At 49.2% G+C, this 142,500-nt stretch overlaps 3 protein-coding genes across 4 annotated transcripts; all 3 read left to right on the top strand.

Annotated features, from left to right (window-relative positions):
- The first annotated feature begins 46,799 nt into the window (after positions 1-46,799).
- Positions 46,800-49,398, top strand: LOC144272936 (C-C motif chemokine 17-like). Its single transcript, XM_077831339.1, has 3 exons — positions 46,800-46,939; positions 48,297-48,411; positions 49,056-49,398. The coding sequence occupies exons 1-3, from the start codon at positions 46,873-46,875 to the stop codon at positions 49,174-49,176; spliced, it is 303 nt and encodes a 100-aa protein (XP_077687465.1). The 5' UTR covers positions 46,800-46,872; the 3' UTR covers positions 49,177-49,398.
- A 9,373-nt stretch (positions 49,399-58,771) lies between these two features.
- LOC144272756 (titin-like) lies at positions 58,772-86,454 on the top strand. 2 transcript variants are annotated; one of them, XM_077831065.1, is made up of 9 exons: positions 58,772-58,987; positions 65,890-66,222; positions 70,636-70,953; positions 71,697-72,026; positions 78,276-78,599; positions 79,337-79,666; positions 84,288-84,401; positions 84,872-84,918; positions 85,470-86,454. In XM_077831065.1, exons 1-9 carry the CDS (start codon positions 58,894-58,896, stop codon positions 85,629-85,631), a joined length of 2,052 nt encoding a protein of 683 aa, XP_077687191.1. In that variant the 5' UTR covers positions 58,772-58,893; the 3' UTR covers positions 85,632-86,454. The 2 variants fall into 2 exon arrangements, with proteins under 2 accessions (XP_077687191.1, XP_077687192.1); XM_077831066.1 differs by lacking the exon at positions 78,276-78,599.
- A 16,617-nt stretch (positions 86,455-103,071) lies between these two features.
- On the top strand, positions 103,072-120,438 carry LOC144272980 (contactin-3-like). The gene is made up of 5 exons (XM_077831415.1): positions 103,072-103,342; positions 110,850-111,179; positions 113,134-113,463; positions 119,171-119,284; positions 119,713-120,438. The coding sequence occupies exons 1-5, from the start codon at positions 103,072-103,074 to the stop codon at positions 119,733-119,735; spliced, it is 1,068 nt and encodes a 355-aa protein (XP_077687541.1). The 3' UTR covers positions 119,736-120,438.
- Positions 120,439-142,500: the final 22,062 nt, after the last annotated feature.

Raw genomic sequence — 142,500 nt, 5'->3', positions numbered from 1 at the left:
GGTATGTTCTATCCTTTTCCCCTGCCTTTGTGCCCTTAGGCTGTGAGCTCTCTGGCCGGGATTCTCAACCTTTCCCTTTCTGAGCCCCCGCCAACATGCTACAAAAACTCCACGGCCCACCTGTGCCACAGCAATTGGTTTTCTGCATATAAAACCCAGGGCCGGCATTAGGCGGGTAGCAAGCAGGGCAGTTGCCTGGTGCCCCACACCGCAGGGCCCCCCACAAAGCTCCATTGCTCAGATTTCAGCTTCAGCCCCGGGTGGCAGGGCTCAGGGCCCCAGGCTTCAGCCCCATGCGGTGGGGCTTTGGCTTTCTGCCCTGGGCCCCAGCGAGTCTAATGCTGGCCCTGCTTGGAGGACCCCCTGAAACCTGCTCACAGGCCCCCAGAGGGCCCCAGGCCCCTGCTCTGTGGGGCAGGGACTGCCTCTTCTTCAGTGTAACAATACAGCTGGTTGGAAATTTTTCAGTGGAACATTTGTTCATTGGAAAATACCCTTTCCTTGAAATCAAAATTGTTTACAGGACCGCGTCCATTTCAGCGAATTTTCATTTTCGGAATGAGCAGGGGGGGGAAAAAAGCATTTTGCCTCAATCTAAACATTCCATTTAAGCCTCATTGGAACGATGCGATTCAGTTTGCGTTTCAAAATGACGTTGGTTTGCAATTTATTTGACGTGACCATGGAATCGCGGCAGTGTAGGGCTGGGCAGGGCCCTGGAGAGATCAGCAAATCCATCCCCCCAGGCTGAGGCAGGACCAGGTCAACCTGACCTAGCCCATCCCTGACAGGTGTTTGTCCAACGTCCAGTGATGGGGCTTCCACCCGCAACCTGCCTTGCAGAAAAAGGGGGAAGAGGGAGAAACACTCTGCTTTCTGCTGAAATTTGAAATGAGGATACCGAGCAGAGAGCCAGGAAGAGCCGCCTGGCTTCACATTAAGGACACTGGGCCACAGGGTGGGTGGTTATAAATTAACTTGTCTCCTTCGGCTCCCTGTCAGTTTATACCAGCTATTTCTACCGCCCTCGGTCACCAGCTCCCGATTTGATAGTGCCCTGCTATAAGGAAAAGGGTTTACAGTTTATGTTTACAGTTTACTGGGAAATTCCCGGAGCCATCTGTTCTGCCAAAGACCCACATTCCCAACCCTGGTTTTCCCCTCCTCACTTTGTCACGGGACAGGAGCGGGGGGGTGGTAAAATCCAGCCTACACACCCACGCAGAACCAAAATTGAAACCATATGTTCAATAAAGGCCGGGCGCTGCACCCTGCCTCTCATCCTTAGAGGTCTGCTGTTGCTGTGTCCAGATCTAAGAGGGAGCCGAGCGAAACGCTGTGAAATCACGACCTGCTTAACCGCCTCCCTCTTGCTGCCGCTGGCCCCTGCTCGCCGGAAGATGAAGGGCACGTCTATCGCTTCTTTCTTGCTGCTTGCACTGGTGGTGACCTGGACCGTGGAAAACCGAGTCGAAGGTGAGCTGCTTTGAAGTAGAAAGTGCTGAAGGAAAGGCCGGGTTTCCTGGGATGGGGGGAAAGAGCTGCGGTTGAAGCTGATTAATGGTCCTGCTCTGTGGTGTTGTTGCAGAAAGCACAGATTCCTTTAAGGAAGGAACAGGCCCGGTGTTCTGGGCATGAGGCATAGCCGGCCCAGCAAAGAAATCCAAACAAGCCCGGGCTACAGTTCGTTTTCTGAGTCAGGCGAGGGAAAGAGAAAGTTTCAGGATTCGTCGGACGCACACACACACTGAGTGTCAGGGCTGCTACACGGCGAGTCAGACACACAGCGTATCAGATCTACGCCCAGAGACAGACAAAAAAGAAAGTTTAGACAAGGCTTGTAATGTTAAACAGAAATTTTTTAAAAAGTAGCTGAAAGATTTCCTAGATCCGTGCTTTTTACGCTTTTTTTCTGGGGACCCAGTTGAAGAAACTTGTGGACGCCCGCGACCCAGCGGAGCTGGGAATGGGAGGTTTGGGGCATGGGAGGGGCTCAGGGCTGGGGCAGAGGGTTGGGGTGCGGGGGTGAGAGCTGCAGGGTGGGGTCGGGGTTGAGGGGTTTGGGGGTGCAGGAGGGGGCTGTGGGTTTGGGGTGGGCTCAGGGCTGGGGCAGAGGGTTGGTGTGTGGGAGGGGGTCAGGGCTCTGGGCTGGGGGTGCAGCTCTGGGGTGGGGCCAGGAATGAGGGGTTTGGGGTGCAGGAAGGGGCCAGTGGCAGCAAGAGGGTGGCTGTTAAGCAGTGGGGCTCAGGGCTGGGGCAGGGGGTTGGGGTGCGGACTTACTTCGGGCAACTCCTGGTCAGCGGCACAGCCGGGGTTGAAGGCAGGCTTCCCGCCTGTCCTGGCACCACAGACCGCTCTGCGCCCCGGGAGTGGCCAGCAGCTGATCCAGCTCCTCGGCAGAGGCGCGCAAATGGCTCTGTGCAGCTCTCGCCCGCAGACGCTGCCCCCCCCCCCGATCCCAGTGGCCCCCCCGCCTAGGAGCCGGACCGGCTGCTGGCCGCTTCCAGGGTGCAGTGCAGTGTCAGAACAGGCAGGGACTAGCCCGCCTTCGCCGGGCAGCACCCCCGCCGGGACTTTTAACGGCCTGGTCGGTGTTGCTGACCAGACCCGCCACGACCCAGTGCCTTCCATTCCGCCCCCCAGTATTGGGTCGTGACCCACAGTTTGAAAACCACTGGGCTGGATATTCAGATCTACCCTCGGCAAGAACGGGTGTGCATCTGGGCATGCACCTTGGCCCACACGTAATTAGGGATAACTGGTCCTCTGGGCATTCAGTCAGCACAGTGGTGTTCACAGGCTCATGGTAAAGGCTTGTATTTGTGCATCCCAGGGCCAGAAAATGTGGCCAATTATCTGCATAAGAATATTACAGGACAGTAAGGTGATATGTGACAGGGAGGCTGGTGACATCTGAATGTGGGTATGAGTTGAATCTATCGAACATACAAAAATTAACATGGACTGAGTGTGCATACACAGCCGTATAACTGCCTGCCCCCCTTCCGTGGTGGGAAACTCCGGTAGAAGTGACTCAGGCTGAAGCCAATAGGGATCTAAAGAAATGTAATCGGGTTTGAAGAGGCAGCGTCGTCTGCTGGGTTCAAGGCTGGTTTCCTTGAGGAACCTTCTTGAAGAAGTGCGTTGCTGCGTATCGCATGACAAGGGTGTCACCGAGTCCTTGGGCGATGCCCTGGAGCTGCTCCCCATGAAGCCAGTCAGGACTCTGGGGAAGTCTCCTCTCTGGGAGCAGCCTGTCTGCAGGACACACAGCTCACCCGGCTCCACCTTCCTGGGTCTGACCTCAGAGCATTCAGCATCCTCTGCCCCTCCGTGCGCTTCCCCCAGCCAGTCCGCCCAGGCAGGGTCTTGGGAAAGCCAGAGGGTCCTGCCCCCCTGACTCTGCAGTCAGAGGTGACTCTTAGCCAGCCAGTAAAACAGAAGGTTTATTAGATGACAGGAACATGGTCTAACACAGAGCTTGTAGGTGCAGAGAACAGGACCCCTCAGCTGGGTCTATTTTGGGGGGCAGTGAGCCAGACAACCACGTCTGCACTTCACTCCATGTCCCCAGCCAGCCCCAAACTGAAACTCTCTCCAGCCCCCGCTCCTCTGGGCTTTGTCCCTTTCCCGGGCCAGGAGGTCACCTGATTCCTTTGTTCTCCAACCCTTTAGCTCTCACCTTGCAGGGGGGAAGGGCCAGGCCATCAGTTGCCAGGAAACAGGGTGTCGGCCATTCTCTGTGTCCAGACCCCTGCACACACCTGCCCTCTAGGGCTCTGCAATGATCATACACCCTTATCCCACCACCTAGATACTTAAGAACTGCATTGGGGAAACTGAGGCACCCCCACACTATTCAGAGGAAACACTATGAACAGTCCCGCTTTGTCACAAATGGTAATCAGAGACAGTCCTAGCTCAACAGGAATGGAGCCTAAACTTTTACCGGGGGCCCCCATAGAAGAGCTGGTATAGAGACTGAGAAATAACAGGACCTTCAGAATCCTTGGCTGCATATAATGGTACATACCAGACTATTACTTTCGCTGTTCTTCTTAGGATTGCAAAAGCTGTGTCCTGCTAGAAGTAGCAGGGATCTCTGTGATATTCCTCATAGAGGCATTTCAATAAAGAGTCATTTTGTGGGCTCTATCTAGGATTTAACAGGGAGGTTTATCTAAACCAGTGATTCTGAGCTATTCTCTTTTCCATCCCAAGACTCCTCCACCCAACTAACTGGGACCCCGTCTAGCAATAGGGCCTGGGCAAGGCAGGGTGGTCATGACCTCCAGGTTGGGAATCTTATAGTTTGAACCATTCTACAGAGTTCTAGAGCAGGGGTAGATTTCTCTATTCAATCAATAAGATATTTCAAAACGCCTGTAGAAAGGTTCTCATGTTCTATTAAATTCTGCAGGACTGTCCCATAGGGCTTTATCCAGTTCATGTGGGTGTGCATTTGATTTTGTTTTGCTTTAATTATTTTTAAACCTTCTATCATCTTGATCTCCTCCTTTTCTCATGATGCGACTTCTGCCCTTCTTGCTTCCTTCTTGGTCATAATTACGCTGCCCAGGGCCAGCAGGCAGCTGCAGAAGACTGTAGTGTGTCTGACTTCCCTTGTGATGTCTCCAGTCAAGATGTTTATAAACAGAAAGAGGAGCAAGCTGCCAAGTTGCACTGTGGGCCAAAGTAAGAACTTGTCCAAAGCTGGGGGATGTCAGAACCAGGGTTTTTTGCTTTGCAGCGACAGGGGCAAGTATAGAATCAGATCCGCACTTTCCCCAAAGTTCATGGAAGGGGAAGGTTCAGATCTGGGGCTTGGGTCAGGCCTGTTTCTACTTATGATAAAAAGAATGGCTCCGATTCTGGTCCCCCACTGCTCAGGGGGTGCATAAGGGCCACGAAAGGCTGCAATGGCCCCAGAGAGGATTCCACTGGCACAGGATTGGCATACCATCCTACACTGCCCGCTTGCAGCCCTCAGGAGGAGTTGGGAAGGGGTGGGGCTGTAGCACTTGGAATTGTGGGGGTCCTGGAGCAGCCCACTGGCTACTAACCCCTGGAGCAGGCACTATCCAGGCAGTTTAGCTTAAAGCCGCCTTTCCTTCTCTTCTGTCGGCACAGCAGCTCCTGAGGGGCCAGCACGGACCGTAGCTCAGGGGGAGTAATTGTGAGTATCCCCACAAGTTTCAGAACATCCCCGGTAATGCTGGCTGGGAAGAGGGGGGACAGATTAATCTATACTCAGTGGGGCACAGCTGAGAATACTAGATTCAGGACAGACTGCTGAGCAATAGGACAGACTCACCCCAAACTGGTGGTTATTCTAGCATTAGATTACACCAAGCCAGTAGCAAAAGTGGACTTCTGTCTTATTGAATGGTTAAAGGAAACATATACATGCAAGTGATCGCAAAGGTCTTATATCAGGTTTGTAGCCACGATGGAATAAACTACTAGTCTGCAAAAGTCTCTCTGGAATCATTCACCTCAGTCCTAGTTAGACATCCAGTCCAGAGAAATGAAGCATAAAATGAAAACAAAACAGCGATGTCTCAGGTGTCTTTTCATATCCTCTGCCATGTGCATGGAAAAATTACTGTCCCAAACAAAGCCGCACAGCCCCCTGTTTGTGGAAATTTACTGGCCCAAGATGGAGTCCAGGGTCACATGAACATATCACATGTCCTTGCGTGGTTGGCTGACTCACAGGGCTTGGCCATTGGCCCCTTTGGTGTCTGAGGCATCCTCAGGGAGAGCTATCTGGACAGGATGAGTTTCTTTTATGGCCCGTTGTGAGAGCTGAGTGTCCTTGATGGCCCACCGACACAGAGCTGTCTAGCCTTGATGTATATCTATTTGAGAGGTGTCACCCAGGAACAAACACATCTGAGATGCAAATACATTCCTAACTTCAGATATAAAGACGACACATGGATTTAAGCAGGATTGTCATACTTAGCAGATAATAACTTTTCCACTGACACCTTACATGACATACTTTGCACAAGATTTGTCGCAATTGTGTAACAGTAGTAGCCCTAATGATACAAATGGTCACCTTTACTCATCCACTGTCACACCGAGAGCTAAACACTGGGGTGTATAGGCTGCAGAGTGCTTACAGAGCCAGGCTCAGCCAGCCAGATACACCCTGTGGAGAGCAAACAGCCCAACCCCTTAGAGTCGCGTCCCAATTCGAACCACCTCCCCCCCGGCAAGCCATACTTTACTCTCTGGGCGTGCACGCAGGGGATGTATGCACAGCAATAAAAGAGCTGGCTCAGGTTGCAGAATTGCTGCGCAGATGTTCAGGCACAGGCTGGAGTCCGAGCTCTGGGACCCCACAAGGGGGGAGGGTCCAAGAACCCCGGCTCCAGTCCAAGCCAATTTTTAGCCCTGCAGCCCGAGCCTGAGTTGGCTGACACCAGGCCAGCCGCAGAGTCTTTCATTCCACCGCAGACGTACCTCAGTGGCTAAGGGTCAGATCCTGCCCTCCCCCCCTACCTTGCTCCTGTGGAGTAGCACGTTACTCTGTGAGCAATCCTCTCGCTTGCCAAAGGGTCCCTCTCTGCGGTCGCAGAATGTGGACCTTGATGTTGAATGTTTGATGACTCTGTTGCACTTACTACAGGAGATATTTGTTTAACTTCCTTGAAATGGAATAAAACCAGACACCCCAGCCTAGTCCTCCATTAGGGCTGATTGTGAAGGAAGACCCTTTGACTATTTGGCCTCGGCTGAACTAATTCACAAGAACGAACAAACAACTCAGGAACAAAAATGACCATGAGAAAGTTACTGGGCTGAAGCAATGATTTTTAATTTACCTCAAGGGAGCGCGGAAGACATGCCAATCCAAACAAGCTCTAAGTCCAAGGCACACACAATGCTTCATTGTGCAACCGCTGCTTCTGTTGCACGGCAAGTAGCCTCAGTGAAGTCACTGGGCCCGCTTGCAGGAGTAAAGTCTCCCCGGTGGGAGGAGGGACTGCACCGTTTGGCCCGTATTGAGCAAGCTGCTCTTTGTGCAGCGTTATGTTTTCAGTAGCCGTGTCTTAGAAAGGCGACGCGTGTGGTTTCTACGGCTAGCATGTTAATACCTCAGCACGGGCGATCGTTATGGGAAACCTCAGAGAAGGTCGCCAAAGGTGTGTTCCTTGCACCTTTCCCCAGATCCTAGGGTGTGAGCATGTGCCTACAGAGCAGGCGGGACGGGGCTTGGCTCGAGCTAGTGTGCGAAAAACCACCGCGTAGTCGGCGCGGCACGAACGTCTTCTCAGGCGAGCCACCCGAGTACCAGTCTGCCCGACTCCGGGGGCATGGACTCAGCCGCTGCCGTCACGCAGCTATTTTTAGCACGCTACCTGGAGCGACCCCGTCTGGGCGGCACCCTTCCAGCTGCTTGGCAGACAAACGCGCTATGGCGATAGGCGCCTGTGTGAAAACCCTACGTTAAGAGACGAGGTGGGTGGAGTTTGTCTGTAGGGGAGCCATTGCCGGGGAAAAGGCGATGGACAGGTTTGGCAGCAGTGGAGCACGTGTACCTCATGCTGCCCCGTCAATGATCGGGCCTCAGCCCTGCCCTGTAGAGCCCCTCATCCTCCGCCACCTTTGTGCCGAGGGGGCCAACAAAGGGGCCACCCAACGGCCGCTGGAGCAGTTGCTTTTGTGACTAAGGCACGAGCCACTAGGAACTGGACTGAGACCCTTTCATTTGTTTCACAAATGCCACCAAGAGAGACGAGGTGGGGGAGGTGATATCTTTTATTGGACCAGCTTCTGTCGGTGCGCGAGACCAGCTTTGGAGCTACACAGAGCTCTTCTGCAGGGCTGGGAAAGGGACGTGTCACCCCTAAATACAAGGGGGAACAGAGTGTTTAGCGTAAGTAGTTACCGCTTATCTCAAGGGACCATTCACGGTGAAGTGGCCCGTTAACATCCTTCCAGTCAGAGGGAGGAAAGGGGGAGAGGCTTGTTAGTGAGCTATAGATGGTTGTAATAATCCATATATCCAGTGTCTCTATTCCAGGGGTGGGCAAACTACTGCCCGCGTCCAGCCCGTCAGACCTTTTAATCCGGCCCCTCAAGCTCCACTGTCCCGCTCCGGTGCTCCAGCCAGGGAGTGGGGTCAGGGGCTTGCTTCGCTCTGCCCGCCCAGTGCTCCTGCGTGATGGGCGTGAGGACACACATGTTACTCCAGCAGCCCAACACAAACATGCCTCATGCACCATCAGAGCCTGGAAGGTGCAAGCCCAGGTGCCTGCTACTTGTTGGCTTAGGTGACTTTCCCAGCACCCAGAGGCAACTCAGTTTTGGGCTATCGGGATCTACCTGGGAGGCAATTTCTGAGAGCAGGGGGGCTGGTGAATTTCAGTGAGTTCCTATGACTGGACGCTGATGCCCGACAAATCCAGGCTAGAGAGAGGGCCCAGTTTTTTCACAGTGAGTCCAGTCTTGTAAAACGGCAGTTTGATTTTGAAACAAACTTATGTTGTCTCCGTTTGAACCTGGATTGTTAATTCCGTGAGCATTCATGGCCCGCCATACAATTTCCATACCCAGATGTGGCCCTCAGGGCAAAACATTTGCCCAGCCCTGCTCTATTCGGTCCAAGATTTTTAGTGTCTCATGTAGTTATGAATTGAAGCTCCCAGGCTAATCTTTTGACAGTGCTGTGCAGGTTTCCTTTGAGGCTGAGGACACGCTAGGTCTGACCTCTTTGTGAGAAGTATTCACACCCAGGTGATGCAGTGTGTTTGTCTTTATCATTTTCCTGTGTGAGTTCATTTGGGAGTGTGGTGATTGTCTGGTTTTACCCACATAGTTGCTATTGGGGCATTTAGCGACGATGCTGTTCAGATTTGAACTGCGGACCCGCAAGCAAGCGTCTCTGTGCGTTCCCCATCCATCCAGAGCCCACTGGGGACTTTTATTTAATGATGGCTCAAGAATCTTTTGTTTTCACATGCTTTTGCTAGGGTCTTCCCCTCCGTTCTTACAGCACTCACTTAGCCCTGACGAGAACGTGCTTGCTAGGATTTGTTTTCACTGATGCAGCACACATCATTTTAAGATTGCAAAATTTGATAGCAGGCTTTGGAATCCCTTCTCCAGGCAGGAGGAGAAAGGGGATGATTTGCAGCTTTCGTTACATCCAGAGCATGAGCTGACACTAACCTTGATTTTTTTTCTTCTTTTTTTTGCCTTAGGACAACCCAAAGCACCTGTGAAGTGCAAAAAATTATGCACCGAATTTTCACGCAAAAAAATACCCCAGAAACTGTTGAAGACCTATAGGAAGACAGAACCATCATGTCCTAAAGCCGCTATCATGTAAGTACTTTTCTACCATGTGGTCCGCTTTTAATATTAAATTCAGAATTGATTAATTTAATTTGCAACTCTGAAAATAAATGGGCCAAAATCCTGCAAAGGGCCTCGTTTTGGTGCAAAACACATTCTGGAAACTGCCCACAGGCCCCAGCTGAACTCAGGGCCCCATCGTGCTAGGTGCTGTACACACACATAGTGAGGCAGGAGTGCTTATTGAAGGCGCTCCCTACGTCGACAGGAGAGCTTCTCCCCCTCCCAGCGAGGTGGTAGCTATGTCGGCGGGAGAAGTCCTCCCGTCGACAGTGCTGTCTACACCAGGAGTTAGGTCGGTATCACTGCGTTGCTCAGGGGTGTGGATTTTCCCTGAGTAATGTAGTTATACTGACATGAATGGGTAGTGTGTAGACCAAGCCTAAGTGTTTTGGTCAAGGTTATACAGGAAGCCTGTGGCAGAATCAGGACCTGAAGAGTAGGCCTCTGCCTTAAGCACAAGTCCAGCCTTCCACTCTGGGAGCCCCTGGGAACTCATTAATTTGTTTTAAAAGCCTACAGAATTATAGGTAGGTGGTATGGGACTCTCAACCCTTTGATGACAGGGGTGGGATCTGAAGGAGGTCTTGGAACCTGACAATTGCTACATGTGGTTTTAATTTATAAACCTTTCAGCTGAAAATATGAAAGTCTTGATTTAAAAATGATACCTTGGTGCCTCATGGTAACTGTAGTTTGGGTGCTTCAAGCTCCCATTTTCCTCAATGGCCTGGGCTCCCTGGATGGACTACATCTCCCATGTTGCACTGTTCTCCCCTCTTGATGCAACGCATCATAGAAGTCCCTGGTTGTAGTGCCTCATGGGAGATGTCGTCTAGCTGGGGAATCCAGCCCCAGGGGGCGGAGGGAGGGGGAATGAGGCAGTCAGGATACAACTCCCATGAGGCACCATGGCAGAATTTCCAAATCACAGCTTTTCCATTTCGGTTTCCAGCTGAAAGCTCTTCTGGTTTGGGGCATTCGGTTTTTTTGTTTTGTTTTGTTTTGGGGTGGTGGGGGGGTGGTTTCTGCACAAAAAGTCAAACATTTCCCAGGAAAGGGGAAATTTCTGAAAAATTGCATTGAGCCAAAAACCCACCAGCTCTAGTCAGGAAAGCTGAGTTCCGTTCCCTGTCTGGCGAGTGACCTGCCTCTTTCCCCTCCCACTGTTTATCTGCTCTATTTAGATGGTAAATGTTTTGGGCCAGGGACTGTCTCTAGTTCTGTACATGTTGTACAACAGAGCCCTGATCTCAGTAGGGGCCTGTAGGTGCTAAATAATAAATAACAATCTGGCGTCAGTGAGGCACAAACATGGAACCCCATGATGCCATATTTGCAGCCACTTTACAGAGCAGAATTGTACTTTAATGTTACAGTCTGGCCATGCTCCCATTGCAGCGGGTGGCAAAATTCCCTTCGGTTTCAGTGGGAACAGGATCCGACCCTATATGTGATTACACAGTCAGCCCCTTTTAACTTCATTACAGCATCCTCAGGTGAAAATCGGGTCAACTGCCCCATTTCAAAATAGTTACTTTAACAACGAAAAGGAAAAAGAAAGTCTATCCTCAGGAAATTATTCATCACATCAAATCATGACTCAAATGCCAACTGATTAGATCTCTATCTCCTGTACACCAGAACATGGCTATATTTAACTTTCAGAAGGCATTGGGAAAATGGAATGTCTCTAGCTTCTGCCAAGGTAGCCTGAGCTTCCTCATGGCTGCTTTTATCCAGGCTTTGCATATTTATCAGCTCTTCCTTTCTGTTTCTTGTGATTGTTGCTGTTTCTGGTCTCTCTTCAGATTTGTCACTCAGAAGAATAAAGAGTTCTGTGTAGATCCAGAGGCGAGCTGGGTGAAGGAAGCAGTCCGACAGCTAAACCAAGCAAGTGCCCCTCTGAATCCGCCACTTTCAAGCACCGTCAAATCTGCCATGGTGCAAGAAGGGGCAGGCGTTTTTCACAGATTAGTGGGCGATGCCGTCTCTAAACCAACACCGCCCAGTATTCTGGCCAGGCCCACTCATGGGGCGGGCACACCCGTTTCACAAGCAATACATGTTCCTGTTGTGAGGATGGAGGAGTCCAACATAGCCATATTGACTGGGCAAGAGGCCAAGAGGTCTTCTACAAAATCCTCCTCTGCATTACAAGCGACTGTTACTCCATCTACTATCCACCCTGAGCCGGTTGCCAATGGCAGCAAAGTTTCCATAAGATCTATTACAACGCCAGCAGCTGACGTACCAGACAGCACTTCCAGCAGATTTCATTCAGATCCCACCCCTGTCATGAAAAGCTCTGAGAGTTTCGTAGGATCTAGAAACAAGTCCACAGGATCTACTATCAGTCCAACAACTGATATACCTGGCACAGCTCCCAGCAGATTTCATTCAGATCCCACCCCTGTCATCAAAGGGTTTGAGAGTCCCATACGACCGACATATAATTCTGTAGGCTCTACTAGAAATCAAACAGCTGATGGACTTGCCAGTGCTCCCAGTAGACTTATTTCAGATGCTCCATCCATTGTAAATGGCCCTGAGATTGCTGAGTTATCACCTACGTTCCTGACAATACCTTCTCCACTAGAATCTGTTCCCAGCAAGCCTGTTATAGGCCTCGCATCTATGGGGCAAGTGACTGAGAACTCTACCATGAAACCCACAGCTGTTCTAAAAGGAAGTGATACCACCAACGGATCCACTCCACACCCCACATCTCCTGGAGGAGAAAGTAGTTCTGTCAGTCCAAACAGTGGTGATGAAAGAGATGCTGTCAGTGACTCTACGGCTGATGCTCACACAGGTAGCTACTTATCTCCTTTAGGAGAGAAAGATCCTTCTCGCGCTTTTCCTGAATCCATTTCACCTGCAGAAACATCAGAGCTTTCCTTCAAAAGCTTCACACTTCAGAACAGAGCAGAGGGGCCTTCAGATGGTCCCTTGGCGTCCAGCATTGTGCCTGCATCCCAAACCCACATCCTCAAACTTGCTTTGCTGGTGAGCATTCTGGGTATTTGCAGTGCCGCTGTATGGATGTATGTAAAGCCCAAAGACTGCCCTGAAGAGTCAGCTAAAGAAATGGTACGAGGCTTGCTCTTTAATCAGCAGCGCTCTCGAACTAGTGACTATGCTATGGAAGCCGTCTGAATCCTTCATGGCGTGGACTTGGGTTTCTACTGCAAGTTGGTGGACTCTAGGACATTACTGTAAGCGGGAGCAGGGAGGCTAAACCTGGCACTAATCAGGTTTATACTGAACTAAGCCAAAAAACAATGCAAGGCAAATGGGCTGAGGTAGAGAGACACTAAGGAAACTTGAGTTACTTGTCTTTTATCTTGCATCATTATATGCAAAGGTGACAGCAGTTGTAGAGAACTCAGCCGCTGTTTGCCAGTCGGTGTCAAAGGCATGGTTCTGAGCTGGTATTGGAATAGCTCCATTCTGGCACGATCCAGCTAAAATCCCAACCAAGCTGCTGTCAAGCCGAATGTGACGCCCCCTCGATCCTCTCCCTGCCTTAAGAGTGTGGCCCCAAACGTTGCTCTTGTCACCTCTCTGCTGCTTCGCTCCCTGCACTTTGGGTCCCCATGTGGTGCCATTCTGCTTCGCTTCTGTTTGAGTGATACCTGAGTTGTCACTCAACTGGTTGCTGGCTGTTCCGGTCTTCAAGGGCCAGCCATGCCAATAACTGTTACCGGACCTGACCGCTTTGAGTCCAGTTTTCCAATGTGGCTGCCTACAGTTAGGCCTCTGGATCCAGATGTAGGCAGCTAAACACCCACCTTAGGCAACTAAGAATCAGCACATAGTAGGGTGACCAGATGTCCTGATTTTATAGGGACAGTCCCAATGTTTGGGACTTTATCTTATATAGGTGCCTATTACCCCCCACTCCCTGTCCCAATTTTTCACACTTGCTGTCTGGTCACTCTAGCACTTAGTGACCTAATTTTCACAGAATGCTGAGCACCTGCAAGTTGGCACCTGTGAAAAATTGGCTAAAACAAGAATTAAGGTATCTAACTATGGATTCAGGGGATTAAGTTTAAGCACCCACATTGAAAAACTGGACTCATTGCGAATCAAATCTCTGCTCCAGCTGTGGTCCCTGGACCTAACCAGTTCCTAGCACGGATGTGATCTTACAGAACAAAGACACGCTGTTGTATATATAAAAAAGAGCCATTGTGATACTTGGGAACCAAAGAAGCCACCAGACACCAAGCATCTAATGATTTTTTTTTTCACGTGGAACCAGTGCGGAGTCTGATTGGTGAGCCGTTCTCTTTGACAGTTACAAAAGACAATGAATGGGTAGTTTACTTTCAGAGCACCTAGTAATTACCAGTAATACATTTGGATTTAGGAGCACAGAAACGAGTCTGCTGGAACAGACCACCATCTGTTTAGTCTAGTATTTTGTCTCTGGCAATGGCCAACGCTGGCTGATCCAGAAGAAGGTGTAAAACTCCTATACTGATGCACCTCTGTATCTATCTGTCGCAGGCTTATATATAGCATCTATCACCATGGTATTAAAGCACTGTAAAGCTACTATAGAACAGATTTTTATGCAAACGGTTATTGATTTTCATACACCTAGACATTACAGAATCTAAGTCCGGTGGGCCAAATCCTGAAGGTCCCTGACTCAATTTTTATTGTCCTCACTCAGGACAAATTTCCATTGACCTCAGCAGGACTTTTGCCGGAGTAAGAAATCTTCAGGATATAGGCCACTGTAGCGGCACATATATATCACGAATCCGGTGCTGCGCTTATTGACTTCAATGGGAACAGGATTGGACCTCCAAAATATAAATGTGCATGCAGAAAAAGACAGTAAAACATATTTATAACAAAAGCTAAGACACATAAAATGCGGCTGCTTTATCTGAGTAATACACTAAGTACGTACAAGTGCTAGAACAAGCTAACCACAGCTGATTCTGTACTCAACTTCTGGGAAAGGAAAGATAGACAAGGCATAGGTACTGAGGTTACCCCAATTAGGAACCAGCAGACACACTTGTGGGGGAACTCTGACCCAGAAGCTGGGCTGATGGGATTCATCCCAACAATATTTGTTTTTGATTGTAATCCAGTTCCCTTCCCCTTGGTTGTTAGTTTTGTAGCGGGGGCTGGAGGTAACTTGGTACAAGGGATTCAGAGTGTGATCAGATATGGTTTATACTTGAGTTTTATGTGTGAAATTCAACCCTGTGCAGAGGGCCAGTACCCAGTGACTAATGCATTACTTTAGCCCTATTTCGAAGTACATAGGCCTTCATGCACGGGGGGTGAATTTAGCCCTATGGGAAGAGGAACCCATCGGTTGTCAGAATGATGTACAAAGGATAGTCCTTTAAATACAAAATCTAGCCTATTGTTTTTATTGTCCGTATTTTTAGAAATGTAATGCAAATGCAGAGTGCAGGCTACTGATCTCCAAACCCGCCCCTTTTTAGTGAACGTAAGCGAGGTCTGGGACTGATAGATGCTTTCAGTTCAAAACTGTGTCCTCTAGGTGTTCTAGCAAGGAGGGGCTTAACGCAATGATCACGGACTTCATCACAGAAGTCACTTGTATAAATACCTGATGAGGCTTGTGTTGGTTTTTTTTTCCCTTCAGCATCCAGTCTTATGACCTAAGGAGGCTTGAGTCAGCAATGAGACTAGCTGGAGTTAGATACTGCAGGAAGGAGGACTGGTGACTGAGCAGCTATTGTCTTCCCTCTTCCCACTAAGCCAGTACTGGACTAATGACCCAGGAGGCTGTTAAGGGGCACTTTGATGTGAGACATGCAGACCTAAAACTGAGGTCTGGGCCACTGAAAGATCCCATGACACTTCTTGTGAGAGAAGGGGCTTTAGTTCCAGTGTCCTGGCCCAATGCTGTCTCAGATAGTTAGATTCTGCCCCCTACATGCCTCCTGCAGCTGTTTGTATAGGGCATTCATCTGCTGCAATGGCTAGTCCTCCTTTCTTGATCGAAACTGTTATGGTGCCTTGCGGTGTGTGGCGAAACAGCTGGCTCCTTCCATTTCAGGGGTGGGTGCAGTGACCCTTAGGTGTGGTCTGCACCGGGCAGGAGCAAGCCTGATGCCTCTAGAAGAAGGGTAGTTGTCGAGCAGGTGTTGCTAGCACGTTTGCCCTCCCACACGGTGCTCTAGCCTCTTGGCCATGCCCCCTTATCCAGTCCACACTCACCCAGGCAGAGTTGATTGCCCCTAGCTGTGCTAAGTGTCATTTTTACGCGCAGGGCTGCAAGCATCCATGTTGTGCAGGATAAGGCAGCTAGGGAGTTCTTGGGACAGCTAACTGGCCAGCGTGTTGGCGGAACTTTTGAATTACTTTCAGCTAATAACAGGCTAGTAATTTTTTTAAACTTTGCTAAGTTTCTTAGCAAATGCAAGCTCACATTGGGCCCAATCCGCCACCACTGAAATCAGAGGGGAATTTTGCCGTTGACTTTTACTGGTGCAGGCTCGGGCTTATTATTTCTTTAAAATATCCTGCACAATGGTCATCTTGGCAGGGTGCGGGTGGACCTTTGTTCTATTGGGGTGATGGAAACAATGGATTTCAATTGCATTCTCTGTAGTGTTTAAAGTGTTATTTAATTTAAAGCACAAGGTGAAAAGGATTGGCGTGTGTAAGATGTAGTCATGTGCCCGGTAAATGTATCCTATTCTGTTTTGTATTTTCATAAGAAAAAAACAATAAAATTCTATGACAAAAGTCAATGTCTTCATCAAAGGATGTAGTCAGGCTGTTGCCGGCACCCAGTGCCAGAGGCGAACAACAGCAGGGGTTCGTTGCCCGGTATGCGTCACCCAATAATCACAACGGGGCGGAGAAGCAGAAAAGTTTATTTGCAGCTGCAAAGAAGGTACAGGGAGAACAGAATCTCAAATCCTGCACACAGAGCAGGAAGTTACACAGGCTTTTATACATCCTTTCTTCAGTGTACTTATCCCATAGCAAGCTGCCCTAAGTAGCCATATAGCCAGCCAATCCAGTTACCAGCTAGTTCCCTTGTTTTCTGTACCATCTGTTAAACCAAACATAAAGCTGCTTTATTCAGCATTGTTCTTCCATATCTGCCCTGTTTGGCCTTGTTTAGTTTCAGTCAGTCTGACTCTGCAACATATTGTTGCAGATCCTCAGCATAACTGCTGTGAGTGCCTCCAAGAAGGGGGGCCAAGGACACTTGGGCCTAGCACACATAACTGCTGCGAGTGCCTCCAGGCGGGAGGGGGGGGCCAAGGACACTTGGGCCTAGTGCGAGGGGGCTTCATCGACACTTGTGGTCTTCCATCCCCTTGAGTTACCTAGTGGCCATGCCCCAGTGTCCCCAACTACTACTCCCTCCTTTGAGAACACTCAACAGCCTTGGCTCTGAGTTTTCTCACTTGAGCTACTTATTTCTTTACAATAGGACTTTGCATAAGCACTTTGTGATAGCCCTGAAGAGAATGACTAATTAACTTTTGCAAAAGGGCCCTAACACATGATACTGCACAGCATAACACCATTAATACAAGCAATACAGGAAAGAGAAGTTTCAATAACAGGCTAAATAAACCACCAAGCCAAGATGACAAACCCCAGCCTGAAAACAAGGTTTGCAACCAATCACTCTCGGGGTCAGTATAGGCAACCTGTGCTCCGGCTCGGGCATGGGCCTCAGCCTGTACCACCTTTTCATAGATCTCATAACTGCTATCATTTACATATACACAACATCGGGGCCCGACAAGGGCACAAACCCCTCCTTCGGATGCCAGGAGATAGTCCAAAGCCAGCCTGTTTTGGAGGGAAAACGTCCTGAGCTGCTGTACCTCTTTATTTAATGTTTTTACTGTTGACCCTAAATCACTAACCGAGTCCTCTAACTCTAAGGCAACTTTCTCAAGTACCATTTGCAGCCTTACAGTATAGCGGCCTACGCATGCCATGGCTGGCCCGGTAAACAGTGGCGCTATTCCCAGTACAGAGCACCCTACAAGCTTCTCGGTTGTGAGGGGATTCTTCATATTGCCCTCCAATGCCGTAGTCAGTCGCCGCACGGTCTTTTCTCGTGACTCAACAGAGGTGTCTCGGGCATTTCTAATCTTTCCTTTGGGCAGTGTGGCAGTTATTGACAGATGAGGAACTCCATGAGCTATATAACAGCTACCTGTCCAGTTGGCTGGCAGCACTTGTAAGCCTTTCGGCCACATACAAAATAGTGACCCTGTAGGGCTCAGTAAGGACTGTTTCTTAAGGGGATTCCTGGGATATTTAAGGCTGTTTTTCTAAACAGTTCATATGCCCCTAAGGGGGCATCCCATCCTCCTGATTGGGTACAAGTGGGGGCGTTTCTAATTGTGCTGTTCATATTACACTCGCCATAGGGACCGCAAACCCACCATTGGCTTGCTACATTGGAGATATTAACTGGATAGCAAGTTATATTTCCAAACCCCTCTTTTGTGGTAAGATTATTCGTAAGAGTTTCCCTAAAAGGGGAGGAACCATTACACCCACACTGCTGGCCTCCCCTTTCGGTCTTTATCCAATACCCATCAGGCCACTGTGTAATAACACAGAAGCTTTTTCCCACAGGACGCCCATAGTGATCAGATTGGTTTTGGGTAAAACATAACACTCCCTCAGTGAGTACTGCAACTGAATACTCCTGGTCCTGATAGGTGGCTTGCTGTAAAGAGGTCTTGTTCCAGAACGGCGAGTCCGTTCTTTCCTGCTCTTTGGTGGCGGCTAATTCTGCTAGGGTCAGGGGCAGCATGTCAAGGGTCATTCCCGTTTTGGGGGACAGCGGAGTCGGAGCACATACCCAGCAATCAGTCTGGTTTGTTAAAGTAGCAACATGGTGCGCAAGCGAAACAAAGGAGTTATGCTCCCCATATGCACAGTTTGGAAATACCAATACAGAGAATAACAATGTTACCCAATTAATTATCACCAGAGTCTTCCCAACCCAGGGTCTCCAGTACCTGGGTGGGCCCATTTTGGCGTTGAAGTGTCCGCTATTTGTGTCTCTTAAACAGTAGCTTTAGCCCGAGATTGTCACTAGATGAGGAGTCAGCAGGTTGGACGGTCCACTGTTCTGCTGACGAGGGGGCGGGTACTGCCTTCAGACGAGAGTGATGGATCCAGTTCTTGTGTCCCTCGATCTTTGCCGCTGTATGGGGGAGCAGCAGGACGGTATAGGGTCCTTTCCACTTTTCCTGGAGAGGCTCGTCTTTCCAGGTACGAACAAGCACGGAGTCGCCAGGCTGCAAGGAGTGGATGGGAGAGTCCAAGGGGAGAGGCTGGGAATCCTTGGTATACCTGTGAAGAGACAAGGGAACAGCAGACAGGGAACACATATACTGTGACAAAAAACCATTACCCAACTCCCATTCCCCTGACAGAACCGGGGTGCCATTCATAGGCCATGCCCTTCCAAACATAATTTCAAAGGGACTAAGCCCTAATCTACCCTTTGGGAGAACGCGGATACGGAGTAGGACGAGGGGCAAAGCATCAGGCCATCGCAGTGAAGCTTCTTGGCACACTTTTGAGAGATGCCGTTTAAGGGTCTGATTGGTCTGCTCCACTACCCCACTGGCTTGTGGTCTCCAGGGCGTATGGAGTTTCCAGGGGATCTGTAAGGCATGTGAGATGCTTTGAATGATTTTTGACGTGAAATGTGTCCCCTTGTCAGATTCCATCCACAGGGGGAGTCCAAAGCGAGGAATGAGCTCCTTAACAAACTTGAGGGCCACTGTCCTGGCAGTGCAATTACGGCATGGGAAGGCTTCTGGCCATCCGCTGAACTGATCCACTATAACAAGGAGATATTTGAACCCTTGGGTCCAGAGAAACTCAGTAAAATCTATTTGCCACACTTGTCCGGGGCCCGGAGTGGGTTCTAGGGCAGCTGGTAGCACAGGATGTCCCGGTCGGGGGTTATTCTTTTAGCAGACTAAGCAGTCCGCTTGTACCTGGGCAGCCAGGGGTCGGAGTCCGGAAGTGATAAAGTATTTTCCCATTAGTTGGATAAGTGCTTCCCTGCCAGCATGAGTGGCTTGATGTAGTTTCTGCAGCACTGGCCGGATCAGGCCCTTTGGTAAGAGGACCTTCCCTTCCGGGGAATGGAGCCATCCCTCCTTCTTCCGGAGACCGAGTTTGTCAGTTAGCTGTCTCTCCTCCCCAGAGTACTGAGGGGTTGGAAGCTCCCCTACTGATGGGATAAGGGCATGCATATGGGCGTTCTCAGTCTGAGGTTTGGCAGGGTGGCAGCATGCTTAGTCTCTCTATCTGCCCGGGCGTTACCCCTGGCCACATCTTGATCCTCCCTCTGATGGGCTTTACAGTGTACCACTGCCACTTCCGAGGGAAGCTGTACGGCTTCTAGGAGCCGGAGGATTTGGGGCCCGTACTTGACTGGGGAGCCTTGGGCTGTCAGCATTCCCCTTTGCTTCCATAGGCCAGCATGAGCATGCAGCACCCCAAAAGCATACTTTCAATCGGTAAAAATGTTGACCCGCTTTCCTTTTGACAGTTCAAGTGCACGGGTCAGGGCTATTAGTTCGGCAAGCTGGGAGAGGTCCCAGCAGGCAAACCTTCAGCTTCCACAGTGTCATGGAGGGTCACAACAGCATAACCCGCCCTCCTTTGTCCATCTATTACAGTACTGCTACCATCAGCGTACCACTCATAATCTGCATTTGGGAGGGGTACATCCTTTAAATCCGGACGGCTGCAGTACTGGGCATCTATGATCTCTAAACAGTCATGTTCCTGTTCCTCTGTTTCTGGCAAGAGGGTGGGTTAAGGGAGGGGCAAGGCTGTAAGGTGACTTCAGAGTTCTCTAACAGCTTAGCCTGGTACCGAGCAATCCGAGCCTGGGTGAGCCAAAGCCCTCCCTTTGCATCCAGTAAGGCTCGGACCATATGGGGAGTATATATTTGCATATCCCCTCCCAATGTTAGCTTCTCCGCTTCCTCAAGCAGTAGGGCAGTAGCTGCGACTGCCCGTAAACATGCCGGCCAACCCTTTGCAACCTGATCCAGTTGCTTAGAAAAATAAGCCACGGGACATCTCCATGCTCCTAACAGCTGTGTGAGCACTCCTAGGGCCACCCCCTTTCGTTCATGTACATACAACTCAAACGGCTTAGAGAGATCCGGCAGGCCCAGAGCCGGGGCTTCCATCAACTTCCTTTTCAAGATTTTAAATGCCCTGTCAGCCTCTGGGGTCCAGTGAAAGGGGACATGATCTGCTCCTTTTACGCAGTCATACAGGGGTTTAGCCCATAGTCCAAACTCTGGGATTGAGATCCTGGAAAAGCCTGCCATACCCAGAAAAGCTCTGAGCCATTTACGAATGCTTGGGGTAGGGACTTGACAGACAGCTTCCTTTCTTTCGCTTGAAAGCTGACGCTCCCTTGCCTTAGCTGTAACCTGATTCCGCTCCACCTCAGACAACAGAGTTCTCAGGAGGATATTACAATTGTCTCAATCTGGCTTGTGACTACTGAGGCACCCCTCAAAGACTGAAATAAACCTGCTTGGGTTCATGGAGAATTCCCCAGCCTGTGTTTTAAAAGCTGCTAAGTCTATTGGATTGATTGGCACATGGGTGTAAACTTGCCTGGTGGTAGCCTGACGTCTGTCTGCCCCTGGGCAAGCCACAACAGTCTCAGTAATCAAAGGATAGAGTCCCACCGAGGGGGCAATCTCTGTAACCCGAGGCATCCTACCCTTGTAAGGTCGGGGTGTGGGGGCCGAAGGGGACACCGGCTCTGCCATTACAGTGGGGGTGAGGGTCTGGGGACTAACATTAGCTGCTACCAAACCAGTCGGAGTCAAATTACAGCTCTGCAGAATTACAGCTCTGTTCTATCTCTTAAAGCCATAAACGCTTGTGCATACAGATGTTCATTCCATTTACCCATTGACTGACAAAACAAAACTAATTGGAGTATCGTATTATAATTGATTGACCCTCCCGGTGGCCACCGTTCCTGGTCCTCTAGCTGATATTGAGGCCAGTCTGTTGTACAAAACCTGTTCAATTTGCTTTTTGTCATTGGATCTGATCCAAACACTTTCCAGTTTGGTAGAATGCATTCTAGGGGCATACACTGTGCCCTAACCCCCGAGCTCTGTCCCTGTCCCATACCTACAGGGTAACTCTGGGCGTTCCCAGGTTCCAACAGAACATACAATCCGGATTTCAAAAGGTTCCTACCTTATCCAAGGGACCGGTTCCCCACCGTCACCCGCAGCTGCTCCTCCCCTATGTCCAAGGGACTGGTTCCTCACCGTCACCCACAGTTGCTTCTCCACTATTTGAATGCGTTGCACCGTTGTGCCCTCCGGGGTCGATCAAATCGCGTCTCCTCCGACCCCCCCAATGAACTCACCAGTGCGCGCTGGGCGTCGGTTCTCGCCGCAATCCTCGACCTCCAGGAGGGGTCCGGGCAAGGCTAAATAGCAGCCTTGTCGCCCACCCAGGGACGCCAAAAGCTGTTGCCGGCACCCAGTGCCAGAGGCGAACAACAGCAAGGTTCGTTGCCCGGTGTGTGTCACCCAATAATCACAAAGGGGTGGAGAAGCAGAAAAGTTTATTTGCAGCTGCAAAGAAGATACAGGGAGAACAGAATCTCAAATCCTGCACACAGAGCAGGAAGTTACACAGGCTTTTATACATCCTTTCTTCAGCATACTTATCCCATCGCAAGCTGCCCTAAGTATCCATATAGCCAGACAATCCAGTTACCAGCTAGTTCCCCTGGTCTCTGTACCATCTGTTAAACCAAACATAAAGCTGCTTTATTCAGCATTGTTCTTCCATATCTGCCCTGTTTGGCCTTGTTTAGTTTCAGGCAGTCTGACTCTGCAACATATTGTTGCAGATCCTCAGCAGAACTGCTGCGAGTGTCTCCAGGCGGGGGGGCCAAGGACACTTGGGCCTAGTGCGAGGGGGCTTCATTGACACTGGTGGTCTTCCATCCCCTCGAGTTACCTAGTGGCCATGCCCCAGTGTCCCCAACAAGATGAATAATTAATATCAAGGTCTCGAGGCAAATGCCAGAACTAAGGAGAAGTGAAGTTGGGACTTAAATAACATGGGTGAAATGGTTGCCCCATTGCGGTTAATGGCACAGCGCCCATTGATTTCAATGGGGCTATGGTTGCACCCCATGTGTTTGCACTTTGTGGACCACATGCTGCCCAAAATCTTTGCACAGAATATGCTTTCTTGTGAGACACCAGCATTTCTGCTTCTGGCAAGGCAGAACTGAAGGTCGATAAACCATTTCTTCCCTCAGAAAAAGGTTCTGGCCCCATTCAGTTCCAGAAATGGATAACAGTCCAAGGAAATGTTCATTTACCCAAACTGGTTGCCCAGTCCCTATTCTGCAACCAGCCAGGCCCTGGACCTCTACTTGGGAGTCACGTTAATATCACCAAGGGCTCATTTAGCATGAGGTTGCACGTGCCTGAAGTTTGGATCATGCTGCAAAGCTTCAGAGTCCAGAAGGGTGCGTGCTCATCTGAACCTTTTGAGGTTCACTTCTCCTTCAGAAGAATGTGGTGCTAGGATAGTGTAGACAAGCATTCCCCTGCCTTGCCAGTGATTGTAATTCCTGGGCAAGGACTACAAACATGGCTGGTACCTTTGAGCTCATGCAGAGGGCTCATGGCCTTGGGGAGGGCTGCACAGCTTCCTGCAGGGGTGTGGGGAGGAAGGGTCACATGCCCCTCCCCAGTCGCTTGGGGTGGGGGTGGGGGGCGCAAGGGCGCTGCTAACAACTCCGCCCCTCGGTGCAGGGAGTTTGTTTATAAACAGTGCTAGGGTGATTACGATAACAAAAGGCTTGTCATTAAATTCAATTAAGGATCGTTAGCATTCCCAGGCACTCCAGTTAAAAGACAGGAAACAAAGGGTAGGAATAAACGGCCCATTTTGAGAATGGAGAGAAGTAAATAGAGGTGTCCCCCAGGGGTCTGTACTGGGATCAGGGCTGTTCAATATATTCATAAATGATCTGCAAAAAGGGGTAAACAGGGAGGTGGCAAAGTTTGCAGATGATACAAAATTACTCAAGATGGTTTAGCTAAGTCAAAACCAGACTGCAAAGGGTTACAAAGGGATCCCACAAAATTGGGTGACTTGGCAAGAAAATGGCTCGTGACATTCAATGTTGTTGCCAGCACAGAGTGCCTAAGGCAAGCAACAGTAGGGGTTTGTTGCCCGGTGTGCGTTATTTAATAATTATAACGGGGTGGAGAAGCAGAGAGTTTATTTGCAGCTGCAAACAGGCCCAGGGAGACACAGCTGGTTTAGATTTTGCAGCTTTGACTGTAGATTATATTATATAATTTATATATATATATTTTAATTTATAGAAGCATATATAATTAATTATTTATGGTTTTGTATAATAATATAGCGAAAGCGGCTAATGAGATGGTTTTTTATTAGTATTATGTAAGTTTTGGTTTATTTGGTTGTATTTGTTTTTGTGTTGCAGAAAGCTAGTGCAAAATGTTTTTTTTTTTATATGTTTATTTTATTTTATATGTTTATTTTATATGTTTATTTCGGAGCTGTTTGAAGGTTGTTTTTGAGAGCAGGCTGTTTGTTTTAAACTGGTTTTGCAGGTTTTTGTTTTTATATTCGTTTTTTTATAGTTTGGCAGGATTATAGAGAGTTTATGGAGTGGAGAGGCTTTGGTTTGTTTGGGCCTAGCGCGGAGGGGCTTCCTGGGCATTTGTGGCTTTTCATTTTTTTGAGTTATTTCGTACAATGTTTAGTGTTATTAATGTTTTTTTTTGAGAATATTTAATAAGTTTGTGACTGAGTTTTTTTATATTTTGAGGATAATAATTGGTTAAGCGCTGAGGAATTAGAAACATTGATAAGAGGATATAATGGGGCTTTTGTGGAGCGGGAGGTACAAATTTTCTGTAGTAGCATTCTGCAACAAGCAAGCAGGAAAAGAGTAATAATACACAACACTGCACCTACGAACAGGAGACGAACGGTGCTTTTTTTTTAGGGTAGGCATCCATCCCCAAAGTGAGTCAAAACAGTAGGCTTTTTTTTTTTTTTTCGGCGGGGGGGGTTTATTGGTTAAAAGCCTGTTTGGCTGACAGGATGTGCTTGTTAATGGTTTGTGCATTTTTGGGGACATAAGTACAATATTTATTTTTAATAAGGGCACACATTTTGTCCTGATAAGCCAGAAGATAGTTTAAGGCCTGACGGTTTTGCAGGGACAGCAATTGGAGTTGATAAAGCTTTGAGTTAAGATTTTTTTTTTATGGCTAAGGTATGATTGGCAAACTTGGTGAGGAATACAGAGAGCTGGTGGTAGAGCTTGGTTAATTAATTTATTTTATATGCTGGGAGAACTATTATATGAAATTTATTTTTTTTATTAATGGGCACGGGGGTGGCATACAGAGACTGCCGATGCCGGGGACGGCCAGACGGGAGTTGGGCCATGGCCCGAAGGGGAGGGGTAAGGTATTTTAGATAACAGCTTTTGTGCTAATGGTGGGGTAGCCATTTGTAGGCTGAGTTACTATAGATATAAAAGGACTGTTTATTAGCTATTATTTTATTGTGGCCCAATTTGCCACCTGCGGCTACCGAGGGGGGATAATATTGAAGCTGTTTGCTTGTGTTTTGGCTAGAATTATTATACAGAGGAATAGTGGCATTTGCAGAAGGGGACAAATAGCATTGTTGCTGCTTAACTTTCTTTTTTTAGTACAGTTGGCCACTAGGGTGGGCCGCTCTAACCGAGTGGCGTTTGATTTTAACCACTGGTTGCAGAGATTAGACCTGTTGTGGGGGGTTGCTTTTTAAGGAAAGCTGCTTGCATGGTAGGGGATTTGGGAACATATTTAGCAGTTTGAAAGATTAAATTTTTGGGCAAAGGCTATTTTTGGAGCCCTATAGGTATTTATATTTTGGTTAACAGTTTTTATTTATTTTTTTTTTAAGAGAGAGAGAGATGGGGAACACCAGGCAAATGACACTCACTATGAGGGCCTTTATGGTGTATATGCTTTTTTAGATAGGGCCCCCCCCTTTGTTTATGTTTTTTTAAATAATAACTTGAGTTTAAGATTGTTGGAGGGTAAAGTGGTGATGGGCTGGACGGTTCACCGTTCCGCTGACGAGGGAGTAGGTGCTGCCTTCGGGCGAGAGTGATGGATTTAGTTTTTGTAATTTTTTATTTTTGCTGCTGTGTGGGAAACCAGCAGGACGGTGTGGGGTTTTTTTAAATTTTTTTTGGAGAGGCTCATCTTTCCAGATGTGAACAAGCACAGAGTCGCCTGGCTGCAAAGAGTGGGTAGGGGCATTTAATGGAAGAGGCTGGAAGTTTTTGGTGTACCTGTGGAGAGAAAAAAAACATCAGACAGAGAGCACATATATTGAGACAAAAAGCCACACCACATTTTTTTATTTTTTTGCCAGAACCGGTGTTTTATTTATAGGCCATGCTTTTTTAAACATAATTTTAAAAGGACTAAGTTTTAATTTACTCCTTGGGAGAGTGCGGATGCGGAGCAGGACAAGGGGCAGAGCATCGGGCCATCCGCTGAAGCGATCCACCAAGACGAGGAGATATTTGAACCCTTGGGTCCAGGGAAACTTAGTAAAGTTTATTTGCCAAACCAGTTTGGGGCCTGGAGCGGGTTCCAGTGTAGCTGGTGGTACTGGATGTTTTGGTTGAGGGTTATTTTTTTGGCAGACTACACAGTTACCTGGGTAGTCAGGGGTCGGAGTCCAGAGGTCAAAAAGTATTTTTTTATTAGCAGGATAAGAGCTTTTTTGCCATCATGAGTGGTCTGGTGTAGTTTTTGCAGCACTGGCCGGATTAGGCCCTTTGGTAGAAGGATCTTCCCTTCCGGAGAACAGAGCCATTCCTTCTTTTCCTGAAGACCAAGTTTGTCAGCTAGTTTTTTTGTTTTTTTTTTATTAGAGTACTGAGGAGTTGGAAGCTCCCCCACTGATGGGATAAGGGCATGCATATAAGCATTTTTAGTTTGTAGGGATTTCAGGGCGGCATGCTTAGCTTCCCTATCTGCCCTGGCGTTACCTCTGGCCACATCCTGATCTTCCCTTTGATGGGCTCCACAGTGTACCACCGCCACTTCTGAGGGGAGTTGTACGGCTTCTAGAAGCCGGAGAATTTGGGGCCCATACTTGACTGGGGAGCCTTGGGCTGTCAGCATTCCCCTTTGCTTCCACAGGCCAGCATGAGCATGCAGAACTCCCAAAAGCATATTTTGAATCAGTAAAAATGTTGACCCATTTTCCTTTTGACAGTTCGAGTGCACGGGTCAGGGCTACTAGTTCGGCCAGCTGGGCAGAGGTCCCAGCAGGCAACTTCTCGGCCTCCACGGTATCATGGAGGGTCACGACAGCATAACCCGCCCTTTTTTGCCCATTTATTACAGTCCTGCTACTATTAGTGTACCACTTATGATTTGCATTTGGGAGGGGTACATTTTTTAAGTTTGGGAACTTTTTACCCACATCTTTACTCGGGGTTCCGGGGGAAGGGCGGTCTGTCTTTTTTGACACCCCTATTCCTGTTTTTTTGCCACCATCACAGGGGCACATTTCTTCTCTGGGCATTCATTTTTCCAGTGTTTTTTTTTTTTTTTTTTGCAAAAGGCACACTGATTGCGGCCTAGCCGTTTTTTTTGCGAGCCCGAACGTCTACGTCTACAGCCCCTTCCTTTCCGGCCACTTTTTTTTGTGCCAGCCTGCATGGCTGCTACTATTATCTTGCATTGTTTTGGTTTTTTTTTTGGTTATAAGCTTGGTTTGTAGTTTTTAAGATTTGTGTCATAATTATGCCTATTAAGTTTTTTTTTTTTCAACTTTCTCTTAATATCGGGGGCTGCCCGGCTGGTAAAAATACTCTTTTTATGATTGCCTTGGTTTGCAGATTATTAGGGTCTGCATTGGTATTCTGCCGGATTGTGTCTCGAATATGCTGTAGAAAGGCAACCGGACTCTCCTTTGGTTATTTAAACCCTGTATTATTTTATATGGTTTGGCTCAATTGTTGTGTCGGACAGCCGAGTGTCGGAGTCCATGCAAAAGTAACTTTTTATAGGAGGTGAGACTGGCCATGTTTTTGGTATTATTAGGGTTTTATTTGGGGTCTGCCATGGGGACCATTTGGGCGATACTGAGTCCCCCGGGGTTTTCGTTTAGCTTTATTTGTGCCCCCTCCCTTGCCTTAGCTATAACCTGATTCTGTTCTACCTCAGACAATAGGTCTTTAGGAGGATATTACAGTCATTTCAGTCTGGCTTGTGGCTAGTGAGGCACCCCTCAAAGACTGAAATAAATCGGCTTGGGTTTGTTGAGAATTCCCCAGCCTGTGCTTTAAAAGCTGCCAAGTCTACTGGATTAAAAGGCACATGGGTGTAAACTTGCATAATAGTGGCCTGGCGTCCGTCCGCTCCTGGGCGGGCCACAACAGTCTCGGTAATCAAAGGATAGAGTCCCTCTGAGGGGGCAATCTCTGGAGCCCGGGGCATCCTATCTTTATAAGGTGGGGGTGTTAGGACCGAAGGCGACACCGGATCTGCCATTACAACTGCAGGAGGGGTCTGGGGACTAACACTGATTACTTCTAATCCTGTCGGAATTAAATTACACCTTTATAAAATATTTATTTTATTTTTTAAAGCTATAAACAATTGCGCATATAGATGTTTATTTTATTTACCCGTTCGCTGACAAAACAGGAGTAATTGGAGGATCGTACTATAATTGATTGACCCTCTCGGTGGCCACCGTTCCTGGTCCTCTAGCTGATATTGAGGCCAGTCGACTGTACAGAACCTTTCTAGTTTGCTTTTAATTATTGGATTTGACCCAAACTCTTTTCAGTTTGCTAGAAACTGAGTTCGGGGGTTGGACTAGATGACCTTCTGGGGTCCCTTCCAACCCTGATATTCTATGATTCTATGAATGCATTCTAGGGGCTTACGCTGCACCCTGCCTGTGGTACTCTGTCCCTGTCCCATACCTACAGGAAAACACTGGGCGTCCCCAGGTCTTAACAGAGAAAGTCCAAACCACTGGACTGTTCCTACCTTATCTATGGAATCGGTTTTTCACCATTGCCCACAGTTGCTTCTCCACTATAAGGGGTGCGTTGCACCGTTGTGCCTTCCGGGGTCGATTAAATCACGTCTCCTCTGAGGCCCCCGATGAACTCACCAGTGTGCACTGGGCGTCGGTTGTCGCGGCAATCCTCGACCGCCAGAAGGGGTCCGGGCAAGGCTAAATAGCAGCCTCGTGGCCCATCCAGGGACGCCAAAAGCTGTTGCCGGCACAGAGTGCCCAAGGCAAGCAACAGTAGGGGTTTGTTGCCCGGTGTGCGTCACCTAATAATTATAACGGGGTGGAGAAGCAGAGAGTTTATTTGCAGCTGCAAACAGGCCCAGGGAGACACAGCTGTCTCAAATCCTGCAGCCCCGACTGCAGATTACATCATACAATTTATACCTGTTTTTCTAACTTAGCTACAGAAGCTTATACAACCAGTTACCTATTGCCCTGTACAACAATACAGCCAAAGTGGCCAATTAGATGTTTCTTTATTAGCATTATGTAAGCCCTGCCTTATTTGGTGTATCTGTTCCTGTGTTGCAGAAAGCTAGTGCAAAACATTTCTTTTTGATTTATACGCTTACCCTGGCCGGAGCTGTCTGAAGGCTGTCTCTGAGAGCAGGCTGTCTGCTCTAAACTGTTTTTATAGCTTTCTGTCTCTGTTTTTATACTAGCTTCCTCATAGTCTGGCAGGATTACAGAAAGTTCACGGAATGGAGAGGCTTTGGTTTGTCTGGGCCTAGCGCTGGGCGGCTTCCTCGGCACTCGTGGCCTTCCAACCTCCCGAGTTACCTAGTATAATGCCCAGTGTCACCAACAATGTTACATGCAAAGTAATGCACGTGGCAAAATATCATCCCAACTCTGCATACAAAATGATTGTGCCTAAATTAGCTGTTACCCATCAAGAAAGAGATCTTGGACACATTTTTAGTACCCTGGAAGCGCTGGTTCCAGAGTACTGCGAATGTAAAAGAATAAGAATGTAAAAAAATTAATCGCAATTAAACTATAATAGAATTCCATTTGTTTAAATATTTTTGGCTGTTTTCTACATTTTCAAATATATTGATTTCAATTACAACACAGAATACAAAGTGTACAGCGCTCACTTTATATTTATTGTTTATTACAAATATTTGCACTGTAAAAAAGAAAAGAAAATAGTATTTTTCAATTCACTTAATACAAGTGCTGTAGTGCAATCTCTTTATCAGGGAAGTTGAATTTACAAATGTAGAATGATGTGCAAAAAATAACTGCATTCAAAAATAAAGCAATGTAAAACTTTAGAGCCCACAAGTCCACTCAGTCCTACTTCTCCTTCAGCCAGTCGTTCAGACAAACAAGTTTGTTTATATTTGCAGGAGATAATGCTGCCTGCTTCTTGTTTACAATCTCACCTGAAAGTGAGAACTGGTGTTTGCATGGCACTGTTGTAGCTGGTGTCGCAAGATAGTTACGTGCAAGATGCGCTAAAGATTCATATGCCCCTTCATGTCTCAACCACCATTCCAGGGGACATGCGTCCATGCCGATGACGGGTTCTGCTCGATGACGATCCAAAGCAGAGCGGACCAACGCATGTTCATTTTCATCATCTGAGTCAGATGTTCCCAGCAGAAGGTTGATTTTCTTTTTTGGTCCTTCGGGTTCTGTAGTTTCCGCATCGGCGTGTTGCTCTTTTAAGACTTTGGAAAGCATGTGCAGCACCTCGTCCCTCTCAGATTTTGGAAGGCACTTCAGATTCGTAAACCTTGAGTCGAGTGCTGTAACTATCTTTAGGAATCTCACATTGGTACCTTCTCTGTGTTTTGTCAAATCTGCAGCGAAAGTGTTCTTATATCAAACAACATGTCCTGGCATAGGCGCCAACTGTTCACGGCTCTGGTGGATGCTTGAGCCCCCCCCGCCCCCCAGCCCTGCTCTGACTCCACCCCTGTCCCGCCCCCTCCCACCCCTGCCCTGCTCCCATTCCACCCCCTTCCCCAAAGCCCCTGCCCCAATTCCGCCCCCTCCCTGACCCTACTGGACCCCTTCCCCAAATCCTCGCCCCAGCCCCGCCTCCTCCCCTGAGCATGCCACATTCCTGCTCCTCCCCAGTCCCTGCCAGTGTTTGCCACGCAGAACAGCTGTTTTGTGGCAGCAAGCGCTGGAAGGGAGGGGGGAGAAGTGGGAGGCAACATGCTCAGGGGAGGAGGCGGAGGTAGAGCGGAGGTGACCTGGGGCGGGGGGGGGGGGCAGGGAGCTGCCGGTGGGTGCAGAGCACCCACCAATTTTTCTCCATGGGTCATTTTTCTCCTATGTGTCCTGGGTCGTCATCCAAGACTGCCATAACATGAAATATAGAGCAGAATGCGGGTAAAACAGAGCAGGAGATGTACAATTCTCCCCCAAGGAGTTCAGTCACAAATTTAATTAACCCATTTTTTAACAAGCATCATCAGCATGGAAGCATGTGCTCTGGAATGATGGCCGAAGCATGAAGAGCCATACGAATGTTTAGCATATCTGGCATGTAAATACCTTGCAATGCCGGCTACAACAGTGCCATATGAACGTCTGTTCTCACTTTCAGGTGACATTGTAAATAAGAAGAGGGCAGCATTATTTCCAGTAAATGTAAACAAACTTGTTTGTCCTAGCGATTGGCTGAACAAGGAATAGGACTGAGTGGACTTGTAGGCTCTGAAGTTTTACATTGTTTTGTTTTTGAGCGCAATTATGTAACAAAAGTCTACATTTGTAAGTTGCACTTTCACAATAGAGACTGCACTTCAGTAATTTTATGAGGTGAAGTGAGAAAATACTGTTTCTTTCGTTTATCATTTTTACAGTGCAAATATTTGTAATAAAATAATAATATAAAGTGAGCACTGTACATTTTGTAGTCTGCATTGTAAATTGAAATCAAATATTTGAAAATGTAGACAAACATCCAAAATATTTAACACATTTCAATTGGTGTTCGATTGTTTAACAGTGCGATTAAAACGGCGATTAATGCTTTTTGAGTTAATCGCGTGAGTTAACTGCGATGAATCGACAAGCCCTCATAAGAGTCCTTCTCACTGTGCCTGTATCATCCGGAACTTCAGAAGACTTAAAAATTATCTCCCATCATCAATGGGACAGATGCAACTGAATAATGTAATTGTCCTTAACGTGCAGGCCACGTGGGGGGGGGGGGCACGTGCCCCCCTCTTTAGCTGGTGCCCCCCTTTGTGTCCCTCCAATGTGTCCTCCTGCCTTGCCTTGCCTTGTGAGAGTATGAGGAAGCGAGAGCTGTTGATTACGTACTTCAACATTCTCTGAGGAAGCTAATACAGAGCCGAGCCTAGCCAAGGCTGTGTGTGGCTCAGGTTTTGCTTCCCCATCTGTTTAACACACTTCTGGGTAGCACAACCCGGCCTAGAGGGATGGAAGTCAGAAAGAGGAAGTTTCCCGTTGACCCGTGCAAATCCTTTCTGCACTGGCCTTTTTGCCTCCTGACTGCAAGTCTGAGGTGCAGCCGGGCTGCCTCTCACACCACTGGCCCTTGGGATCGCTCGTGGGGGTTACACTGGGAAGAATGGGAGGCCTAAGCAGGCTCTCTTGGTATCCCTCGGCGGACAAGCCAGGTTATTCTGTGGAGAAGAGTCTGGCTTGGAAGAGGAAGTCGCTTGCATACTGTACCCGCAGGTGCTATTAGGGAAGGGGCAGAGGAGGGAGGGGAGAGCTCCATAAAAATGAAATAATCCAATTCATAACCGTTAGCCCTTCTATAGTGCTTTACATTGGGAATGGCAATGCATTTTGCTTAGTGACCGCAATGGCTTTGTTTGCGGTGTGCTGCCCCTTTAAATCTCTGTGGACTCGGCTGTTTCCAGAGAGGGGCAGCGATTTTGTGTGCAGCTCAGTGCAGGTGGCTAAGGGATGCACTGTTCTTTACAATGTCTCGCTCATCTAAGACAAAGATCGGCCTGTCTGAGATGACCTTGTTGCGTGCGGCATAGGGCAGCATAAAGCACTCTGCAAACCCTGGCTCCTTTCCTTTGGAGTTAGCAGGATTGCACCAGGGGCACTGAAAGACTTGGGTCCAGCAGCTAAGTCCTGCATGTGTCCAAGCCTGTCAGCAGATGTAACAAACACTCCGTGGTCCTGCAGAACTTCCCCGACCAGGCCCCAACATTTGCAAGGCATTCAGAATAAATGCCCCATGGATCAGGTTTCAATGGGGTGTTTCAATATCGCCAGTGTGTCCAATAGCAACTCTGCTTGCCAGACACTGTCTGCAGTTCGGCGTGAAGGATGGGGTGAGTGTTCCTCACCTGACGAGGACGCTATTGTTAAGCTACAAGGCTGTGGAAATAAGGAACTCTGTGGCACAATGGATAATGCATTGGACTTCTAGATTGGAGGAGGGATAGCTCAGTGGTTTGAGCTTTGGCCTGCTAAATCCAGGGTTGTGAGTTCAATCCTTGACGGGGCCATTTAGGGATTCAGGCCAAAAATTGGGGATTGGTCCTGCTTTGAGCAGGGGGTTGGACTAGATGACCTCCTGAGGTCCCTTCCAACCCTGATATTCTAACCAGCATTTTTACTGAGCACTTCACATTGGGCTGGCTGCCCCTGTAGAACTGACCAGCGTCCTACCCTGGCTTACACTTGCTCTTGTGAGAAACCTGGGCTAACTTCATGGCCGTTGGGTTTATTCGGCTTGTTCCTGGAACACAGAGGGGGTCTGTGCTATGTGCTCCATATGCTATAGAGTGCAGGGGTCCCCTAGCAGAACTTCCCAAGCTCCTACCCGACCTACTGTCCTTCGCTTGGCTTCTCATGTGACACTCACACTGCCCCTGTGAGCTGGACGAATGTCTGTGCATTCTCTTACGGTGGCAGTGGAGGACGTTGGGATACTTCCCCTTTCTATGGATTATCCCCAGTGCCTCGAAATTTTGTTCTCTGGCCTCACTAAACAGCCTAGAAATCATTCCTTTTTTCATGCCTGTTTTGTCCTCCAGAGAAGAATGATCTCCTCCTCCCTCATGGTCCCACCTTGCAGTGACCTTCCTTGGGGAAAGGGTGATGAGTGCAGAAGCTCAGTTTGCAGAGCTGCTCTGGAGCCAGGAGAAATGCTGCTCCCCTGCGGGGGCTGAGTGTTCTTCTTCCACGGCACTTCCTGCCCCCACCAGCTCAGGGAGCCAAAGACAGAACCAAGCCCTGTCATGTGGCATGGCCAGAGAGAACCTCAGGCCCACTGAGACGGCCCTGTGACAGGCTAGACTTCCCATCTGTGTCCTACAAGTCCAGAGGTGGGCAAACTACGGCCCGCGGGCCACATCCAGCCCACGGGACCGTTCTGCCCAGGCCCTGAGCTCCTGGCCCAGGAGGCTAGTACCTGGCCCCTCCCCTGCAGCCTCAGCTCACGGTGCCGCTGGTGCAATGCTCGGGGCGGTGGGGCTGGGAGCCTGACCTGGTCTCTGTGCTGTGCGGTGCATGGCTGGCTCCAGCTGGGCGGCGCGGCTGCCTGTCCTGGTGCAGCCGTGCCACCAGCCACCGGTGCTCCAGGAAGCACGGTAAGGGGGCAGGGAGTGGGGGAGTTCGGGGTGGTGGTCAGGGGGTGGGGGTGTGGACAGGGGGCGGGCAGTCAGAGGGCGGGGAACTGGGGGGTTGAATGGGGGCAAGGGTTCTGGGGGCAGTCAGGGGGGGGGTTGGATGGGGCGGCAGGGAGAAGTTAGGTGTGGAGGGTCCGGGGGCAGCCAGGGGACAGAAAGCAGGGGGTGTGGATGGGGTGGGGGTCCGGGGGGGCCATCAGGGGGCGAGAAGCAGGGGAGGTCAGATGGGGGCGGTGGCTGGGCCACACCTGGCTGTTTGGGGAGGCACAGCCTCCCCTAACTGGCCCTCCATACAATTTCTGAAACCTGATGCAGCCCTTGGCCAAAAAGTTTGCTCGCCCCTGTACAAGTCCCTTGGGAAGTTGGAATGAGGCTGTCTGAGTAGAACAAAACCCCAAACCTTGGTATCCTCACTCAGTCTACGAAGGTTTGCAATCAGACAGGGAAGGGGTAAGTGGCTGGAGAGGAGATGCAGCTGGGCCCTTAAACTCTACTGGATTCAGCATGAAAGGCCAGAAGAAAGGAATAGCTACTCCGGGAGGGAACAAGACCAGATTCCATCTAATGTCCTGTTTGGGACTCAGGATTTGATTGTTGTTTGGGGAAGGGTTTTTATTGGGACGGAGAGGCCTTGTTTTTCTGGTCTGTGAATGGAAAGGAATGGAGAGCGAGGAGGAACCCAACCGTGTGATGAGCCCCATAAGGATCCGTTCACATGTGTTGAAAGCTAGTGTCTGGTCATTGCACCCACCGTTCTGCCAGTGTCCCAGAACCGACCGTGCCGGTGTGCTGTCTGTCCCAATGGACCTCCTGTCTGAGTGGGAGCCTAAGAGAGAGGACACATGCAGAGCAGTTTGCCTAATGAGCAGTTGGAGCTGACCATGCATGTGTTTGCAAACTGCTCAGCTGCTGAGGTCTTGTTTTTGGGAACACAGCTTTGCATGCCACCGAAAGTTGCCTGGGCCCTTTGTTCTTGCTCCTCAACGCCATTCCAGCTGTGTAATATCCTGGCCGGGCTCTGTCATAGTTTCCAACATGGCTTTTGATTTACACATCCCAGTCTTCTGGCATTCAAGCACCATCTCCTTTCTTTTATGCCCGAGCTGGAAGCTTTGTGTGCTTTTCCCATCCACCACCTGCCAAAGAGAAAGCAGGGCAACTCTGGTAATGACCAGCGCTGGGAGGACTGTGAAGGTAAACCTGTGGGGGAAGATAAGCAAGCAGGGGAATTCCTCTAATGTAGCAGGGGAGTAAAGCACTGCGAAGGATCTGAAGGGAGATATCACAGCAGGGGAACTCCACACCAAGCCCTGCCACGCTAGGGAAGCTGATCGCAGGGGAGAGATGGGGAAGCAAGGAAATTCACCTCTGTCCCACTGGCCCAAGAAATTCCCAGAACTCCATACAGCTGATAGAAAGAGCAGCTGTATGATGAATGGAAGTGGAGCCAAGGGCTTCAGGAGGGACCTAGTTCAGTGTGGCCCCCGGGGGCTAAGGAATGCAAGCTGAGTCCAGCCGAAGGGAGAGTGGGGTTATAGGAGATTCTAGGGGGGTTGGGGAGAGGCAGAAAGCTGACCAAGAGAGAACTCAGTTGGGGCCCAATCACGCTAGGTGCTGAAGGCAGGAGAGGCACGAACCAGCGATGGCTGGGTTGTTCGGGGGTAATGCTAAGCCTGAGCATTGCTGAGCACGCTGGACTCTCATTGGTGGCGGGAGGAGTGCAGGCCCCGACTACTTCTCGGGTTTGGGCCTCTGGATTCACCCTGGGGGTCCGGGAAAGAATTCCACAGCATGGCACCGCTGGCCAGGGGCATTGTGGGTGTTGCACCGTCATCTGAAGCAGCAGGTACTGGTCACTGCTGAAGGCAGGTTACTGGGTTAGACGGGTCCCCGGGGCGGTTCCTATGAGCGTACTGTACCGTAGGCTGTTAGTGGAACATAAGAGAGGAGGGCGTGCTCCCTCACGCAATCGTGAGGAGCTTAGGCAGGCTTGTCTCTTCAAAGCAGTGACACACACAGAGTACACCACATGTCAGCAGTGGCCAGTCGCTCCATTCGTCAGCCAAGCAGCTCAGGAAAACAGAACAGTGCACTCATTGTCGCCTGTCCTCCTCCTCTCCCTCTGGCATTCTCTAGTGAGCATCGCAGCCCCTGCTTGCCCGGCTCCAGCGCTGGCCCCAAAGTCACGCTTTCGCTCTTGGGGAATCTTCCAGGCCACCCACTCGCTGCAGCATCCCTGAGAAAGGTCTTGGCTGACGGGAGGTTTAAGCCCGCAGGTGGACGTGACCGAAGACGACTATCGGTCCTGCATGAACGCCTCCAGCAGAGATCCCTACCCAGGGGCAGCAAGTCTTTTGTGACCATATTGTCACATCAGGGCCAGCAAACTCTCCTGCTGTGCAGGCGACATGCGTGTGATCTCCAGGGTCTCCCTGCTAAGCCTGGATCCTCCCTCAGGTCACTGCTGTCCCCTTTGGACACCATTCACATGCTCCAGGGGGCTTGCCGTTGCCGTGCGGGAGGCCGTAATGATGCCAGGGCCGTCTTAGCCCAGTGCCCTGTTCATGTACCGGGACACACAAGTGGGTATGGTTAACCAAGGGATGGTCAATTAACCGCAATTTAGGCACTTATTGATTTTTTCACGTTAATTGCTTTAGTAACTGGAAATGGCTTTCCAATGAGCTGGAAGCCATGCTGCCGGGCTGCGTGACGCCTTATTCCTGGAGCAATGGCGTCCTCCAGTGGCCAACTGGCACACTGTACCTATACACAGTCCAGCAGAACTCTAAGCCTGGGTATTTGTGGTCTCAGGTACAGCTACAGCCTAGGACCGCAGCTATGCGGAAGTCTCTGTGAAATTCCCCCCTGCGGAAGTAGCCGCAGCAGATCTCCTTTGGTGGGAACAGGCGTCTAGACCAGGTGGGGCTAACCCTGCTCAGCAACCCAAATAGAGGCTCCCGTGCCTGGCAGGTTGTGGTCAGTGCAGGACATGAAGGGAGGGAGAGGAGAGGGTGAGAGGGTTGGAACAAGAGCTTTACATCAGTTGTGGCTCCATTATTCAGAGGCCACCTGAGAGTTAGCATGACCCCTGACATAAGTTACAGCAGCTCCAGGGCTGCTCTAACCTATGCCTGGCAGCCCCAGCCACTATTCCAGCAGCAAGAAAGACAAATTTTCACTTTTCTCCAGCCCCCACACTGTGGAGGTGTGGCATAAAGTTGCTATGTCAGTTCTACATTGCTCCAGCCTTTGCCCTACTCCAGGGGAAGAGTGGTTAAGTTGGAGTGGTACAAATGGGCTGTAGTGGATCTGAGGACAGGGCCCAGGGAGTTCCAGACATGAGACCCACTGTCAGAGAACTGGGGATCTGGGAGGAGTTGGGGCTCAGAGCGTTTGAGAAAGAAAAGCTGATGCAGGGAGCAGGGGAATGGAGTCAATTCACCTCGGGTAGACTGACCGTCTCATAAACAAACTAGGGGAAATGCAACCTTGATGGCACTACTATAAGGTGGGTGCAAAACTGGTTGGAAACCCATTCCCAGATGGTAGTTATCAGTGGTTCACAGTCATGCTGGAAGGGCATAACGAGTGGGGTCCCGCAGGGATCGGTTCTGGGTCCAGTTCTGTTCAATATCTTTATCAGTGATTTAGATAACAGCATAGAGAGTACACTGATACAGTTTGTGGACGATACCAAACTGGGAGGGGTTGCAAGTGCTTTGGAGGATAGGATTAAAATTCAAAATGATCTGGACAAACCAGAGAAATGGTCTGAAGTAAACAGGATGAAATTCAATAAGGACAAATGCAAAGTACTGCACTTAGGAAGGAACAATCAGTTGCACACATACAAAATGGGAAATGACTGCCTAGGAAGGAGTACGGCAGAAAGGCATCTGGGGGACATAGTGGATCACAAGCTAAATATGAATCAACAGTAACACTGTTGTAGTAAAAGCAAACATCATTCTGGGATGTATTAGCAGGAGTGTTGTAAGCAAGACACGAGAAGTAATTCTTCTGTTCTACTCCCAGCTGATTAGGCCTCAACTGGAGTATTGTGTCCAGTTCTGAGAGCCACATTTAAGGAAAGACGTGGACAAATTGCAGAAAGTCCAGAGAAGAGCAACCAAAATGATTATAGGTCTAGAAAACATGACCTATGAAGGAAGATTGAAAAAACTGGGTTTGTTTAGTCTGGAGAAGAGAAGACTGAGGGGGGACATGATAACAGTTTTCAAGGACATAAATGGTTGTTACAAGGAGCGGGGGAGGAAATAATTGTTCTTAATCTCTGAGGATAGGACAGGAAGCAATGGACTAAAATTGCAGCAAAGGTGGTTTAGGCTGGACATTAGGAAAAACTTCCTGTCAGGGTAGTTAAGCACTGGAATAAATTGCCTAGGGAGGTTGTGGAATCTCCATCATTGGAAGTTTTTAAAAGCAGGTTAGACAAACACCTGTCAGGGATGGTCTAGATAATACTTAGTCCTGCCATGAGTGCAGGGGACTGGACTAGATGACCTCTCGAGGTCCCTTCCAGTCCTATGATTCTATGAAGTGAAAGAGGCAGGAAGAAGGTAATTCTGGGAAGGTTGGGAGAAGTATCAGGTGAGCGTCTAAACTCTCTTTTTTGGAGGGAGAGTCCTTCAGCTTGATGTGTGTGTGTGTTGATTCTCTGCCTGGCCATATTGGGGGTAACCTACAGCGAGGAGACACAAGTGTTCGCCAGGATCTCCTCTACACTAGAACTAGTCAGGGAAGCCACGAGGTTGCAAACCCCACCAAAAGAGGTGGCTAGCATAACTCCTGGTGCACCACCCTCTTCTTCCTTGCTGCAATGCTTCCCGGACCCACTCCCTTTTCTGGGGCAGGAATAGAGGGGCCCACTGAACGGGGAACTCCCGAGCTGCACAAGGCCTCTAGAGATTGCAGGCAGGACACAGAATATTGGGCAAAACACAGAGGGGGTGGATCAAAGAGCGAATGCTTGAACCAACTTCACTTTCAAACATAATTTCTCCTTCGCCATTACTGCAGGATGCAAGACAGTCTGTTGTAGTGTTTCATGAACAATCTATATGCAAACAGCAAGGCAAATTCTGCTCTCGGTTACCCAGACAACTCCCCATTAGCTTTGCTGGGGCTACACAGACAGAGCAGAATTCAGAGCAATGTATGCAATATCAAGTAATGCTAAGGGATTTCTGATCTCATTTACATGGACTCAATAGGGCTGCTCTGGATTTATATCTGTTTAAATGAGATCAGGTTCTGGCCCCAGATATTCTCTTCCCCACCCCCAGGAAAGGAGAATAGGCTGCCTAGACATAACAGTGTGTCAGAAACAGATGCTGTTCTAATCACTTAGACCCGTGAAAGACCACTTTTGCTTTCAGCAAGTCTGGTTAATCTCTGTAGAAAATCCCTTCTGCTGTTTACCTTCCCTGACCTTTGTCTATCTGGCCAGCGTTAGCCTGTGAGCACCCTGGGGCAGGGACCAGTCCTTCTTGTGTGTCTGGAAAGCGCCTTGCTCACGGCTGCAAACAAAGGCGTAATAACCGTAGCAATGACTAGAAGTGTGGCACCACATGGATGCTCCCAGCCAAACTCTGCCCCCTGTCCCAGCTCTGCAATCTCAGAAAGTTGTCCCTTGTTTAAAATATAAGTGGGGGTCAAATGTTTCAACCCTTACTCGGAAGAGACTCTCAATGACTCCAGCTGACACAGGCAGGCATTTCCCCAGAGGGCTGCAAGTTTTAGACCTAATATTCAGCAAGGCCAATATCCTCAAAGGTATTTAGGCACTTAACTCCCACTGAAGTCTATGGGAGTTAGGCACCTGAATACCTCTGAGGATCCAGGCCCAAGGGCCTTCAGCTTGTAAGTACTCACTTTAAGAGTGTAATTAGTCCCACAGGAATCAATGGGAGTGCTAATGGACTTAATCAGGCCTGTGTGAGTGTACAAAGCAGAAAAAAAAAATCAGAACAAGGAAGTGTAAAAGATTAAAGTGTGGGGTTTTCTCTGCACTAAAGGGAAACCCTGAACGGTCTGAGGCTGTTATTCAGGGGCATGTAAGGAGAGTGCTCATCTCTTGAGCGCCTCCTGCTGTTGTGTGTGAGACCGAAGTTTTTTCCCCACTCTTGGTGCCCCCTGTAGGTTATCAGCCTCCATTGGCAGGTCACCAGTGGCTCAACCCTCCAGCCAGGCCGCTCAGTCAAAATGGCAAACAGTCCACCAAGAACTGTCCATCTGCCCACATCAGGGTCTTCAGCCCCAGCTCTGGGCCCTTTAAACTCAGCCCTTCTCTCAGGCTTCCAGATGAGCCTTGTCCATTTCTCAGGATTTACACCACATTGTCGGTGGCTGTGCGGGAACCCAGGCCCACCCTCTACTCTGGGTTTGAAGTCAGGGAGCCTATCTGCAGCTGCCCCATACCTCTCACTTCAATTCATTGCTGCTACTTCCCTGGGCCTCTTTTTCGCCACCATCTGACCCCTTTTTCACCACCCCCGACTTTAGGGGTCAAGTTCTCAGGGTCTTTCTCTCCCAGCTTAAGAAATGCAGCTAGAGCCAAGCTCTGGTTGTCCCTTGAGCTCCTTGGGCCAGAGAGATGCTCCCTTCCTTATAAGCTCTGGTCCCAGCCAGGAACTGACCTGCTAAGGTCCTGCTGTGCCTTTTATCTGAGCCTGCTGTGCTCTGATTGGCTGCTTCCGTAAGGCCTCTCTAGGCAGGTCTGGAGAACTCACCTTCGCTGCTCCTTCCTGGGGGAGGGGGCGGAATAGTAGGGTCCCGGGGTCTCCTGTAGGGAGCCACAACGGCCTGGTAGACCTTGTCACAGGGCACATGTTAACAAGGCGTTTGTTCCTAGAGAACACTCCAGCACGAAGGAAGACGGGGGTAGACTCCTGTAGCGTCTCACTGGGAAAAGGGACATTGGCCCAGAAACTCAAAGGCGTTTAGGCTCCTAACTGCCATTGCAATCAATGGGCTCGAAGGGCTGCCTAAACTAGCCAATGGGAGACGATGACCAGTGGGGGCGGGGGTGTGCTAAGCCCCACCCTCATGGAGATCAGCACCTAAATCCAGCCTGCAGGGGGGCCCATGTGCTAGTGATTCCCAGCTGTGAACCCTCTCCTCACCCGGGGTTTGTGAATTGCAGTGATCTTCTAAGCACCTAAAAGGCAGGTGCTGTGACAGTCAGCGTCACAACGCTTAACTCGTTTTGTGCATCCAGGCCCTCGCTCATTATTAGCTTAAGAACAAAGGTTCTTCACTAGCTCCCGTACATGTATTTTGTTGTCAGGAGTGTGACTGCTTGCTTCCCTGGGTTGGGTTCTGTTGACTGATTACTGATCTGCAGGTGAAACACTGCGAATCCGCCGTGCACAGGAGGTGATTCCGCAGCGTTGCCAACTCTTGCGATTTGATTGCCAACCTCGTGATATTTTCCTAAAGGCCACTTTTATGATTTCGTAAAATGTCACGATTTGCAAGCCAAGCTCATGGGTTTTGAACTCATGGGGTTGACAACCCCTGTTTTAAATAAGGGTCAATAAGATCGTTCCAAAAATACATGACTACACTTTGAGAGCCACAAACTACAGCAGCAGCAGCTGGGACCCAGGTGAGTGGCCAGTGAGAAAGAAGACAGAGGGACAGATGGACAAACGGAGGTGGACAGAGGGTGAAATGCAGAGTGCCAGCATGAGGCCTAGGTACCATTTAATTCCCCATGAGGCTGGGCAAGTCACTTCATCACTCTGTGCCTCAGTTTCCCCATGTATACCTTGGGATTAGGAGACTGACCTCCCTTGTAAAGCACTCTGAGATCTACGAAGTATTATTACTTGAGCCAGGTCCTGGCTCTCAGTGGGGTTTAAACGCCCTGTAGGCAGGGGTGAATTAAACTCAGAGTCACTACTGAGAGAAGGGGAAAGCAGAAGTAAAACCCAGGTAGAAGGGAGTTGAATGGTGAGGGCTCTGCTACCTGCATATTTTGGGCTGGACTCTTTTTGACCCTGTGCTGACCTGGCAGGTATCCTCCCTAAGGAAGTGTCTAGAGATCTGTATCTGTTCCCTGCTTTGTTTCAATCAGGACAGGGGATGAAACAATGGTCCTGTGTGCACATTCTCCCTGACCCCTTCTTTCCACAGTGCATTTAAGGGTCAAGCCAGAACACGTTTCCTTTGAATTTCCCCTTCCCTATTTGCAGAATTAGGGTGTTTCTTTTTTTTTCTCCTGGTGCTTATACACCGCAGAATTTCCATTCAGATGAAAAGGAAACCACAGCCAGTGCAGGGACTTTCTCAAGCTTCTAGTGGTTTAAGGTTGCAAATCAAGCCTCCCCTCCTGCCCTCCTTACCCTGGACACCCCGCCCCTGCAATGAAGAAATCTGTACGTGCTTGTGCAACCCAGGGAGAACAATGCTTATCGGGAGCTGCCAAGTTGCTTAACTGCAGGGCAATGCTACAGCAGCAGCTGGTGGTCGGGAGGGAGAGTGGGGCCTGCTTCTGAGGGTCAATGGACCAGATCCTCAGCTGGTGTAAACTGATGTAGCTCTGTGGGCTTCAAGGGAGCTATACAGATTTACACCAGCAGAGGATCTGGCCCAAGGTGACCTGTTTATTCCCCACGTCATCTCACACCTCCTCCTCTACAGCCAAAATAGCCCCTGCCTCAATATGTCCTGGGTTGATGGATGGTCTTGCTGCCCATGGGTCTGGGGCAGGTGTCAGTTCTTTCACATCATGGACCTCTCCATAGCACTCAGGAGGGTCTGTCACAACGTGGCCTGAGGGAGGTGGGCTTGGGTTCAAGGAATCTCATGAACATGGTTTGAATTGTTCCTTGAAGGCCGGGGGTAGCGAAGGGAAACTGCACCTCAGCCACTAGACCCATCCCGGCCTGAGTCCCGAAAGGCTCAGTTCTCTCCGTGACTCTATTCAGTATTTCCACAGGACTCCATAGCTGAGTGGCCGTCATGATGCTGATGCTACACAACACGATCTGCGCTTCACAATCTAAGGGAACACCACAGGCGTCCAGCTAGCACAGCAACTGACGATAGCCGCACCGGGGGAGGAAGGGCTGCTAAAATCAAACAGAGATTGTGCTCGTAGGCAAAAGGAGGCATTTCAAAGGGTCTGCAGCATGCAGGGTGATCACTGCTCTAGAATGTGTCCCCACAAACCCTACAATCAGCTCACTGTCTAGGGGTTCCTCTGCAACCCCTCACAGAGGCAGAGCTCTCAGAGGGTCCAGTTCTCTACCAAAGTGTTGCACCATCTCTGGGTAGCTAGGAGAGTGCCTCCCAGCCTGGCGAGAAGACCTGGCCTTCATCACCACCCTCTGGATTACAGCAATGCAATCGCCCTGGGTTTCAAAGCATCAGTCCCCAGCAAACTGCAAGTGGTGAAAGAATTCAGCAGTTCACCACTCCAACAACACAGTTTGACTGGGAGCAGGTCACCCCTGCCCTTTGCTCACTTCCTGTGGAACTGAGGGCCAAGTGTAGGGTCTCTGGCCCAGAGCTTCAAAGTTTTTTGGATTCCTAACAATACCTTTGAGGATCTGGGCTTCTGTCCATCCAGGAGACATCATACAATCCATTGTGTCCAGCCAAGCCTTAAGACACAACCATATTTGCTCCAATCCCTGAGACAGAGACAAACACCTACAAGATCTTTATCAAGCATTCTTAAAACTACAATACTCATCTGGGGAAGTGAGGAAACAGACTGACAGAGCGAGACAGGTACCCAGAAGTCACCTACTACAGGACAGGCCCAACAAGGAAAATAACAGAACACCACTGGCCATCACGTACAGCCCCCAGCTAAAATCTCTCCAGTATTATCAATGATCTACAACCTATCCTGGAAAAGGATCCCTCACTCTCACAGACCTTGGGAGTCAGGCCAGTCCTCACTTACAGACAGCCCCCGAACCTGAAGCAAATACTCACCAGCAACTACCCACCACACCACAGAAACACTAACTCAGGAACCAATCCCTGTAACAAACCCTGTTGCCTACTCTGTCCCCATATCTACTCTAGTGACACCATCAGAGGACCCAGCCACATCAGTCACACCATCAGGGACTCATTCACCTGCACATCTAGTAATGTGATATATGCCATCATGCGCCAGCAATGCCCCTCTGCCATGTACGTTGGCCAAACCGGACAGTCTTTATATAAAAGAATAAATGGACACAAATCGGACATCAGGAATGGTAACATACAAAAGCCAGTAGGAGAACACTTCAATCTCCCTGGACATTCAATAACAGATTTAAAAGTAGCCATCCTGCAGCAAAAAAACTTCAAAACCAGACTTCAAAGAGAAACTGCAGAGCTACAATTCATTTGCAAACTTAACACCATTAATTTGGGCTTGAATAGGGACAGGGAGTGGCTGGCTCACTACAAAAGCAATTTTCCCTCTCTTGGTATTGACACCTCCTACTCAATTATTGGGAGTGGACCACATCCACCCTGATTTATTTGGCCTTGTCATCACTGGTTCTCCACTTGTAAGGTAACTCCCTTCTCTTCATGTGCCAGTATATTTATGCTTGTATCTGTAATTTTCACTCCATGCATCTGAAGAAGTGGTCTTTTTACCCACAAAAGCTTATGCCCAAATAAATCTGTTAGTCTTTAAGGTGCCACCAGACTCCTTGAAATGAATATATATATTTGTGCTTTATATTTGGTGTGAATATTCATTACATTCTTATTATTTACATCAACTGTGAGTGCCTGCAATCCACAGCAGAACCTAGGCCCAAGCTATCGTCCTCCTTCTCTGGGACAGTCACCTGCATTTGGGAAGGGTTCCCAAGACACATGGATCAGGTTCCCCTAGGCCAACAACCAGGTCACCATCATCCACAACTTCATCTGCAGGACACTTTAGAGACATGACTCACTGCCTGCAATTCAGACCCCAGCCCTTCCTGGATCGTTAGGGAAAGCCAGGAGCAACTGGGTTCCTGCCAGGCAGAAACTGAGCCTCCTTGCCTTGGAAAAAAGCATGCACATCTCTGGCCAATGATGAAGTAACCTTATTTGGATGCAATGTGCCACCCGATATCAAATCTTCCATTCCTGAGCTTGCTGCGAAGTCAGCAAAGAACCCTCTTCCAGCTCATCTCTCCACAGCTCCAGTACAAGAAGACAAGCCTTTGCATGCTATTCGCTGGTTTAATTCAGGATTTACTCCTGATTTCTATTTTGTCTTCAAGGTCCACTGGCTCACACGACTTCACGGCCAGAAGAACTAAGAAGAAACGAAGGCAGAAGAAAGGAAAGGCTATGGTTCAGCAATGTCTGTAATCACAGGACTTGTGTTTGTATGGCCAGCTTAGGCAGAGCTAAGCACCACGGTTTTATTCCACACACAAAGGGCTTGTCTTCACGCACAGCGCTTCTCCTGTCCACATAGTTAATCCTCCTCCCCGAGAGCTGTCTACACCGGGGATTAGGTCGGGATAACAATGTTGCTCAGGAGGGTGGATATTTCACACCTCTGAGTGAGGTAGTTATACCAATATAGGTCTGTAGTGCAGACCTGGCCTAACTCTTAAACTCGTCCCAGCAACCACTGGGCTCCTTATAAAATCTGGGATGGATTATCAGGACTGTTCTTTGACTGTTCCTAAAGCCTGGTCTGGTATTGGGAGGGGATAACCCCTGGACACTGCAAGGGTCCTTCCATAAGAGAGATCATCTCACATCCCACTTCCAGCCTCTTGCTTCCCTTGCCTTCCCCACTGCAGTTTGTAGTAGGTCATCAGGTCATTAGAGCAGGACATAAAGTGTTGTTTGGAACACGGTGATGTCCAGAGTTTGAAAAGCACTTGGAGCAGACTGTCGAGCCACTAAGCCTAGCATCTGTGGTTACACAAGAGAGGACCCAAATTATACTTGCTATCAGTCCTCATCCTCCATGATATAAACTGGTCACCAGCTGAGCTCAGGAAGACCCTTCCACCTATTGTATAGGTTTGCGCAATTAACGGGGATGTGAAATGTGATCAGCCCTGTTGCTGGAAGCACGAGGTACCGATTTTATCTTGAACCAAGTCTAATTTAAGTTTTAGCACTAGAAAGCTTTTTATCTTTATTTCTCTTGTAACTATTTCTGGCTTCAATGCCTTGTACTTGGCACTCACTTAAAATCTCTCTCTTTGTAGTTAAATAAAACGGTTTTATTCTTTAATCAAAACTAATCCAGTGGTATGGTTCAACTGGGCAGGGTGGTAACTCCATTTAAAGTAGCAGACTGCTCAATATTATTTCCTTACGGGGTGACAGAGCTAAAATAGCTGAACTGCCCAAAAAAGGGCTGGATACACCTTTTTGTGCAGGAAATCCAGGACTGGGAGCGTGTGGAGGTCACCCTGCAAGTGGTAGCCAAAGCTGGCAGAAGCCAGGCTCTCAGAACACTGGCTAGTTTACTCAGAATGCAGAAGTGAGGTGTTCTGGTTTCCAGGGCTGTTCTCAGGGTTTCCTTCCTCATGAGTTAAAATCAGACACATTTTGTGGAATCTCTCCACACTTTCCGGGTTGGTTTTTCTCCTGAACTCTGCCACGTGGTTTGTGAAGGCAGCACAGACAGAATAAATTGCCTGCCTTTGCCTCCAAGGTCTAACTTCACAGCTTCCTGGGGAAGAAAGGAACAGTTCTACAGCAGAAGACAACCCACTCCAAAGTTACCATGATCAGCCTGAGGACAGCTCTCCTAGCCGCCTTCATCCTGGGGGTTTCTTATCAATATGCAACAGGTAAGTAGGAACCTTGATACAGGAGTAGAGGCCAGATCCTCAACGGGTGTAGACAGGAGTAGTTCCATTGAAATCTGTGGACCTATATCGATTTACATCAGCCAAGGTTCCAGCCCCAAGTGTCTGGAATTAGGGAGTTGGTGGCCTGCAGCCGTGGTTTTTGGGAGGGTTATAGAAACCACCTTAGAGAATAATAGTAGAGAAAAATAGACTAGACATAATTCAGCCCTAAACTGAGCAGGTCCAGCTCTCAACGGAGTCAATGGAAATTGCACCCACTTATGGCAGGGCTGAATATAACATTAAGATTTTATGCCTTCCTCTTTTATTAACGAGATTTGCATGTAAATAGGATCTGTGTTTAAGGGTTCATCTCCTCTTGCTGCTAGTCCCCCATTTGATTGCCATACTCCTTTTGTGACCTTATGATCATTCCCAGGGCAAGTAATTGTGACATGACAGACACAGGATTCTGACTTCAGGTTGGGGTTACGCAGCAGCAGAGAGCAAGCTTTTAGGAAACAAAAATCTGTTTTCAGGGAAGTGTCCTTAAGTACTAGAGAATAAAGGGAGGGAAAGCCAAAATAATACATTTCAGCAAATTTGTTTCTAATGACTATAATGTACTGGCTACTGTGTATTTGAACTACTGCCCCCTACAGGATGGATTTAGTTTTATTCAACTGTGTGTCATGTGTTCTATACTGCTAACAGTTAATGGAGAGTTTCCTTTAGTTTAAGTGCTAAACTAAAGGCTGGGCTTTTTTGAATCAGGAGAATCTGACCCACAGTTTCCAAAGTGCCAAGTTAGTTTGGGTACCTGAAGTTCTGGGTAAACAAAGGGAGACATTTTCCAGGGGTCTAGTTTTCAGATGTGGGGTGCTCAGCACCTTCTGAAAAGCAGGCCTCTTGAAGGCATCTCAAGTTGTGCACCCAAAATCATTGAAATCATTAGCCTGTTTGGAGAATCACAGCCAGAGCTGAGCTCAAACCAGTGTAGCTGTGAAATTCATTGTAGCCATAGTGCGTCTCAGAATGACACCAGTGAAGTACCAGGTGGCCCAGGTGTGTTCCCATATGCAGCTTCGCCATTAACTTTAACTTGTGCTTTCAGATTCAGGTCTCCAATACAGTAGCCAAAATGGACAGAGATTCTTAAACTTAACTGCCTTTGGTACCTGCATCTTAACCTGGGAATTCCCACTCCTGTGGAGACTGTGTGTCAGCCACACTTTTCACCGGTTTAATGTAGTTTTTCCAGAGGTGACTAAAAGGGAGAACAAAGACCCTGAGAAATCCCAATACCAGTCAGTTCTAATGCAATGGCTTTGGGATTAACTAACTCTCTCTTTCACAGCCAAATCGCCTACTCCCAAGGAATGTTGCTTTGATTACGTGACTGGAGCCATTCAGCTTGCTAAACTGGTGGATTTCTACAATACCCCCAGCGAGTGTCACTTACAAGCTGTTGTGTAAGTAAAGACCATCCCCTCCAGGGGCTGATTGTCCTCCGACCCTGTTACAGCGCACCTCACTGGCAAGCCAGAGAGGGTGTCAGCTTGAGATGCCAGCTGTCACATCAGGTTACAGAGACCACAGGGTCACATTAAGCTCTTGTATACGGGAGGTTTTCTTTATAAAAAGACTGGTTTCAGAGTAGCAGCCGTGTTAGTCTGTATCCGCAAAAAGAGCAGGAGGACTTGCGGCACCTTAGAGACTCACCAATTTATTTGAGCATAAGCTTTCGTGAGCTACAGCTCACACTGTGTAATCTCCAGAAGTGAGAAGTAATTTTGCTGCAGGGTATTATTGAAAGAAACGGCCTAGCAAGACTCAAGAGGGTGAGCTATCTGTATGAACGGCATAGCACTTATTAATACTAATTTGCATTATTATTGCATCTAAAGGCCCCAGTCTTGATCATGGCCGCAATGTGCCAGGCGCTGTAGATACGTATATAAATTATAGTCCCTGCTCCAAAGAGTTTACAATCTAAATTGACAAGACAGACAAGGGTGTGGGAAACTGATGCAAGGAAAGGGTAGGGCAGGATGTTTCCAAATAAAAATACAAAGGCACCCCTTTAAAATGAGCTCTCTTGCTTTTCCATTTGCAGGTTGGAGACCCGTGCTGACCGCAAGGTCTGTGCTGACCCCTCAAAGCCTTGGGTGAAGAGGGCAATCAGAACCTTGCAGGCAAAGAGGAAACAAACCTCACGTTCTGAGAACCACAAATAAACGCTCCACCCCAGACCCTACTGCCTCCCCTTGTCTCTGAACATTTTCTGTCTTCATTCCACATACCTCACTGGACTGTTCTTGTTTCAGCACTGACAGACAGATAGCTCAGTCCTGAGAGAGGGAGCTCTGTGCACTTACAGAAGGACACACCGTGCAGTGCAGCCAGATACGTTGTGTTTCAGACTGTAAGTGTCCTTGCAAGAACACCCACAAGCTGTAACAGACGCACAAATAATAAAGCTTCATTGCTACACTCCAAGCGTTTGTGGTTTTTCATGCTCCTCACAGGTTGGCATTAACGGCTGGTCGGGCTGATTCATTGAAAGAGCCACAATCAGGAAGCCTCATGGGGGGTGGGGGGGGCTCCTTTCTGTCAAACTCCCAGCTCCAGCAGCAGGGGGCAGTGCTGCAGCTTATTGCACTTGTGCACAGCAAAGGAGGCCAGTAGGGTGCAGGCCAGGGGGTAGGAATTTAAAAAAAAAAAAAAAAAAGCCACCACCCAATCAAAGGTAATTCCTCATGGCACGATATGCATGTGCCCTGGGCAACTGGCTCCCTTGTCAAAGAGGTGTTTGATCAAGGGAAGCTACAGATCAGTGAAATGCTGCCCGGCCTCCAGCTTCTCATCTCTGGCACCTGCCTTCAAACAGGGTGATGCAGAGTTTAGCCCAGTGGTTCTCAAACTCTTATACTGGTGCCTCTGAGTGAGACCCCCTCTCCCCCCTGTGTTATAGATTATAAATTAAAAACACTTTATATATTTAACATGCTGGAGGCAAAGAGGGGTTTGGGGTGGAGACTGGCAGCTCACAACCCCCCACGTAACAACCTCGCGATCCCCTGAGTGGTCCTGACCCCCAGTTTGAGAACCCCTGGTTTAGCCCAGTCCTTCAACAGAGCCAGGGATATTCCCCATCTGTGACTACTTCACTGCCACTGCCGGACCATTTATTCTTATAGGTCCATCCTGCGTGTAGTCACAGGTTACCTCTATCCCCATGGGAGTCACTCCTCTGCACTCATTTTGCACCCCCCAATATCTCTCCACTGTTTGCCTCCACACACAAGGAGGGGCTGCCATTTCTCCACAGGAGCGGCCCACGGGATTAGGGGGCCAGCAAAGCAGGTGGAACCCCAGGTAGAGGTGCGCCACCGGGGCTGTAAGGTAGCAGGAACTGGCTTCCCTGTATAAGCCATGGGCCTGGGGTGGAGCCATAAAATCCGCTTAGTGTATTTCTGTGGCGCGTGCCAAAAAGTTCATATAAACACACACACACACACACACAGAGGAGAAAAGGAGATTTTTGAATGCTCCAGCACTCAGCTGGGCAGTGAGATCTTTGCTAGCACAGCTGCTAAGCGTTACAGGTTGTCCCAGGTCACACAACGGATCAGAGGCAAAACCAGGACTGGACACTAAATCCCCTGACTCCCAGGCCAGTGCCCTATTCTTTGGGCCACACTGCCATCCTGTGGGCAAAGGGGGGAATTGAGCTCTTCCAGGAAGTGCTTAAGAATGAGGACACAGCCCCGCCGCTGACCCTCTTCCCCTCAGCTCCCTGGAAAGAGCCCTGCCCGTCAGCACCACATAGATAGAAACCCTGCCCCCACCTCAGCTTCATGGCTAAACCTGTCTCCCCCCAGCCCCTATTTGCTTGCTCTCACAATCTCAGTACATTTAGAAAGGATTTGGAGTGACAAAATGCGCGTGGAAAAAGAGACTCCCCAAGCCCCATAAGCACAGCAAGCTCACTGGGGTGCACAGCCCAGAGGGAACGGCCCCTGATGGCCTCTCCGGGGGAGGCAGATAGCATGCACGAGGGAGCGGAGTTGATAATGGAGGGAAAAGCAGCCCACACATGCCAGGAGCGCTACAGTCCAGCAAACAGAGACACATGAAGAGAAGAGTGAGGCGGGATTTGATAGCAGCCATCAACTACCTGAAGGGGGGGTTCCAAAGAGGATGGATCTAGGCTGTTCTCGGTGGTGGCAGATGACAGAACAAGGAGCAAGGGTCTCCAGTTACAGTGGGGAAGGTCTACGTTAAATATTAGGAAACACTATTTCACTAGGCGGGTGGTGAAGCTCTGGAATGGGTTACCTAGGGAGATGGTGGAATGTCCCTCCTTAAAAGGTTTTTAAGGCCCGGCTTGACAAAACCCTGGCTGGGATGATTTAGTTGGTGTTGGTCCTGCTTTGAGCAGGGGGGGTTGGACTAGATGACCTCCTGAGGTCTCTTCCAACCCTAATCTTCTATGATTCTATGTATTAAAATCTCAGCATCGGTCAGGGGGTCGGAGCCTTAGTCTCAGGCCCTAAGTGCTCTGGGTTTTTTATTGAGCCATTCGAAGATCTTGTGCTGTATTCCGCGCTCAGGAACTGAACTGTGCTTGAAGTGCCTCACGCCATCCAAACTAGGCCCCAGGGCGGGTGTCGCATGGCAGAAGCATTCAGGGTTGTTGCGGGGGTGACCTTCTGTAAGTCATGATGGGCAGGGCTATGTCTGCATGCCACTCCCATTTTGCATGCCCCCCCACCCCAGGCCCCAGAATAGCCCTGAGTTTATCATTCCATGGACAGGAGTGCTCCATGGAAAGGCAGGCGACCAAACTAGACAGGGGTGCTGGTGGCAGGGACTGAAGAGCAAGCGATTTTGCTTGTGAGTTTCCACACAGAGAGCAGCAAACAGCAGGACACCGGGTGATTGGATCAGGGCCAGGCTGTGCTCCCTGTATCCTCTCCGAAAAGGGGCCAGGATGCAGTGTACACGTCTGGGCGTGTCACCCAGGGAGGAGCTGCTGGTTTTGTTGCCTGAGCAATAGCATCTACAGTGCTGCTTTGAAAACCCAGGACGACAACTCAGCAAATGAAGTCCACCGCCTGGGGCGGGAACAAACCAGTGGGCTCACTTTGGGGGGGGTTGGACTATTTGCCCTACTGATGGTACAGTTGCAACGTGAGCACCCACCCCCAGAGGCTGCTTCCACTCAGTTTGGCCTGTAGCAATCAGTCTGCCATTCGTGAGCCTCTGCTGCCCACATCAGGCCCTTCTAAAGTATAGCAGCCCGATCCATTCCTTGGCCCCCCCGCAGTCATGCTGACACCACCCCCTTTCACATCTAACCCTCTGCTGCCCTCGTGCATCCACTTCTCTCCCCTCATGTAAAGCTACAGAACGTCTTTCCAAACTTCCTCCAGCAGCTCATAACCAAAGTCACAGGGCTCTGTGCTGCTGGCTTTGCATGTGACGGTAGAGAGAAGACACAGGAAACGTGAGCTGCTGAGAACAGGATTTCCCCAGGGTCAATACACCGCAGGGGCAGGGACTGCCTCTTGTATTTAATTCACTTTCACCGCTAACTTGGGGGCACCCTTTCTGCCCCAGCCACCTCCCACTCACCGCCTGTCCCCACTGAACTGTTTTATGACCCGGAGTGTTTACAGGCAGCTAGTTAAGCCCTGTTGACAAGGTGTATTTCAGACTGAGAAGCTACCCGACATTTAAGAATTCACAGGTCACTTCTTAACTTTCATTTTTACTTCAAAAAACAAACAATCTGGCTCCATTGGAGTCAGATTTGTCCCTTTCCTGTTGGTAGGGCATGTCCAGTCTGAAAGGCACCTGTGAAAATACCTTTTAAGGGTCCATGTTTGCCATCTCAGGGACCCACTATTAAATGTGCTCAGTTTACAATTAAAAACATGGGTTTGTTTCCCAGCTCCCAGGCCTCTAAACGGAGCCTGGGCTCTGAGAATGAAGCTGGGCCTTTTCCTCCTTATGCCTCATCGCCAGCACTAAAGGGCCAGCAGGCTCACTTATGCTCTCCCTGACACTTGTGCAGCAGTCCTATGGTCTTCTGTGCATTTGCACAAGTGTCACTGCTTGGAGCTTAGTAACCAATCTGGTAACGAGATGAGCTGGGTTTAGCGGGCACATGGGAGACTCACTGGCTGCTTGCCTTTTTGTCCTCGTTGCCATATTGTAACCCACACACCTCCTGGGTGTGGGGTTCTGTCCTATCTAGTGGTACAGAGACCCCTTAGAGAGAGATTATGAGTCTGCTCTACAGCCGTAGCTAAGAGCCATATGGCTTTTGGCTCATGACTCCAGATTCAATCCTGCCCGCTGACAACCAGGGTCTGTCAGTGTTACATTATCATGCCTGTCTCTCCTGCGCTCAGGTTATTTCGAGCACTAGGAAGCCATAGAATGGTTTCTGGATAAGAGTGAAAAGGGAGGTAACTTTTCGGAAGTGCTGGTGCTTTAGCTGAAAGGCACTGGCTGGGTTTTCTGATCAAAGCCAGTTCTTTCAGCCTTTCCCAGCACTGAGTCGCTAAAATGGGGATGATGCAATTTCCCACCATTCATTTTGCTGCTGTTGCAAAAAGCAGCCTCCAAGGCACCACAATTGGCCCGGCTGTAAGTGAGCACATGACGTGTCTCCAGTAGAGATGCACTAGCTTATGCCAGGGCTGAATGTTTTGCAGGTCATTGTCCAGGCTGAAGCAGTTGTTACATCCCCTGAAAGCTGCTGTGGACTACAAGGCTCCTGCAGATTCCTAGGGTGTCAATCAGAGCAACCTCATGGTTGCTCTAACTTATATTCTGTTTCCCATGGCCTCTTCTGGACCTTGGAAGTAGAGAATAAATTGCAGTGGGAATATGAATGGTGGGAATAATTGGGAATCAGGCCCCAAAAGCCTGCATTGTAACCCCATGCTCTTAAAAAGCAAGGAAAGACTGGCCAACATTTTCATACCTGGGAGCCTCCAGTGTCCATATTCAGGCACGTAAATAAAGGCCCTTTCAGCAAGGGTGTGCAGAGAGGAAATGTAGAGCCATGCATGGAGCAGAAGGCGCTCACTTCCCTTAGCTCTTCCTAGATGAGGAAGGAAACGTGGACTGAATTTCTTGATTGGTGAATTTGCACAAAGGTTGATTTGCATCTAGCTCCTGTGGCAGACTGCAGGAAATGTAAAAATAGGCGAGAGAGAGCGAGCGAGCACATGCGCAAACTCAGGCCGGGCTAGGCAAGAACTTCCCCACAACATGGGCTAGTGGGCCTCAGGCTCACTGACTGGAGGGCAAATAACAGGCACGAGTCTCCTCTTAGGGAAGCAGGGTTTATGACCAGAGCCACATGCCCCCACACCTGGGCCTCTCCTTCTTGATGACTGGGACCCCAGTGCCCAGCCTCGTTAGGCCCTAGCTTGACAGGCTGGAGAGAGCCATGCTGCCATCGAATAGAGATGCAGGGAGGCCAAGACTCACAGTGTGACTTGCTGGCCAAGCACTGGGATGGTCATGTTGTGCCATCACGTCACCTTGGACATTGATATGACAGCCTGAAAGAGGCAGCCCAATGTTGCGTTAAGGCATCACGCCATGGAGGATTTGTGGCTCTCTCTGACCCAAAGTCACTTCTGTCTCTCCCCACCATCACCCTCCATCTTGCTGTCCTGGCTTCCCACCCTGCACCCATGAGCCCTGCCACCTGCTCTCCATGCCCCACCTCAGCATCCACCTGCTGATGCATCCTCTTGGTCTTGCAGATTTTCATCCACCCTCAACTTCTGTCTTCTGACGACACTCGCCCCCCCACACATACCCCCATTCCCCCCTCCCTGCTCTGGGCTTGTCTGAGCTCCCCCATAAGCCTGTCCATTAGAAAGCTTATGCCTACTGCATGCTTTCCCCCTTACCTCCCGCTGTCTCCCAGCAACCCCGCTCCACCTCACTCCACTTCCACTTCTCCGTGTTTCCTGCTCCCTGCCCTTTCTTCCCCACACTCCCCATCTCACTCAGTCTCTACAGCTGCTCCCTCCTCTCTCACCCTCCCAGAACGAAGGTCTCAAGCTCCCATTCTCTGTTCCTGTTGCTTCTAGCCCTTTCCTGGCCAGCCTGCCCCGGTTTGCCCTTCTAAGTTCACTCCAACCATCACTTCTCTCTCTATGGCTGTGATCAGGCTTCTCTGGGCTCTTCTTTCACATTTCGCTCCCTCGGTCTAGCTCATCAACACTTATGCCAGGCAACATCCTCTCCCAGGTTGCTGGCCCATCTGTCTCCACCCAGTCTCACTTCTTCTCTCTTACTTCCTTCTGTGTGTGCCATAGGATTTCTAGAAAATGAGAAATCTCCAGTGGTGAGACTGAAGATAGAAAGTGGTCATGCTTTTCCCAGCTCCATGCACCAGACACTGCCCACGGCAGATTGCAGGTGTTCAAAATGTGATCACGTCTGTCTTTGTGTTCAGCTAGATTTCTAGAAAACATAGGACACCCCCTTCCTGAGGGCCCTTCGGAGCCTTTGACAGACGCTAAACAGTCCTACTTAAACAGCCAGACCAAACCAGAGACGGGATAGACTCTGCACAACACACATATACCCCTGCCCTCAGCTTCCCCTCCTTCCCCAGATGCCCGGGGAAAGTGAGGGGCTTTGGAGAATGCCCTGAAGGTCAATAGATCTGGCTTATTTTGTGCCAAGGGAGCAGGGAGGGAGTTCCCAGGTCCTGGCCCGGTCACGGACAGCACCCCAACAGCAGTCCCCTCTTTTAAATCCAGGAGGCTCTAGTTCAGTTTGAGATTCTTTCTTCACATCGTTTGTGCCCTGCCCTCTCTGCCCATGGTCTCACCAGCTTCCCCAAGGAGAACATGGAGGGTCTCTGGTGAGACTTTCCTTCTCCTCTCTACAATCCCCCCAAACTTGCCTCAGTTTCCTCCCATTCCACCATGCTCATTTTTAACCTGGAGATGTCCCTCTTCTTCCGACTCCTCTTCCTGTCCCATTGTCCCTATCCCCGCCTCGTTGACTTCACTAGCTTCTTCTCTCGTGCCCTCCCTCATCCTCTTGATGATATGCCTAGTACCAAAACTTTCCATCCCCCTTATAACAGCCACTGGTTCCCTCATAAAACCCTCTCTTGACCCCTTTCCCCTCTCCAAGGACTGGCCGATTGCCTCCCTCTCCTTTTATCCACTCCCTCACCATGCAGCTCACACCCTCTGCTTTGATATCTTCTCCTGCATCAGCTGCAGTCTGGCTCAACCCTTTCTGCTCACCCAAACTGCTCCCGAGAGTCCAATGAGCCTCTCTTGGCCAAATCTAAAAGCCTTTCTCTGTCATGGTCCTTGCTCGATCGGCGCCCTTTGCTATTGTTGGTCATTCCTTCATCCTCAGCTCCTCTGTGCTTTCCGGTTTCTCCTCTCTCCCCCTCCATCAGCAGCTGCTCCTGTGCTGGCAACAAGCCCCTTCCCCTCAGGGGCAGGCCTATGCCGCACCACACAGCCCCCCCCCCCCCGCCCAACACCCTGCCCCCCCGACTCCCTATGGCCAGAGGCCCCTTGGACCCACTATGCCTAGCACCTGCCCAGACCCACCCACAAATGCACAGGACCCTGCACAACACCACCCCTGCCCACAGCCCCATGACAACTGCTCAGCACCCCCCATAGAACCCCCACTCCCTAGTGCCCCAACACACACAGATCCTCCCCACCGCTTCACAGCCCAGCAACCCCCCATACTCTCCACAGACCCACTCCCCCAAGCCCTGCCTCCCAGCCGCACTCACCGGCCCTCTGGGAGGCGACTGTGTCTCCCAGGCTGAGCCGGCAGTGCAGCCAGGGCTGGTCCCAGGGCTGGGAATCGCTCCGGACCCTCGGGAGTGGCGTGATTAGCCAGGCCAGGGCCTGCCTGGCCCGGCTCCCTCAAGACGCACTTGCCAGGAGGGTCCCAGCCAAGCCCTCCCCCCTCACACACACCTGGCTGAGACAGGCCAGGCTTCTGCCCCAGTCGGCTCAGCTCCGGGGGCACAGGTGGGGGCCCACAGGTGGTGGGAAGCAGAGACTGCCCGGAGCCGGAGATGCACTGGGGTCCAGCCAGGGGGCAGAGAGGAGCAGGGGTGGGGGGCCAGAGAGGAGCCCTTGGCCAGCCGGCGGGCAGGCTGAGAGGAGCAAGTGGTGGGCGGGGGGGAAGCCAGCGGGGTCTTGGGGCGCAAGGCAAGCAGAGCACGCCGGGGCCCCTTCTGAGCATGGGCCCGGCTCCATGGCGCCACTGTAAACCCAGCACTGGCTCGCATCTCAGCCTGTCACTAAGACACCTCTCCCTGGATGTCCTGCCACCATCTCTAACTCACCTGACCTGAAAAGCACCCTCACAGTCCATCCTTCCTTCTCAATACACACTGCCCACCCCCTCTTCCGAGCATCCCTTGTCTCAGACCTTCCCCTTTGCTCCTACCTTCTCCTCCTCTTGCTCCCCAGCCACCATCCTTCCTCCATCCTCTCAAAATGCTGCTGCAGAAGTGCTCTTTCTCCCACTCATCCATCATGTTATTTCCGCCCTGTGGCAAGGCACCCCTTCTGCCTCGCCAGACTTAGCCCTCCCTCCTCTGGCAGGGCAGGGCCCGGGGGAAATCAGCCACCCACTCTGGAGTGTGTCTGTCTTCCCTCTTCAGTTCTCAGAGCCTTCCCAGCAGGCAGAGTGCTCCTCTGCCAAACAAAGGGGAAAAAGTTTATAATGCACCGAAACAAAAGGGGAATACCTTGCCTTGGCCCCCTCACTGGGGCAGGTGTTGTCCTGTCACTGGCCCCAGAGCACCAGTCCTTCCCCTAAACAGGCACTGGGTTTTGGGTGTCTCCCCTATGGGGAGGGGTGCAGGCTGTATACTGGAGAAACCTATCCCCCTGCTGCCTTCAGCCTTGCAGCCGTTTGTCTCTCCACCGCCCCCGCAGGAGAGATTTTAACAGGTTTCAGGCAGCCCTTAATTGGACTCAGGTGTCCCTAATTGACCTGAAGTAACCCCTTCCCAGTTTGTAGGGAAAAGGGCCTTTAGCATTCTAGGGCTAACATAGCTGGTTCCCTAGCCCCTCCGGCAGCTGTCCGGCCTGACTGTGTCGTAATCCCTAAAGCCCAGACTCACACGGTTTTGTCTTCTACAAAAATTCAGCACCTGCTGAATGTCTTGCCACTGACCCCAGTAGGAGCACAGATGTCGGGGTGGGCCTTCCAAGTGTCGAGAGGCAGCAGGCTCACTCAGGAAGCTGCCCTCAGTGCCGTCCAGAGGATTCGGGGGGCCTGGGGCAAAGCAATTTCGAGGGCCCCTTCCATAAAAAACAGTCGCAATACTCTAGTACTCTGCGGGGCCCAGGGGCCTGGGGCAAAGTGCCCCACTTGCCCCCTGCTCTGGGCAGCCCTGGCCCTCACTACTAGATCCACACTTGTTTCGCAACATCTCCCTTTGACTTGTCACTCCAGATACTCCTGACGTCACAGTGAGTGGGGGCACTAGACGTCACTAGAATCGCTGGGTGCAGGTTTCTAGGAGACATTACAGTGACCTGTGAAAGCCACCGCTGAAAATAAAGTCCTCTTGGACAATTTTTTGGCTCTCTCTTTGACCAAGCATGAAACTGCATACAGAACCTAGCGACAAATAGAACTAACGTACGAAATCATATGTGATGGCAAGGAACCAGTACAAGAGGAAGCATGTGAGTAGAAAGGGGAACTAACTGCGAGAAAAGGGGGGAGCGGAGAGACAGAGCAATCTCCAGAATAGTGGCAGGAGAGAGAGGGCGTGTGAGCATTCGCTGACATCCCAGGCTCAAGAAGTGAATATTCGGGTAGAGAGAGAGAGAGAGAGACAGGAAACTTCAGACTCAGCAAGTGGCTCATAGAAGCCCTGTTGTACAGTGGCGGCTGCAGAGTCCATGTCAAGGAAAGACTACATTGTACAAGCCAACATGAGCCTCCAGCTGGCAAACATCTTTCTGCCTTTGCTCTTCCACCTTTGTCTGCGTATGGGTGAGTTTCCCCTTTGAATGATTGTTTTCATTGTGGTGTCAGAGTCAGGAGTCTCCATTGCTTGCAAAGTAAAAGCTTCTGAAAGAAAGAAACCCAATAAAACCCTTTCTCCCAGGGTACTCATAGAAGCTCTGTAAGCGGGTGATACCCGAAGCACATGGGAACTGGCAGAGTGAATGGTGTGAGCCAATGACATACAGATTTCTGATTGTCTTTGGATTTGGGGGGTTTTCTCTTTGGATTTTTGGTTTGGCCATTTCAAAGAGTGCAGGATTAGACGCTTGAGCCGCCCCAATGTTCCCAACTTCTTTTTATCCTAGTTAGTTTGCCATCAACTTAAAAAAAAGGGGGGGTGGAATCACACATCTTTTTGAAAACTTTTGAACTTATTTTAGTCTGTACCAGCAACATAAATGAAAGAGATTTGAGATAAATATGACTATATATTTTTGAAAATTGGTTTTCTTGATGCATTTAACAACAACTTTTGTACGGTCAGTTTCACGGTTTCCCTTGCTTAGTCGTTTAGATCAATCAGATCCGCGCAGGCACGAGGGTCTGCTTGTGTGGCAGTGATTCAGGATCATGGCTTTAGCCAGCTACACTTGCAATTTGCATGGGTCTTTCACTTGGAAAAAAACAAGCTCATTTGACTATAACCACAAAAACTGGTAGGGGAGACTCAGAGGCATGGGTAGTGCCTAAAAATACTCACACTTTATTTGTTTGTCCATTGACTAGGTTTCAAGTTGATTGTGTCTCTGTAAATCCAAGCAGCTGGAAAGGTGGGAATTGGATTTTTGGTATAGTTTTGTTGTGCAGGAACCATCTAACTCATACAATAAATACTATAAAGACATCTGAATATCATCTAAAATTGCAGAGCACATAATGTCTGTTAGCTGCCAATTCTGTTTTAAGACACTAAGCAATTCAAAGGTTAATTACTATGGAATGAGTGATTTTTATACTGCAAAACGGTGCTTAGCTTATCTGCGTATTTCTGCCTTGTGAAGTATCTGGTATCATGGCACAAGTGGTGTCTGAACTTTCCTTTTCTGAGGGAAACTATCTGGGTTGTGAACTTACGTCATTTTATGCAGTCTGCATTCAATAAGATTTCCTCCCATTCCAAAACTCCCCTGGATGGGAAACGAGGGCGGCATGGCCTGGCTGCATTGCTCCTTCCACCCACAGAGCTTGCACTTGGGGGAAAGGAGTCGGAAGGTACTGGTAGAGAATCATAAAAGCATAGGGCTGGAGGGGACCTTGAGAATTCATCAAGTCCAGCTCCCTATGCTGACTCAGGGCCAAGTAAACCTTGACCATCCTTGATAAGTGTTTGTCTAAGCAATTCTTATAAACCTCCAGGCACAGGGATTCTAAAACCTCCCTTGGAAGCCTAGTCCAGAGCTTAACTACCCGGATAGTTAGAAAGTTTTCCCGAGTATCTACCCTAAATCTCCCTTGCTGAGGATTAAGCCCACTAGGCCTTGTCCTACCTGCAGTGCCCACGGAGAGCAATTGATCTCAGTTCTCTTTAAAACAGTTCTTAATATTTGAAGACTGGAGGTGGGCCTGAAAACAGTCTTCTTTTCTCAAGACTAAAAATACCCAGTTTTTTCAACCTTTCCTCCTGGGTCAGGTTTTCGAAACCTTCTATCATTTTTGTTGCTCTCCTCTGGACTCTGTCCACTTTGTCCACATCCTTCCTCAAGTGTGGTGCCCACTGCCCAGAACTGAACACAGAAGTTCAGCTGGGGCCTCACCAGTGCTGAGCAGAGCGGGACAATTGCTCCTGGGGCTTACACACATCACTGCTGTTAATACACCCCAGACTGATCTGAGCCTTTTTTGCAACTGTGCCACATTGGTGACTCATATTTAATTTGTGATCCACTGTAACCCCCAGATCCTTTTCACATTTTGCAGTTGTGCATTTGATTTTTCCTTCCTAAGCGTGGCACTTGTCTCTATTGTGTATATGCGTTAGTTTACTGATACGGCTACTGTCCAACTCTGCCCTGAACAGCTTAACATTTTACAGTTGATTGTATTTCCCTAAATATTTGGGCGAATTGAGGCCTAGGAAATTGAGGGGGGAAATTTCCAGACCGGTTTTAGATTTGGCAAACTGTCTCTTCTGTTTGCTTGTACAGGGCCTGGCAATATGTGGCCCGAATCCTCTGGGTGTCACTAGAAGACGCATAAGTCATCATCATCACAACCTCAGAAATAGGTCATTCCTCGACTTTCTTTGCTTCTGTCTCTTCATTCCTCACCCACTCATTCCTGGCCTGGGCCAAGCCACTGCCCTCTGCTCGTGGCAGTCCTGTCTCAGGCTGCATGCGTGCAAACGTGACTGCTCTAGCGACAGAAAGAGCTGTTTTGCACATTACTTAGGGATTCAATCATCATCGCTAATCTGGTATTTCTGGACATGGTGTTCTTCCTCTCACGCAGGGCACATCTACCCTCACGGCAGTGTGGCGCGGACAGACATTACACGCCCAGGTAGCACGGCTATAAATACCAGTGCAGCCAGCGAGGCACACCTTTGGAAATAGCGCAGAGGGCCCGATCTGGCCAAACCCCCATGTTCTACTGTTTCAGAGTAGCAGCCGTGTTAGTCTGTATTCGCAAAAAGAACAGGAGGACTTGTGGCACCTTTGAGACTAACAAATTTATTTGAGCATAAACTTTCGTGAGCTCAATTTCTTCATGTTCTACTGTGGCACTCTGTACCTCAAAATAGCACCCTGGAACTCCCATATTCACCACGGTGACACGATTCGATGTTTTGTACAATGCCATGCTTTGTGAGGTATCATTTAAGAAATCTTGATCAGTTGAACATTAATACCCTGATGAATTGTAGGCACTATCATTGTATCTGAAGTCACCAACTTTTGCCATGTGCGCGTTACTAAAATATGTAGTGAGGTTGGGAGCAACGAACACTGGCCAGAGTGGGGTTGATGGCCCAGGAAGGAGAATCCACTCTCCCAGTGGCCCTCCGAGAGACTCCTCAGGGAGGGCACATACGCAATGGGAACTGCCTAACCCCACGTCACAGCAAGCATCGTTCTAGCACTTGGAGAGAAAGTATAAGTGAGGGTTGATGACTTCACCACGGGGCCTCTCTCCTCCTGCATCTCAACACCTGGAAGATCATTTGGAAGACCAAGACTTTGAACTGGGGAGACTGGTCCCCAGCTGAAAGGCAATTCAGCCTGTGTATTAAGAACTGTGAGCTGCCTGTAACATCTACTAGAGTGAGAAACTGCTTGATTCAAATCTTGCTTATTCTGTAGAATTTAGACTGCAGATTAAATTTTTTTATTTCTTATGTAACCTACTCTGATCTCTATGCTTGCTACTTATAATCACTTAAAAACCTGTCTTTCTGTAGTTAATAAATCTGTTTTATATTTTATCTAAATCAGTGTGGTTTGGGGTGAAATGTTGGGGGAATCTCAGCTCAGATTAACAAGGGCTGTTACATATCTACTACCCTTTGTAGGAGTGGCAAACTAATTAATGAGCTTGCACTGTCTGAGGGATGGGTGTTGAGTGCAGGGGGAGTCCACAGTGCTGGACTGTGAGGGGGGAGGAGTGGAAGGCTGGGGGTAGAGACTGGAGCCAGGAGGTTGATAAGAGTGTCTGGGGGGCGCATGGGAAAGAGCTTTGCGACAGCAGCTGCAGGGGAGCGTGGGCGTGGAGCTGCTCAGTTTGCAGTGCTCGTAGCGCCTGGAGCGTGTCCACGTGGCGCTCCATAACGTTTAAGAGCCGCTCCGTGGCTTCGTTCTGGCACGCCGCGTTCTCCTTTTGGTCCCTCTTCTCACTGTCCCGCCACTCCTTCAATTCCTGTTTCCTGGCGGCAGAAAGTCCTCCTTAGTTCTTCTTGGCCACTTTCTAATTCTGTGTAGCCGTTCTGCCGCCGATAACAAACAGGGGCGCTGGGCACCCAAGGTCATCTCTGTGAAGTTTATACACAACATTTTACAGAAGCAGTATTCTTAGCAACACACAGACCATGGATTCAGTGATTTAAAACACAGCCAGTCCTCAGACACCTGTCGCTACCTGGCTGACCCCAGGCAAGCACACAAGAGCCACAAGACCTCTAGCATGGTGAGTAGCCACAAGGGCAGGGGAAATCAGTGTTCCAGGACGCTGCTGTACACTGGGCACGTGGCTCTTGGGGCGAGCCAGCACTGTAGGGGGGGCCTGATAATCATTCTTGTCCCCACACTTTCCACAGGCTGTGTTCATTATGGAAGATCTCTCGCTGCTGAGGGGGAGCAGGGAATCCAGGGAGGGTCTTCTCCAAGACTGCGGCTTCCACCCTGGCCCCTGTGTGGCTCGCCGGTGTGCAGCAGTGGTTCCCCCCCCCCCAGCCCCGTGACAGCACAGTGGTGCGGGAAAGTTAACGTTAATGGGACAAGAAACAAAACAGCTCTGCCAAGGAACCTGCGGCAGCAGATTGCCCAGTATCTCCATGAGAGTTTCCTGGAGATCTTGGAGGGAGATTCCCGTGAAGTGAGGGAGTCAATCAACACCCTGTTCTGCTGCTCAGACTAGGCATGCGCTGGGAAACAAGCCTGCTTCCTGCAACCCTCCTACCCCCAATAACTCACTTCAGTGATTCTCAAAATCAGATCCACTTACCAGGGGCCTCCTCTCCTGTTTGCATGTTGCCAGTCTCTGACAGCTGTGACTGGCTCGGCTCCTCTGGGGTAGAGAAGAGCTCCTGGCTGCACGCATCTCTGACCTCCGAGTTGTCCTCTGCCTCTGGGTCCCCCTTCCCCTCCACAGCCAAGTCCAAGATTTCCTCCTCCTGGCTCGGTCCACTCTCAACTGGCACAGGAGCCAACGAAGTATCCACAGTGGCCTTTGCAGTGGAGGTGGGGTCGCCGCCGAGTATCGCGTCCAGCTCTTTGTAGAACGGGCAGCTCGTGGGCGCAGCACCGGAGAGGCAGTTTGCCTCCCGCGCCTTGTGGCAGGTGCTCCGCAGCTCCTTCACTTTGACCCTGCACTGCAGTGTGTCCTGGTGATGGCCCCTTTCTATCATGCATCGTGAAATCTCTCTGTAGGTATAATTCCTACGGCGGGAGCGCAGCTGGGACTGGACAGCCTCCTCTCCCCAAATACTGATGAGGTCCAGCAGCTCGGCATTGCTCCAAGTGGGGGATCGCCTGGTGCGTGGAGCAGGCCTGGTCACCTGGAAAGATGCACTGAGACCACTGCACGCGTCACCGAGCAAACAGGAAGGGGACTTTCAAAATGCCAAAGGAATTTACAATGTGGGGATGATGGTTGGTCACCTGAGGGCAGGGCAGGGAGTTCAAACCGATGTCCAGAGAGGTGAGTACAGGCATTGTGGGACACCTCCCAGAGGCCAATCAGTGCTGTACTCACCACGGTGTCTACACTAGACACGCCAGAAAGAAAGACACAGCGCAGAAAGCTGTACGTCCCTCTTCGGGGGGGGTTTTACAGCGCTGCAAGTGCGCCGTTTCTACGCACGAAGTGGCGTGGCCGTGTGTGCCCCACGGGAGTTACAGCGCAGAACGCTGCTTTACTGCGCAGAAATTTGCCAGTGTAGGCAAGGCCCAACTCTGATCTCTATGCCTCCTACTTATAATCACTGAAAATCTACCTTTCTGTAGTTAATAAATCTGTTTTATATTTTGTCAAAAACAGTGTGGTTTTGGTTGCCCTTGCTCACTGGGATGCACTGCCCAGGGCAGACGGAGGGTTCAGGGCTCCCCTCAGCAGACCAGACTGACCTGCTCCAGCCCAGGCTCCTGGGCCCTGGCCCGCAGTTGCTGCTCCCCAAGGACTCTGCTGGCCCTGGCGTCAGATCCCCCCTCACCTCGGCAGCTCTTACTGACTCTGAACAGCCAGCACCCTGCACTGACCGATTCCTGCCTCTGACCTGGCCAGGAGGCAGGGACATTGAAAGGGGTGGAGCCTTGTGGCAAAGGGGATCACAGCCCCCCAATTTTCTGTCTGGTCATCCACAGCCCCCACACCAGGAATAGGCTGGCGGTGCCCCGGTGTATAGGGGAAATGTAGACTCCCCCCTTGTGTCTTTCTTCTCCCACTCTTTGTTTAGACAGTGAGCTCCTCAGGGCAGGGATGGTCTCTTACAGTACGTACACACAGGGCCTAAAACAGTGGGGCTCTACTGGTGGTTGAGGACTCGAGGTGCAATGGGAATAAATAATAACGTTAATTGTCCTTTCCTTCCATCTCATACGTCCTTCCTCACCTCATTTCCTTTCTCTTTGTCTATTTTACTTCCCCTTTCCTTAGGCCCCCTCCATCTTTCTATCCCTCTCCCCTAGTTTGCACACATTCTCTTTTTTCTCTCCCATCCGCTCTTCTCCACTCCCAGCTCTCTCTTTCCCTCAGTCTCCTCCCCCCTCCACCTTCCTTTTGTCTCCTGTCTCCCATCTCTATCTCGCTTCTTTGAACTGTCCTCCCCAAGTCTTTGTTTGGCCCATTGTTGTTAAGATTTACCTCCCTGGAGCAGACATTCCACCTTGGGGCTTGCAGGCCCAATTCTCTGCATCTGGGCTTCTCTCTAGATCCCTAGGAGCCGCCCAGTGCTCTCTCGATGGCCCCATGGAGCCCGTATGGCAGGCTGTAGCGAGAGGGGCAGGCCGGCTAACAGTGCCAGTAGGGCAGGCCTGTGCAAACTGCCCAGTCTGAGCCCTTCCCACTCTGAACTACATGCCATGGCCTTCAGTAGAGAGTTCATGCTCGTGCACTTGGTTTCCTTATAGAGAAATGGAAACATTTTGCAGTGGATCATTTCCAAACAATTTTGTTTGATTTAATTCTTCCTCCTGTTGCAATAATTTCAAATAGTGACACTGAACTTTGTGTTTCAGGAGCTGCAGAAAATACTACTGTTGTCTTTGTGGTGAATCAGACGCCCCCTTATATCCGTGCAATGGAAGGGTCAGAGTTCACCATCGAGTGTACATTCAACACAAGCAATAATTCAGTCAAGTGGTTTGCTGCATGGAATAAAACCAGAAACAATGTAACAGAAGAGGTGTGCAATGGCACAGATCAAATCATATTATCAGCAGATAAAGAAAAGCGATCTCTTTCCCTCACTGTGAAGAAAGCCGATGTCACAGATTCTGGAACCTACGTGTGTGGGGTTGGGAACAAAAATGGGATATCTCTTGGGAATGGAACCCAAGTGACCATCGATGGTAAACACCAGCATTTCCTTCTCTGTTCTACAAAACCCTTCTGGGGGCGCTCAGGACACTGGCCTTGTCCCAGAGAGCTGGGGCAGGTGGTGAAAAGGGCAGAGCAGTGGGCAAAACTGGGGGACATTCTGTGGTATGTACAATGGTCCTAATCCTGCATTCCACTGATTTCTGTGGGGGTTTTGTCTGCACAAGGAATGCAGGGTCAAGCCCCATATATTCATAAACTGTTTTGAGATGGGGTATGAGGGGAGGTTTCTAATTGGCTACGCCTGTGAGGCCTTACACGCAACTTGAGAGACAAGGTGGGTGATGGAATATCTTCTAATCGAACCAACTTCTGTCGGTGAGAGAGACAAGCTTTCGAGTTTACACAGAGCTCGTCTTCAGCTCTTGGAAATGTAGGTCTGGTCTACACTCAGACCTATGTTGCCATAACTAAGTTGCTCAGGGGTGTGAAAAATCCACACCCCTGAGTGACATCATTAGTTACACCGACCGAACCTCCTGTGTAGACAGTGTGCAGCTGTGCTGATGAAGTGTTTTCAGTGTAGATGTGTCCTTACTCAGAGTGTCCCAGGTAAATACAAGGTTGAATGGCTGGTTTAGTATAAGTAGTTAACACATTTCAAGGGACCATTCAAGGCGGGGTGGCCCGTTAACACTTCTGGGGTCATAGGACAAAAAGAGGGGTTAGGGGGTTACAGATTGTTGTAATAACCCATAAATCCAGTGTCTGTTCAGTCCATGATTTTTAGTGTCTAGCAGAGTTATGAATTTAAACTCCCAGGCTCGTCGTTTGAAAGTGTTGTGTAGGCTCCCTTTTAGGACGAGGACTACCCTGTATCTGACCTGTGAGAAGTGTTCCCCACAGGAGACAGGGTGGTTTTGTCTTGTATCATTTTCCTGTGTGATTGTCTGGTTTCACCCACATAGTTGTTGTTGGGGCATTTAGTGCGTGGGATGAGGTACCCCACAGGTTGTGATAGGCTTGTGTAGGATCTTGAAAGGTGTGTTGTGGGGGGTGTTGATCATTGTAGCAGTGGAGATATGTCCGCAGATTTTGCAGCTGTTGTTCTGGCAGGATCTGGTGCTGCTTTGAGTTGTCTGTCCTGGTCTGTGGGGAGCTTGCTTCTGATGTTGCCCTTGGAGAGGTTGGGGGGTTGTTTGAAGGTCAGAAGTGGGGGTTCAGGAAAGACTTTTCAGGATGTGGTCTCCATTGAGTCTGGGTTATAGTTGTTTGAGGATACCCCGTATGGGTTCCAGCATAGCGTGGTAGGTAGCAACTGGTGTGCAGTCAGAGGGGGCTTTATTTCTTTCTTCAAGCATGTGCTCTCAGGGTACTTGGACAGCCCATTCTAGGATGCAATCTACTGCTCTAGTAGAATGCCCTGAGTTGGTGCAGGCAGTTTTGAATGCATTAAGATGTGTATCCCCAGACTTTCTCCTAGGAGCGTATTCTGTGCTATCTGAATGCCTGGTTGTAGATTACAGATTTCTTGGTTGTTTGGGGTGGTTACGGGGTTTATGAAGGGAGCGAGGTAGGGTGATCTGTGGTTTCTTGTCTAGGGTTGTCTGTAGGGTTCCATTGTTGAACCTGGTGGTGGTGTCCAGGAAGTTGATGCTAGTCTGGGAGTGTTCCACAGAGTTTAATGTCTTGCTGTCCAGGTGGTGGTTGTTGAAGTTGCGGTGGAAATCTATGCAGGAGTTTAAGCATTGCATTTTGCTGTGATGCTGGGAGGACCTCTCCCAGACCTGAGGAAGAGCTCTATGTAGCTTGGAAGCTCATCTCTCTCACCAACAGAAGTTGGTCCAATAATAGCTATTACCTCACCCACCTTGTCGCTCTAATATCCTGGGACTGACACAGCTACAGTGCACTCAACTTGATGGCATTTCTCTTTGTCTGTGATGCAATAATTTGGAACACCGCAGCCCATCAATTCCAAAATTTCAGGGAGTATTGAAGGCATCACTGGGCAGAACTCTGTTGATATTGCGGAAATCAGAAAACCCAAAGGGGAAAAGCGAGGGACACAGATTGCCTGCTCCCCGTTTAGCAGAGTAACAGCTTGGAGCAAAGCCACCTCTGTAACTGTGTAAATCAAAGAACCAGTTTATGGCACCAATTAACACTTTCCAGTAGAAAAACATTCCCATCTCATCTCTGCTCCTTTCCCCAGTAGAGTGTAACATGCTGACACTCTGGATGATTTATGTCCCGGTCAGAAAGAGGAGAAATAACAATAGTGGGGAAGGGAGGAGGGGAAAGCACACAGAGCCCCTGACATGGGGAGGATGGGGGACCTGGTCTGGGAATAACGCTGGAGTGAGGGTACATCCAAAGCCCCGAGCATGCAGGGAGAATGGGGGACTCTGGAATGGTGGTAAGGGAGAAAATTAGGGCACAGAGCTCCTGGCTTGGAGCAGAATTGGGGACTGTAGCATAGGGTGGGGGCGGGGGAAGAAATGGGGGACACACAGAGCTCCTGGCATGAGGGTGGGGGCTAGAGAGTCCCTGAAATAGAGGGGAATGGGAGGGTGGTACCCAGGGACCTTGTGGGGGACAGAGGGATGCAAAGAGTCCCTGGTGCATGCAATGTGCTTGACCTACAGATGTAACAAAATGTGGGCATCCCTCTAGTTTAGCCCGCGAAGAGTCTAACCCAAACCCACAAAGGGTTTAGCAGAGTCAGGATGAAGTTGTATGATCAGTAATAGGTTATTATTGAGCGTTTGCTTTGCAATAGTGCTTAGAGTCCTCAACCAACATGTCAGGCCCACTGAGCTAGGCCCTGTACACTAGAGCTGGCGGGTTCAGTTTGTGAGAAGTTTCATTATTTCAGAACTGGCTTTCATTCCAAAATCAAGACAGATAAGGACTGCACCAGGGCCAGGGACCCAAGGGCTTCCAGAGTCCCAGAGGCCAGTTACTAGCTGCCTGCTCAGGAGTAGAGCAACCTGGGGAGTCACTGGCCCAGGACTCTAGGAGCCCTGGGATCCCCAGCCCGGGGCAGTCTGCATGGTGGATCTACCCCACAGCTGCACCCCCTGGGAGCTGGTCCTAGAACTTCCAGGCTTTCAGCTCTATGGCAGGGACACTGGAAGTGCCAAGAGCCCTGGCTCAAGCAGGGAGCCTAGCAGACAACAAGAGCCCCTAGAGACCTGGCTCTGCCACAGAGTGGGGAGCCTATCTGCCCCGAGACTCGACTCCCTGACTACCCGAGCTGAGGCTCGCGGGACATAAGAACAGCCCTATTGGGTGAGATCAAAGGTCCATCTAGCCCAGTTCCTGTCTTCTGACAGTGACCAGTGCCAGGTGCCCCAGAGGGAATGAACAGAGCAGGCAATCATCCAGTGATCCATCCCCTGTCGCCCATTCCCAGCTTCTGGCATCCCCATCCCCGCCCATCCTGGCTCATAGCCATTGATGGACCTATCCTTCAGGAACTTATCTAGTTCTTTTTTGAACCCTGTGGAGCTTGGAACACCAACAGAAACCTGTGTGTGTTTTGACAAAAGTGCAGTCAAATCTGTAGAAGATTTGGTAAATCGGTTCCCTTCAGCGCATTGGCATGTTCAGTCTCAGCTAAGTTTTCCCAGAACATCTGCAATCAGCTCCACTGTACATGGACATAGTGAGAGAGCCCCTTTGCCAACGAATTTACACTCTAAACAGACAAGAGTGGGGAGAACGGGCAGACGTACTAACAGTGGATTGGGAAGTGGAACACAGAGAGATTAAAGGATTAAATCCACACAGGGTTTTAGGCCCTTAAATCCAACATCTGGGTGCCATGGAGATCCTCAAAACCCCTGCTCAGCTGCCGCCTAGCCCTGGAACTGCTGAAGTTTCCACCAGTAAAACAAGTAAATAAAGACTTGCTGGCACTCTCTCGCTAGGCTGTAAGCACAGCCCTGCCCAGAATAACGGTTGCACCCCGATCCTCACTCCCCTGCCATTTCCAGCAGAAGTGCATCACGTCTCAGAACTGCCCATTCCACATCCTTAGAGAATCCCATTTTCCTGTAACGAAGGAGAATTGACCACTGTCTCTCTTGCCCTGCATTGGGCTGGTGGAGCGAAATAGGTCTCAAGAAGGTTTTGAATGTAAGGGATTTGGCAGGCATGTCAGGTGTACACAAGGTTTGGGTAAAAAGTCACATTGTTGGAAGGGTCTAGACTGAAGCCTCTGGGGTTACCTGCTCACTAAACAGAGCAGAAAAGTCTTGACATGCACGATACAGCTCTATATGGGGCCAAATGAAAGAACATCCGTTTAAACTCTAAACAAGCAAGGGAAACGGAATGTCAGGACTCGAGAGATTCATTTTATATATCTGCCCTTGTCTGCTGGCACACTGAACTATTTCTCAATGAAGGGGTCATCATCTGTGTTTCTCTTTCTGCAGAAATTACCGACCTGATGGTGAATCAAACCCCAACCAATTTCAGTGATTTAGAAGGCTCAGAACTTACTATGAATTGTACATTCAAGACAGTCAATAACCACAGCACCATGTATGTGCGATGGTATGAGACCGAGAGACTAAAGAAAGAGCTGGTGAATGAGAGCGATGTGATCACAACCCTGCATTTGGACAATGGGTTTGCCTCTCTCACTTTGAAGAATGCAAATTCATCTAATACAGGAACCTACATCTGTGAGGTGGGGATCACAGCAAGGAACCTCTCTGGGAATGGAACAGGAACCCAAGTGACTATCGAGAGTAAGGGCCAGAATTTCCTACCTGATCTTCTTGGGGAAATGGGGACGAGCACATGAGAACAAGAGCACGCATCTCCTGGAAGGTGTTGAGTGTCTTCAGTTCCACCTTCCAGGGGAGCTGAGGGTGCTGCACGCCTGCCCACAAGCACTAAATTCCTTGCTAGATAGAGCCCTGTAGCACGGTATTAAGGGGGAACAATGTTTCAATTTTAGATCCTTCACAGCCAAATGTTTCACGTGGCCTCAAATTAGTCTCTAAACGTATGCTTGCCCATGTTGCATGCCCACCCATTGGTACATTCAAAGCCTGCCTGCATGCATGGAATCTGGAATTTGTGAGAGATAACAGGGTAGTTAGACATGAATTCATGTCTGATTTGTGGATAGGTGAAACCTGGGGCTGCTTCTTATGTCAGATCTGGTTCACATAATGATCCATATTGCAGGAGGCAATTTCTCCAGACTGAACATTCGGGGTGGGGGTGGGGGTGGGTATGAGGGGATGGTTTGCTGGTTCCTGGCCAGAAACAGAAGTCTTGCCATGCATCATAAAGCTATGAATTGAACTACGTGAAACCATCACTTTAACCTCTCATAAGAAGGGGATGTTAAATGGCCAGGCTGGGAAAAGAACACAAAATACTGGAGGGGGAGACATTTATTTCAGTGCATCCCCAGTCATCAGCCATTGCCACTGAAATTCTCCTGCATCAAGGTGCAATCGTCTGTGTTTCTCTCCTGCAGATTTTCCCAAGCTGACGGTGAATCAGACATCAGTCAATATCGATGCGTGTGAAGGGTCAGATCTCACCATGGAGTGTAGATTCACGGTATTGAAAAAACACAACACCTTGTATGTGAAATGGTATAAACATAACGGAACTGGGGGAACGAAGAAGGAGCTGATGAGCGAAAGAGGCTGGGGCTCAGCAGCCCTGGCTTTGGAAGAGGGTTTTGTTTCTTTCGCTCTGAAGAACGTGAACGTAACCGATACAGGAACGTACGTGTGTGAGGTGGGGAGCACAGCAAGGAACTGGTCTGCATCAGGAGCCGGAACCCAAGTGACCATTACTCGTAAGTACCAGGATTTTCCTATCTGATCTTCATGGGGTGAGAGATAGCGAATGACAGCCTAAAGGACCGAGAGTGAACGACCGTTGCTGGCAAAAGCAGGTATGTATTCTCAGATGTGTACAAGTAACCCATAGAAAATAGGGGCTTCAGCCTGTAAGGAATTGAAGGTAACATAGTTCAAAGTACCTAAGTGTTTTAGGAGCCTCCAAGTTTCAGAGGGGTCTTAGGCACTCAGGGCCACATTTTTAAAGGCATTTAGGCACCAAAAGTTGTCGTTCGGATTTTCAAAAGCATCTCAGCACCTAACTCCCATTGAAATCAGTCACTTTTGCCAACAAGACTTAGGCTTCTAAGTCACGTAGGGACTTTTGAAAATTTCCCCCAAATGCCCCGAAGAGGAGTGTTCAGAACCTCCCAGGACTCAGGCCTCTAATAAGAACATTAAGGAGGGTGATGAACCTAACTCACCACTGCACCACAATTGCACTGGATGGGATAAGAAGTAGCCCCCAATGTTCATCTGCACCTGGAGCTAAACTGATGTTATGGTTAAAGAGTTGCTTCTTATTCTGTGAGAACATCTTCATCTATGCATAGAATGCATCCCTGTATGGAAAGTAGGTAGAAAACCTGGAAAAGATCCAGAGACGAGCGACAAAGATGATCAGAGGAATGGAATGCAGCCATATGAGCAATGGCTGGGTATGTGTAGTTTGGAAAAGAGAAGATTAAGGTGCAGGACATGATAGCGGTCTTCAAATCCTTGAAAGGCTGCCATAAAAAAGATGGAGAAAAGTTGTTCTCTCTTGCCACAGAGGGCAGGACAAGAGTCGATGGGTTCAAACTACAGCACGGCAGATTTAGAGTAAATCTCAGGAAAAACTTCCTAACTGTGAGCTTGGAACAGAGGCCCGGGGAGGGTGTGGAAGGGCCTTCACTGGAGGTTTTCAAAAGGAGGCTGGAGAGCATCTGTCTTGGATGGTTTAGCAGTTGTCAAACTGTGGGACAGGACCCCAAAGTGGGTCGCAACTGCATTTTAATGGGGTCATTAGGGCTGGCTTAGACTTGCTGGGGCCTGGGGCCAAAGCAAAAGCCCGAGCCCCACCGCCTGGGGCCAAAACCTGAGGGCTTCAGCCCTGGGCAGCGGGGCTCAGGTTACGGGCCCTCTGCCTGAGGCTGAAGCCCTTGGGCTTTGCCCCCCGCCTCCCCATGCCTGGGCCAATGGGGCTCAGGCAGGCTCAGGCTTCGGTACCCCCCTCCTGGCATTGTGTAGTAATTTTTGTGGTCAGAAGGGGGTCACGGTGCAGTGAAGTGTCAGACGCCCTGGTTTAGACACAACAAATGCTGCATCTTGGCAGGGGGTGGGGGAAAGACTAGCTGACCCTTGCAGTCCCATCTAACCCTGTGGCTCTAGGATTCTATGCCAAGGGGGCATCTGCAATGTGGGGGCATGGCAATACGTACAGAGAGAGCTTCTGCTGTAACTCTCGATGGCCATCCACCGAGCTGGTTGTAGCTCTAAAGGATCCTTCCCATCTGCCAAGTGAAAAGGAAAAGCTCATTTGAAAACCCCACATCCCGGTCACGATAGACCCAACATTTCTACTGCTGATTGCTGCGTCTGAGCTCACAATTCTCACTACCGGCAACGGGGTGAGCACATGCTGCTGGGAAAAGGGAGCGGCGATACATATTGTGTGTATTGGTCTGATGATTTCTGGTGCAAGTGGAAGATGCTCAGTTGACACCCTGAGATTATGAACGGGAGAGTGTAACATGGGCAGCTCTTAAGCACCAACTTGTGGCCAGAGGCCACTTTTCAGCACCGGACCCTTTTTCCCCTCTTCAGGACCCTTTAACAACTCACTCAGTTTAAAGTTAGTTCAAACCATCACCTCCTGCAGTCCAGTAACTTTAGTCCCCAGGGGCATATTGGCCCTCTAGGCCCCAGTGCAGTGTGTTGCTCCTGATACTCCAAAACAACACAACACAAACTCACCCTGTCTTCATCCCAACTTCAGCTGGGCACAGCCCTACCTCCCCGAGGGACTGTCTTCCTGCTTCAAAAAAAGCACCTCCTCTTTGATCTCCTCCACAGGCCTTTCCCACTGGGCCTTGGCAGTCTCTCCCCTGCTTGGACTGGGTCTCTCCCAGGCCTCCCCGCCTGGAGACCTTTCCTCACTTTCTCCTGCTTCTTGAGCTTTCCCCCTGCTGGCTCAGAACCTTGCAGGAGTCATCTCACTCGCTGCGGTGTCCACAGACATGGCCACCACTTCCTGGGCTTGCCCCCTTCTCAGGGACTTCCTTCTTCTTTTGTACTGGAAGCACCTGATTCTACTCAGGTGGGACTTATCCTGTAATCAGGGTTAGCTTAGCCCAGGCTCTCCATCCCATGGGGCAGGCCTCCCTGTTGCAGATGGGTACAGCAGAGGCAGTGCAGAAAGGCAGTATATTGTAGTGGTTCGAGCAGGAGACTAGGAATTAGGAGGTTTTCATTTTATTTCTGACTGTCACAGACTCTCTGTATGACCTCAGGCAAGTCATTTAGTCTCCCTGAGCCTCCGTCTGTAAAATGGAGATAATATTTCCTTTCCCAGCTTCTGTCTGTCTTGTCTATTTCGATTTTAAACTCCTTGGGCAGGTACTGGCTCTCTGCATGTATGTACAAAGCTAGCACAAGATCAGGGTGTGCTTGGCAAATGCTCTGAAGCCTGGCATGTCGGTATTCACCTGTGATAGTTCTGAGTCACAACTGGCAATGCCAGCATGGGGCAGGTTTAATGCATGAACAGAAATGATGATTTGTTTGTACATGCGAATTCGAGTTTGTTTCCAGACACATTAGTCTGAGGACAATTTGTCTGCAACTCTAAAACAAGAGAAATGGAGTTGGGTTCTCAATTTGCAGTTCCTCTGTCTCCTCTGTTCTACTGAAGCAGCTGATAGAGTGTGCAAACCTCAAAGATCCAAAGACCCGAATCCCATCCCACACTCCAAGCTCGGTAACTGTTCTCAAGCATCTTTCCAACGTCAGCCAGTTTTAATTTCCTCATTGCCATTTGCCCCCTTGTGCTCTAACGCTCCTCAGTAACTATATTGAGCTCAAGTTTCCCTCTCACCCATATCTAAGTGTGTACCACAGGAATCCACTAATTTCTCTGAGAGTCACCATAATCATAGATAACACCATTAATATTATGGTAGGTTTTTTCACCTTTTGAGAGCGCGTGAGATGCGAGCTCAGGGGTGGTGGACAAAGCTCGAAAGATTTGGCGTATTCCTTCACACTCAGGATGCTTATCTGAATATTATCTGATCTGAACTTTTAGGAGGTTGTTTTCAGTTTCTGCAGCTTATAGTTCCCCCTCACTGCCCTCCCACGCTGCAGGGCCCTAGAGCCTGGACCACAGCTCGAGCCCAGAAGTCTACACAACAATGAAACCACCCCGCAGCCTCATCCCTGAGAGCTCAAGTTGGCTGGCATGGGCCAGCTGTGGGTATTTCTTTGCTGTGTCAGCATACCCTAAGTTAGTCCTCTTCCTTCTTCCCTTTCTCCAAGTACACTCAGCTGTCTTTGGTAATCTCTTGGGATGGGTTTGGTGACACCTCCCATTTCTAAACCTCTCCTCCCATGTGAAGGGAAATTGAGCTTCAAAGCCACATTAATGGGAGCCTCATTTCCCCTTGTAGTGATCTGTAAGTGTAGCTGGAAGTGGCATGTACCCAGAAGGGTTTTTTGTGGTCCTTCTTTTGTGGCACTAACAAGATAAATTCCTGTTGTTCTCTTCAAAGCACGTATGATTCTAAAAGTTCAGGAATACTCTCCAGAGAGAAAAAATGAAGTCTCCTCTGAAATTAGAACACAAGACAGCAAAGAGATCAGATTCACTCATTGTGCGACTCAGAAGAGGAGTTATCATCCCAGCACATGACTAGAGGAATTCCACAGTACATACAGAGCTTGCTATGGCACTTTGCCTCATCTTCTGTGGAGTCCTGCTTATCACATTGTGTCAAAAGGCTTTATAGGAAAAGACGTTTGAAGATGATGTTTAGGAAGCTGTAATTTTCCTGCTTTTTGCCAGTGGCCAGAATTGTTTCTGAGAAACACAGAAATCTTGCTGTGGCTACAAACTGGAGAGCATCAGTTAACTTCATATTTAATGGCCAAGCTTCATAAAGGGGCCTGAAATGCTGGAGAGAAAAACTGTTTCTTTAAATACTTCAGCTGATTGGCAGGGGAGTGAGGATCGGGGTGCAACTGTTATTCTGGGCAGGGCTGTGCTTACAGCCTAGCAAGAGAGTGTCAGTGTACAGACTAGCTTACACCCTCACCCAGAATCAAACTGGAACCTGTGCTGAGGTTCAAAAAGATTTCTCTTATTTAAAAAAAAAAAATACAGTATTCTACAGTTATGGTCCAAACCACGGCAGTTTACAATAGTGGTACTGCAGTGAGTGGGTTTTTAGGACTGTCCTCTGTCTAGACACTTCTTGTTTTTGTCCAAGACTGAAAGCAGAACCAGCAATATACTGAGAGGCATTTCCATCCTGCTCAAAATGTGGAAACACTGGAAATCTTCTTACAAGAGAGCCTATCATGGTGAAATTGACTGTTCAACATGGGCGAGAAGAGCTTCTGAACCTGGAGGTGCTTCTCCGAACCTCTGAACCTTTTGTGATTCGCCCGTCACCACATGGCTCGGAGAATTCTGGTGGGCAGCAATGCTGTGCTGCTGTGTGAGGGACATCAGGAAAAGGGGAGGGTTGCAAGTACTTGGATGACAAAAAAAAAAGAAAAGAAAAAGAGATGGGCAGGATCTGGAAAGCCACCGGGAATCACTGACTTCTCACTGCAAATCTTTCCATAGCTTTGCCTTCTCCTTCTGTTTGCCAGCAACTCCTGTCCAATCACTATTACACCATGCAAAGTATTAGCATTAGCTCTTCCTTTCCTGGTCCTTATTCTTCCCTAGGAAATACAGTGAAGATCTGAGAGGACAGTGCTGCTATTTACCCTGGATGGTCACTCTGGATCCATTTCCAACACCATTTTTACCAAAGTCACATCTGTAGAGCCCGGAGTCGTTCCTATTGATTTTGATCAAGGTGAGAGAGGCCAGGCCCTTTGAGGAATCTAGGACTGTTGTGACAATGCCTGTTCCATTCTTCAGCTCATTCTCGTGTCCATCAGCCCCCTTCTTATACCACGTAACACTGTACATGGTGCTGGAGTCTTTCACCACCTTGAACCTACACTCTATAGTGAGCTTTTTTCCTTCCAATCCATTCATTAAGGCAGGCGTCTGATTCACCAGCAGGTCAACAGCTGCAAAGAGAGAAGCACAAGTGACTGTACCTTGGTGCAGGAACATTTCAGTTGATTCGTGTGTGTATATATACACATATAATTTATATAAAATTATATATACACATATATTTTAAATGTCATGGATAAAGATGACTGGGCAAGATCTCCAATGGGAGGAAGCAAGATTGCTACTGTGCGTGGAGGGTGTTTCTGCAGGGCTCTGCCAGTAATTTGTTCTCATTTGTTTGCTTTTGGTTCCTTTTTAATCAAGAAGCATGTTGAGATTCTTGGGTGCCTTGTGTTTCGGTGTGGCTAGAATTACAGGTCTTTTGTAGAAAATAGGTTCTGTTTTTCACACTCAGAGGCTCGGGAGGAGTTCTTGCTACAGCCCTCGTACCTGGGGTGCGGGTAATTTAAGAAACTCTCTGTGACAGCCTCATTCAGGGTTTCTTCCTATCGCGGTTGTGAAGTTCCAGAACCAGAGCCTTTTCTGGTGTAAATCAGCATCACTCCTTTGGTATCAGCTGAGGATTTGGCTCACAGATCTGATGTGAAGGACACTCTTTGCAAGCAGGACTTACATACATTACTGCATTGGACTGGGGGAGCAAAATAGGTCTCAAGAAGGTTTTGAATGTAAGGGATTTGGCAGGCATGTCAGGTGTACACAAGGTTTGGATAAGAAGTCACATTGTTGGAAGGGTCTAGACTGAAGCCTCTGAGGTTACCTGCTCACTAAACAGAGCAGAAAAGTCTTGACATGCACGATACAGCTCTATATGGGGCCAAACGAAAGAACATCCGTTTAAACTCTATACGAGCAAGGGAAACTGAACGTCAGGACTCGAGAGATTCATTTTATATATCTGCCCTTGTCTGCTGGCACACTGAACTATTTCTCAACGAAGGGGTCATCATCTGTGTTTCTCTTTCTGCAGAAATTACCGACCTGATGGTGAATCAAACCCCAACCAATTTCAGTGATTTAGAAGGCTCAGAACTTACCATGAATTGTACATTCAAGAGAGTCAATAACCACAGCACCATGCGTGTGCGATGGTATAACTATGGGACCGAGGGACTAAAGAAAGAGCTGGTGAATGAGAGCGATGTGATCACAATCCTGCATTTGGACAATGGGTTTGCCTCTCTCACTTTGAAGAATGCAAATTCATCTAATACAGGAACCTACATCTGTGAGGTGGGGATTACAGCAAGGAACCTCTATAATAATGGATCAGGAACCCAAGTGACTATCGAGAGTAAGGGCCAGAATTTCCTACCTGATCTTCTTGGGGGAATAGGGGCGAGCACATGAGAACAAGAGCATACATCTCCTGGAAGGTGTTGAGCGTCTTCAGTTCCACCTTCCAGGGGAGCTGAGGGTGCTCCACGCCTGCCCTCAAGCACTAAATTCCTTGCTAGATAGAGCCCTGTAGCATGGTATTAAGGGGGAACAATGTTTCAATTTTAGATCCTTCACAGCCAAATGTTTCATATGACCTCAAATTAGTCTCTAAACGTATGCTTGCCTATGTTGCATGCCCACCCATTGGTACATTCAAAGCCTGCCTGCATGCATGGAATCTGGAATTTGTGAGAGATAACAGGGTAGTTAGACATGAATTCATGTCTGATTTGTGGATAGGTGAAACTTGGGGCTGCTTCTTATGTCAGATCTGGTTCACATAATAATCCATATTGCAGGAGGCAACGTCTCCAGACTGAACATTCGGGGTGCGGGTGGGTATGAGGGGATGGTTTGCTGGTTCCTGGCCAGAAACAGAAGTCTTGCCATGCATCATAAAGCTATGAATCGAACTAAGTGAAAGCATCACTTTAACCTCTGATAAGGAGGGGATGTTAAATGGCCAGGCTGGGAAAAGAACACAAAATACTGGAGGGGGAGACATTTATTTTAATATATCCCCAGTCATCAGCCATTCCTACTGAAATTCTCCTGCATCAAGGTGCAATCATCTGTGTTTCTCTCCTGCAGATTTTCCGAAGCTGATGGTGAATCAGACCCCAGTCAATATCGAGGTGTCTGAAGGGTCAGATCTCACCATGGAGTGTAGATTCACGGTATTGAAAAAACACAACACCTTGTATGTAAAATTGTATAAACATAACGGAACTGGGGGAATGAAGAAGGAGCTGATGAGCGAAAAAGGCTGGGGCTCAGCAGCCCTGGCTTTGGAAAAGGGTTTTGTTTCTTTCGCTCTGAAGAACGTGAACATAACCGATACAGGAACGTACGTGTGTGAGGTGGGGAGCACAGCAAGGAACTGGTCTGCGTCAGGAGCCGGAACCCAAGTGACCATCACTTGTAAGTACCAGGATTTTCCTATCTGATCTTCATGGGGTGAGAGATAGCGAATGACAGCCTAAAGGACAGAGAGTGAATGACTGTTGCAGGCAAAATAGGTAGGATCCAGAGGCGAGCGACAAAGATGATCAGAGGGATGGAATGCAGCCATATGAGCAATGGCTGGGTATGTGTACTTTGGAAAAGAGAAGATTAAGGTGCAGGACATGATAGCGGTCTTCAAATCCTTGAAAGGCTGCCATAAAAAAGATGGAGAAAAGTTGTTCTCTCTTGCCACAGAGGGCAGGACAAGAGTCGATGGGTTCAAACTACAGCACGGCAGATTTAGAGTAAATCTCAGGAAAAACTTCCTAACTGTGAGCTTGGAACAGAGGCCCGGGGAGGGTGTGGAAGGGCCTTCACTGGAGGTTTTCAAAAGGAGGCTGGAGAGCATCTATCTTGGATGGTTTAGCGGTTGTCAAACTGTGGGACAGGACCCCAAAGTGGGTCGCAACTGCATTTTAATGGCGTCACTAGCGCTGGTTTAGACTTGCTGAGGCCTGGGGCCAAAGCAAAAGCCCGAGCCCCACTGCCTGGGGCCAAAACCTGAGGGCTTCAGCCCTGGGCAGCGGGGCTCAGGTTACGGGCCCTCTGCCTGAGGCTGAAGCCCTTGGGCTTTGCCCCCCGCCTCCCCATGCCTGGGCCAATGGGGCTCAGGCAGGCTCAGGCTTCGGTACCCCCTTCCTGGCATTGTGTAGTAATTTTTGTGGTCAGAAGAGGGTCGCAGTGCAGTGAAGTGTCAGACGCCCTGGTTTAGACACAACAAATGCTGCATCTTGGCAGGGGGTGGGGGGAAGACTAGCTGACCCTTGCAGTCCCATCTAACCCTGTGGCTCTAGGATTCTATGCCAAGGGGGCATCTGCAATGTGGGGGCATGGCAATACGTACAGAGAGAGCTTCTGCTGTAACTCTCGATGGCCATCCACCGAGCTGGTTGTAGCTCTAAAGGATCCTTCCCATCTGCCAAGTGAAAAGGAAAATCTCATTTGAAAACCCCAAATCCCGGTCATGATAGACCCAACATTTCTACTGCCGATTGCTGCGTCTGAGCTCACAATTCTCACTACCGGCAACGGGGTGAGCACATGCTGCTGGGAAAAGGGAGCGGCGATACATATTGTGTGTATTGGTCTGATGATTTCTGGTGCAAGTGGAAGATGCTCAGTTGACACCCTGAGATTATGAACCGGAGAGTGTAACATGGGCAGCTCTCTAGCACCAACTTGTGGCCAGAGGCCACTTTTCAGCACCGGACCCTTTTCCCCCTCTTCAGGACCCTTTAACAACTCACTCAGTTTAAAGTTAGTTCAAACCATCACCTCCTACAGTCCAGTAACTTGAGTCCCCAGGGGCATATTGGCCCTTTAGGCCCCAGTGCAGTGTGTTGCTCCTGATACTCCAAAACAACACAACACAAACTCACCCTGTCTTCATCCCAACTTCAGCTGGGCACAGCCCTACCTCCCCGAGGGACTGTCTTCCTGCTTCAAAAAAAGCACCTCCTCTTTGATCTCCTCCACAGGCCTTTCCCACTGGGCCTTGGCAGTCTCTCCCCTGCTTGGACTGGGTCTCTCCCAGGCCTCCCCGCCTGGAGACCTTTCCTCACTTTCTCCTGCTTCTTGAGCTTTCCCCCTGCTGGCTCAGAACCTTGCAGGAGTTGTCTCACTCGCTGCAGTGTCCACAGACATGGCCACCATTTCCTGGGCTTGCCCCCTTCTCAGGGACTTCCTTCTTCTTTTGTACTGGAAGCACCTGATTCTGCTCAGGTGGGACTTATCCTGTAATCAGGGTTAGCTTAGCCCAGGCTCTCCATCCCATGGGGCAGGCCTCCCTGTTGCAGATGGGTACAGCAGAGGCAGTGCGGAAAGGCAGTATATTGTAGTGGCTTGAGCAGGAGAATAGGAATTAGGAGGTTTTCATTTTATTTCTGACTGTCACAGACTCTCTGTATGACCTCAGGCAAGTCATTTAGTCTCCCTGAGCCTCCGTCTGTAAAATGGAGATAATATTTCCTTTCCCAGCTTCTGTCTGTCTTGTCTATTTCGATTTTAAACTCCTTGGGCAGGTACTGGCTCTCTACATCTATGTACACAGCTAGCACAAGATCAGGGTGTGCTTGGCAAACGCTCTGAAGCCTGGCATGTCGGTATTCACCTGTGATAGTTCTGAGTCACAACTGGCAATGCCAGCATGGGGCAGGTTTAATGCATGAACAGAAATGATGATTTGTTTGTACATGCGAATTCGAGTTTGTTTCCAGACACATTAGTCTGAGGACAATTTGTCCGCAACTCTAAAACAAGAGAAATGGAGTTGGGTTCTCAATTTGCAGTTCCTCTGTCTCCTCTGTTCTACTGAAGCAGCTGATAGAGTGTGCAAACCTCAAAGATCCAAAGACCCGAATCCCATCCCACACTCCAAGCTCGGTAACTGTTCTCAAGCATCTTTCCAACGTCAGCCAGTTTTAATTTCCTCATTGCCATTTGCCCCCTTGTGCTCTAACGCTCCTCAGTAACTATATTGAGCTCAAGTTTCCCTCTCACCCATATCTAAGTGTGTACCACAGGAATCCACTAATTTCTCTGAGCGTCACCATAATCATAGATAACACCATTAATATTATGGTAGGTTTTTTCACCTTTTGAGAGCGCGTGAGATGCGAGCTCAGGGGTGGTGGACAAAGCTCGAAAGATTTGGCGTATTTCTTCACACTCGGGATGCTTATCTGAATATTATCTGATCTGAACTTTTAGGAGGTTGTTTTCAGTTTCTGCAGCTTATAGTTCCCCCTCACTGCCCTCCCACACTGCAGGACCCTAGAGCCTGGACCACAGCTCGAGCCCAGAAGTCTACACAGCAATGAAACCGCCCCGCAGCCTCATCCCTGAGAGCTCAAGTTGGCTGGCATGGGCCAGCTGCGGGTTTTTCTTTGCTGTGTTGGCATACCCTAAGTTAGTCCTCTTCCTTCTTCCCTTTCTCCAAGTACACTCAGCTGTCTTTGGTAATCTCTTGGGATGGGTTTGGTGACACCTCCCATTTCTAAACCTCTCCTCCCATGTGAAGGGAAATTGAGCTTCAAAGCCACATTAATGGGAGCCTCATTTCCCCTTGTAGTGATCTGTAAGTGTAGCTGGAAGTGGCATGTACCCAGAAGGGTTTTTTGTGGTCCTTCTTTTGTGGCACTAACAAGATAAATTCCTGTTGTTCTCTTCAAAGCTCATTCTCATTCAAAGTGATTCTCAAAGTTCAGGAATACTCTCCAGAGGGAAAAAATGAAGTCTCCACTGAAATTAGAACACAAGACAGCAAAGAGATCAGATTCACTCATTGTGCGACTCAGAAGAGGAGTTATCATCCCAGCACATGACTAGAGGAATTCCACAGTACATACAGAGCTTGCTATGGCACTTTGCCTCATCTTCTGTGGAGTCCTGCTTATGACTTTGTGTCAAAAGGCTTTATATGAAAAGACGTTTGAAGATGATGTTTAGGAAGCTGTAATTTTCCTGCTTTTTGTCAATGGCCAGAATTGTTTCTGGGAAACACAGAAATCTTGCTGTGGCTACAAACTGGAGCGCATCAGTTAACTTCTTAACACCTACAGGGGATATTTTAATGGCCAAGCTTCATAAAGGGGCCTGAAATGCTGGAGAGAAAAACTGTTTCTTTAAATACTTCAGCTGATTGACATGTTTCTGCATCAAGGTGAAGTCACTTGTGTTTCTCTCTCTCTGCAGCTGTTGACCTGCTGGTGAATCAGAGCCCTGTCTTTGTCAATGAGGAGGAAGGGAAACAGCTGAACATAGCATGTAGATGCAGGGCTCTGGAGAAACCCGGCACCAAGTACTCTGTTAAATGGTATAAAACAGGGGCTGGTGGACAAGGCACCCAAGAATCTCAACATGCTTCTTGATTAAAGAGGAACCAATTTCACCATGATAGGCTCTCTTGTAAGAAGATTTCCAGTGTTTCCACATTTTGAGCAGGATGGAAATGCCTCTCAGTATATTGCTGGTTCTGCTTTCAGTCTTGGACAAAAACAAAAAGTGTCTAGACAGAGGACAGTCCTAAAAACCCACTCACTGCAGTACCACTATTGTAAACTGCCGTGGTTTGGACCATAACTGTAGAATACTGTATTTTTTTTAAAAATAAGAGAAATCTTTTTGAACCTCAGCACAGGTTCCAGTTTGATTCTGGGTGAGGGTGTAAGCAAGTCCGTACTTTATCCTAACTGATTAGCCCATTGCAAATATCATCTTCTAACAAATGAATCCACCAAGATGGTGTCAGTTATCATTCTTCCAGTAGTGGTGGAGCAGAGACCCGGTTTCCCTTTTCTCCTTTGGCTGTTCTGCTGCGGGATGCCTCGGGTGGTGGTAGTGGTGGTCTAGTGACCTAGCTCACAGCATCTTCCCCTGCCACTCTCCAGCAGGACTCCTGTAGAGGTGGTAATGCATGACCCAACCTGTGTTGTCTTTCCCTAGAACTAGTGGTGATGGGAGTGCAATAACTCAACTTGCCCTGCCTCTGTAGCGCCTGTCTAGTAGGACAGCAGCTAATGAATGTTTCTTTCAACAGCACATAACCAATGGCTAATGAGCTCTTACATTGTTGCTGGAGCTGCGGCTGGGACAATTCTCTTCTTGCTGGTGCTCGGTATCCTTTTGTGGAGATGGAGACAGTGCTCCAAAGGTAAGATTTACTTGGACAATAAATGCAAGCAATTTCTGTATGAAGAGAGCTCATAGGATGCCGATAGATTCTTCTTTGTGTCCTTCCTTTAGCTGAATAAGGAGTAATTTGGGGAATTTTTGGCAGTGAATGTACAGCAGCGGTGGTGAACGGGCAGCCCTAGTTAGTGAAGTCTCATACCTAAGCACAGATACCGCCTGGGCAATGGTAGGACTATTCTATGTCTCCTCCCTGACCTGAGGAAGCACCTCAAGGTGTGAAAGGTGGATTCAGTCTCCACGTCTGTTCCACCTTTGGCTGGATTGCCAACAAAGCCGCCAATTATTGGCAATTGCTCGGGTGGGAAACGTGTGGGATGTAGATACTGCTCCACTATGAACTAACTAGACTGACAACTACCTCCTTCATTGAAGTGACCCAAAGGTCATCAGAGAATTACCAGCTTGGCCACAACTTCATTTTTTTTCCAGAACCACTTCAAAGCAGGTCAGAGGCAGAGATGACTCAGATGGAGACGGTGAGTTGGAGAGCTTATTGTAAGAGCTGCATTCAATTTTTCTCTCTAGCATAGGGGTATTGAGCATCAACTCCAGGAATACAAGGTAATAAAGAAATCGGTTCTCCTTTTACAGACTGCTCCAAGAACTTCAGAGTAACAGAAAATGCAGCACTAGTCTTGAATAGGATCAGGGGTGGTACGACATTTAAAAAGCTAGAGGGGAATCAAGAATTAATTAGCCTTAGAGCAAAGATAAAGAGCACATAAATTAGCGATTGCGCAGGATCTTCAGCGATAAAAGAGAATGCAGCATTGGTTCCAGGCAGTTGGACTGGGAAGTTCAAGGTAGGGGGAATCTTATGCAGCTCCAGAAACCTCAAAATACTGGAGAATGCTGCATTTGTTCCATGAACTTTAGAGGTATCTCATAATCAGAATACAGCTTCCTAAAAAATCAGCACACCCTTTTATAGTGCCTGTGTCAGTGGAAGATGGTCTAGCATTATAACAGTATGATATGGGCATGAAAGGAACGAGCAGTCTTCACTCATTTTCCTCTTGCTTTGCAGTCTTCCCCTCCACCAGCCGATGAGGTGACTTACGTTGACTTGAACTTCCACAAAAGGGACGCAAAAGCGGAGGAAGATGTTGTTTACACGGAAGTGAAGATACGGCCAAAACAGAGAGATGACAATGTCATCTATGCAAAAGTCAACCCTCATCATCGCTAGGGGAAGAGCTAGTGGGAATTAACAGAGGGGTGACCAGTATTTCATGTCTGTTAAATGCAAGTTTCCATGAAACAACGAATTAGCTCTTAGTAAATGATGGTCCTTGGAGATCAAAGTTCTCTAGTTATGAACAGAACAGAACAGGCAGCAATGCAAGATTCCCTCGTTTCTTGCTCCACCAACATGCCTCAACTCTGATGTGGAGAGACCAATTCTGTGAGCAAATGGCGAGTTCTTCTAACCCACCTACTCTTGGCCTATGTGCCGTGATTGTAGCCAGGAAATGGGCCGGGCTGTGGACAGTGGTTCACTAGGAACTGAGTCGAGACCAGAAATTCATTTAACGAACTCACCAGCCATCAGAGTGTTGCAACTTTTAGTTGCTATTTACCAGCACTGTATTTGAACAAGTGACCGAGAGCCAAGCCCTTGAGCCACCCAAGTATGGAAAACGTTGCCATCTTGTTGCGGGAAGCCCTGTCCTCCAGTGAAGGTGCCAAGTGTGCTGAATGAGGAAGGAAAAGCCTCCGAAGAGCCATGCTCCCTACACTGAAGGATGTACAGTAATGCTGAAAATGCTCAATTTCCCATACTTTCATGAATAAGACTGACACGATTGTTTCATCTTTCTAAGCACAAAGTAGGTTTCTCTGTTGGGAGTGAATTAAGCTTCCCTGGATTCCACCCACTTAAGAGCCAAACAACAACAATATGAATTGCTTTGCAAGCAGATTTTAAATATTAACTAAAGCTTTTACAGCAAGTTTAGCTCAGGATTAAGTGTGTGCAATTGCACTGATATAAATTGAGTTATACCTACTTACACCAGGAATGGATTTGTCCCCTTGTGTCTGCGTGGCTTTATTGTAAATTTAAAAAGGAAATGTGTAATTTAAAAAAAAAACATGCCATCATTTCTAGCGGTATAAGTAGATTGTGCTTTTGAAAATATCCCCAATAATTTTAGATAAACCCCCAGAAAAAATAACCAAAGGGGCTGTTGGGCTCCCAAAAATGGAGAGACCCCAAAAAATCAACAGGAGTGCCTTTTAAAGTCTCCCCATAATGCATTGATTTTTATGACTTCTGCAGATGAATGAGATATAACCTGTGCAGACCACAACTCGTGGATGGCCATAAGGATACAACCAGAAGAAACAGCACAGCAACCGTGTGAACACCTGTAGAATGTTCTGCTTATTATTAATACCTGTGTAACCCTTCTGCCCATCAGAATTGGCAGCAACAAGGGCCGGGTTCAATATCTAGGGGATCCATTCCACTAACACAATGCAAAACCGGCTCGAGCTCCCACCCAGTGACCTGGGACAAATATATACCACCCCCGCTGGGCACCTCCAAGAGGCAATACTTCCCCTCTCGCAAGCACAGAGTCTGAGTGTGGCAAAAAAGCCTTTTAATAACAGAGAGAAACAATGTGGCATTATGTTGGGGAAACACCACCAACAGGATTCACAACACAACCCATGAGCAAAAACCCACCCCAAGCAAATTGGGTCGTGTCCTTTCCCTTTGGTTCTTGAGTCCAGCAACCCGAAATCACCCAAAGTCCCAAAAGTCCAATGACCCAAAACGCTCTGTTCCTGGTCAGGGCAGCCCCAGAGTTTGAAAGTTTATCTGCAGAGCTTTACCTCCCAACCTGGGTGGAGATGGGGGGTGGGGAGAGAGAGGTAAGGGGCACCTTACATGATCTGAAGCTGACTGCCCTGCAGCTCCATAGGGCTCCGCTCCGCTCCACCAGCTCCGCATCCCACAAGCAGCTCCCGCCGTCCCACGAACGGCTCCACCAGCCGATCCACGCACTGCTCTGCTCCACGTCCCACAAGCCGCTCCCGCCATCCCACGAACTGCTCCACAATATATCTTCAGGCTCCCCCACTACTTAACACAACATTCAGTGATTTCAGCTCTTAGTCAGTTCAGCTCTTTGGTGAATTCAGCTTGTACTAGGGGAGCTTCAGTGCTGGTGCACCATTAGCCCAAAGTGAGCTCAGCAGCCTGTAACTAGACTCCTAATGGAATCAAAATTAGCTCTGATATTCTACAGTGAAGAGAAGAGGAAGTGCAATTAGCATGTAAGGCCCTCACCAAGGGATCTATGCCACTGAGTATTAATACTTATCACAATCTCTCTCAATTCACAGAGTTTTGGAACCTATAACCCTTGCCTAGCGAGTGCTACTTAGTTGATGGTGAGTCCCTCCATCATAACAAAAGGCCAAGTACAGTTCCAAGCACAGTTCCCATAATCAGGGTAATAACAATTCATTCTTCCTGCCCCAATAACAGAGACACTGGGGATCCCACAGCAGCCAAAGTGACCATTTGGGCAGCTATGGCCTCATTCTAGGCGGGGTGGCTGTGCCTATGCAAATGAGATCAGCCCCTGAAGTTCTTTTCTGCAACTTGCCACACCTCACCAGCAGGTGTCAGGGTGAAACTCATCCTGACTCTGCTTACACCTGCATCAATTCATTATTAACTAAGACATGGCATCAGCCATTTTCAAGACTGAACTCCCATAAGAAAAGGCAGCTATCAAATTGCATAAGGGGCTCGGGTCCCTTACGTGGGGTAGGTCTTTAGCCACATCAGTTTCATGAATGCAAATGATGGGTTATTCAGTGGTAACTGTTGTTCATTGGGTATATCACCTCTGCAGATCCACCCAGGGCAAATCTGCAGAGGCAGTCCTTCCAGAAGAAGAATTGGGTGACTAATTACCCATCACCAACACCACATATGCTGGGTGGAGACCAAATTCAAGCCTGGCTGAAGTCATTAAGTTTTTCACACATTTACACCAAGACTGTACATGTGCCTTACAATATAGATAAGAATGACCATGCTGGGTCAGATCAATGGTTCATCTAGCCCAGTGTCCTGTCTTTGACCAGTGCCAGATGCTTCAAAGGGAATGAACAGTACAGGGCAATTTCAAGTGATCTATCCCCTGTTGTCTAGTTCCCCCCTTATGACAGTTGGAGGTTGAGAGACACCACACTGAATGACTAAGCTGTATACAGAATATACAGTGGTTGCCCTAAACACTACAGCTTCCAGCGGAATTACTGCTGATGGTTTAGGCCATTACTGTGCAATACTTCGACAGACTTCTTACCACACCAAATACTTCCACTTAAGGGCTTCTTAAAATGCCTCAAATGCCACAAGATTGGAAATAGCCAACTTCGGTTATGGACAAGACAGTGCGTTATTCTTATTTTTGCCATTAGCAAAAGCCAGATCCTGCCCAGCAAAGACTACTGCTGTTTGCTGTGGGAAAGTGAAGTTTATGAGTCACCGTGAAAGGGGGAAGTAAAGTCAAAGGGTAAATTCCTGCTGCTGCCAGGGCTTTTTTAGTCTTAACTGAACCAGAATCTGTATCAGCCTATCTGAAGAGGGAGAGTTTGGCAAGAAATCAGAATTTGAGCAATGTTGATGAAAACAACTAACTAGAAAAAAAAATTCTTTTATTTTTGGTCTTTCTTCTTTCCACTAGGAAATTAATTATGCCATTATTTTAAAAAGCAGCATATTTGAATAAAATGTAGGATTTCTAAAAAGTCCAGTGCGAGTTTTAGACACAACTCTCAGTGAAAGCCAAGGGAGCTGAGCACCAAGCTACATTATATCCCGTTGACATCCCCAGGCTAAGGCCAAAGCTACGTACATTGATTGTAGTTTGGGTCAGAGCCTCCATGGAGTCATAACTGACGAGGATCTGGTTCCATAACATTTAAAGAGGATTTTGTAAACAAGACGCTTTCTAAATGCTCTCGGACAGAGGTGCCCGTAATCATCATCCTGGATCTACTGGTGTGGCAGGATTTTTTGGCTTCCAAGGTCTCACTGAAACTATGATCTGCCAACCTTTAAAAGTAACACAGAGTCAAATGAAAATGAACACACTGCAAGTGTGCAGAGATCTTGCTGCATATCCAGCTGATTGTCTAAAACAGGGGTGGGCAAACTACAGCCCGCAGGCCGTGTCCAGCCCATCAGAACTTTTAATCCATCCCTTGAGCTCCCACCAGGCAGCGGGGTTGGGGTCTTGCCCCGCTCTGGTGCTCCAACTGGAGAATGGGGTCGGGGACTTTCCGCACGGCTCCTGGGCAAAAATCAAGGATATTCCTTCGATTGCAAGTTCCCCAGAGTGGAGAATCTCATCTGCATAGTCTCTGTCTGCCTGCCTGTAAAAGTTCCTGCCCTGGAGTCAATTCACAGGCTATCTCTGCTTCTCCCACACTGTGAGTGTTTCTGTTGCGGGCAGTAGACAGGTTGGTAGGAGACATCAGCTGGTTTCCTGTACCTTTACCTGCTCTTTGCCTCTGCTGCTGCCCTTACCTAGAGGATGAGGCTGCTCAAAAGTGAAACCAGAGGGAGGAGTTTTCACACCTTCTCCTGCCATCTGTGCTTTCTCCTCCTTTTGGGTTCTCCGCCCTGTGCACCCCGACCCTTTCCCGAAGCACTGGCCCGGGCTGCTGCCTTTTTCACAAAGGCCTTGACTCCACTGAGCTGTATCAGGTTTTGCTCTGGCATCCAAGAGGGGGAGGGGAGAAGAAGAGTTAGAGGTTGAGCAGAGTCCCATGCACTGAACAGCAGGAACTTGCCAGGCCTTGGCATGCCCTCACCCTTATTCACAAGCAGAAATGACTCGGACCTGCCGACAGTGTGGGGGGGGCACAGAGTGAGGGCAGCGGCTTCAGCAGATGTTACTGAGCATGCTCAGTACAAACCAAGCAGCAAATCTGGGGGGCATGTGACCCCGTGTGCCACCCCCGCCCCCGCCATACGTCACCAGTGATATCGGAACAATTTGTATAGTGGGGGGGCTGAAAGCCATTGAACAAAACTGTAAACCCCATATGTGATGGAAACCACTTCAAGCCAGGGGGTGTTGTCACACACACCCCCCCAGCACCCCTAGTTCCAGCACCCCTGCGCATGGCCTCTGTTCACAGGTATAAAAGGAGCAGGGTGTGGGCAGATAGTCACGTATGAGAACACACTCATTCCACATCATGTTAATGAGGCAGAGACTGGGAAGAGCTGGAATCAGCGCTCATTTCCGGTGAAGAATATCACCCTTATTGAAGTATAAGTAGTACTGATCCTAAATGAATAGCTTATGTGCCAGTAGGTGGCGCTTTTTGCCTTGACTGTCTCCTAATACACATACAGCCGGGCGAGGTGATGTCTTTTCCTGGACCAACGTCTGCTGGTGAGAGAGAGAGAGACGAGCGTTCCAGCTGCACCAAGCTCTTCCTCGGGCCTGGGCAAGTGTCACCGCAAACAACAAGAGCAAACCGATAGTTTAGCATAAGCAGTTAGCACAGATTCTAAGGGACCGGTCAGTTGTCTTTTATTGGACCAACTTCTGTTGGTGAGAGAGAGAGACACAGTCCCCCCAGAATATGTGGTGAAGAAGAGCTCTGGGTAGTTCCAAAACTTTTGTCTCTCACCAACAGAAGCTGAGCGGATAAAAGAGATGACCTCACCTGCCTTGTCTCGCTGATATCCTGGGACCCGCGTGGCTACACCAACGCTGCCTACACGTCGCGTTTGTATAGCGCTCCGGTAAAAGGGGAGCACGGAGCTAAGTGTACAATTTGCTACTGCAGCTGGGTAGGAAGGACTCGGCAGCTACAGAGCAGCTCTTCCAAAAAGGCAGGCTCAAGTTCTCCTGTCCCATTACACATGCAGCGCCCTGCACCGGGAGGGCGATAAGCACAGATCCTCCAAGGTGCTTAGCCACCTAATGCCCAGAGAAATCAATGGGCGTTAGGCACCTGCAACCTTGGAGGATCTGGGCCTGAACGCTTGCGAGCAGGCTTTGCCCTTCTGGCACAGGTTCTCCTTTGGAGTGACACTGTTGCCGTGATATTACCGCTGGAATGAAGGATGGTTGGCTATTCGCGTTCTCGCTCTTACCGACATAGCTATGGCCATGTAGCCATTTTGTTCCTGATCCAGCAATTTTATGAAACTTCACTGACGTTATTTGTTCAATTGCACTTTTCTTTGTTAGAGAACAGACGTCAATGGGCTCTGAGAGCTAACTTGCTAATATTTCCTGTGTGCAAATAAACATTAAAAAACCAGCGGATACAGCGGAAGAAGTAAAAAGAAGAAATGTTTGTGATTGCCCCGAAAGGCTTCTTTCAAGCAGTAATCTACGGGGAGTAGGAGGATGAGGATACAGGCCTCATAGGGGACTACAGCGGGATCCACTCCCCCCCCCCACCCCGCCCCGGACCACGTTCTGAAAATGCCTAGGGCAAGTTGGCACCAGGGGTGGCAGGTTTGTGTAATTTTTGGTGGTGCCCAGAATGGGTCCCGCCCCCACACATACCTGCCTTGTAAGCCGATATATATTTTTTAAAATAATGTAAAAATCTGAGGGCTCTGGGTGGACTGGGGATGACGGGTTTGGGCTGTGGGAGGGGGCTCAGGGCTAGGGCAGAGGGTTGAGGTGCGGGGCTGAGGACTGCGGGATGGGGCTGGGTACGAGAGGTTCATGGTGCAGGAGGGGGCTTAGGGTTGGGGCAGAGGGTTGGAGTGCGGGGGGGGGGGGTGAGAGCTCTGGCTGCGGGTGGTGGGGGATGAGGAGTTTGGGGTGCAGGCAGGCTGCCCCTGGCTGGGGAAAGAGAGGAGGACACTCACCTTGCATCACTGTCACTGCATGTGCTCCTAAGGCCCCTCTCAGGTCCTGGAAGCCCCCTCGAATCCCCTATCATAGGTGCAGGGTGGGGGCTGCCATCACATGTGTGTCTTCTCCCCTACTGTAGCCTCACTGGAGGGTGGGGGATGGGGCTTCCCCTTGCCCAGCATAGGGCAGGAGCAGTGACAGTAGGCGGGGGTTGGAGGGGACTGTGCTGGTGGAAGGTCCTGCCGGAAAAGGGAAGGGTCCATCAGAGGGGGAAGGGCAGGGGCAGCATGAGGCAGCCTGGGGCAGCCTGCCCTGGCACTAGTGTTGGGGGATGCTAGGACCCTGCGGCGGCAGTTGATGCCAGGAGCTGGCAGAGCAGAGGGGCAGGGGCAGGGGCAACTGATGATGGACGGACAAAACTGACTCAGAGCTGATGCTAAGAGTGAATATGCAGCCAGGGTTGAAGCTTAGATATAGACATTAGGGCAATGTCTAATTTGCCCTCTCTGAGCAGCCTCAGACCTGGATGCATAATGGGTGAAATCCTGACCTTATTGAAGTCAGTTGGAATTTATAAACTCCGGAGGTTGGAGGTTTATAAACTCCGTACAGACAGCCGGATCCCACCCATGTGCAGACTGGTCCTGGTTCCCAGCATGCAAGGGAAATCAGGGATGCGATATACGCATGTATCTTGGCACAGCAGGGAGGCAAAGGATGACATCTGCCTGTGCCAAGGGACACCATCACACCCTGTCCAGCTGCTGGAAAAGCTCCTGAGGGAACATTGGCACACACCCGGGGGCTGAAGTAGGGGGATGGTGGTAGTGGTTCAGACAGGTGCAGTGGCCACGGTAGCAGATGGACCCCAAACTTGTTTGGCTACCAGCTCTCTCAGTCTCTCCATTACGGAATGCCCCCTTCCCTATGGTGTGCCGTCTGCTCCATGAACGGGTTCATCGGTGTGTAATGGCATGGCACCCACCTCTCATGGGCGCCCCCTTCTGGTTGGGTGTGTCTGCAACCTTTAAATAGTCCCAGCCCTGGTATCAGGCTGTACCTCCAAGGATTCCTCCCTGGAGGCAAAGGTTTCGCCCTTTTGGTCTACTCTGGCCCCAGCTGGGCCACAAAGTAGCTCAGTTCCCCTTCTGGGGGTTTCTCACTGTCTGACTGTAAGCCAATTCCACAGTGGCCTATTGGAGGGTTGGGGGAGACCCAGGCCCACCCACTACTCTGCGTCCCGGTCCAGGGATCTTAAGAATAGCAGCCACATGCCACCGTGTCCCTTTAACTACACTGCTTTCACTTCCCTGGGCCACTTTCCCATGGCCCCAGCCTTTGCCAAAGCTTCACCCTTACCTCAGGGCTCACCTAAGTTCAGGCCCAGCAGCCAGCCAGGAGCCCTTTCTCGCTCCCCCAGTCCCTGCCAGCACTGAGCTCTCTGTGGTGCTGCAGTTCCCTCTGGCCAGCCAGGAGCACCCTGTGCCCTCCTCTAGCTCCAGCAATCCTGCCTCTGTGCCTGCCTAACAACAGGGGAAAGCACGGGAAAGAAAGAGACACTGCTCCTTTATTTGGTTCCCTGGAGCTTCGGAGCCACACCAAAAGCCCCTCACCTCTCCAGAGCAAAGGGACATCACACTGTGTTTATCCAACTGCCAGACCGGCTTCCTTTCGCACCCTCATTTCCGAACTTGTGCAGCATGGCTCAGTGCGGGGAGAAGCCAGACACCAGGGACAGGGGTAGTAGGATTTCGTAATCTTCCAAGGGAGAAAGGACGGCTGGGACTAACGTTTTCTCAGATAACCAGTGTCCGCTTTCCCTCCCTGGACCTAACTCCACCTCTGTTCTGTGCAGCTCCTCTTTGTAAGTGGATAGAAAGAGTGCAGCAGGGGAGGCGGGGGGGAGAAGTGAAACACCGAAACTGAAAGGACAAAGGAAACGGCTATTAGACAAACAACTGTACGTTTTCTACAACGGTCCCACCCTCAACGGGAACTCTTCTAAACCCACCCCCTCCCTTCGCCCAGTCTGTGCAGCCCCAGGATGTCACCGCCAGCGTGCTGGCCAAGAAATGCCCAGACAGCCGGGCACGATTGTTCATTAATAATCTGCTTTATAGCTTCTGCGAAAGGTATAATAATGGTTGATTGGAAATCAATAAAATCATTGATCTATAGCCGCGTCTTGCTCAGGGGCCATTTAAGGACTGAAGTGGAGTCGGGCTTAAAATCAGGAATGTAGCACCAGAGCAAGAAGGATATTGGGGTGGGGGGTCCATTGAAACTTACCAGTTCTAGGTTCTCCTTGGGTTTGTTGCGGGGGGTGAGGGGGGCTTCCTCATCCACCTTCTCTGGGTAGAGGTGCAGAATCACATGGTCCTCATCCTCTGGCTCTTCCAGTCCTCTCCTCTGCAGCTCCTGCTGCCTCCTTGCCCTGGCCCTCATCAGCATCCCGTCAGCCAATGAGGCCGCAGGGCTGAGGAAGGGGTCGTGAGCTGTGGACTGGGAGCCCTTGACAGCACCGGGTCCAGGTCGTCATAGAGGGGGCATGGACAATGACGAGCCCTCCCGCAGCAACTGCTGGAGCCTTTTGCTTTCCGATGCAGGAGCCTCAAGTGTTTGACTTGCTCCAGCCTCCCTGGAGAGTCCTGATACAGGCGAATGTTCCTGCTGCTCCGGGCAACGTCGGGGAGGATGGTGTACTCCGACTGCACACTGATCAGCAGCACGCACGCGTGGTCGCTGAGCCAGGTGGCTGCTCTTGGAGGATCCAGATTCACCTATACTGATCAAAAGAGTGCAGCGGAAAGCTGATGTGATCAGCACAGTTCATGCCTACGGGTGAAAACGAGGGACTTGGCCCTTTATAGATTGGGTAAGGACCAGGTAGAAAAGGATTCAGTGCATTGTGGGGCTGGCAGTGGAGGACGATTGAAACGCGAGATCTGTTATACTCCCTTCCCGCCCCCCCACCTCCCATCCATGCTGCCAGTTGGCATGGGAACGGGGCCAGGCCACAGCCGGAGGCATGTACATCACACCCCTCAGGTGGCCTAGCTCCCTCGCTCTCTGTTTCCTGCAGACACTTGGTTCTGGGCGACAATGGGGGGTGATTGCACAACCACAGGCCTAGACACGGAAGACAGCCCCTAGTGTAGATCTCGCCTTAGTCTGTCTGAAGTAACGTGAGATTTCCTTTTGCCCATCTGCACTGCCTTCCTCTTGACAGGTGTGGCATACTTCGTTGCCTCCATCGTGACAGCTGACACCTGTTGCATTGCTCACATCTACACACGCATGGCCAACGGTGCTGCCTTCTTCCCAAACACTATCACCAGGGACATTCCCTGTCACATCGGCTCTCCTCTTCCCTTCACAGCTGTGACCCCTTGCTTTGCTTACCCTCCATTTGGGGCATTGCTTATTTACCAGTGGATGCCGCCCTGCTCTTCTTGTTAAGTAAAACATACTCTTCATTTTAAACTTAGATTGCCAGGTGTTAGTCATTTCCTATGCAGAGTTAAGTTGCATCATTTTGTATGAAGGGACCTCACATCGGTGCACCTGGGTCTGCCATCTCCTGGACGTGGTGGCATGTATTAGGCATCAGGGATTTCCATTCTTAATCATGGATTTAATACCGCAGCTACCAAGGCCTTCCATATGCAGGCAGCATGTCAGTCTGAGGGACTGATGGGCCAACAGCAGAACTGCCCACCCAAACCCTTCATGATCTTTGGGGGCTCAAATAAGATAGGATTCAGGTGTGACCCATGGCTGGGTTTGGGGTTTAGTTTTGCAGAAGGGAATAGAACCTGATGAGATTTTCAAAAGCAAAGTTAAACCTGCCCCTCCATTTTGCTCGTTCTTTGTACTACAACCCCTCTGCACCACTCTTTGGGAATGACACCTGTATTTTAAATGGTATATTTTTTATTCGGGACCCCAATCCATGCCCTGTCTGAGAGGACACAACTGGAATAGAAATTACTCAGACCTTGCAGAGGGAGATTCAGGGCCACGGGCATTGCTGGTCTGATACGTTCAAACTTTGGGAAGACTGGGTTAGATGCATCCGATGAAGTGAGCTGTAGCTCACGAAAGCTTATGCTCAAATAAATTGGTTAGTCTCTCAGGTGCCACAAGTACTCCTTTTCTTTTTGGGTTAGTAAAGAGTTTTCTAGAGAAGAGAGGAAGTTTAAAAAATTTATTCAACCGCAATATTTTTAAATTCACCGTGTGATTTGAGAACGTTCAGTGTGACAGAATAGGGAAGTGGGCAGGGGATACTAGCAGGAAATTCACACGTGGAACAAAGAATCAGCAGAAAAAAATACCATAGAGCAGAGGAGAGTTCCCAAGAGCCAGCGCGGAAAGGGGACGGGGAGAGAGAGTGCAACAACGGCTCTGGTGTTACCTCAGACAATGAGCTGCAAGAAATAAGAGCACCGGCTGTTTTAGCAGCAGATCTGACACCTCCTCAATTAGGGACCCTGACAGTGCTGCCCAGAGAAAGGTTCTCTAGGGAACATGAGAGCCCAGCTGGAAAGGCTCTCTCTGCTTTGGCCACTTCTCCTGTCTCTGAGGATGGGTGAGTTTGTGGGGTTTGACGCTTTCAGAGGAGCGAGTGTTTGGAGGGAAAGGAGGGATGAACTGTAACAAATATTTCTATGGAATTAAAGGGCGTAGAGAGGTAACGACTGTGGTATTGGTTTTGGTCTGAGCATCACCATTAAAAAAATCAATTGACAGCATTTTCTTCTTATGCCAGGTCTACACTAGAAACTCTTGCCAGGACAGCACTGTCAATGAGAGGTGTGATTTTTATGAAGATGCTCTGTATCAGCAAAAGCCCCAGTGTAGATGTGATACCAGCCGGAAAGTGCTGTTCCCAGAGTAGCTTATTTTGATGAAGGAACTGGTGGGAGCTGGATTTAGCAAGAGCACTTTCCCCCCCTGCCATAAGCCGTGTCTCCTCGAGGAGGGTTTGCCGGTATAGTTAGAGTCGCAAAGCTTTTCTCACACAGACCAGGTCATAGCTTAAAAAACAACGTACTGATCTGAATTCCCGGCTGGCAGAACTCCACTGACGTCTGTGGACGCAAATCAGTGGCCGCTGTGTCAGAAAAGCTGGTAAAGAAGCTGTTTTATGATCACCCTAGATTCTGCCACCCCTGCTCGTGCTGAGGAGCCCCATTGTGAACGATTCCACCTTGCCCCAATCCCCTTTTGCAGCTAACTCCAGGGTTCCCATCTCACTTCCCCTGCCAGCACCCTGAGGCAGGGTCCCCAAACTTTTTCCATTGCACCCTGTACTCATGATGGAACATGTCTGGGTCCTCTCCAGGAATCGTGATTGGGAGCCGCAGCTGGGAGCGGAGAGCTGAGCTGCAATCGGGGCCAGGAGCCAAGGCTGGGGTCGGAGCTGCAGCTGGGGCTGGAGCTGGGAGTGGAGCCATGGTTGTGGCCCAGGCTGCAGGGCTGGGAGTTGGGGGCTGAAGCCAGGGGCTGCGGCTGAGGATGAAGCTCAGAGTGGACCCACCCCTGGGGCTGGTAGTGGGGTTGCAGCCAGGGCCCTAGCTGTGGCTGGGGAGCGCCCCCTCCCTGACCCCCATGGGGGCTGGCCTTGGCCCCACCTAGCCCCTCCCGCCGAACATTCCTGTACAGTTTGGGGCCCAGGGCCCTAGCTGTGGCTGGGGAGCGCCCCCTCCCTGACCCCCATGGGGGCTGGCCTTGGCCCCACCTAGCCCTTCCCGCCGAACATTCCTGTACAGTTTGGGGCCCAGGGCCCTAGCTGTGGCTGGGGAGCGCCCCCTCCCTGACCCCCATGGGGGCTGGCCTTGGCCCCACCTAGCCCTTCCCGCCGAACATTCCTGTACAGTTTGGGGCCCAGGGCCCTAGCTGTGGCTGGGGAGCGCCCCCTCCCTGACCCCCATGGGGGCTGACCTTGGCCCCACCTAGCCCCTCCTGCCGAACATTCCCGTACAGTTTGGGGCCCACTGCCCTAAGGATCCCACGATAGGCTCCCTGGCCTCAGTACCGCCCTGCTTGGGACCACTTTATATCACAGTCACAGTGCATTGACCTGTAACAAACCTCCCTCACTGCCCCCGTTCCATTAACCGTTCCTCTCAGACAGGCCAGAGCGAGGCCCTGCTGCCGCTCCACGGGCCCTCAGCAGACACGGCGGCAGAAACATCCCAGGCGCTTGCTGTGATGCGGGTCCTGCAGTGCGCTGCTCCCCAGGGCCGTCCCCAGACAGCCCCTCCGAGTATGGACCCAGGAGATGCTGTAGCTCTCTGGCAGCATTGCCTCTTTCCGGTACCGGCCTCACCCCCAGGGTCACCTCTTGCCCTTCACCCAGCAGCTGGGTCTCCTCCTGATGCGGGGAGTGCCAGTCCCCACTCTGCAGATCATCGTGCAGGGGGGTGAGCTCTGCACTCGCTACGGTTCCCACCATCTGGTCAAGTTCCTCGTAAGAGAAGCAGGGAGATGGGGCGTCCCCGGAGGTGCAGTTAGAATCCTTGACTTTGCAGTAGTCTGTCTTCAGCCTCTTGGTTCGCTCTCCGCATGGTTCTGCGGCCCAGTGCCGTCAGCTGCTCACAGTTTTGTAGACACCATCGTTTCTTGTGCTCTTGCTGACGTCGAACCTCTTGCTCACCTTGCACCAGAAGTGAACCAGAATCGGGCTCTGTTCCTTTGGCCAGCTAGCGGCGAGCTTGATGTGGTGCTCCTTAGTACTGGCCATAGCCAATGCACATTGGGGTTGATTGTGTCTCCAGGTGAGCAGTCCACGTAGAAATGAAGGGTTAAACGCCAGGCAGCTGCATCTGGACCAGGAGGTTGCTTCTGGTTCCCTGGAAGCAAAAGGGAAGTTTGGGGATGGAAGGGCTGAGAAGCACAGCCCCATGGGGTTGTGGGATAGTGTTGGTGGATCCTCCAGACCAGAGTCTGGTGACCCAGACTTCAGCTGCATCCAGACTGCAACACTCCTGGACTTTGACCTGTGTCACAGTGGGACTCAGGCTCTGACTCACCCCCTAGCAGGGTCTGTGAGCCAGAGTCAGACATATTTCTGTGGGGATGGAAGGGGGGCTTGGGCTTAAACCTGAGTCAGAGCCCGGGCTTGGTGTGCTGTGTAGACATGACCTGGGGTACAATTGGTGTTAAGATCTCAATCAGGCCTGTGCTTCTTTGGGCAGACACTGTGAACCTGACACCGCCCCCCTCCCCCGCCCCGCCCCTAAGCCTGCATCTTGTGTCATCATTTGCACCTGTGCAAAGGAAACAAAGCAGAATTGCTGTATTTTACACACACTTTGCACAGTAGAACTGACTGCACAAGGTGCAGCAGAATAATGGCCTGTGTTTCAGGCATTCATAGTTTCATAGATTTTTAAGGCCAGGGAGGGACCATTATGAACATCTACACTGACCTCCTGCATAACACAGGTCATAGAATCTCACTTCGTAATTCCTGCATCAAGCCCAGAACTTCTTTGCGCTAAATCACATTAGAAGCAAGAAGACCAAGGACAGGGCAGGCCCGTTACTCAATGGGGGAGAAGGGGGGTGGGGAGAACAGTAACAGAAAGTGTGGAAATGGCAGAAGTGCTAAACAACTTTTTTGTTTCAGTTTTCACCAAAAAGGTTAGTAGTGATTGGACGTCTAACATAGTGAATGCCAGTGAACATGAGGTAGGATCTAAGGCTAAAATAGGGAAAGAACAAGTTAAAAATTACTTAGACAAGTTAGATGTCTTCAGGTCACCAGGGCCTGATGAAATACATCCCAGAATACTCAAGGAGCTGACTCAGGAGGTATCTGAGCCATTAGCGATTATCTTTGAGATGTCATGGAAGACGGGAGAGATTCCAGAGGACTGGAAGAGAGCAAATATAGTGCCATTCTATAAAAAGGGAAATAAGGACAACTTGGGGAATTACAGGCCAATCAGCTTAACTTCAGTACCCAGAAAGATAATGGAGCAAATAATTAAGCAATCAATTTGCAAATACCTAGAAGATAATCAGGTGATAAGTAACAGTCAGCATGCATTTGTCAAGAACAAATCATGTCAAACCCACCTAATAGCTTTCTTTGACAGGTTAGCAAGCCTTGTGAATAGGGGAGAAGCAGTAGATGTGGTATATCTGGACTTTAGTAAGGTTTTTGATATCGTCTCCCATGAGTCTCTCATAAACAAACTAGGGAAATACAACCTAGATGAAGCTACTATAAGGCTGGCGCATAACTGATTGGAAAACCATTCCCAGAGAGTAGTTATTATCAGTGGTTCATAGTCATGGTGCAAGGGCATATCGAGTGGGGTCTATAGCGGGGCAGTTACCCCGCTCTGGTGGAAAGAGGCTAGGCTGATTGGGGAAGCAGCCACAACTGGGGCCACACCCAATCAGGCCACACCTAGCCCTGTTATAGGTTGACCAGACAGCAAGTGTGAAAAATCAGGACAGGGGTAGGGGATAATAGGCGCCCATATAAGAAAAAGCCCTGAATATCGGGACTGTCCCTGTAGAATCGGGACTTCTGGTCACCCTACCTAGGTTAAGGGTTAAGGGAGGAGCTGGGTCAGAGTTTCTCTCCAGCCTTAGAGAGAGAAGGACTTAGCTGCCTGGGAATAGGGTCCTTGATGCAGAGCAGGGCTGGGGATCTCCAGCCTGGCAACTCCCCAGGCTAAGGCCTTGACAGAGGCCTATGCAGGTCCTGGGGCTGGGAGGTGCAGCCCGGGGTTAGGCAGAGGCAGCTGGTCCAACCTCCTTGCCAATGATGAGTGGCCATAACAGACTGCAGTCTGCCCCAGTGAGCGGGGGCTAGATGATGACTGGCAGTAGCCACTGAGGCAACGGGGGCGTAGTGGGTTGGGGGTTCCCCTGGGAGGGAAGACCCAGAGCGTGGGGACCATCGGGGCGTGCAGAACCCCAGGGTAAGGGAAACCAGGGTCCAGGAGGGACACAGGGGCCTGGCAAGTGAGACACCGGCCACCAGGAGGCGTGTCGACTGCTGGATGAGGCAATTCCCGAACGACCAGAAGGAGGTGCCACACCGGCGAGTCTCAACCCTGTTACAGGTCCCACAGGGATCAATTCTGGGTCCAGTGATATTCAATATGTTCTTAAATGATTTAAATAATGGCATCGAGGGTACACTTATAAAGTTTGCAGATGATACCACTCATCGTCCTGCTCTTTGTTCTGCAGAGTGCTGTGCTCATTAGCAGTACTGCTTAATAATAAATAATAATAATTAGGAGGAGGCGGTATGGTCTAGTGCATAGGCGGGGCAGCACTGGGGCAGGCTGTCAGGGGCTGTAGCCATCCCCAAAATTTCCCTTAGTTCCCCAGTAGCTTCTGCTGCTCTCCAGCTGCCCAGCTCTGACGGCAGAGTGGGGAGAGCAGTGGCTGCTGGCCAGGCACCCAGCTCCAGCAGCAGCAGAGAAGTAAGCCTGAGTGAGGGACTGGGGGGGCCTGAAAGCAGCCCCCGCCCCGTGTCCTCGCTCACCACGGGGCACTGCCCAGGGCAGGTGGAGGGTTCAGGGCTCCCCTCAGCAGACCAGACTGACCTGCTCCAGCCCAGGCTCCTGGGCCGCGGCCCCACAATCGCTGCTCCCCAAGGACTCTGCTGGCCCTGGAGTCAGATCCGCCCCCACCTCGGCAGCTGTTACTGGCTGTGAACAGCCAGCGCCCCGCACTGCCCGATCCTTGCCTCTGACCTGGCCAGGAGGCAGGGCCATCGAGAGGGGTGGGGTCTTGTGGCAAGGGGGTGGCACAGCTCCCCAATTTTCTGTCTGGTCCACCAAAGCCCCCACACCAGGAACAGGCTGGCGGTGCCCCGGTGCATAGGGACTATGTAGACTCCCCCCTTGTGTCTTTCTTCTCCCATTCTTTGTTTAGACAGTGAGCTCCTCAGGGCAGGGATGGTCTCTTACAGTACGTACACACAGGGCCTAAAACAGTGGGGCTCTACTGATGGTTGAGGACTCTAGGTGCAATGGGAATAAATAATAACATGAACTGTCCTTTCCTTCCATCTCATACTTCCTTCCTCACCACAATTCCTTTCTCTTTGTCTATTTTACTTCCCCTTTCCTTAGGCCCCATCCATCTTTCTATCCCTCTCCCCTGCTTTGCACACATTCTCTTTTTTCTCTCCCATCTGCTCTTCTCCACTCCCAGCTCTCTCTTTCCCTCAGTCTTCTCCCCCCTCCACCTTCCTTTTGTCTCCTGTCTCCCATCTCTATCTCTCTTCATTGAACCCTCCCCCCAAGTCTTTGTTTGGCCCATTGTTGTTGAGATTTGCCTCCCTGGAGCAGACACTCCACCCTGGGGCCTGCAGGCCCAATTCTCTGCATCTGGGCTTCTCTCTAGATCCTTAGGAGCCAGCCAGTGCTCTCTCGATGGCACTTAGGGAGAGCCCCATGGAGCCCGTATGGCAGGCTGTAGCCAGTGGGGCAGGCTGGCTAACAGTGCCAGTAGGGCAGGCCTGTGCAAACTGCCCAGTCTGAGCCCTTCCCACTCTGAACTTCATGCCATGGCCTTCAGTAGAGAGTTCATGCTCGTGCACTTGGTTTCCTTATAGAGAAATGGAAACATTTTGCTGTGGATCATTTCCAAACAATTTTGTTTGCTTTAATTCTTCCTCCTGTTGCAATAATTTCAAATAGTGACACTGAACTCTGTGTTTCAGGAGCTGCAGAAAATACTACTGTTGTCTTTGTGGTGAATCAGATGCCCCCTTGTATCCGTGCAATGGAAGGGTCAGAGTTCACCATTGAGTGTACATTCAACACAGACAATAATTCAATCAAGTGGTTTGCTGCATGGAATAAAACCAGAAACAATGTAACAGAAGAGGTGTGCAATGGAACAGATCGAATCATATTATCAACAGATAAAGAAAAGCGATCTCTTTCCCTCACTGTGAAGAAAGCCGATGTCACAGATTCTGGAACCTACGTGTGTGGGGTTGGGAACAAAAATGGGATATCTCTTGGGAATGGAACCCAAGTGACCATCGATGGTAAACACCAGCATTTCCTTCTCTGTTCTACAAAACCCTTCTGGGGGCGCTCAGGACACTGGCCTTGTCCCAGAGAGCTGGGGCAGGTGGTGAAAAGGGCAGAGCAGTGGGCAAAACTGGGGGACATTCTGTGGTACGTACAATGGTCCTAATCCTGCATTCCACTGATTTCTGTGGGGGTTTTGTCTGCACAAGGAATGCAGGGTCAAGCCCCATATATTCAAAAACTGTTTTGAGATCGGGTGTGAGGGGAGGTTTCTAATTGGCTACGCCTGTGAGGCCTTACACGCAACTTGAGAGACAAGGTGGGTGATGGAATATCTTCTAATCGGACCAACTTCTGTCGGTGGGAGAGACAAGCTTTCGAGTTTACACAGAGCTCGTCTTCAGCTCTTGGAAATGTAGGTCTGGTCTACACTCAGACCTATGTTGCCATAACTACATTGCTCAGGGGTGTGAAAAATCCACACCCCTGAGTGACATCATTAGTTACACCGACCAAACCTCCTGTGTAGACAGTGGTGCAGCTGTGCTGATGAAGTGTTTTCAGTGTAGACGTGCCCTTACTCAGAGTGTCCCAGGTAAATACAAGGTTGAATGGTTGGTTTAGTATAAGTAGTTAACACATTTCAAGGGACCATTTAAGGCAGGGTGGCCCGTTAACATTTCTGGGGTCATAGGACAAAAAGAGGGGTTAGGGGGTTACAGATTGTTGTAATAAGCCATACATCCAGTGTCTGTTCAGTCCATGATTTTTAGTGTCTAGCAGAGTTATGAATTTAAGCTCCCAGGCTCGTCTTTTGAAAGTGTTGTGTAGGCTTCCTTTGAGGATGAAGACCACTCTGTATCTGACCTGTGAAGTGTTCCCCACAGGAGACAGGGTGGTTTTGTCTTGTATCATTTTCCTGTATGAGTTCATTCAACAACATAGTGATTGTCTGCTTTCACCCACATAGTTGTTATTGGGGCATTTAGTGCGTGGGATGAGGTACCCCACAGGTTGTGATAGGCTTGCGTAGGATCTGTGGATCTTGAAAGGTGTGTTGTGGGGGGTGTTGATCATTGTAGCAGTGGAGATATGTCTGCAGATTTTGCATCTGTTGTTCTGGCAGGATCTGGTGCTGCTTTGGGTTGGGGTGTCCTGATCTGTGGAGAGCTTCCTTCTGATTATGTCCTTGTAGAGGCTGGGGGTTCTTTGAAGGTCAGAAGTGGGGGTTCAGGAAAGACTTGATACTAAACTGGGAGGAGTGGTAGATACGCTGGAGGGGAGGGATAGGATACAGAAGGACCTAGACAAATTGGAGGATTGGGCCAAAAGAAATCTGATGAGGTTCAATAAGGATAAGTGCAGGGTGCTGCACTTAGGACGGAAGAATCCAATGCACCGCTACAGACTAGGGGCCGAATGGCTAGGCAGCAGTTCTGCGGAAAAGGACCTAGGGGTGACAGTGGACGAGAAGCTGGATATGAGTCAGCAGTGTGCCCTTGTTGCCAAGAAGGCCAATGGCATTTTGGGATGTATAAGTAGGGGCATAGCGAGCAGATCGAGGGACGTGATCGTTCCCCCTCTATTCGACATTGGTGAGGCCTCATCTGGAGTACTGTGTCCAGTTTTGGGCCCCACACTACAAGAAGGATGTGGAAAAATTGGAGAGAGTCCAGCGAAGGGCAACAAAAATGATTAGGGGTCTAGAACACATGACTTATGAGGAGAGGCTGAGGGAGCTGGGATTGTTTAGTCTGCAGAAGAGAAGAATTAGGGGGGATTTGATAGCTGCTTTCAACTACCTGAAAGGGGGTTCCAAAGAGGATGGCTCTAGACTGTTCTCAATGGTAGCAGATGACAGAATGAGGAGTAATGGTCTCAAGTTGAAGTGGGGGAGGTTTAGATTGGATATTAGGAAAAACTTTTTCACTATGAGGGTGGCGAAACACTGGAATGCGTGACCTAGGGAGGTGGTAGAATCTCCTTCCTTAGAGGTTTTTAAGGTCAGGCTTGACAAAGCCCTGGCTGGGATGATTTAACTGGGAATTGGTCCTGCTTCGAGCAGGGGGTTGGACTAGATGACCTTCTGGGGTCCCTTCCAACCCTGATATTCTATGATTCTATGATTCTATGACTTCTTTCAGGATGTGGTCCCCACTGAGTGTGGGTTATAGTTGTTTGTTGATACCCCGTATGGGTTCCAGTGTGGTGTGGTAGGTAGCAACTGGTGTGCAGTCAGAAAAGGTTTTATTTCTGTATTCAGACATGTTCTCTCAGGGTATTTGGACAGCACACTCCCTGGTGCAATCTACTGCTCTAGTAGAATGTCCTTGTTTGGTGACGGTATTTAGGGGGAACAATGTTTCCTTCAGCCCTGGGCAGCGGGGCTCAGGTTATGTGCCCTCTGCCTGGGGCTGAAGCTTTTGGACTTTGGCTTTGCCCCCTCACCCGCCCAGGCCAGTGGGGCTCAGGCTTTGGTCCCCCCTCCTGGGGTTGTCTAGTAATTTTTGTGGTCAGAAGGGGGTCGCGGAGCAATGAAGTTTGAGACCCCCCTGGTTTGGATACAACAAATCCTGCATCTTGGCAGGGGGGAGACTAGCTGACCCTTGCGGTTCCATCTAACCCTGTGGCTCTAGGATTCTATGCCTAGGGGGCACCTGCAATGTGTGGGCATGGCAAGACGTACAGAGAGAGGTTCTGCTGTAACTCTCGATGGCCATTCACCAAGCTGGTTCTAGAGGTAAAGGATCCTTCCCGTCTTCCAAGTGAAGAAGAAAAGCACAGTGGAAACTTATTTGAGAACCCCACATCTCGGTCACGACAGACCCAACACAAGGAATGCAGGGTCAAGTCCCATATATTCAAAAACTGTTTTGAGATGGGGGGTGGGGGGAGGTTCCTATCTGGCTGATCCTGTGAGACCTTCACTCAAGTTGATGGCATCTTTGTCTTTGTGCAATAACTTTTGCAAAGGACATGCAATCAATTCCAAAATTTCAGGAACTATTGTAGGCATCAGTGGGCAGAACTCTATTGATATTGGAGAAAATCAGAAAACCCAAAGGGGAATAGTGGGGGACACATGGAGCCCCTGCTCTCCATCGAGTCTGGGTTATAGTTGTTTGAGGATACCCAGTATGGGTTCCAGCATATCGTGGTAGGTAGCAACTGGTGTGAAGTCAGAGGAGGTTTTATTTCTTTCTTCAAGCATTTCTTTGAGGGGGAGGGATAGCTCAGTGGTTTGAGCATTGGCCTGCTAAACCCACGGTTGTGAGTTCAATCCTTGAGGGGGCCATTTAGGGATCTGGGGCAACTATGGGGGATTGGTCCTGCTTTGAGCACGGGGTTGGACTAGATGACCTCCTGAGGTCCCTTCCAACCCTGTTATTCTATGATTCTATGTGCTCTCAGGGTACTTGGACAGCCCGTTCTAGGATGCAATATACTGCTCTAGTAGAATGCCCTGAGCTGGTGCAGATGGTTTTGAATGCATTAAGGTGTGTATCCCCAGACTTTCTCCTAGGAGTGTATTCTGTGCTATCTGAATGCCTGGTTGTAAATTACAGATTTTTTGGTTGTTTGGGGTGGTTATGGGGTTTATGAAGGGAGTGAGGTATGGTGATCTGTGGTTTCTTGTCTAGGGTTGTCTGTAGGGTTCCATTGTTGAACCTGATGGTGGTGTCCAGGAAGTTGATGCTAGTGTGGGAGTGTTCCACAGAGTTTAATGTCTGGCTCTCTGGGTGGTGGTTGTTGAAGTTGTGGTGGAAATCTATGCAGGAGTTTAAGCATTGCATTTTGCTATGATGCTGGGAGGACCTCTCCCAGACCTGAGGAAGAGCTCTATGTAGCTTGGAAGCTCATCTCTCTCACCAACAGAAGTTGGTCCAATAATAGCTATTACCTCACCCACCTTGTCGCTCTAATATCCTGGGACTGACACAGCTACAGTACACTCAACTTGATGGCATTTCTCTTTGTCTGTGACACAATAATTTGGAACACCGCAGCCCATCAATTCCAAAATTTCAGGAAGTATTGAAGGCTTCACTGGGCAGAACTCTGATGATATTGGGGAAATCAGAAAACCCAAAGGGGAAAAGCGGGGGACACAGATTGCCTGCTCCCCGTTTAGCAGAGTAACAGCTTGGAGCAAAGCCACCTCTGTAACTGTGTAAATCAAAGAACCAGTTTATGGCACCAATTAACACTTTCCAGTAGAAAAACATTCCCATCTCATCTCTGCTCCTTTCCCCAGTAGAGTGTAACATGCTGACACTCTGGATGATTTATGTCCTGGTCAGAAAGAGGAGAAATAACAATAGTGGGGAAGGGAGGAGGGGAAAGCACACAGAGCCCCTGACATGGGGAGGATGGGGGACCTGGTCTGGGAATAATGCTGGAGTGAGGGTACATCCAAAGCCCCGAGCATGCAGGGAGAATGGGGGACTCTGGAATGGTGGTAAGGGAGAAAATTAGGGCACAGAGCTCCTGGCTTGGAGCAGAATTGGGGACTGTAGCATAGGGTGGGGGCGGGGGAAGAAATGGGGGACACACAGAGCTCCTGGCATGAGGGTGGGGGCTAGGGAGTCCCTGAAATAGAGGGGAATGGGAGGGTGGCACCCAGGGACCTTGTGGGGGACAGAGGGATGCAAAGAGTCCCTGGTGCATGCAATGTGCTTGACCTACAGATGTAACAAAATGTGGGCATCCCTCTAGTTTAGCCCGCGAAGAGTCTAACCCAAACCCACAAAGGGTTCAGCAGAGTCAGGATGAAGTTGTATGATCAGTAATAGGTTATTATAGAGCGTTTGCTTTGCAATAGTGCTTAGAGTCCTCAACCAGCATGTCAAGCCCACTGAGCTAGGCCCTGTACACTAGAGCTGGCGGGTTCAGTTTGTGAGAAGTTTCATTATTTCAGAACTGGCTTTCATTCCAAATCAAGACGGATAAGGACTGCACCAGGGCCAGGGACCCAAGGGCTTCCAGAGTCCCAGAGGCCAGTTACTAGCTGCCTGCTCAGGAGTAGAGCAACCTGGGGAGTCACTGGCCCAGGACTCTAGGAGCCCTGGGATCCCCAGCCCGGGGCAGTCTGCATGGTGGATCTACCCCACAGCTGCACCCCCTGGGAGCTGGTCCTAGAACTTCCAGGCTTTCAGCTCCAAGGCAGGGACACTGGAAGTGCCAAGAGCCCTGGTTCAAGCAGGGAGCCTAGCAGACAACAAGAGCCCCTAGAGACCTGGCTCTGCCACAGAGTGGGGAGCCTATCTGCCCCGAGACTCGACTCCCTGACTCCCCGAGCTGAAGCTCGCGGGACATAAGAACAGCCCTATTGGGTGAGATCAAAGGTCCATCTAGCCCAGTTCCTGTCTTCTGACAGTGACCAGTGCCAGGTGCCCCAGAGGGAATGAACAGAGCAGGCAATCATCCAGTGATCCATCCCCTGTCGCCCATTCCCAGCTTCTGGCATCCCCATCCCCGCCCATCCTGGCTCATAGCCATTGATGGACCTATCCTCCAGGAACTTATCTAGTTCTTTTTTGAACCCTCTGGAGCTTGGAACACTAACAGAGACCTGTGTGTGTTTTGACGAAAGTAGAGTCAAATCTGTAGAAGATTTGGTAAATCGGTTCCCTTCAGCGCATTGGCATGTTCAGTCTCAGCTAAGTTTTGCTAGAACATCTGCAATCAGCTCCACTGTACATGGACATAGTGAGAGAGCCCCTGTGCCAATGAATTTACACTCTAAACAGACAAGAGTGGGGAGAACAGGCAGACGTACTAACAGTGGATTGGGAAGTGGGACACAGAGAGATTAAAGGATTAAATCCACACAGGGTTTTAGGCCCTTAAATCCAACATCTGGGTGCCATGGAGATCCTCAAAACCCCTGCTCAGCTGCCGCCTAGCCCTGGAACTGCTGAAGTTTCCACCAGTAAAACCAGTGTAAAGACTTGCTGTCACTCTCTCGCTAGGCTGTAAGCACAGCCCTGCCCAGAATAACGGTTGCACCCTGATCCTCACTCTCCTGCCATTTCCAGCAGAAGTGCATCACGTCTCAGAACTGCCCATTCCACATCCTTAGGGAATCCCATTTTCCTGTAATGAAGGAGAATTGACCACTGTCTCTCTTGCCCTGCATTGGGCTGGTGGAGCGAAATAGGTCTCAAGAAGGTTTTGAATGTAAGGGATTTGGCAGGCATGTCAGGTGTACACAAGGTTTGGGTAAGAAGTCACATTGTTGGAAGGGTCTAGACTGAAGCCTCTGAGGTTACCTGCTCACTAAACAGAGCAGAAAAGTCTTGACATGCACGATACAGCTCTATATGGGGCCAAATGAAAGAACATCCGTTTAAACTCTAAACAAGCAAGGGAAACTGAACGTTAGGACTCGAGAGATTCATTTTATATATCTGCCCTTGTCTGCTGGCACACTGAACTATTTCTCAACGAAGGGGTCATCATCTGTGTTTCTCTTTCTGCAGAAATTACCGACCTGATGGTGAATCAAACCCCAACCAATTTCAGTGATTTAGAAGGCTCAGAACTTACTATGAATTGTACATTCAAGACAGTCAATAACCACAGCACCATGTATGTGCGATGGTATGAGACCGAGAATCTAAAGAAAGAGCTGGTGAATGAGAGCGATGTGATCACAACCCTGCATTTGGACAATGGGTTTGCCTCTCTCACTTTGAAGAATGCAAATTCATCTAATACAGGAACCTACATCTGTGAGGTGGGGATCACAGCAAGGAACCTCTCTGGGAATGGAACAGGAACCCAAGTGACTATCGAGAGTAAGGGCCAGAATTTCCTACCTGATCTTCTTGGGGAAATGGGGACGAGCACATGAGAACAAGAGCACGCATCTCCTGGAAGGTGTTGAGTGTCTTCAGTTCCACCTTCCAGGGGAGCTGAGGGTGCTGCACGCCTGCCCACAAGCACTAAATTCCTTGCTAGATAGAGCCTTGTAGCACGGTATTAAGGGGGAACAATGTTTCAATTTTAGATCCTTCACAGCCAAATGTTTCACATGGACTAAAATTAGTCTCTAAACGTATGCTTGCCCATGTTGCATGCCCACCCATTGGTACATTCAAAGCCTGCCTGCATGCATGGAATCTGGAATTTGCGAGAGATAACAGGGTAGTTAGACATGAATTCATGTCTGATTTGTGGATAGGTGAAACCTGGGGCTGCTTCTTATGTCAGATCACATAATGATCCATATTGCAGGAGGCAACTTCTCCAGACTGAACATTCGGGGTGGGGGTGGGTATGAGGGGATGGTTTGCTGGTTCCTGGCCAGAAACAGAAGGCTTGCCATGCATCATAAAGCTATGAATCGAACTAAGTGAAAGCATCACTTTAACCTCTGATAAGGCGGGGACGTTAAATGGCCAGGCTGGGAAAAGAACACAAAATACTGGAGGGGGAGACATTTATTTCAATACATCCCCAGTCATCAGCCATTGCCACTGAAATTCTCTTGCAATCGTCTGTGTTTCTCTCCTGCAGATTTTCCCAAGCTGACAGTGAATCAGACCCCAGTCAATATCGAGGTGTCTGAAGGGTCAGATCTCACCATGGAGTGTAGATTCACGGTATTGAAAAAACACAACACCTTGTATGTGAAATGGTATAAACATAACGGAACTGGGGGAACGAAGAAGGAGCTGATGAGCGAAAGAGGCTGGGGCTCAGCAGCCCTGGCTTTGGAAGAGGGTTTTGTTTCTTTCGCTCTGAAGAACGTGAATGTAACCGATACAGGAACCTACGTGTGTGAGGTGGGGAGCACAGCAAGGAACTGGTCTGCGTCAGGAGCCGGAACCCAAGTGACCATCACTCGTAAGTACCAGGATTTTCCTATCTGATCTTCATGGGGTGAGAGGTAGCGAATGACAGCCTAAAGGACAGAGAGTGAACGACTGTTTCTGGCAAAAGCAGGTATGAATTCTCAGGTGTGTACAAGTAACCCATACAAAATATGGGCTCCAGCCTGTAAGGAATTGAAGGTAACATAGTTCAAAGTACCTAAGTGTTTTAGGAGCCTCCAAGTTTCAGAGGGGTCTTAGGCATTCAGGGCCACATTTTTAAAAGCATTTAGGCACCAAAAGTTGTCATTCGGATTTTCAAAAGCATCTCAGCACCTAACTCCCATTGAAATCAGTCACTTTTGCCAACAGGACTTAGGCTCCTAAGTCACGTAGGGACTTTTGAAAATTTCCAGCAAAGCCACCTCTGTAACTGTCTAGATCAAAGAACCAGTTGATGCAGAGTGACCAGATAGCAAGTGTGAAAAATCGGGACGGGGTGGGGTGGGAGGTAATAGGTGCCTATAAGACAAAGCCCTGAATATTGGGACTGTCCCTATAAAGGCCAGACATGTGGTCACACTAAACTGATGGCACCAATTAACACTTTCCAGTAGAACAACATTCGTGTCTCATCTCTGCTCATCCCACCAATGGAGTGTAACATGTTGACACCCAGAATGATTGATCTCCCAGTCAGAAAGAGGAGAAATAATAATGGTGGAGGAAGGGACAAAGGGCAGTCACAGAGCCCCTGTCATCGGGGTTGGGAGTGGGTGACTCTGGAATGGGGGTATGGATGGAACGGGGGTGCACCCAAAACTCCTGGCATGGGGGGGAGAAAGGGGGAACCTGGGATGGGGGTAAGACGGAATGGGGGTGCACACAGAGCACGGTGAACATTTAGTTGAATTTGTAAGAGAGTCAGTGAAACCTTTTGCTTCAGTGCGCCTTGGCTTTTCCCAACAAATCTAAGTTTTGCTAGAAAATTTGCCATCAGCTCTGCTGTACATAGTGGGAATCCCCGTGCCAGAGAATTTACAATCTAAATAAACAGGACAACAGACAAAGGGTGGGAGAAATGGGCAGACGTACTAACAGTAGATTGGGAAGTGAGACAGAGAGATTAAAGACTACATCCACAAAGGGGTTTAGGCCTTAGTCCATTGGTTAGGTGCCACTATGATCCTCAAAACTCCTACTCAGCTGCCAACTAGCCCTGGAGGTACTTCGGTTTCCACTGGTAAAATCTGTGCTAAAGAATGGTTGAAATACTCTCGCTATCCTATAAGCAGAGTATAGAAACATTAGTATAATCCGGAATGGCTCGCTCAAGGAAGCACCTAACAGATGGGCAATACCACCCCTAGGAAGGGCAGATTCCACCTCTGATAAAAACGGAGAAACCCAGTGAACAGAATGAAAACTGAGCTTGGCAGCCAAGATATCCATGAGACCCAGCTAAAATTTCAATTTTAGATCCTTCACAGCCAAATGTTTCACATGGACTCAAATTAGTCTCTAAACATATGCTTGTCCATGTTGCATGCCCACCCATTGGTACATTCAAAGCCTGCCTGCATGCATGGAATCTGGAATTTGTGAGAGATAACAGGGTAGTTAGACATGAATTCATGTCTGATTTGTGGATAGGTGAAACCTGGGGCTGCTTCTTATGTCAGATCACATAATGATCCATATTGCAGGAGGCAACTTCTCCAGACTGAACATTCGGGGTGGGGGTGGGTATGAGGGGATGGTTTGCTGGTTCCTGGCCAGAAACAGAAGTCTTGCCATGCATCATAAAGCTATGAATCGAACTAAGTGAAAGCATCACTTTAACCTCTGATAAGGAGGGGATGTTAAATGGCCAGGCTGGGAAAAGAACACAAAATACTGGAGGGGGAGACATTTATTTCAATACATCCCCAGTCATCAGCCATTGCCACTAAAATTCTCCTGCAATCGTCTGTGTTTCTCTCCTGCAGATTTTCTCAAGCTGACAGTGAATCAGACCCCAGTCAATATCGAGGTGTCTGAAGGGTCAGATCTCACCATGGAGTGTAGATTCACGGTATTGAAAAAACACAACACCTTGTATGTGAAATGGTATAAACATAACGGAACTGGGGGAACGAAGAAGGAGCTGATGAGCGAAAGAGGCTGGGGCTCAGCAGCCCTGGCTTTGGAAGAGGGTTTTGTTTCTTTCGCTCTGAAGAACGTGAATGTAACCGATACAGGAACCTACGTGTGTGAGGTGGGGAGCACAGCAAGGAACTGGTCTGCGTCAGGAGCCGGAACCCAAGTGACCATCACTCGTAAGTACCAGGATTTTCCTATCTGATCTTCATGGGGTGAGAGGTAGCGAATGACAGCCTAAAGGACAGAGAGTGAACGACTGTTTCTGGCAAAAGCAGGTATGAATTCTCAGGTGTGTACAAGTAACCCATACAAAATATGGGCTCCAGCCTGTAAGGAATTGAAGGTAACATAGTTCAAAGTACCTAAGTGTTTTAGGAGCCTCCAAGTTTCAGAGGGGTCTTAGGCACTCAGGGCCACATTTTTAAAAGCATTTAGGCACCAAAAGTTGTCGTTCGGATTTTCAAAAGCATCTCAGCACCTAACTCCCATTGAAATCAGTCACTTTTGCCAACAGGACTTAGGCTCCTAAGTCACGTAGGGACTTTTGAAAATTTCCAGCAAAGCCACCTCTGTAACTGTCTAGATCAAAGAACCAGTTGATGCAGAGTGACCAGATAGCAAGTGTGAAAAATCGGGACGGGGTGGGGTGGGAGGTAATAGGTGCCTATAAGACAAAGCCCTGAAATATTGGGACTGTCCCTATAAAGGCCAGACATGTGGTCACACTAAACTGATGGCACCAATTAACACTTTCCAGTAGAACAACATTCGTGTCTCATCTCTGCTCATCCCACCAATGGAGTGTAACATGTTGACACCCAGAATCATTGATCTCCCAGTCAGAAAGAGGAGAAATAATAATGGTGGAGGAAGGGACAAAGGACAGTCACAGAGCCCCTGTCATCGGGGTTGGGAGTGGGTGACTCTGGAATGGGGGTATGGATGGAACGGGGGTGCACCCAAAACTCCTGGCATGGGGGGGAGAAAGGGGGAACCTGGGATGGGGGTAAGACGGAATGGGGGTGCACACAGAGCACGGTGAACATTTAGTTGAATTTGTAAGAGAGTCAGTGAAACCTTTTGCTTCAGTGCGCCTTGGCTTTTCCCAACAAATCTAAGTTTTGCTAGAAAATTTGCCATCAGCTCTGCTGTACATAGTGGGAATCCCCGTGCCAGAGAATTTACAATCTAAATAAACAGGACAACAGACAAAGGGTGGGAGAAATGGGCAGACGTACTAACAGTAGATTGGGAAGTGAGACAGAGAGATTAAAGACTACATCCACAAAGGGGTTTAGGCCTTAGTCCATTGGTTAGGTGCCACTATGATCCTCAAAACTCCTACTCAGCTGCCAACTAGCCCTGGAGGTACTTCGGTTTCCACTGGTAAAATCTGTGCTAAAGAATGGTTGAAATACTCTCGCTATCCTATAAGCAGAGTATAGAAACATTAGTATAATCCGGAATGGCTCGCTCAAGGAGGCACCTAACAGATGGGCAATACCACCCCTAGGAAGGGCAGATTCCACCTCTGATAAAAACGGAGAAACCCAGTGAACAGAATGAAAACTGAGCTTGGCAGCCAAGATATCCATGAGACCCAGCTAAAATTACCTGCCTGATCGTGTACTTTCAGTTCCAAAGGAGGTATGTGATTGACCAGTCAGTTCATAACTCAGGTGTTCATAATTCTGAGGTTCTACTGTACCTGAATGCAGGAGACAGACGTGGGCCCAAAACCAAAAGCACAAAGGATACGAATCAAATATCCACGATCTACATGATCAAAAGCCTTCTCTTGACCAAGGGAAATCAACCCAATGTGCAAATCATACATTTTTGAGGCTGAAATTACATCCGGCAATAGGAAAAGTTTATCAAAAATGGACCTGCTGGCAATGCAAGATATCTGATAAGGTTGCATGACCGAACCAATCACAGTTTTCTATTATTTGTCAAGGCCTTTGAAAAAAGTTTGTCCCTGCTTTGCTTAGACCATACAGCTCCACAATTATTCCACCTCCCAAAGGTCCCCCTTCTTAGGCAACAGGATAAGAACCACTTGATGAGAACTGAGTGGCAGAATCTTCTCTTTGATGCTCTCCTGAAACACCTGGAGTAAGTCAGGCCCAAGAAGGGTCCAAAAGGCCTTAAAAAACTCAACAAGCAAACCATCAATACCAGGTGCCTTCCCTGGAACAAAGCCATTTAGGGCAGAAGTCAATTGTGAGAGTGTCAGGTTGTGCTCAAGTCTGTCCACATCCAACGTTGAGACCCTAGGTAGAGCCTTGAGGAACCATCAAGTCTCAGATGGACACTGGCTCTGCTGCATACAGGTCTGAGGAAAAAAATTCACAGCAAAGTTCCTAATCTCCGCAGGATCTGAAAGCTCTCTGCCCGTTGACGTCTTGAGGTGGCCAATCATCTTCTGCTCCACATGTTCCTTTTCCAGGCTGAAGAAAAACCGAGTAGGTGCATCCATTTGGAAAGGCCCTGATATCGGGCTCCTTAGCAGTGTACCCTGAACTTTGCTATCAAACAGGTCTCACAAGTGCTGGTTTTCATATTTCAAGCTTTCATGCAACCCAGCATAATTACTGCCATGAAAGGCTTTTTCCAGTTCCATGATCCCCAACTCTAACTTCTCCATACTCCGGCAAAGGCCTAGGGAGGTCTGCTTCATGTTTTGCTGACAAAAACATTGAAATATTAACTTTACCCACCTCCCACCATTGCCACAAGGAGAGAAAACATTCTTTGAGGCAACCCAGGCTGCTAAAAGTGCACATCTTGTAAAAGGCGAGTGTTAAAATGTAAGTATGGACAGTGGTCTGGCACAGAAGGAAGAGGCAACACAAATAAGACCAAACCATGATCTGAAATCCCAGTAGGGAAAATACAACTAGCTAGCAAATGAGACAAGTGATGAGTAAAAACAGAAAAACTGTCCAAACAGGCCATAGAGAATCCCTGAGCACTCAGTGGATGTGGTTCCAGATAATGAGAGATTAGGAAGGAATTAAGAGTAAAATTAAAATCAACCGCCCCCCCCCCAAAATTAAAATATCACTTGTCAAACAATTTGTCAAAAGAGCATCCAAGCTCTGGAAAAAAAATACACCCGGTCTTTTCCTACAGTAGGAGAATAGACATTCATCAAAAAAAGACGAGATTGCTCTAAAATAGCTCAAACCATCAACAAACAGCCTGGAACAACTTCCTGCACAGCCATCGAATGAGGTTTCACCATATCTGCAAACAGAATGGCAACCCCGGTGCTTGTGGAACCATGACTCAGAAAAATCTCCTCTCTCCAATCAGCAAGACATCAGTTTGGTTGCAGCATCTGTGTGAGTCTCTTGAAAAAATGAAACGTCCCCCTTTTTCTGGGATAGGTATTCAAAGAGCCATACATTTTTAAAATGTCTCTGCACCCATTCACATTCAGAGAGCCCCATATAAAATTATCCATCAGACCAGTACTCATCAGAAAAAGCAAGAAAAAGACAAAACACCCCCTCCGCTCCCAACCTCAAACAAAACCACCAAATTCTCCTATATACTTTAATTCCCAACATTTCCATTGGTAAAAGAGACATGCACTTTGGTCATCAGTTTTTTCAATCTACACTTCTTCCATCTGTCAAACTCAGATACAGGGACACATCTCATCCTATACTGAGCAGACAACAAATACGGATTAAGGTCAGGAAACCAATCTGCCACCTCTACTCCACGTTTCTCCTTAGTCTCATCCAGAAACCTACCCATAGTGTCTGGGTATATCCCCCCGCAGGGGGTTCAGAATCTGCGAGTTCATCATCCCCCATCTCTCAGACTCAGAGTCACGACCGACCTCTAAGGGGGAACCTCAGAGAGACTAGAGGGAGGTGCTGGGACTGAGGAGACAATACAAGTACCTGAGAAGTCTCCATGCCTACAACCAAAGAACCACTCTCAGCAGCCCCGGCCAGTTTCAGTGATTTAGAAGGTTCAGAACTTACCATGTACATTCAAGACAGTCAACCACAGCACCATGTGTGTGCGATGGTATAACTATGGGATGGAGGGACTAAAGAAAGAGCTGGTAAATGAGAGCGATGTGATCACAACCCTGCATTTGGACAATGGGTTTGCCTCTCTCACTTTGAAGAATGAGAATTCATCTAATACAGGAACCTACATGTGTGAGGTGGGGAACACAGCAAGGAACCTGTCTGTGTCAGGAGCTGGAACCCAGGTGACCATCAGTAAGTGTCAGCAGTCTCCTATGTGTTTCCTACTATGAGATCCAGATACTATCAGTTTCCTACAGAGAGATGGAGCAGGAGCAGGGAAAGCAGTGCTGAGAGCAGTGCTTAATCTGTGCCAGGGCTTGCCAGGCTTGGAAATCCATAGCCCGGCACTCCTGGGCTTGCTGCATCAGTTATGAATGTAAAAACAAAAATTGCTTGAGCCCCGGCACCTCTTTCATGACAAGTTAAGCCCTGCCTGAGAGCCCCAGAGACAGACACTGGCAAGGATTCCTTTAAGCTGCTCTATGTTATGCCCAGGACTAAGCTTCTTTATGACAGCCCCCAAAGACTGGGCAGGGCAGGGCATAAAGGCATCTGGAGCAACCCTCGGTGCACCTCAGAATCTGTTCCTCTTCTCTACATAGGTTCTTTTACTGCAGTATCTGAGGCCCAGATTTGCAAAGGTATTGAGGCATTGCTGCACTCAGCACTGGAAGGCCTAAGTGACTTAGGAGCCTTTCTCACTGGAAGAGAATGGGGCACTAAGTCACTTTTGAAAATGGAATGCAGGCTGCTACGTCACATAGACTTTGCTCCACTCTCACTGCCATGCGTAAATACCGCTAAAAAAAATCGGGGCTTGATCAGCTTCTAGCCATGGATCAAGCAATGTGACGAGCATCTGCCCGGTGTGGTCCAGTCTCGCTCATCCTCTCCCAAGAGGGGGAAGTGTGTGCACAGTGGAGCTTTTAGAGTGGGGTTTTTTTAATGCATTTAACTGACTCCCACAGCTGAACCTGATGCTTGTGTAAAGACACACGTTCAGCAGTTGTCAACAGAATTACTGTTTTGTGGAGGAGGTGAAGGGTCTAGTTAGTGCTGCAATCTGGTGCCAGTTCCAAGCATCAGGAAGCAGAGTGGCATCTCAGCACTGCTGTGTGCTGACTGGGGTAAATGCTGATTTTGTAATGGCGACCACTGGCAAGGAGCTTTAGATAATGTGTACATTCAGAATCCCCCTGTTATTCTATTGTTCTGTTAAGAGATATAAACCTTGCAGGGTTTCTGGTTTCCCTCCTCCCCTACTGAGCCAATCCCTGCCCAGTGACAGATCCATTCCCCTAGCCTAGGTATGGAGTCACATTTATCCTTTGGATTGGCAGGTGCAGGGTTAATGAAGCCATTTCCCCTTGGGATCAGGGGAATTGGTAGAGTTTTTGTGCGTCTAGGGTGGAAACCATAGATGGGGTCAGCTAAGGGAGCGTTGCTCTCGGTAAGGGCTCTGGCCAGGCCTCTAGTGTCTTGCTCTGCCAGGGATTTCCTACTCCTGTGGCAGAGTCAGCATGCTGCCTGGTCTCATGGAAAGGTTCCCCTAGGCGGAGGGCTGAACCCATCCCGACGACCCCACAGGTCCCAGCAGCTGGCATATGAAGAGGAACCTGCTGGCAAAAAGGGAGGCCAAGCAAACTGGCTGTGACACAGAAGGGGGATGGGAAATTAAGCGGGCGGGGGAAGAGAGAGAGTTTTTCATCTTTAAACTGTCTCTGCTGTCTCTATTTATCCATCCAACTCTATCCCTCCTTTAGAGGCAAATCTGTCCCTCTCTCGGTCCCTGCATCCCACATTGACAGGTTTTTCTTGATTTCAGATCAAAGGAGCAATGCCTCCCACGTTGTTCTCATCATCCGGATGGTTCTCGGGGCCCTTGTTATAACCTTGGCTGTGATTATTGTTACAGAGTGTGCGATTTCAGAAAAGAGGGGTGAGTGAAATGTCTTCAACGCAGTCACTGTGCAGAGTCAGCCACAGAGCTTGAGTTATACACGAGGTCCTTCTGCCTTTCCTTTCTGGACATCTTCCCAGTCCCACTGCGTTGAAATCTAAAAGCTGTTTCAGACCTGGCTGGGACTGTTTTCTCAGCCTGTCTGTTCTAGTTTGTGCCTAACGTTAAATCTGTGTCTCTCAGAATTAGAAGCACAGAGTTTAGGTCTCCTTCTTGCAAATGTTCCTGAAGGCCTTTAGCTCGCAGGTCTCCCTTTCACAGCACCGACGATCTTTCCCTATCGCTGCGTCTGTCCAATGGGCCATGTTTATTTCTGGCTGGCTAGTGCCACCACTTGGCCAAATGTGATGCACGTACTGCAGGAGTATTCTTTAGGTTCTAACTTACCGAGTCTCATTTTTCCACAGCTGCTGTCAGCCGGGCAATATGATGATCAGCTGTTGCAGCGTACACCTGGAGATGGAGCTCTCAGACACCGGTTACCCAGTCATTCCCACAAACACCGTGTTGACCAACCAGCCTGCCAGATTCTGCACCTGCAAATAAACCTTGAACTGCATGGAAGGGAGGGGAGGGGATGCTGGATAACTGGAAAGGGAGTTCACAGGGGTTCAGAATAAAAAGACTCCTCTCTGACACCCCTCTGTGAGGCAGTAGAACCCGGTGATTGCTGATGGCCTGAGCTCCCTGCGGCACCCTGCACCCCCTTCCTGCACACTGCACCCCCTCCCACACCTCACCATTCATGGCCCTGCATACAATTTCCCCACCCAAATGTGGCCCTCGGGCCAAAAGGTTTGCCCGCTCCTGCTTTAGAGGCTCATGGAACCCTTGAAGTGAAGATGCTCAGAACAAGGGCGAAAAATTCTTCCCTATAATTGGTTCAGCTGCTTGTCCGTCAAAGAGGAAATGGAAACACATTCGCTGGGAATTGCTGTTCCATGGGTTCAGATGGCCCCCTTGCTGAAGTCAACTAGTTATTAGTGTACCTTAAGCATGTGCTTAACTGGTTTGCAGGATTGAAGCCTGTATAAAAGGACCATGATTTTACAACAGGTTTTGTTAATTGTTTTACATTTATGCTGCTCTAATAGTTAGATTGTCTTACACCCGAGGCCTAAGGCTATGCACTTCCGACGTGTTTTAATAAAATTCTGATAACTCTGGCTATTCTTGATGTCCCTATAAATATGCAATCCTTTTTTGAATCTTTCTATGCTCTTGCCTGCACTGATTTCTTGTGGCAGTGAGTTCCACAGTTTAATCACTCATTATGTTATAGTATTTCCCTTTATCAGTTTGAATTTCCCACCTTCTAATTTAGTTGAATTTCCTCTTGTTCTCATGTTGCATGACAGGGAGAATAGAAGTTTCCAATCTACCTTCACTAGACCAGTTAGTATTTTACATGTCCCCTCCTATTCAATCACCTTTCAAAGGAAAACAATCTCAGTCTTTTCAATTTCTCCTCCTAGTAGAGTTTTTCAGTGACCTGGATCTCCCTCACCGCTGTTCTCTGAACTCCCCCCCAATATCGTTTTTGAGAGCAGGTGACAGACTGAAAATGATATTCCAGATGAGGCTGCACCATGGATGTATATAAAAGCATTATAATTTTGTTTGCATTATTCACCATCCTCTTCTTTCTGCATCCTAACCAGAAAGATTTCTGCTGGATCACTCTTTGAATAGTGGCAAGTGGCTTCACAGATGGCAGGTCCCATGGCACAAGGATTGTATTGACTTGTACTCAGTACAAATATTGGGCCAGATCCTGCTCCCATTAATTTCAATCCCTCCCCAGACCAAAAAAAACAACAACCCCACCTCTCTCAACACCCCTCCCTCCAAGGTTACCATGGCTGTGACCAGGTCCCTGTGTATTCCATGCGTCTATATTCACAGACTCCAGCCCCTGCCCTCACCTTGCTTCAGAACTGTGCTCCAGCCTCTACATTTCCACTAAAAAAGCATCACACCATTCCCCCCTTCACCCTGAATTCAGTAAAACATGAATGAAGCAGCTGAGGGATTTCCAACCTGCTACACCTGAGCACTGCAGAATCCAGGGTCCCTCTCACAGCATTTAGATACATCAGGCCATGGGGTAACAAGAGTCCTGGGTTAGCCTGAGGCCGCTTATCACTTGATAATATAACCACTATTTTTCTCCCTTCCCAAGTTTGACCCCCTTGCATTCCAAGGGCATTGCTCATCTACCAATGGGTGTGCGGCGCTGTTCCTGTTAAACAGAGCAAACTCTTTCCTAAACCTATCCTGAAGGATAATCCCTCACTCTCACAGACCTTGGGAGACAAACCAGTCCTCACAGCCTCCGAACCTGAAGCAAATAGTCACCAGCAACTACACCCCTCTGCCATGTACATTGGCCAAACTTGACAGTCTCTATGCAAAAGAATAAATGGACACAAATCTGACATCAAGAATTATAACATTCATAAACCAGTAGGAGAACACTTCAATCTCCCTGGACGCTCAATAACAGACTTAAAAGTGGCCATTCGTCAACGAAAAATACTTCAAAAACAGAGTCCAACGAGAAAGGTGCAGAACTGGAATTAATTTGCAACTGGACACCATCAAATTAGGCCTGAATAAAGACTGGGATTGGGTGGGGGTCACTACAAAACTAATTTCCCCCTGCTGATACTCACCCCTTCTTGTCAACTGTTTGAAATGGGCCACCTTGATTGCATTGAACTCATTAGCACTACAAAAATAATTTTCCTCCCTTCTTGTCAACTGTTGAGAATAGCCCACTTCCACATCAACTGAATTGGCTTGTTAGCACTGACTCCCCCCCCCACCCCCGCACTTGGTAAGGCAACTCCCATCTTTTCATGTGCTGTGTATTTATACCTGCCTCTGTATTTTTCCCTCCATGCATCTGATGAAGTGGGTTTTAGACCATGAAAGCTTATGCCCAAATAAATGTGTTAGTCTCTAAGGTGCCAGATAAAATGGGAGAAAGAGCCCAGCCAACTCTGAGTTTACAAAACAGACCGTAAACTGATGAGACTTTTGAAACCCTGAACTAGGGCTGTGCATCATTTTGCTCTTCTTTAGCATTCAGATCCCCCCTCTCCCCGCACCCTAAGCGGTTTGTAGTTTAAGTGTCATCGTTACCATCTTGGGGGTTATTTCCCCACATGCCCTGGAACACAAGTTGAATGGGGGTTACTCGTAACATGGGGGGAGAGAATGAGGGCCCTGCGCAGGGATGGCCTCATACCATTAAGCTTTGGCAAGGCTGGATTCATGCAGGATTCCCCCGAGAAGAAAGGAAGTGGTAGAAGTTGAGCAACAAAAGTTTTTGCTCTTCCCCATGATTTGGGTTCAATTTTTCACAGTATACAGCCCTGCAGAGAGACACGGGATGCTGTAAAAGACAACAGGAAACCAAGATGCAGAAGAGAGAATCAGCCTGCAAAAATGCCCCAAAGAGAAGAATTAGCAAGACACAGCACGGACGGGGAAGTGAGGAGAGAGTGGGATTCAGCCTGGGGTTACTTTACTCCTGAGAACAAAAATATCTGCACAGTCACAGTTCAGGCAACTGCACCTAGACTTCAGTGGCCCAGCAAGGGCACCTGTTCCCCAGCTATCACCTCTTGGGTGGAGACTGCAGCCTTCTCCCCTCTGACCAGGGTATTTCCAGGCTGTGCAATGTCCTGCCTTCACTATATTTCCCAGCACAGACAGGTCGGCCAAGGAGATCTGCTTGCCTCCTTTCAGAGGAAGATAATAGGTGTAATTGCTATATTTATAAGATACCAAACAGCACTGCTTGCATGTGAGACCCTGTACCCCATGTTCACCACTTTTATAGGGTTATGATAGATTTTGTACAAAGTAGGCCTTGTGAGGTATCAGTTGAAAACTCATAATCTGCTGAGCATCATTGTCCTGTTAAGATGTGTGTATCAACAATGTATATGGCATTATACAACTTTTGTTCTGTTGGTTACTGAAACGTTGTAATTCTGGAGAATGCCCACAGACTAGCTCCCCAGTGTCAACAAAGGACTGACCACGGGTGTTAGAAAACTATTACCTATTGAAGCAACCATTTGCTAGCAGTGGGGAGTGGGGAATGTAAACAAAAGATTTGCATGTCAGCCCTCACGTACAAAGACAGTGTGAACAAAAGATTTACAGTTCACCTGGAAGATGCTTCAAATCTCCCATAAACCACAGATGGATTGTCTGCACCCCAGCAAGAGGTGGAGGTAATCCTCGCAGAGAGGGGGAGGGTATAAAAAATGACCTTCCACTCCCTCCCTCCCAGACACACTTCAGCGATGGTCCTTTGTCTTTCACATGCTCTTGCTGCCATGTGTTGAGATGGGGAAGACAGCATCTAGGAAAGCCATTGTCTCTTATTTTATACCATCTTAGCTAAGATATTGAACTGCAGCCAGCAGCTCTTAGCCTTTACAGGTTGACACCTAGAACAAGAGCTAGAAGCAAAATCTGTTCCAGTTCTGAATAGATTTTATTGTTTTCCAAGAGTTTAAATTGAGTCATTATTCTTTTCCCTCCTTTATCCACCCCTTCCTTTGTCCATTCTTCTCTCTTCCTTTCTGGAGTTTGTTCATGCAACAGTCATCCCCAGCTAGGTAAATACCAGTGCACCCCATTATCAATTATTTCTTCATCTTCAACCTAGTTCTTCTCTCTCCCTTTTCACTTCTGTCCCTTTATTCAGCCAGTGTCTCTACCCCCACTCTTCCATGGGGAAATCCCAGTTGTGGGTTTGGAAGGACTGACTGCTACTAGAGCCCAAGACTGAAGTTGGGATGACCTCTGGTAAACGTCTTAGCATGGGTGTTGGTTCCTTTAGTGTTGTTAATGTTTTTTGTAATGCTTTCAACTTAGGAATATCGGTGCTTGCTTAGAAAGAGCTGTTTGGTAACTTGTAATTGTGGGAAATACACTGGACATGGCCTAGTGAGAGGAAGAAGGCTGGGTTGTGAAGAATATCAAAGTGTAAATCAGGGGGGGCTCTTCAGTCTTAACATGCCAGTCAAGGGGGAGTGTGTGGGGGGGTTGTAGTGGGGTGGCTGCTCCACTCCCACAGAATGGGGGTTAAAAGCAGCCTTAGAGAAGGCTATAGCTGGGAAAAGGAGTGAAAGCACCTGAGTAGCTGACCACAGGTGTGGCCAGCTCAGTCAGGGCCCAGCTGGCCCTGATAAGAGGGCTGTGGGCCAGGAGCTGAAGGAATCTCTCTCTAGCAGTGGAAGGAGAAGGACCTAGCTGCCTGAGAGCAGGGTACTTACGACAGAGCAGTGCTGGGGAAAGGGAGGAGCAGCTGGGGAGCTCCAGCCTGGCAATGCCCTAGACTGCAAGCCTTGACAGAGGCCTATGCAGGTACGGAGGCTGGGAGGAGCAGCCTGGGGTTAGGCAGAGGCAGCTGGTCCAACCTCCTTGCCAATGATAAGTAGCCATGACAGACTGCAGTTTGCCCCAGGGAGCAGGGGCTAGATGATGACTGGCAGTAGCCACTGAGGCAAGGTGGGTGAGAGGGTTGGGGCTTCCCCTGGGAGGTGAGACCCAGAGTAAGGGGGTACTGCTAGGGGCAGAACCCTGAGGAAAGGAGCACCGGGGTCAGGGATGGACATGGGGGCCAGCAGCAGGTGAGACGTTGGCCTGCAGAGGGCGCTCCATATGCTGGAGAGCTAATTCCTGAGAGGACCAGCAGGAGGTTCCATCCCCGTGAGTCTCAACTTCGCTGCAGGGGGGGAAATAGTCTCCCCAACAGCAGTGACGGCTGGGAGCTTGGAGCCCAGAACAGGTGCCCTTGGTGGACCAGGGGAGGGGAATACTGGTACAGTTGCCCTGACCTGTTCTCCTTGTGCTTTGGACAAACACAGGACCAGATCGTGCATCTTCAAGGTTATTATGGTTATGACCAGGGCTCTGTTTCTTGGCCCAGAGCCAAGGGCGGGGGTTCAGGGTGCTGTTTAGTAGCCTGTGATCTATAGGAGGTCAGATTAGATGATCTATGGTCCCTTCTGGCCTTAAACTCTAGGCCTACAGCTCTAAATAGGACAATATAAGTGTCCACACTGCTACCTATTTGACTCTATTGTTCTAGCAGAAAACAGCTGGCTGATGTGCTTACCCTCCAGCTTCTTGCCTGCGGTTACATATTGTCAAGAGTCTTCGGTAGACTGAAGCTGAAAACACAGGGGCAGGATGAGATACATGGAATGGAAAACCTGACCCGGGCAGGGGCTGCTGCCCTGATTCTATTATACTCCAATTCACTTAAAATATTAATTGTTAACAGGGTGAATGAAGCTGCTGCAAAATTTTTCGACCCATGCAGAGCACAAGGATTTTGCCACAGAATAGATCCAGCTGGCCCTGGAGTAACCAGGGCCCTAATTAGTTCTAAAGACCTTATCCATAATGGTTAGTTTGGTTTCAAAGCCTTTAGGTCTTCCACAGTTACCAAAATCCTTCACACTGAAAAACAATGAGTAAGGATATAAATATGCCCCATGCATCAACCTCATAGTGTCGAATATTTCCATAAATCGGTCATAAGGAACACTGGGGAACATCCTGAACTGTTAGAAGTGGCATTTTGCTTGCTTCTATCTTCTTTCCTGCTTGTGTTTTTATGGATTTAGGTTTCTGAGTGAGATAATCAGACCATTGAGAGATCTGTCTTTCCTTCTCCCTTCCCTTCAGTTCTAGCTCTTATTAAGATCCCCTCTACAATATAGCTGAAGAACTCTATTTCATCTTCACTTCCTGTTGACGCTCAATAGCCTCTGACCACATCTCTAATTCTCACAGACTGAACCCAAACCACACAGTGAAGTACAAATGGTTGTGGTAGAATTAGTTTGCAGAGCTGACTCTTTGCTCACTTGCAAACTCTATAAGCCCAACCTTCTGAGAGGTTCAGGCCAGCAATGCTGGGACTTGATGCTGACTGGAGGGTAAGAGTATCTCCAAGTGGAAATCAATGGGGGTTGCTCCTGCCCGGGGGATCAGGGTGAACAACAGATCTGGGAGTTCAAGGCAACCCAAGTTACAGGGGGGTCACTCACAGACAAGGCTGGAGAGGCCCTAACACTAAAGAACAAGAGGGGAGATGGTTTGGGGCTTGGTTTTGCAAACTCATAGGCTGGAAAAACCAAAGCCAAACCTGGGATGGTTTAAATATGGGTATTGTAGCAGAAAAAGCCTGAAACACAGGGCCTGGTACAAGATGAGGCCTGAACCAAAAATCAGCCAGAGTCAGACTTTGAGCAAGAGCCAGGCCTTCACTGTCCAGTACATGAACTTGGTAAAGATGTAGTTGGTGTTGCTAAAACACAGACACTCCTAATAAATACTAGGCACTAGCTGGTCAGTAAAAACCTTTGAGAAGGGTAGAACAGGAATACCCCGCTACAGAGTTATAGAATAAATACACTCCCCAAAGATGGTACAGGGACACATTGACCCCTCCTAGGGTTTTAACCAACAGCTACAGGGTATAAGGTGTTAAGTAACCACATGAGACAGGTCATACACAACTTCTCTGTATTAGTCTATAAAAGAGGGGTCATGGAAGGTACATCTGGCCAAGGGGGCAGTGGAACGTCCCACTGCTGAATGAGCTGGTCCAGTCTCATGGGCGTCCGTGTCCTAGTGTCCAGAGTCTATGGGGTGCTAGTACAAGAGCTTTGTCGACAACAAACCTGGCCAAACGCCTTTGCAACCAAACGAGTCTGTGGTCTTTCGGGCAGTTTGACTGGGTCTGCTGGGCCAGCTACCTGGCCAGAGCCAGGACAATGTTTGGGCCCACATAGCCAATAACAGGTGTCCTTTTATCAGAGCCCCCAGTGATCATGGAAGGGTGGAGTGATGGGTCTGGTATCTGCCCATCTCCAGCTAACACTGAAACCCCTGCCTGGATTCCCCTGTACAGGAGGTGCTGGCTGTCAGTCCCCTGGTGGGTCTGCAGCGAATGGCCTAGACCACAAGATGGAGGGCACAGCACAGTGCCATGAAATGCAGCCAACAGGGTTAGTCCTGAGAGGGGCTGGGCACCTGCAGCTCCCACTGGTTCCCGAGAGAGATGCAGGAACTCAGCCCTGCTCAGAATTCGCCCATTCTGATGGGAGTGGAACATTTTACCGGAGGGGTGGTGACCGAGACAAACCCAGAGGTGGAGACAGGCAGGGGAAGGGAATGATGATGACGTAAGCTTTCATAGGTGAGGGCTGCGTAAGTCCCACTCCATCCATGTCACAGGGAAAGGAGCCGTTCTTGACCCTGGAACTCACTGTCACAGACAGAGCCCCAGCTGGTGACTCTAGATCTAAAGTGTAATTTGACTCATTTGAGAGTTCAGAGCCAGCCAGAGCCTTCCCCCTACAGCTCCCCTGGTGGGTTGGGGGGCAGGTCACTTTGTCCAGATGAGTATATGGTGACAATGAAATGCGACTGTTGTGATGCACTGATTGTTGGGTCGGTCACCAGGGGCTGCAGCATTTCACACCAGGATGTCGCCCAGAGCACATGGCTGCTGCCTGTGGGTCTGAGTACAGGGACCAGGGTGATGGAGTAGGAACTTCTCGGACCAACCTGCTTCCATTGCTAAAGAAGGGAACGTCGCTAAGGAAGCCACTTATACCTACTAGATTGGTAAGAAAACAGCTGATTGTAAGGAGAGAAAAAGGATAAAGCAATACAGCCATTCATCCCACAGAAGGTGTGCATTTATACTCACCGTTACAAAACTAGTCCAGTGACAAATCATTGACATTTGTTGTCTGACAAAAATACTCTGTCAACATTGATCTTTGCAGCAGGTCATATTTTGAGAGGCAAGGATGACAAATGGCTGTAGGATACAGGAAGGAATTAGCGGATCCATCCCTTTAAGGAGGTAAGAAATACAATACGCCATTGCCATAACAGTAAATGGTCCTGGTCATACTTTCAGGTGGAAGAAATGAAGTTGCTGTCCTGAATAAAGCAATAAAAAGTGGGAGTTACCTGTTCAGAGGTAAGGAAAGTTGGTAATTCTAACCGATGATCATGACATCTGCTCCTTTCCCCTTCCCGGCTAATGGTTGGTTGCTCCGACAAGGACGTTTCACAGAAAACGTGCAACTAACCAGAGTCTGAAGAGGAGCATTTAACCTGCTCTTACATTTGCAGAGATGAGTTGTCCAGCTGATTCTCTTTGTGAAGAATTGATCATTGTTGCTTATTTATCAAATGTGAAGAAGAAGTCAGGAGAATTGATCATTTCTATCAAGAGGTAAGGAACGCACCTCCTCTCAGCACAGGGGTAGGAATAACTGGCTCTATTTCTATTTTCAGGTGAAATGAAGGTCTGACCATTAAGGGGGGAGAAGAGAAGATAAGAGGTTGCTGAATTTAATAGACAGGTAACACTACCTGGCCAGGGGGAAGAAAAGAATCTTTTACTTCTAGCTCAGAAAGAGGAAAGCAGCCAATTATACGCTTCAGGTTGTAGCCAGTGTAGCTGGCTGTACCTCGAAGAATCAAAGCCTTGTGGTGAAACATCACTGACAAGTAGGTGAGCACTGGAAAGTCTGTAGAAGCCTAACGATCTGGATGCTAAGGAACCGTTTCTATTGATGACTCTTCATAACGGGTAATGAATAATAATAAATAATTGTCAGGTTTTGCTAATTGGAGATATGAACAGACCAGGTGGCCATTCCTACCAGGGAGAAGTGAGGGTAAGTGGCTGTCCCAGGCAAGGAGGTAAGAAATACCAGTCTCCAAACATCCATGTATATATCAAGTGGTGTGGAGTTTACTTTCAGGGAGAAGAACTGTGGTGGACCTTACTTGTCATGGGGAGAGTGTGAAAAGCAGAGGCAAGACAAAACAACATGCACTTGCCAGCTGCTCAATCCATGGAGGACTCCAATGAGAAGACGTTGTTATTTCAAGGAACAACAAACAGAAAACAAGCAATCACTTCAAATAGTTCAGCTAGTTGCAAATCTGAATATGAGGCAAGTCAGCAGAACACAGACATGGAGGTAAGCATTTAATTTTACCTGGTTGTCATAATTTTGAACCTCATGCAAAAGCAACACTTACAGACCAAATAAATAGGTCACACATCGCACATCTCCAGATGGAAGATGACCAGAGGGCTGTTGTGCTCTTGTAGGGATTACTGCAAATGCAACTAGCTGAACCAGGCATGTCAGTTGGGAAGGAAAAAAGCACATTCCTTTAACATTCAGGTGGAAATGAATAGATCCTGTGATACTTTCAGATGAGAGAAATGCAGCTGATTTGAACTTTGAGGGTGTGAAAACTTCAGGAAGTTGCGAGAAGATCTGAGATATCTACAGGAAGGAAACCACTGAAACTCATCACTGCTGCCAAGAGGTAAGGAACTCACCTCATAATGGAGAAATTAATGGATCTGGTTTCCCTTCAGGTGAAAGAAATGCAGCTGATCTGATCTCCGAGGGGTTGAGGACTATAAGCAGTCATGTTACTGAAGAATACAGGAACACATGTTCCCAGACCTGCAGAGAGGGGAAAAAAGTTGCCTTCCTTGACTAGAATGGGAAGACAATCCCTTATCACCGTCATGTTTCAAACCCACAATGCAGGAGACTGTCACTGACAGACGTGAGCGCTTAGGATTCTCTTATTGCAAAAGGAGCAGATCATGACGCATCGTGTACATTTATGGGCCGGTAAAACTGATAATAAGCAAACAAGTTACCTGTCAAATGCTGATCTCTACAGCCACAGCTGTGCTTTGCAGGAACTAGCTTGTGAAGCTGATTTGTCTTTTCAGGAGAAGATTTACAGATACTCAGGATTTGAGCACAAAGGAATAGGAATGGAGCTGAATAGATCCAACACCTGAAAAGACAATTGGAGCTCCTAAGATATGAAACCATGAAAAAGACCCTTCATTCAATAAAGAAACAGAACAGGCTCTGAGGAGAGGTAGGCAGCATTTGGTAAGTCTACCAAATGAGCATACAATCAACTCTACAAAGTTGCTAACTTGTTTGTTGTGTCAAAGGGTTTGTTACAGCTGATCACACATCTCGGCATCAAAGAGGAGCTCAGGGGCATGGCAGACCTCAGGGGATTCATCTTTATCAGGAGGTGATGAACCTGCTTGTCACTTCTGAGTGACATCCGTGGCTTTGGTTAGACTTTCAGATGAGGGAAACACAGCCAGTGTGGTCAGTATTCAAGAAATAATATTCAAAAGTTGCCTGGGATCACCTCTTGGGCTAAGGGGAGCAGCTGGTCCCATCTGCTGGGATGGAAGCAAAGAAGAAAGCACTGGCCACTGGTTAGTACTGGGAAACAGACAATATCCTGGAGGGGCCTGGGACAGGGTGTGTAACCACAGTGCCCAGTGGGTCCTTTCCCCACTGTGGTCCTGGCTCGCATGCACAGGGTGAAACTGATCGCCATGTTTGGGGTCAGGAAGGAATTTTCCTCCAGGGCAGATTGGCCAGAGACCCTGGAGGTTTTTCGCCTTCCTCTGGGGCATCGAGCAGGGACCAGCCCTTTGGGCCATTTAGAAACTGATAATAAAATCCATTAGAGAGAACTTGTCTCCCTTCGTTTATGGCATTTTCTATAAACCCGTCCTGTGGCCCTCTGCCCGGCCCCTGCTTTCAGCCACACAGCAGGGCAGAGTCCCTCCCTGGTGCACTGCTCCTCCCCCTCAGAGCGAACCTGGCCCAGCCCCATGTCGCTCGACCACCCCAGCAGGGCCCCAGCACAGGGGAGACCAGCCTGCCATCCCAGAGAGGGCACAGCTCCGTGCATGGCCGCTGCGGGATGGGGAGGGGAAATGGCCGGGTGCACCGGTCGAGGGGAAAGCAGGAAGCACAGCGGCACTGTTACCACGTTCCTCTCCCAGGATGCCCCGAGGGGAGAGGGCAAGGCCTTTGGTTGGCCACATCCAAGCGCTCTGCCCCGCTGCTGTGGTCATAAGAGCCCCTCTGGCCAAGCCACTGATGAGCGGCTCTGAAAGGGGTGGTCAACGACCCCAAAACAGCTCTTCCATTGGCAAGGGGGAGCCACCGCTTCCTGAGCACCCTAACTGGGCCCACAGGCTAGCAGCGAATAATAGTCCCCCAGGACTGGTTCAGCTCAGGGAGCCATCGGGCATCCACAAAGCTCTTGCCTTCAGCCAGCCCTTTCCCGGGAGCTGGGGGCCGGAAGCCTCTGTCCTCTGCAGTCTGCTCCAGTTATGTTGTCTTGTCCCTTAACTCGCCCTCTAAGTCTGGCACCTCTCAGGGCAGTGTTGGTTTGGCCCACACAAGCTCATTCCCTCTGTATTGCCCAGCGTGGGGTTTGCTGATCTCATTGCAGGCATTCTGGGAATCAGAACTCCATCATCTGCCCCAGGGGGACTGGGAGCACGACCAGGGGACATGGGACAGGGTCTGTTAGTATTAGTAGCACACGGCTGGAGGGGATGGAAAAGGGAGAGGGGCCAGCAACACGTTACTTCAGTTGTGCACTTCTGTTTAACCTCCAGTTCCTGCTGCCTGCCTATCACCCCCCCTGCGGCCACTTCCTGCCCCCCAGCAATCAGCTTTGCAGCTGCACGCTGAACCCAAACAACAAGGCAGTGCCCAAAACGTTGTTGTGGGGCCTGAAACCTCTATGAACCCGTCTCCTGGAAGCCATTGGGGCCTGATTCTCCCTCCAGGGAAACAGCGTCTCCAAGGTGAAGTCAATAGGAGTGACTCGTACCTTGGGAAGGCGGCTGGGGGGAGAATGCGACATCCTGTGCTAAGATACCATGGGAATTGTAGGTGTGGCTCCCAAACTGCAGTGCAGGAGGGAACCTAACAGTAGAGAAGAGCAAAATGGGGGCAGGCCGTGGTCTTGCTTTTCAGCTTCTATTTGGCAAAATGAACCCAAACCTAGGGTGAGGAAGGAAGGTCAGATCAGGGTTTTATTTTATTGTAACCCCCCGCCCAGAGATCATGGAGCAGTGGAGTGATGGTTCTAGCCTGTCTCAGCCTGGCCTTAACATGGCACCATGGAGAAGAAGGGCAGAGAAGCCCTCACAGGTTTCAGAGTAGCAGCCGTGTTAGTCTGTATTCGCAAAAAGAAAAGTGGGAACTATAATGACAAAACAATACAGAAGTGAGGATTTCACATCCCAGCTATTGATAAGTGAGTTCTTGCCAGACAGGATGCTATCAAACTAAGTTTCCTTTTACATCTTCTAGGCACTTCCCTTTCTCTGGAGGCGATGGGCACTCTCAGGACAGGATTGTATTCCTAAAAGCCCAGTAGCAGCTTCTTTCAAGGGAACTAATTTGGAATGTGAGGAGGTAACCGGTCGCTTCCCAGCTTATGGCTGGCTAAGCACAGGGTCTCAGACTGTCACAGTGAGAGAAGGCCCTTACACCTGCAAACAGTGATTTTGATTCTTTTATATCTCTATAACTAGCCAAGTGATAAGAATACACCTAAATTCTGACAGGCCAGAATATCTATATCCTAACAACTAACCACATGAGGGGGTAATACACAACTTGTCTGTATCAGTGTATAAAAGAAGGGTCATGGAAGGTACATCTGGCCAAAGGGGCAGTGGAAAGTCCCACTGCTGACTGAGCTGGTCCATTCTCATAGGCGTCCGTGTCCCAGTGTCCACCCAGAGTCTATGGGGTGTGAGTACAAGTGCTTTGTTGACAAACCTGGCCAAGCGCCTTTGCCACCGAATGAGTCTGTGATCTTTTGGCAGTTTGACTGGGTCTGCTGGGCCAGCTACCTGGCCAGAGCCAGGACAACATATAGGCCTGCACAGCCAATAACAGGTGTCCTTTTATCAGAGGCCCCAGTGATCATGGAAGGGTGGAGTGATGGGTCTGGTATCTGCCCATCTCCAGCTAAAGTGAAACCCCTGCACAGAAGGCGCTGGCTGTCATTCCCCTGGTGGGTCTGCAAGGATTGGCCTAGACCACAAGATGGAGGGCACAGCACGGTGCCATGAAATGCAGCCAACAGGGTTAGTCCTGAGGGGCTGGGCACCTGCAGCTCCCACTGGTTCCCGAGGGCGATGCAGGAACTCAGCCCTGCTCAGCATTGGCCCATTCTGATGGGAGTGGAACATTCCACCTTAGGGGTGATGACTGAGACAAACCCAGAGGTGGAGACAGGCAGGGGAAGGGAATGATGATGACGTAAGCTTTCATAAGTGAGGGCTGTGTAAGTCCCACTCCATCCAAGTCACAGGGAAAGGAGCCGTTCTTGACCCTGGAACTCACTGTCACAGACAGAGCCCCAGCTGGTGACTCTAGATCTGAAGTGTCATTTGACTCATTTGAGAGTTCAGAGCCAGCCAGAGCTTTCCCCCTACACCTCCCCTGGGAGGACGTGGGGTAGGTCTCTTTGCCCAGATGAGGCGGTGATGACGATGACCTGTGACTCTGTGGTGATGCAGTGATTGTTGGGTCGGCCACCAGGGGCTGCAGCATTTCACACCAGGATGTCACCCAGAGCACATGGCTGCTGCCTGTGGGTCTGAGTACAGGGACCAGGGTGATGGAGTAGGAACTTCTCGGAGCAACCTGCTTCCATTGCTAAAGAAGGGAACGTGACACACAGAAGGATGAAGGAAAGAATTCTTGTAAAGAGGAAGGAAACAAGGCAGGGACAAGGCATCAGATAACTGGCGGGAGGAGGGAGGGAGTATGAAGTTAGTGAGGAAAAAAACATGAGGGAACTGAGGAAGGGAGGGAGAAGAAAGAGGGAAGGAAAATGGATGAGGAGAGAGACATGAAAAAGGAATGGGCAAAGAGGCTGCAAGAGAAGAGAAAGAAGACGCACAGAGGAAGTGGGTGGGGGTAAGAACCTGGACGGATTTCTTTAGCTTCAGATAGAATCCTGATTGCCTTTGTCGTCAAGATGTAGGCAAAGCAGCCAGGTTTAACGACTAGGGGTAATAATGGAGGCATTTGTACAATTCAGAAAGGAAAGGGTACAAGTGGCCGGAGCTGAGAGGTGGCATCAGCTTTGTTTTCACCTTTCAAGAGACGACATTGTACTTGGTCCCATTTCCATTGATTGGATCATTGCAGCTTGTCTGTCAGAAGCTCTTATTGTACCACTTCAGTAGTCAGAGAAACTGTTCCTATCAAGAGGTAAGGAATGCACCTTATCCTAGCAATGGAGTGGAAACGAACCAATCTGAATGTACTTTCAGGTGAAGGAAGTGAATCTATCCTTCGCTGTCAAAGGCTACAAGCAGTTTCGTCAAAAGAAAATATACAGAACCAAAGCTTCTGAGAGGTTACAGAAATATCTACTTCTAGTCAAGAATAAGGAAGCCACTTGTACTGACTAGATTTGTAAAGAAACAGCTGACTGTATGGAGAGAAACAAGATAAACCAATACAGCCATTCATTCCTCAGAAGGTGTGCATTTATACTCACCGTTACAAAATGAATCCAGTGACAAATCATTTACATTTGTTGCCTGACTAAAATACTCTGTCAAACATTGATCTTTGCAGCAGGTCATATTTTGAGATGCAAGGATGACAGATGGCTGTAGGATACAGGAAGGAATTAGCGGATCCATCCTTTTAAGGAGGTAAGAAATACAATACGCCATTGCCCAAACAGTCAATGGTTCTGGTCATACTTTCAGGTGGAAGAAATGTAACGGATGAAATCGTCACCTCTCGAAAGGGCACAAGAAGTTGCTGTCCTGAATAAAGCAATAAAAAAAGAGGGAGTTACCTGTTCAGAGGTAAGGAAAGTCGGTCATTCTAATTGATAATCATGACATCTGCTCCCTTCTCCTTCCCGGATAATGATTGGTTGTTTTGACAAGGATGTATCCCAGAAAAATTGCAACTAACCAGAGGGTGAAGATGAACAATTAACCTGCTCTTATATTTGCAGAGATGAGTTGTCCAGCTGATTCTCTTTGTGCAGAATTGATCATTGTTGCTTATTTATCAAATGTCAAGAAGAAATGAGTGGAACTGATCATGTCTATCAAGAGGTAAGGAACGCACCTCCTTTCAGCACAGGGGCAGGAATAACTGGCTCTATTTCTATTTTCAGGTGAAATGAAGGTCTTACCATTAAGGGGGGGAGGAGAGAAGATAAGAGGTTGATGAATTTAATAGACAGGTAACAATACCTCGCCAGGGGGAAGAAAAGAATCTTTTACTTCTAGCTCAGAAAGAGGAAAGCAGCCAATTATACGCTTCAAGTTGTAACCAGTGTAGCTGGCTGTACCTCGAAGAATCAAAGCCTTGTGGTGAAACATCACTGACAAGTAGGTGAGCACTGAAAAGTCTGTAGAAGCCTAATGATCTGGATGGTAAGGAACTGTTTCTATTGTTGACTCTTCATAACTGGTAATGAGTAATAATTAATTGTCAGGTTTTGCTAATTGGAGATGTGAACAGACCAGGTGGCCATTCCTACCAGGGAGAAGTGAGGGTAAGTGGCTGTCCCGGGCAAGGAGGTAAGCAATACCAGTCTCCAAACATCCATGTGTATATCAAGTGGTGTGGAGTTTACTTTCAGGGAGAAGAACTGTGGTGGACCTTACTTGTCATGGGGAGAGTGTGAAAAGCAGAGGCAAGACAAAGCAACATGGACTAGCCAGCTGCTCAATCCATGGAGGACTCCAATGAGAAGACGTTATTTCAAGGAACAACAAACAGTCACTTCAAATAGTTCAGCTAGTTGCTAATCTGAATAGGAAGCAAGTCTGCAGAAAACAGACATGGAGGTAAGCATTTAATTTTACCTGGTTGTCAAATGAACCTCATGCTAAAGCAACACTTACAGACCAAATAAATAGGTCACACATCTCCAGATGGAAGGAAGACCAGAGGGATGTTGTGCTCTTGTAGGCATTAATGTAAATGCAACTTGCTGAACCAGGCATGTCAGTTGGGAAGGAAAAAGCACATTTCTTTACATGCAAGTGGAAATGAACACATCCTTTTATACTTTCAGATGAGAGAAATGCAGCTGATTTGAACTTTGAGGGTGGAAAACTTCAGGAAGTTCTGAGAAGATCTGAGATATCTACAGGAAGGAAACCACTGAAACTCATCACTGCTGCCAAGAGGTAAGGAACTCACCTCATAATGGAGAAATTAATGGATCTGGTTTCCCTTCAGGTGAAAGAAATGCAGCTGATCTCCGAGGGGTTGAGGACTATAAGCAGTCATGGTACTGAAGAATACAGGAACACGTTCCCAGACCTGCAGAGAGGGGAAAAAGTTGCCTTCCTTGACTAGAATAGGAAGACAATCCCTTCTCACCGTCAAGTTTCAAACCCACAATGCAGGAGACCATCACTGACAGAGGTGAGCACTTAGGATTCTCTTGTTGCCAAATGGAGTGGATCATGATGCATCGAGTACATTTATGGGCCTGTAAAACTGATAATAAGCAAACAAGTTACCTGTCAAATGCTGATCTTGCAGGAAGTAGTTTGTGAAGCTGATTTGTCTTTTCAGGAGAAGAGTTACAGACACTCAGGATTTGAGCACAAAGGAATAGGAATGGAGCTGAACAGATCCAACACCTGAAAGGACAATTGGATCTCATAAGATATGAAACCATGAAAAAGACCCTTCATTCAATAAAGCAACAGAATTGGCTCTGAGGAGAGGTAAGAAGCATTTGGTAAGTCTACCAAATGAGCATAAAATCAACTCTACAAAGTTGCTAACTTATGTTGTGTCAAAGAGTTTGTTACAGCTGATCACACATCTCAGGATCGAAGAGGAGCTCAGGGGCATAGCAGACCTCAGGGGATTCATCTTTATCAGGAGGTGATGAGCCTCCTTGTCAGTGGCTTTGGTTAGACTTTCAGATGAAGGAAATGCAGCCAGTGTGGTCAGTATTCAAGAAATAATATTCAAAAGTTGCCTAGGGTCACCTCTTGGGCTAAGGGGAGCAGCTGGTCCCATCTACCAGGATGGAAGCAAAGAAGAAAGCACTGGCCATTGGTTGGTACTGGGACACAGACAATACCCTGGAGGGGTCTGGGACATGGTGTGTAACCTTAGTGCCCAGTGGGTTCTTTCCCCACTGTGGTCCTGGCTCGCATGCACAGGGTGAAACTGATTGCCATGTTTGGGGTCAGGAAGGAATTTTCCTCCAGGGCAGATTGGCCAGAGACCCTGGAGGTTTTTCGCCTTCCTCTGGGGCATCGAGCAGGGACCAGCCCTTTGGGCCATTTAGAAACTGACAATAAAATCCATTAGAGAGATCTTGCCTCCATTCATTTTTTGCATTTTCTATAAACCCGTCCTGTGGCCCTCTGCCAGGCCCCTGCCCCAGCCACACAGCAGAGCAGAGTCCCTCCCTGGTGCACTGCTCCTCCCATCAGAGCCAGCATGGCCCCCCATGTTGCTCTTCCACCCCAGCAAGGCCCCAGCACAGGGGAGACCAGCCTGCCATCCCAGAGAGGGAACAGCCGTGTGCACAGCCCCCCAGGGATAGGGAGGGGAAATGGCCGGGTGCACCGGTTGAGGGGAAAACAGAAAGCACAGCAGCACTGTTACCATGTTCCTCTCCCAGGATGCCCTGAGGGGCCAGGGCAAGGCCTTTGGTTGGCCACATTCAAATGCTCTGCCCTGCTGCTGTGGTCAAAAGAGCCCCTCTGGCCAAGCCACTGATGAGCGGCTCTGAAAGAGGTGGTCAACGACCCCAAAGCAGCTCTTCCATTGGCAAGGTGGAGCCACTGCTTCCTGAGCGCCCTAACTGGGCTCACAGGCTAGCAGCGAATAGTAGTCCCCCAGGGCTGGTTCAGCTCAAGGAGCCATTGGGTATCCACGAAGCTCTTGCCGTCAGCCAGCCCTTTCCCAGGAGCTGGGGGCCGGAAGCCTGTCCTCTGCAGTCTGCTCCAGCTGTGCTGTCTTCTCCTTTAACCCCCCCTCCAAGTCTGGCACGTCTCAGGGCAGTGCTGGGTTGGCCCACATGAGCTCATTCCCCCTGAATTGCCCGGCGTGGGGTCTGTAGATCTCCTTGCAGGCATTCTGGAAAATCAGAACTCCATCATCTGCCCCAGGGGGACTGGGAGCACGACCTGGGGACACGGGACAGGGTCTGTTAGTATTAGTAGCACACGGCTGGAGGGGATGGAAAGGGGAGAGGGGCCAGCAACACGTTACTTCAGTTGTGCACTTCTGTTTAACCTCCAGTTCCTGCTGCCTGCCTATCATCCCCCCAGCGTCCACTTCCTGCCCCCCCAATCAGCTTCGCAGCTGCACGCTGAACCCAAACCACAGGGCAATGCCCAAAACGTTGTTGTGGGGCCTGAAACCTCTATAAACCTGTCTCCTGGAAGCCATTGGGGCCCGATTCTCCCTGCAGGGAGACAGCGTCTCCAAGGTGAAGTCAATAGGAGTGACTCGTACCTTGGGAAGGCATTGGGGGAGAATGCGATATCCTGAGCTAAGATACCATGGGAATTGTAGGTGTGGCTCACAAACTGCAGTGCAGGAGGGGACCTAACACTAGAGAAGAACAAAATGGGGACAGGCCGTGGTCTTGCTTTTCAGCTTCTATTTGGCAAAATTAACCTAAACCTAGGGTGGGGGAGGAAGGTCAGCTCAGGGTTTTGCTTTATTGTAACCCCCCAGAGATCATGGAGCGGTGGAGTGATGGTTCCGGCCCGTCTCAGCCTGGCCCTCTCATGGCACCACGGTCTGTACACGCCCTGCCGAGGAGGAGCTGGCTGCAGGGCTATAAAACCACCAATTAAAACCCCAGAGCCCAACACGTGACACATTCTGCGTGTTGGTGATCACAGCCCCACTGACAACACAAAGAGCTGCTCCCACCCTCCCTGGAGACGGGCAGAGCTTAACCGTGCATCAGGCTTCCACACAAACTGCAGCCCCCAGCGTTAGCCAGGGTCAAACACCTCAAGACACAAAGCAGAGAGGGGCTGACGGCACAAAGGCACAGGGCAGACACAGAGGCTGGACATCTGCAGCTTCCACTGGTTTCAGAGGGAGATGCAGGAGCTCAGCGTGTGGCCAGTGACAGAGGGACAGAGACACATGAGTGGGGAGAGTGATGGAGACCCCGGCATGGGAGGGGAGATCGGATTGAAGGCAGCGTCTGTCACAGCCTAGGGCTACAGGAGACTCCTTCCAAAGGACACTATGGGAACCGTCGCATGGCCGGGCTTCTCCCCAGCTTGCCAAGGGCTCACTGCCACACCCAGGCTCTGATGCAGTTTAGTCCCAAACTGGAAGAAATCAAAACAGTTTCTCAGCTCACTTTCCGCATCTCCGGGGACTCTGGCAGATGCTTCCTGCTATTTCCTACCTAAGTCTCCCTCAGCCAGTTCCTCCTCACAGCCCCTCCCTCTCGGGAATGGCCTCTGCCATCAGGATCAGGCCACCCCTCTCCTCCCCAGTGCCCTGATGTCCTGCAGACAGCTGCTGGCAGAGGAATGAAGAATCGGAATGGGTCAGTCGTCTGTATCCTCAAAAGGCATTTAGGCCCTGAACTCACTGGGAATTAGGAGTCTGAACATCTTGGCGGATCTGGACCAGTAACCTCACGATAGACCGAGCACGAAGCTGCAAGGGGTCCAGTGTTCAAACAAGGCAGGAGAGAACGTGATCGACAGTGGAAGGGGTTTCATTAAACAAAATTGTAGGAGAGCCAAAAAATTCAGCTCTTGAAAAGTTTAGGGAAATATTGTGTTTTTAAAGAAAAACCCAACGAATTCATAGAAACATTCATTTGTTCCTTTCCAAACTTTGTGGGAAATATTTAACAGTTTCTGACCAGGTCTAGCCCAAGAGTCCCCGTACAATTTTCTTTCAGGCTGCATGCACCAATCCATCCACTGGAACAGAATGTAACTTATCCAGTTCAGGAGTGGTGTTATAGCTCTGCTGGTCTCAGGAGGGGTCAGACAAGATGTGTGAGGTAATATCTTTTACTGGACCAAGTTCTGATGGTGGAGGAGACAAGCTTTCCAGCTTCTTGTGACCTGAAGAGCTCTGTGGAGCTTGAAAGGCAGCAAAAGTTGGTTCAGTAAGAGATTACCTGCCTCACCCACCTTGTCTGTTTTACGAATGTCTGTCACCAGGGTACCTGGGACTCTGTGGAGCTGGTAGCAGAGATCACAGCTACCGGTCCATGCAGCGTGTGTCTGGCAGCCTGAAACACAGCTCATTACCACCATCCATTGATGGAGAGAGGAAAGAGCAGCCAACAGCTGCTCCATCAGCTCTTTACCCAGAACTGCATAGACAGGAACTGTCCCGAGAAGGAACTCGGCCACCCTCTGTCAGCAAACAGGGGAAAGTTCAGCTGAAGAACTCATTTCCTAAGCTTTCTACCTGAAATCCTCCATGACATTTTGAGTCCTCAGCAGGACTGTACATGAGCTCCAAGTTTGTCAGATAATAGGACTGACCTGAGAGAGAGGGGAACAAGGCTCCTACCTTGTGGCAAGAACTCCACTCAGGGATCTTGTCACCCTCTCCACTGAGGACTTTGCAAAGAGATGGCACTGAGGAGACTTCCCAGGAAGAGGCAGCATTGAGGGGGATCTTGGCTGAAGCTGCAGTAGAGGGAAGTGAACTCTGGTGAGGGACCCCTATGCAGCACCAGAAAAGCTGAGGACAGGTGTGGGTGGGGAGCTTAAAAGAATTGACAAGACCCTTCCCCAAGGGAAGTCTGGAAGCTGAAAGTTTCTGCTCTGGTTCTACCCACACTGAACTTCCTTGAAATCCCTCTCCAGGAAAGTTCTTAAGTGCAAGGGTGGTGTGGCAGAGACCACAGCTTGATCGGCCACTGACGACTCCTTAAGGCAGCTCGGTGGGTCACTGCTCTTCCAGCAAGGTCTCCATTGATTTTAAAGAAGCTCCACCCCATGGCCACCTGCCCATTCGTGAGGTCATTTGAAGTGCAAATGGGGTCATAGCACAGTGAGGTCCCAGCGCAGGGGAACCCTGTTAGGAACACTCCCACCAGCACCATGCCCTATCACAGAAGCGGAAAGCAGTGTACTAAGGGGGCACAGAGGGGTCACTAGTATTAGCTCCATTTTACAGAGATGGGAGAATCTGAGACACAGAAAGGAGAAGTGACTTGCCCAAAGCGACACAGAGTCTAGCAGAGAGCCAGAAATGGGATCCCGGAGTCCTGACCATTAGAAAGCCCTGCCTCACTTGATTCTTGTGTTTCTTGTTCTGACGTCAGTCACCTGTTGAGACCTGGTATTTCAGAGGGAGGCCTCCTGCCCAAGGTCTACCGTGTCCCAAGAAATAATGACTCATTACTGGGATGGCAGCAGCTTGTACTCCCAATATTTCATCACTGGAGATTCAACAGTGGAATGACAGCAACACATTCTGGTCCCAGGGAGAAGCAGCAATGGTGAGCCTGATAAACCCAGGCTAGTTACACTCAGAAACCACATTGGCATGTGTGGAGAGAAAAGCAAAGGAGGAGCCACCATGGGGAATGGGAATAAGTTGTGGGAGCATGACAGCTACCTCCTGTTTGTTCCACAGCTCTAGGATTTACTTTGGCCCAGTTGCTGACTTCACTGCAATTTCACTTCTGAAGCAGACAGCACTGAACACTGCCACCATCACAGTGACACAGATGGCATTTGGTCACAGTTCTCCTGGGAGCCTTTAACAACCCCAGCCTCAGATTCTAGCCTTTGGTGTCAGAAAAAGGCCTTCCTACTGCTAATCAAGTGCAACTTATGCAGAGCTGTCCTCCTGAGCCTGCAGGCAGGCAGGCAGAAATAGCTCAGAGATGTGAACTGCTCAGTGCAACTTTGGTACAGAATTAACACTTCTGTTCCAAATTGGTAATGACTATTTTCACTTTCATTGGCTGTTAAAATGATCAGCAACCAGCGTTTTTATCTCACAAATGGGACTAGTGAGAAAAAAATGCAAGTGAAAGTTGTCTGGGGAATTAATACCAAACTCTGCTGGACAATCACAATTATAAATTGAGAGACAGCATAAAAATAGTAAAATGCAACAGCAGAGGGGGATGCTGTACTGATCATATTAATCATTGACATAATTAAAGGCATCTACTGTTAAAATATAGCCATGACTACTGCGAGCTCTTCAGCTTGTAGCATTTAAGCAACATAAGAAAGGTCAAATTGCATTTCCCCATCAAAACATGTCAGA

The sequence above is a fragment of the Eretmochelys imbricata genome, chromosome 12 (assembly GCF_965152235.1).
Source record: "Eretmochelys imbricata isolate rEreImb1 chromosome 12, rEreImb1.hap1, whole genome shotgun sequence".
In the NCBI taxonomy this organism is placed as follows: Eukaryota; Metazoa; Chordata; order Testudines; family Cheloniidae; genus Eretmochelys; species Eretmochelys imbricata.
This window is presented reverse-complemented; position numbering and strand designations above follow the sequence as displayed.

Bases quoted from the DNA above. Each gene is read 5' to 3' on its own strand.
- LOC144272936 (XM_077831339.1), top strand. From the start codon at position 46,873: ATGATCAGCCTGAGGACAGCTCTCCTAGCCGCCTTCATCCTGGGGGTT. The intron at 46,940-48,296 runs GTAAGTAGGAAC...TCTCTTTCACAG, and splicing joins TTCTTATCAATATGCAACAG to CCAAATCGCCTACTCCCAAG. The intron at 48,412-49,055 runs GTAAGTAAAGAC...TTCCATTTGCAG, and splicing joins TGTCACTTACAAGCTGTTGT to GTTGGAGACCCGTGCTGACC.
- LOC144272756 (XM_077831065.1), top strand. From the start codon at position 58,894: ATGTCAAGGAAAGACTACATTGTACAAGCCAACATGAGCCTCCAGCTG. The intron at 66,223-70,635 runs GTAAACACCAGC...CTCTTTCTGCAG, and splicing joins AACCCAAGTGACCATCGATG to AAATTACCGACCTGATGGTG. The intron at 70,954-71,696 runs GTAAGGGCCAGA...TCTCTCCTGCAG, and splicing joins AACCCAAGTGACTATCGAGA to ATTTTCCCAAGCTGACGGTG.
- LOC144272980 (XM_077831415.1), top strand. From the start codon at position 103,072: ATGGAAGGGTCAGAGTTCACCATTGAGTGTACATTCAACACAGACAAT. The intron at 103,343-110,849 runs GTAAACACCAGC...TCTCTCCTGCAG, and splicing joins AACCCAAGTGACCATCGATG to ATTTTCCCAAGCTGACAGTG. The intron at 119,285-119,712 runs GTGAGTGAAATG...ATTTTTCCACAG, and splicing joins TGCGATTTCAGAAAAGAGGG to CTGCTGTCAGCCGGGCAATA.